Here is a 140,608-nt window from a genome sequence, read left to right on the forward strand (position 1 = left end):
TGATGTTTATATACCACTTTATTAGTAGAGAAATTTAAGTAGTAGTTATACTTTCATCTTACTTCCTATATTCACAACTGATCACATGCTTACATCTAAATTTAATAGTAGATATACTTCCATCTTACCAAATAATAATAACGGTAATAAAATTTTCTTTCACAAAGTCAGAGCTATGAATTGCCTGCCATAAAATACAGTACGTGGATTGTTTATCAAATCAAGATCTACATGTGATTTTATATTTGTATAAAAAAAATGTTTGGATGCTGAATATAATACTCTAACAACATAAACATAAATGAGTTGCGGCTAGTGAACAAGATAGATTTTATTGGTCAGCTTGTTGTGGTGGTTAAGGAACTTTTAAGAGTAAGTCAAAGGTGCTATTTTGTAATTTATTGCACAGGTGGAATTAGATAGAATTGTGTAAATTGATGATCTGTGAATCTTTGTCCAAGATGGGAGCCATTTCTTGTGGTAACTCTCACGGTTTTCTTTAATAATATTTGTTTTGTTTTCAAAAAAATAAACATTAACGAGTATGTAAAATATACACAAATTATACATGTAACATCACTTTATTAGTTGACAACGGAAACACATCGCGCAAGAAAAACAATATCCATCCCCATGTATAATTTATGATATTCTAGGTAGGCAATTCCTATAAAGATATAGGAGGTTCTTTTTTAGCAATTTTTTTTCTTCATAAAAACATCGATTCATATATCTTAACATATATTAAGTGTATCATACTTTTTTTTCATCATATTATTGGTATAAAATATCAATCAATTTTGTCTCATCCCAATTATATTATTCACAAAACTCAAATCTATAATCTTATTTAAGAGAATTGAGTTTAATATCATTCAAGCTAACAGTACTTAAATATAATAAGTTGCTTTCTCTATTTATATTTAATTAAGTGAGATGAATCACGGTAAAGAATAGCAGTACCTTATAATTTATATTGATTTGAGAGCTTGAAAGAGGTATATATAACACGACACTCGCAACAACATAAAGATGAGCCTAATGTTGTCAATAAAATTGCTTTTGTGGTTCCTGTTTTTGTCATGGTGCCACTTTGCCATCCCATGTGAGGCCAACCAACAAGGGGAATATCTCTATAAGTTTATTCAAACAAAGAGGGCTCAGAAACGCTCTTATGGAGAAGCTTCTTCTATGGCTACAAATCTTGGTGGTGATGAACATTTTTCGAAGGTTTATGTTGTTAAGGAACAATCCGGGTTGATGGAAGGTGACAAAGTGAAGGCTTTGCCGGGACAACCATCTCAAGGGGTGGATTTTGATCAATATGCTGGCTATGTTACGGTCGATGCCAAGGCAGGGAGAGCACTGTTCTACTACTTTGTGGAGTCACCTCACAATGCTTCCAACAGGCCCCTTGTTCTATGGCTAAATGGAGGTAAGTACTCTATAATACATTTTGTTTGTTTTGTTTGTTCATTTGAATATGATGTGTAGTATCATCAAATAATTAAATGCATAGTAAGTAGCACATATAAGATGGATTGAATGGTTAAAGAAAAAGAAAAAAAATTATAGGTTCAATTTTTTTTATTAACAAAAATTAACATTTACCGATAAAAACTAACATTCTAACTTAAAATTTTATATCTCTATATATTTGGTAATTTTGTTACATGATATTAAATGAATATATATCTAAATAAAATGTGATGATTAAAAAAAATTCAAAAAGCCTCATTAAAAGTATTCCTTTTGCCCCCGTAATCATAAAGTGGGTTCAATTAATGTTGAATAATATGACATTATGACCCCACCATATATTCCGTGGCAATGCACGGTAAGGTAGCAAATGGGTTTTTATGCTAATTTCTTATTCATAATTGATTGCTATATAATGAGATAATAGATTCCCAATCAATCGCCTTACTCAAACATTGACACCACAACTTAACGCTACTGAAATTCTAACACGGAAGCCATTAGTCATGTCTGCCACCAAAAATTATACTAATAATATTTCTTGAGCAGTTTGATTAGCAAGAAATTCTCAAGTTTAGAAGACTCTTATTGGTGCCCCCTTGCAGCATCTGTAGGAATTGGAAGCAAGCATCTTATAATCTCGAATATTTGAATGTGTAATATTCATTTGACATCATCTTATAATCTATTTTTTTTTTTTACACTTCTCTTTCGCACGGAAAGCTAATGTTTTTTACTATGTAGAAGAAGTGTGTACTATATGCGATGAAAAACAAGGATAAAAAAAGAGTGTGAAACTATCAAGTTCCTATTTGACCAGTCTAATACTGATTATGGACTCACAATAGTGACATAAACCGATCCACATTTCTGTTTTTCAAATTAGTATGTCCAAAGAAGCTAACCACCGATATTCTATGTACATAATACATTTAAATAAGAAATTATATTAAATTCTATTTTGTATATATTCTTGAACTGTAAATTTATAATTTGAGTATATTTAGATAAATTTCTTGGGAAGCATTTCTAGAAAAAAAAAATGAAAAGAGCTTCTTCCCAAAGTTAAAATTAACTTATGCATGAGTTAATTTATAAAAAAAAATTCATATAATTTTCTAAGAGATATTTTTAATTTATGCATAAACTAATCTTAGCATATAGAAAAAATCATTTCATTTATTTCTCTCTCTCCTAAAAGTAACTTTTGGGTAAACTTATCCAAGTATGCGCTTTATATTAATTAAAAGTGTAGAACTTGAATGAAGAATTCAATAAAGTAACTATTTTGGTATAAGTTTTCTTTACCTTCAAGTGCATTTTGATCAACCTTCCAATTGTGTTAGGTATTTATCATTTGTTCACCTCAATTCTTGGGGTTAGGAGTCAATTTTCAAATCATGGGTAGACCTTATATCTCTCCCTTTATTTGAGATGTTAGTACATGAAATCAAATTATGTAACGATTACATAAAAAGTCAAATCAGTATAATCAAATCAACCCTGAACCCAACATAAAAGATACAAAGTTCCTCAATCTCAAGCTTAAGAGGTGAAAAGATTAAGATAGAATAAGTCATAAAATTGATTGATATACTTGTGACATGAAAAATATATAATCTTCTAACCTCAAGCCTAAGAAACGACGAGACTAACATAAAATAAGTCATGAGATTAATATATAATAATATATTTATAAATATTATCCTTCTAATAGTATGTTAAAATAAAAATTATTAACGTATTTTTATTTTATTTTAATTATGACGTTATAAGTAACTCAATTAAGAATCACATTTTCTATATTTAATGGTTTTATTTCACCAAATTATTCAAAACCCTTTCACCATTAGTTCCATCCTGATATATTTTTTCTATTCAATATTAGAATCATTAATTTATCCTATATTAAAAGAATAATTTAATGCCACTTGAGTTGCAATGCTTATATATCTTTTTCATTTCAACTTAGTAGTAATAAATTTTCAAAATTCTGCTACTTTCCTCGATTCATTTCCCTCTTCTTTTTCTCTTTGGTAGTTCTAACTTTTAGGTTCATCATGAACTAGCTTTAATTACCCATATAAATCTACCAAGTAAAACTCTTGGAACTTGAAAACAACATAATGCTTTCCGTTTGGTTACAACTTGAGGAAATTAGAGTCATTTATCATTGTAACAGTGAAATGCTTTTGTTTCTATCTAATAAGTAAAAGGAATTAGATTACTAAATGTATGTATGATATGCAGGGCCTGGTTGCTCTTCCTTTGGGTATGGAGCCATGCAAGAACTGGGACCTTTTAGAGTCAACAGTGATGGAAAAACACTTTACAGAAATCAATATGCATGGAACAATGGTAAGCATACACTGCTAGCTACTAGATGGAAAATGACAAGTGGTTCAAGTACAACACTATTTCTAGTTAGAATTGGAGTTTTATAGTTACTGCCTTCCACAAAGATTGATATTTAAAGTTTTTTCACAAAGATAAAAAAAAACAAATATTTTAAAAGAATTAACATTTATCTCTTAATTTCAATAAATTTATTATTTTAGTCTTTCAAGATAATATTATTTATTACAATATAATTAAAATTGAAATAAGCGTTTGAATATCTCGTTAAAAAGTGAGAACGTTAATTAATTTAAAAAAAATTAAAAGGTTAAAACTTGAAGTGATTTTGGGGAATGAAATCACTGTACAATAGAAAATTGCATTAAATATTAGTATATAAATATGTACTATTAAGGAGAAATTCCAATTCTAATATAACAGCATGACATTCAAGAAATTGTGTCTAAGTTTTATCTTTATTTTTACACATGTCAATTTTTAAATAGGAAAAGAGGAAAAGAAAGGGAAAATGTGATTTGGTTCCGTGCCAATGAACCTTTCTGGGCTTGCATAATTATTATTAGGAACTGATGAGTTACTTCAACAATTGGCAGTGGCAAACGTGATTTTCCTAGAGTCTCCAGCAGGAGTTGGCTTTTCATATTCAAACACTTCGTCTGACTACACAAAAACTGGTGACAAGAGCACAGCCATGGACTCTTATACTTTTCTTCTAAACTGGCTCGAGAGATTTCCACAGTACAAAACTCGAGACTTGTTCATCACTGGAGAAAGCTATGCTGGACATTATGTCCCTCAGCTAGCTGACACTATTCTCACTTATAATAAGCTTACAAATCACACAGTGATCAACCTGAAAGGGATTGCGGTATGTCAAATTTTGTGGTACATATTCAATTTAGGCTAAAATACACTTTTAGTCTCTAGTCTTATTTTTCTTCAATAAGAACTTTAAATTTTTAAAAGTCTTACTTTGATATCTTAAAGTGATTGTGTTAGACCAAATTAGCCCTTCGATCAATTTACCACACTAACTCAACCTAATTAATGACACCTGACAAATGAGGATAAATGCCACATTAGATAGGTGTTTGCAATATCAGCCAAAATCAATACCGTTAATACAAAAAAACGAATGGAATGAAGAATTTGATCCAACTGAGACACCACAAAAGAAAAGAAAAAAAAAAGAAAAAGGATTAAAGTGAAACTTTTTGAATTTAAAAGACAAAATTAAAACCTAAAAAAAAGGATGAGAGACCAAAAGTGCATTTCAGCCTTCAATTTATTACTTTGAAATTTGAACTTGTTTTGGTCTCAAAATTTCTGTTCTTGTGCAGGTTGGGAATGGCTGGATAGATGATAATATGTGTGGAAAGGGAATGTATGAATATTTCTGGACACATGCTCTGAACTCTGATGAAACCCATGAGGGAATTCAAAGGTATTGTGACTTTGAAAGCGGTAACTTAACAGGTGAATGCAGCAAATATCAAAGTAGAGGGGATACTGAGATTGGATCCATTGACATTTATGACATATATGCCCCCCCTTGTGATTCAGCTGCAAAAAAACCTGGTTCCAGTCCTGCCACTAACTATGTAAGTTGCATGTCGCTCCTTTGCATTTTTGTTACGTGAAGTCTCAACTAGGAGTAGAGAACTCCACTTGGTAATGTAGATAAATAGTGGGAAAAAGATTAAAGGGTATTAACATATTTAATCATGGTAAAATATTCTAAATGCATTATCATTTTTTACACTACTATTTTCTTTCTTCTTTACTTTTATTTGTGTCGAGTTACATTCTTAACTTCCACCACCTTTCCACTTTATATTCCACATTCATCCTACCTATCACACATACCCTTAAATATAGTAACTAACTAACAAAATTGACTGCTGCATTAATGATCATATAAATTTAGTGAAACTAGGTGTGATGAGAATCAATAAATTATTTTATGGTTCTGAAACACCACGTATCTATAGTCTCGAATAATCTTTACATAACACCTAGTTGAAGTTTCATGTTAAAAAATTTCACACCACCTGTTTCAATTCCTGAGTGTAATTTATCGTTTTAAGATTGAATATAACATAGTATAAGGAATTTATATATTTGTTGGATAAGTTCACTTAATAAGTTTATATTATATTATTTTGGTCAATACTAAAGCTTGAAACCCTTCCGTATTCAACATTGTAGGACAGCAATTTTGACCCTTGTTCTGACGATTATACCAATTCCTACTTAAATCTCGCGGAAGTGCAAGAGGCTCTACATGCTAAAGCCTCAGTATGGTATCCTTGCAGGTACACAAAATTCTCTAATTATGTTTACCTCGCTACATTTTCAAAATACACCAATTGTAAGTGTTATATTTCCAGAATTGTATTGATGTTTCTGATGCTTCTGTTCAGAGGGGTGGGATGGACAGATAGCCCAGCAACAATTCTACCAACTATAAATAGGTTAATATCAAGTGGCATAAACACCTGGATATATAGGTGATACACTAAACAATTACAAATTACTTTGTTACATCCAAAAACAGTATCATCATGGCTTTGAGTAACATTGTACTATTGTTGTTGTTATTCTATAATGCAGTGGCGATACAGATGGGCGTGTTCCCATAACATCATCTAGGTATTCAGTAAATGCCTTGAAACTTCCAGTGGAGACAACATGGCGTCCATGGTATTCTAGCAATGAGGTAACTAATGAAGCTTTATTATTTACTATATATATTCAGAACTTACAAGCAACATCGAAGTAATTTACTGCACACAATATGTAGGTTGGAGGATACTTGGTTGGGTACAAAGGGCTCACACTAATCACTGTAAGAGGAGCTGGGCACATGGTTCCAAGTTACCAACCGCAGAGAGCCCTAACCATGATCTCATTTTTCCTACTTGGAGAACTTCCTCCTGAATTCACCTCTTAGGTCTATTTGGTACATGTCCTTAAAATAGATGTGAAAATTTGATGAGTTTCATATGCAAATTCATCAATAAGATTTTCACCTCTAATCAGGAAAAAAATAAATTCTTTTATATATTCTTATAAAGGTAAAAATTCAAGGATGAGTTTATATAAATAAGTTATATAAATATTCGTTTATCTGTTTATTTGAAGGGATGCCAAACCAACTTTTTATATTGGAGCAGCAAAATCTAGAATTTTTGTCTCCTTTGAAATCCTTTACTTCAAAGTTCAACTGTTTAAGGTAAAGCAACTCAATCGCAAAGTCTTAACACTCCCCCCTCTCTCCAAAATTATAAACATTAAGAGAGAATTAAGGTGTAAGGAAAAAGAGCCTAAGCTTATGACAATATCCTTCTCCTGGCTTAAACGGTGAACAAGTCCATATATCTACACACTATTAAAGGAATGTAGTGGGGGGTTTTATGATCTTACGTATAGTGAAGCAATATACAGCAAATATATAGACTCGACCCATACGGTCTTTTGGTGTGGAGGTAGGATGTCAATTTTATTTGGACATAAATTATGCAAACTAAAATTAAGCAGTTCAAATTATTCCATACAAAGGAAATACAGACCAATACAAACAGAGTATGAAATTATTTTAGGGGACCGGAAAGCTTTCTCTGAAAGCAAGCATTTTAAGTCAAATTGAACTAGATTTCAAATTTAACCATAAATGCACATACAGAAACTCGAGCAAAATAAGCTCAGATTTCCAATTCATGGAACACAATAAAATGAACGAGATATCTAAAATAAGATGAACTTGAATCCTATAATCGCTTCTGAATAGCATAGGGCATGCAAGCAAAATACTGGCAAAGAAGAAATGAAAGACCCTTTAAACTAACAAAGGCAAAGCTTCAATGTCAACTGCCGGAAACAAATAAATAGCAAGCAAACACACACGTTGTCATACTTAAGACAATTATTCCTATAATAAGTTTAAGGTCCTCATTAGTCATTACTCCTACAGGCCTAAACAAATGACTAATTGAATCCCCTACAGAGCTACCTCAGGCTATCAAAATTCATCTCCGCTCCACAATTAGGAGGGATTCTTGTCTTAAGAATTCAACAGATCAAGCAAGTTAAAACAGAGAAACTTAATTTGCACATTCAAGCTCGATACTGTCTAACTTGTTGTGAATGGTACTCCAGCACTGTACTGCACTTCGTTCAGCTTACTTGTTGTTGGTGGCCTCCATAAAGGGGGTAAGCCCCATAAGCAGCAGCATATATGCTGGGATCATGACGAGGGGTCAATGCGTACCCATAGCCATCATACATAGGGGCCCCATAATATGCCCCAGTCCAGGGGTTGCCGAAATCCATTCTAAACTGCAATGCAAAGATATACCAATTGAGAGTGAATCATCACAAATGCAATCTAATGACTGGCAGCATGAAGACAATCTAGTGCTCTAGCACTTGCAAAGAATTTTATGGGGAAATGAGATTTACAAAATTAAGCTCTTATCGATTGATCTTAACAGAAAATCCAGAAAACGTTCTGATCATTTTTATTTTAAATGATTACAAGGGGCCAAAATAGAAGCCGTTTTCTTTAAACCGGTGCAATATACAGTATTACTAGGTGGATTATTGGTCAACAAACAATACTTATTTCTGTAGATTAACAGACTAATGACAATACGAATGTGGGATTGCATTAGTGAGAGTTTTACCTGCTTATTTGCTGGATTACGGCCCCAAGAAAGACGGACTGTTTGCTTGCCAATCGATGTCCCGTTTAGCTTCTGCAAGGCCTCTTCAGCATTATTTCTGGAAAAGTTGTTCAGAATAATGTTGTTATCATTACATCAATAAAGAGATAAAAAAAGTATGTTATCTGTCAATATGCAAAAATTTGAGAAGGCCAGAACTATTACCTGTTTGCGAATTGGACAAAACCACAGCCCTTTCCAACAGGTATCTTAACAGAGACTATCTCACCATACTGGGAGAATGGCTGCCTGAGATCTTCATCTGAAACATTAGGGTCGAGTCCTCCAACAAATATCTATAATAAATCATTGGTCAGCCATTCGAAAGTAGTAGTAAAATCTAAATTGCAAGCTCTAATAAAAAAGAACTGAAAAACTCACAGTTGTGTTTGTAGAATCTGCTTCAGATTGGTTGGCTGTGCCATTTGACTGCCCACCTAAACAATGGAACTAACGAAATCAATACAAGCTGGTAGGAATATTTCAAACTCTTACAGTAGCATGCAATGGAAAAAACAAAACAACAGCACCAACAACAAGCTTTTTTTGGTGAGGTCTGGTGCATGAATCAAAAACAAATTGGGAAAAAAATCTTAGAGATGTATTATCAAAAAGAAATTTAAGGGATCAAATCCAAGAAAAGTATGTGTTTGGATTAGTTTGTTTTGAAGATTGAAAAGCAATACCACAGACCAATAATAGACTAAATTGACACTCAAATATGCCTCACATATTCAGCAATGAAATCAGCAAACAAATTGATGTACATTTAGATTTAGTGGGAAAAAAAATGACTTTTCTCTTTCTATTGCTGTGAAAAGCACATATTTTATTTCTAGGAATATACCCATCTAGAAAATCACTGAAATCATCATCTAAACCATAAAACTAGGATTACAGTTTATAGGAACGAGAAATGTATTTCTCAAATTTTATCTAATAAAAAACTGAAGTAGAACTCAATGTGAGGGTAAAATAGGTGGCAAGAAGCATTTTCTTTGTATGGAAATGGAATGCATAATTCCCCCCTCCCCAAATGAAAAGGGTATAATTTCATATATCAGAAGCAAGTAAAGTGATTTGGCATACCTTGTTGATGGCCAGATGATTTCCTTGGAGTTGCAGCTCCAATACGCATAGGCCTGCTAGAACAGTAAACACCATTCATCTGAGTCATGGCCTGGGTTCTCTGATTGTCATCTCCAAACCTGACGAAACCATAGCCCTTTGAACGGCCAGTATTGGCATCAAAAACAACTTTTGCAGCTTTAACAGAAGGATATACACTAGCAAAAGTTTCATGCAACAAACTATCTGTAACATCTGCAGCTAAATCTCCTACAAAAATAGAAAGGTCAGGAACATTATCTGAACCCTTGTCTCCTGTGCTAAATGTTGCCCAGTTCAGACGGAATGGTTGCTCAGTATTGGGCATCAAAATTCCAGCATAATTTTGCAAAACTTTCTCAGCTGTAGCATGTGAATAAAACTCCACAAATCCATAACCCTCTGATAAGCCAGTTTGCTTATTGCGAATAACCTTGATGGAGGAAATCTGCAAAATTATCTAACAGTCAGAAGGTTGGATATGAGAAGAACAGCCAAACTCTTTGTCCTAAGTCCTAACCAATTAAGCCTCCAAAATGCGGATTTATTTTCGTCAAATTAGACTGACAGAGAAGTAGAACTTGTCTTATCATGTGAAAGAGTTCATTGATGTACGCACAAGTACGAAAAAAAAAAGACATCCACATTTCTATTTCCAACCATTAATTCCCAAACTAGTACGAATCTATTTTCACTTTGATTTTATTCCTACAAAGGGAAACATTTTCATACTTTCCACTAAATACAATTTTTGGATAGCATAACCATACTGACATAACGTCGGATTGAACTTAAAATACCATATATCTGTCAATTTTATATAAATTTCCAAATTAAAGAGTATTAGTCAGACTCTCGGTGTACCAAAGAACATTTCCTTTTCAATATAGTATCAAATAAAGTTGGCACTTGACATACATGCATGCGACGACAACCTTGTAGCACATGTAACAAAGAAATTAGAACCAACCACAAAAAACCACGTAATTGCACCAAACTTCTCAAATAAACTACACGTCAAACTCCACCAACACAAACAAAAAAAAAGATAAAACATAAATACATATTTTTCTATCAGAATTCTCACTTTAGTAATGTATATGGATCTTTGATGCAAACCTGGAAATAAAACTCAAATTTTAATTAAGAGAACAACACTGAAAATACTTAAAGAAACCGCATTTGAGTTTTTTTTCAACTAAAAAAAAAAAAGAACTTTTCCAATGTTCTCAAAATCAGCTAATAAAAACAAAACAGGAACTCATATCGAACTGTGTTAACTAACAACAAATCTTCCGCATACGTCTATACAACATAAACAGGGAATTTAATCCGAATGCCTATAAATTCTCATTTTTGTAAAAATCATCACTTCAAACTGGTTGAGAGTAAAAAGGGCATTGTATTAAACTTAAACTCTATAAACAGTTAAAATTATTTTCATTCAATTTTAACATTTCTCATTGATTCATTCCGTGAATATACCTCGCCGGTGGAAGCGAAACAGCGATGGAGATAGTTTTCGTCCATCCAGTGATGCAAATCGCCGATCCAGATGGTTTTGTTCTCGCCGCCGGATCCGTTCTGATGGTGGTGATGCTGCTGCTGCTGCTGGTGTTGGTTCGGCACGTGCGGCGCCGCGTACTGGTGATGGTGGTGGTGGTGGTGGAAGGGCACGTAGGGCGGCGGCGCGTAATGCTGAGGCGGCAACATGTGGTGCGGCATTACCATCGCCGCCGCAGGGTACTGCATCGGCAGCCATTGCTGCGGCCTCGCCACCGCCGGTGATTGCCTCGGCGGCGGCGCTTTCTGCTCCGTCGTGGACGAATCAGAGCCGTTTGATTGCTGCATCTTAATCAATCAACGGTGATGACTGATGACCACTCTCTCTGTCTCACGCTCTCTCACTCTTTTTTTTTTTTTTTTTGCTAAAAAAGGATTTCGCAGTTCGGAGTGTGAAGGCCAAATAAGGAAAGAACTACAAAAAAAAAGGGAGAAGAGAGTAGCGAGGTTTGGTTTTTCTAGAGAGAGAAACTGAGAAAGGCTGAATCTGTGAGTGAGAGAGAGAGAGAGAGAGGTGGACGCGACAAGGAAGGGTATAATAATAAGAGGATGAAGAATTCTTGGGTTGGCTTTGTAAACGCGGTTCTCGTTTTCGCCGTTCGATTGGTTTCATAGGTTTGATGTGAACCGTTCGATCTAATTTGAGGGATATGCATTGCAACCCTGTTATAGTTTCTGTTCTCTCTCTCTTTCTGTGCCGCCGCCAGCTTCGTTCCTTTCCCTAACTGACTTTTGGATATTTTTTTCTTTCTTTTCTTTTTTTTTTTCTTTTGGCCTATTATTTTGTTTACTCCATCCAAATAAAAAAAAATATAAATGGATGAAATAAAATAATAATTTTATCAAATCAATTTTATAATTATTAATTTATTTTTTATTTTTTAACTAATATTATAAATATAAAAAATAATTAATATTACCTTAAATAGTTAAAATTATAATTATTTTATGATGTTTTTTTAACAAAAAATATTATGAAAATCAGGAAACAATTTTTTTAAGTAACAATCACATTAAATAATAGTATTTCTTATTAGAGATAATTTTAATTAAGATAGATAAAATCATTAATAAATAATTAAAAATTATGAACATTTGACATAATTACATATCCAAAAATATCACAAAATCCATTGATTATGCATTCGGTGATGATTGAAACTTTTATTAATTGAAAATTATAAATTTTGGTGAATCTCATTTTTATTTAATGATTATTAATTTCTCTTAACTTTATTATTTTTTACTAATTATAAATAATATTAAAAAAATTATTAAAATAAATTTATTAGAAAATGTGTTACTGATATTTATTTTATTAGAATTTAAAGTAGTAAAAATTTACATTAAAATTCAAAAATCAAAATAAAAAGTTTAGTCTAAAGTAATTTGCTTCTAAATTGGTTTTGTTGTTAGTTTTATTCATCAGTAGTACTATATCTGGTGTCAGTGCTAACATTCAGACGTTCACCTCACGTCAAAAAATTTACTAGTGACGTTGGCATGTCTGGTGGCAGTGAAATTAACAAAATGGTAGTGGCTAAAGAATCAGAGACAGATCGTATCTATCTAATATCTATCAACGATTCAACATGGATACAAACTGGAAAAAGAAACATCATTTTTAGAACTTATGTTATAACTCGTAATTGATAAGTACGTAAGAATGTAAGATTTTGTTTTAATTTTTTCAGCATTGGTACTTATATATCCCTTCAGAATCAAATTATATTATATAACTTTATTAATTATTATATTATTTTAATAACTTAATATAGAATATAATTTTTTTTATCAAACTGTTCACATATTATTAAATTTGTTTATATTAAATTTTTTTAAAATTAAACAAAAATAATAATTAAATGATTTATATTTTAATATATTTGAAATGTTTATATTATATCAATTTTAATCTATATGAATGAATGAAATAAAAAATTATTTTTAATTAATATGAAATTTTGTATATGTGTAAGGAATTTTCAATAAGAAAACATTATTTGTTTAAAAGTTATAAAAATCAAATCTAAATGTAATTTGATTCCTCTATATTTTTTTTCTTTATATATATTTTAACTTTTTATAGACTTGATTTTAATGCACTAATACTATATATGAAAATAGGTATATTACCATTTATGTTTCATAATTGTAGGATTTTAATTTTCTAAATTTCAAAGTTGGAGTAATAAAATTTTAGACAAATATTTCTTATTATTAAATATGTTTATTAAAAATACACTTCTATGTTAAATATAATAGTAAATTCTCATTAAATTTAATAATTATTACATTGATGACAATAATTTATTAAGTACTAAATATAAATTATAAATATAAGTATTTAATATTTATTACAAATATTAAATATATACTTAATGTGTACAGTTAATACTTATGATTAAATATAAGATATATTTAATATGTCCATTATAATTAATATATATATTAATTATTAAATAAATATTTAATTTTCATTATATATGTATTAAATAAATATTAAATATAGTTATTTAATCTTTATTACAATATTAAATATATCTTATATTTAATGTTTATAATTAATACTTATAAACACAAAATATACCTATTAACTACTACCTCATGTCCTTAATATACGATCAAAATTTAAAAGTAACTTGTCCAATCAAAATATTTCATACAAATTATTTTTTTACAAAAATATTCTTCATTAAAATTAGTTTTAAGGTAAGATGATAGTAAAAGAAATATAACCTATTAATATTTGCTATTTTTGTTCACATGCATAATTTTAAAGAAAATATATTAATTTAAGATAAATTTAATATTTTCAATTAAATTAACTAAATTTTTAATCCTAGTGAATTAAATAATTAGACTTTATAATAAGGATAAGAGGTAGTATACATATGAAATATGATATATCTTTATTATTCTATATTAATTATATTTAAGTATAAGTGAAAGTATATATTGACAAGTCGTTCGTCAGAGTAACGTTAGAGTTAATCTTTTTAAGTAAAGTTTTGAATTCGAATCTTATAATAAAAAAAATAAATTTGTGATTGAAAAAAAAAATTTCACTAAAAGTGATCATTCAAATTTTTTAACCAAGATTAATTATTGATGAAGCCGATAAATATTTTATACCAATAATATGATAATATATATATATAAAATATAATCAATATTTTTTATATTTAATATTTATAATAAACATTTAATAAAATAAATATTTATTATGTTCATCATTAAATATATTCTGGAACTAAAATCACACCATTATTAAACCTAAAGTACTGAAATCAACATGCATGCTAACGAGGAATTAAGTAAGCATTTTAAATGGATCACCATGTCAACATAAAATCATATTAAAATCATCAAGGAAGTGTCACATCAAATGACATTAGTCAATGTAACATCAACCATGTTGAATGAGGAGATTGGAGTCGTATAATTATAATATTTGAAGACCTAATTGGTGCAGTTCAAACTATACTAAAATTGCATATTTACTAAACTTAGAAAACCAATTAGTACAAGAAGTATATTTTCATATATAATATTAAATGTAACAAATATTAAATATATTTATTAAACTTTTTTTCAGCTGAAATATGCTTGGCTTAATTACATTTTTCTTTTTTTTTTCAATTTGTTGACACTTTTATGGGGATTGTTATTCACACTGCCCATTTTGTTATTGCACTATCCGCTAATTTTACTTTTATTTTTATTTTTTTGTAATCTTTTTATGCAAATTCCGTTCATGGATATTAATTCTCTAACATGAAATCATACAAAACTAGTCTTTGTATCAATTTAGAAGCTTTGGAGATGGTGAAATAGATGAATACTTTACACCAACCATTGACATAATTTTCAAAAGAAATAATATATTATAAAAATTAATTTTTGTTTTGCATTATAAATGTAAAAAGTGAGGTGTTCGTTTTAAGATACACAATAGAAAATAATTTTCATTTATGTATTGTAAAAGAAACACATCTTTATTTCAATTTATAGTATATAATATTTTTTTTAAATATTGAAAAGTTTTTTAAAAAATGGAAGTATGAAGAGTAAAAAGAGGTATAAATAACAAACCTCCTTATTTCATGCTATCTCATTTTTGGTTTGTCCTTAGTGTAATATAAATCAATTAGGAAATTACTTCATGCATCTTCCTAATTACTTCCTGCACCTATTTTAGAATGAAATTACATTTCAGAATAACCTTTCTTTCAAAGATTATTCCGAAATGTAATTTTACATTTCATAACAGGTGTTTCATAAACTTAAAAGAAGTGCAGGAAGCAATTGTCAATCAATTAACCCGGCGAAAGCCCTACAATAGGTGAAGGCCCAAAAAAACAGAAAACACATGCATGGCCTTCGACTATACAGATTTGTTTTTAAGAAGGAAAAAAAAATTGTAACTATGTAAGGATGAGTCGAGGAGTATGAATCACAAAACAGTTTATTTGGCATCGTAACAGAGCCACGACAAATATGTAGATTTTCCTTTAAAAAAATGTCAATAGCTACAATGTGCAATTTATTTTTTTATATTTAATATAAGTATAAATGAAATTTCAGGAACAATGCTGTTGTCTCTTTCTGAAGTGTAGGAGGCCAATGTTTACAACTCCTCTTAGTTTATGAATTTATGTCAATGAGCTAGTGCAGATCATCCTTAGTCTGGGTCTGGAACCTGTAGCTGCAAAGTTCTTTTCGTATTTATTTATTACTCAGGTGGGAACATGTGTCTTGGTTACTTCTAACTTTGTAAATATTTAGTTTTCTTATTTATGAGGGATTTTATATGTGATTTATTATTTGCCCTTGAATAGACTTAGGCTGTTTTGGAAACCGTTGTCAGAGTTAAGCCCCAAAAAAATGAGAGCAAGATAACTAAAGTAATTCACCTCATCGATTTCAAAATGGGTTTGTTGAACACCAATGTGCTTGGTGGTGCAGTTCAAGTAGTTATTCCGACGAGAGTGGTATATATAGGGGCTTCTATTAATTAGGGGAGTTCAATGAGTCAAGTTGAATTTGCCTAAATATGTTTAATTTGATTAAAATTTAGGGGTTGAATTTGCCTAAACATGTTTAATTTGATTAAAATTTAGGGGTTGAATTTGATCAGATTTATGTAATTTCTTTTTTCTTGCAGACCCAACTTGATCACAAATGAGTTAGGTTGGATTGACTTAATTAAGTCTAAATATTTAAAAATTATTATTATTTTCTTAAAAACTAAAATAATAATTTATTTTTATCTAAAGTTTTATAAATATATAATGATTTAATACACTCAAAAGAGACCAAATTATAAAAATATTTGACTAATATAATTAATGATTTTGATATTAATACTATATTTTTATTTTATATAAAAATAAAATATGATATTAACATGTGAAAATATAAATAAAATTGAGACAATAAAAATAAAAACAATAACTTAAAAAAATCATGAGTGATTTAATTTAATAATTTAATAAATTTTGTAAGCTAAAAATTATTAATGTGTTTTGTATCTAATAATTAGTTAATATATAATAAATTAAATTATATGACATGGGTGATCAGATTGAATTGGATTGGATTCAAAAAATAGAATCCCTTATTTAATCCCGTCATAATTGAATTGTGTTAGATTTAATTTAAGTAATTTAAAAATTTAATCCAATATAATTAAGTGAGATTGAGACCAAGACCACCCATAACTTCTATGATTGTACGAGGAAAAAGAAAAAATAAAAATCCTAGCCATTAAATTTTAAGAAATCTAATTATTCTCCTTTCAAAAGAAAAAACCCCTAGCCTCCATCATACGTAAAGAACAAAACTATTTACTTCCTTTTTATATATTTTGAAATTTTCTTGTCTTTTTTTGTAAGATTTTTTCTAATCAATTCTTGTATTAATTATTTTTCACTAAAATATCCTTAATTATTTTAGTCTCAACAAATAATAAATGTAATGAATTTTCCCTTTCTCTCTCACGATAATTGGAGAATTGCAGAGTTTAACTTAAAAAATTAAAACTTCATTGTTTCTATTTTTTCTTCATACATTAATTATTTAGTAGTGATTTTGAAAAAAATATTGTAATTAATAACTAAATTAATCAATTTTCTTAATATATCTGAATTAGTTAATAATATCTTATAATTAGAACAATGGGAAATATAATCATTAAAAAAAAATCTGCTTACAACAAAGACTATCATCATTATTTAACCAACACTAATATTATTTATGGCAACATGTTTACATCAATATTCAAAGACAGAAAAACAAAGTGGGAACTAAGCAGCAACACCGCTGCCTTAATCTCCAAGATGCTAATTAGCAATAAAGTGATGTAATTTAATTTACAAATTCACAAATTAAAAGACTTGAAAGCTAGAGTACACACATGACAAACTATATGTTATGATTTATCATCTATGACATGGCTAATTAATTAGCCATATTTTATAATAATAATAATAATAATAATAATGAAATATAATTAACTAATGCATGAATGCATGAGGTAGTCAATAAGTCTAGTTCAATTTATTAAATAAGACGTATGAGATATTATAAATATTTGATATATTTTTTTAATTTTCACCGATAAAAAAAACTATTGCATGAAGTAACCATTATTATTATTATATGCAGGAGAATGATGTACACCTATGGCCTTGGGGCACCGTTAGTAGCGTCCTTTGGGGTAGGGGAGGAGTGGCCAGCACCGGGACTGTGACCTGGATCCATTGGTCGGAAATCGTCGATCCATTTATCAACACCACCATCATTTGCTGCATTATTTTCTATGATGCTGCGGCGCCACAGGAGAATATTGTTGTCTTCCACTGTGCCCATTTCTTTGACACTGTTTTCGTAGGTTGTTGTTATGTGCTCCTTTTTCAGTGGCCTCCCCATAGCTGGAAGAATTCCATTGAAAAACACCAAGACTAGAAGAATGGAACTCATGGTGAACACTAGCTTCAAATTGGCCATTGTGTAATCAGAGAGTGAGAGGTACTAGTTCTATTCTAGAGAAGAGTTAGAGAATTTCAGAGTTGAATGTGGTTGCAAAATATTGTTTGTGGAGGGTATATATAGGCCTTGAGGCAAGAGGCCCTGCAATTCGAAATTAAGCTATTCCAATATTAATAACTAATCTAATTTATAACGGGAACGTGGGGAAATATACTGAAAATGGTGAATGTAAACTCGTGCATCATTATGCTCCCTCAAGATTCTCTCTTCTCTTTTGCAACCACGGATCTTCTAGGAAGTATGGGGCCACGTACCCCAATTTCGGCAACATATATATGTATATATATGTGAATATATTTAAATTATTCAATTCTGTTTCACCAATTTAATTAAACTATTTAATTATGTGATATATGCTAGTATGATTTGAATTCAAATTTTTGTATAATATATTTAACATTATTATTTAATCATAAAATTATCAAAAGTATTATAAGTTTATTAATTTTTGTACCGATTATATTAAAAATTACATCACATCAATAATAAGGATGATTGGTTAATCATGTAAAATTATTTTATATTGTTAATGTATAATAATTAAATTATATATTAAGAATTACATTATTAGTTGAACCAATTAAACATACTTAATTTAATAAAAACTTAAATATTTTTATTATATTTAATATTAATTGAAAATTTGAATATTAATTAATTAAATAAATTTAAATTTTTTAATTGAATAACTAATTAAAAAGAAAATATTAACATAATGATATAATTTTTTTTAAAGAAAATATGTCATACTCATAGCTATTAGGTGGGTAGATTAGCTAGCTAGTGGAGGAGCTATTCTAACTAAACCATATATAGTATATACTTTTAAGTTCCAAGAGTGCAGCAATGATAAAATTCAATAAGAAAATATTTGTCCTAAACAAAAAAGGCTGTAATAGCATCAAAACAAAAATATGGTAGAGATTTATCATTTTTAAGAATGAGAATATTTTTTAATAATATAAAATTATTAGATAATAAGTTTAATTCTACTTTAAGTCTTTAATTTTAATGGACTACGTGCTATTTTTTATTTTCAAGTTTATTTTGAGCCATTTAATTAATTTAATCTTTCTATGAATTTTTTTTTATACATTCAAATTATTATTTTCTATTTAAAAAGTTCATAAATTGAATCAATAAATTATTTTTATACCTCCATGTTCTCAAAATCATCAAATGTCATCTAAAATCTCAAATTTCTCCTCTTCAAACTCTAATCTAACAACTTAGTACTATATCTTTTAAACTTTAGAGCAAATTACACTCATGTGAATTATATATGGTTTGTTGAGATTTCAGACAATATTTACTCCTATGTTTTTAACATATATACAATGACTCTGTTGTAGGAGTATACTGAATAATTTGTTTTTTTAAGGTAATAGGAGGTGTCAATGAAATGTATTTATGTATTTCAAACAATTAAAGAAGGAGATTACTGTAGGAATTAAAAAGACAAAAGTATCGTATAAAATCTCAAGAATCTATAGGAGGATGAGTGTAATTATTCTAAATTTCATCTATTTTTTTACTAAATTTTAAATTTCCAAACTTTTAAATGATTTCATATATTAAATTTATCATAAATTTCCAAATATTTGCATAGAACATAAGAATTTAGGAATTTTTTTGGCAAGTAAAAAAAATATATTATGGAGAATATATACACAAGAGGTACTTCAACCTTTCTAAGCAACAAAAGCATATCAAGATTCAATTAACTAGCATATCTAATACATTTAATGGAGAAACTTTATCAATCAGAGAATGAAAGAATTTTAGCCCCAATTTTAGCAAGAAACCAAGATCAAGAATGGATTCTAAATAAATCTAGAGAATTTGGCAAGGACCAATCAAAGAATGTAAGGATTCTACATAAAAGAGAATTCTCAAAAGATTAGATATACTTTGCAAAAAAACAAATTAAGACTTAATTCACTTGAAAAAAAAAATCAAGAACCATAATTCTCAAAATAAAAAACAAAATAATACAATTCAGCTACAGAATAATTAGGAACGCAAGAATAATATACTTTATTTGACTTCAACGTCCAATAGGAAGTACTTTCTCTTTTTGGTGCAACTGTGAGAGTATCTTCAAGTGTTGCTTTTGAATTTTTCTTTGCATGTCGTGCTCTATTAGTATTATAAATGTGTCTTGTGCAAAAATTCATTCACCGTGAACAGTGTGACACAACCACACACATTCCCACTATGGTCTGCTCTGATGAGACGTTTCTGGTGCGAATCCAACTTTATTCTTCAAATTGTTGGCAGCCATAGCTAGATTCCAGACACTGAGAGAGTCAATTAAGTTGTTATTGGAAGTAACTATGCCATTCATCACACTTCACGTGTTACTGTCACTCTGGTGAAGTAGAAGTGTTAGTGTCCTACACACTTTAACTTTGAACAAGTTTAGTTCAACCCCCATTTCCATTTTGCTTGTTAATCTCTTTTCCTATCATATTATAACTTTATAATATTTATATTTTTTTCTTCTCTTTTTTTTTTTTTTCTCTAGGTGCATTATAGCATAATGGATATTGATATATAAAACATTTTTCTGATTGGAAATGGTAATATCATCGTCTTCTAAGTCTCTCAATAATGGGATCTTAATTTGGTATATGTTCAGTGGCTTGATGAATTCCCCATCAAAATTCTCTTCCTCTCCACTCACTCGACTGCGCCAACCCTATATAAAGAAAAAAAAACAGCAATAACAAGCAACCAATGCAAAATGAGAGTTGGGATTATTAATTTCTAGTAAAATGATGAATCATACATAGTTCAAGTCTTTATTAGAGAATAGGCGTTCACGTTTAATGTTGAATCGTGTTTTGAGTTCAATTGGGATGTTACACAAATCTCCTCACTGTTTCCTCTTTAGATTTCTCAACAACTAGTATCAAAGCATTGTTAAAGTATAAGTATGAGGTAAAGTCTTATATTAGTGTAGTTGTTCATGATTCATTAGTGAAAATCTTCCCGGTGTTTACCCTCATCAGTTTCACAACAATTGATATTAAAGTTCTTGGTTCGACTTGGTGACTGGCTCATACGAGTAAAATGACAACGGAGGATCATGAACATAAGGATCTCTTGTATCAATTTTTTTTTCTGAGGGGCGTGAGTCTATACAAGGTACTAGAACATGTTGGCAACAATGGCTAGGCGGGACGGGAGAGTCACAATTAAGCTCTAAGGGTCATCATGAAATATTTGTGGATAAAAATGATTTTCGTTCGAGGAGAAGACTAATATGTCCCAAAACATCAAGTTTCATTGATGAAAATCTCTCTAATATTTATCCCCTTTGATTTTCCAACAATATACTCACACTTTTTTTTTTAAAAAAAATAAATATATTAATAGGATTATAACTACAATATTTCTTAAAAACAATTAAGGAGTGGTTTGTTAACAAACTACTTCTAAAAAAATAAGTGAAAGTACAATATAAATGTTTGTAAAATTTACTAACATAATTCCACTTTTATATATTTTAGAATAAATACGTCAGTAAATTATAACTATAATATTTTTTTAAATACATCCAAGATGTAATTTATTAACATATTTCTTATGAAAATCAAGTGGTGCACGTTATCTAATCTCTTATTTGAATATTTTTTAATCACAATATAAATACATTGAACTAATAAGTTGTAGGTATTTATAAAAAATATTGTATTAATGGTATAATTGTATTAAAATTTAGTATAAAATTCTAATTAATTTAAGTATTAATTTTAAATCGAATTTCCTTTTCTTGTTCCTATTGTATTGGGAGGAAAATGTGGTGTATACTTTGGAGCCTAAACTCGATCGTTCGAGCACATTTTCACAATAATATATCAGTTAATAACTCCTGGGGAGTTAGATGAATATTTTAATTATTTTAATAATATTATACAAATTATAATCTTTATTTTTAGACTATTAATATATACTAGCCTTTCACTTCCTCTTTAGTCTTTAGAGTATATACACATCCTAGATTCTTTTAGAATTTGAGGAAAATGAATGTGCTTTTACTTAATTTGACTAACTACTCTATTAGTTTATATTTGTTGATGCTAGTCGGATTAGTGATCATAATTCATTTCTATGATTATCAACATTATATGGTTAGTACTAATTCCGATAGAATAAGTATTCTGCTATATTTTACTTTACTTAATTACCTCATTATTACGTTATTATGAGGAGGATAAAGCTAAAGATTTGCGGGAAACCATTTTGACCAAAGCACCTTCTTCTATGAATGATGCTATACGGCTCTAGCTTTGTAGAGGAAGTTATTAATTAGTAAAACTCGTCACCTAGATTTCCTCTAGAAGTTATAAATAATACTGCCCTAACTCAAGTCCAACACAAATACATAGCAGGATTCTTCTTCTACTTTGGTAGCTCTTCCTATGAAATATACACAATTTAAAGAGCTGCTTGGTGCTCTTGAATTCGTAATAAAGTCGTCTTTTAATTCATCTTATTTATTTTTTGTCCCACGATTATTATATTTGTTGTTGACTTGTTGTTATAGACATTTTTTTTGTGTGTTATTAAAATTAAATACGCAACTCGATTATAACATGTACCAAGAAAATGTATATATGCATTAATTTTAACACTTTTTCATAAAAAAATAAAATAAAATAAGGCTTTTAGAGAAGCCGAATGAAAGAAATTGAAATCGGGGTGTATTAATAATGATCAACATATATATTGCTAAATCATTTTTTTAAAATAAATATATATTGTTTTCTGAAAACTGTTGATGCTCTTACATATCAACTCGCATATAGAAGAAAATATTAAGAAAAATGCACTATCAATATTTTTAATTAAATTCCTTAAATAAATTGACAGACTATTGTAGTTCATAGCATATTCTTCCCAGCCCCCCTAGTGTCAAGATATGTTATTAAAAGTGTAAGCTATTTTGACCAAAATGCGCACTGAAAACCTAAAACAAATTGCTTGCAAAAGGAAGGTATATACACTTCTGAACCCCACTAGGATCCCTGTGGAGCCTTGTGCTTTAGTATCAAAATAAAATAAAATATTTTTCTCCCTTAACGAAAATTATAGTCAAATGAATATAATATTTCAATTTGCTTTGAAACTCATTTCTCTACCCATTAAAGGAAACATGAGACGTTCATGGAAACTTAGGGTTGGCTCCTCAAGTTGGGGAAGTTCGTAAACCACCAAATAAAGATTGGACGTGGGTGCCAGCAAAGAGCACTACATTTCATGTTTGTGCTGTCAAATCATTTTACAAAAAGATAAATGAGGTTCAATATTGATGTTGGGAGAGATGGTAGGGTTTGTGACTTTGTGCGATGGAAAGCAACGGCAGTGGGATTAATTGAAACACGTACTAAGTGAAGATTCTTGTACGTACATACCATCTTATACATAATGGCCAGTCGCGAAAAAAGTTTATTTGTTAAGTGCAATAAATGATAAAATCAATAAATAAATAAGCAGATATATGAAATTTATTAAGAATTTTTTAAGAGTTTAATAACTATATATGTATTTTCAGTATATTTTTTTTTATATCTAATCAAATCTTACCCATACTAATATGGAACAAATATCTTAAGATATTTTCTTTTATGGGACAAATATTACAAGCTTGTAATATTCTGTTGTAATTATCTTGTAATCAAAATCCCTTCATCAATGGGATTGGTGTCAGACTGTCAGAATTCAGAATAGCCTAGTTTTTAATTCAATGACTAAAATCGAAAAGGAATCATAAAAATAAATTTAAATACTTTAAAAAGATCATGGCATACAACAAATTAAGATCTTTGGATCTCTGCAACACTGTTGTCTCTAAAAATTGGGGTCTTGACCATTGGATTTAGGGGTGATAAAAAGAGTTGGAGCTGTCGGATCAAATTGTTTTGACCAATCAAAAAATAGGATGAGAAAAAGTAGGATGGTTATCAATCTTATTTTATTTTGATATTTTATACATATATTATTAATTATTAATTAATTTATTTTTTTAAAATAAATTATTATTCAAAATTTAAGATAACATATTTAATTTTTTAGTAAGTATTTATTATTTAATATTTATAAATAAATAAAATTAATTAAAATCAATTAAAATATATTTATTATTATTATTTTAATATTTTAATTTTAATGTATCAATCCGATAAAAAAATGAGACAGACAGTCATTTTCAATCCATATATAAAATATGGAATAGGACGGATTGAACTGTTTTGGGTGAGTTAGTGATAAGACGGGACAAATAAATCCGTATTGTCACCCCTAATTGGATTTACATGTTTGTTAAAAATATGAATATTTTCATTCTTAATTATAATAAAGGACTGCAGGGGTCGTAGAGAATCCGAACTCCAAATTAAGTACTTGGAATAAAAGAAATGTCATAAAAGGAGGAAGAAAGGGTTATGTACTTGGAATAAAAAAAATGTTGAGGAAGAAAGGGTTATGTAATAAAAGAGAATACTAAGTAAATAAAAGAAAATTCAAATTTATTTAAATAGAAAAATGATAAATTAGCTAGATGAAAAAGTAATAATAAATAAGAAGTTAAATTATTTTTTGGCTCCTCTTTTATTAGCATTATTTAATTTGGTTATCTAATTATAAAAAAAAAATGCAATCTTTTCCTCTTAACAACATTAATGAAATTATCCTTTCACCCAAAAAAAAACATTAATGAAATTAGATACAAGAACATCAATTAATGCATAGTTAAAAAATAAAAAACTATATGTGTACTGCTAACTTTTATTTTCTTTCAAATATTTTAAGGAAACACAATTCCCTTGTACTGTATATCATAAAATAAAGTAGTATATTTTGAATACCTATTTTTTTTTTCAATATATGTACATCAAGTAGTACCTAGCTAATTGAAAAATTAAAATTAGAACTACGAAAGCAATGTTATACTACATATTCTAGACACATTAAATTCCTCAGACCTATCTTATATATTTAAGTAATATTTGGCTCAACTTATTTTTAACATTTTTTTAAAAAAAAAATAAAAAGTCGGGACAATCACTATTTCTATAGAAGCTCTAAAAAAATAAAGAGCTCAATTTTTGTAAAAAAATCATGAAAAGGGAGCTTTAAAAAACTGATAAAATTAACCTTTTTGGATTTTTTTCCTAGGAACTCACTTCGAATCTCTAACAACTCTATTTGCGTATATTTTACATTTTTTCCATGTAAATAGTTGAAATGTTTTCACCCTCATCAAATAAACTTTTTTATTTCTCCAAAATAAAATGATATGGGCCTTTTCCTATTGTTTTCTAGGTAATTATATCCTACACCTCCCTTTAAGCATTATGCACCTCCAATTTTAAAATAACTCCAAACTACCCTTTTCAAATTATACCTTCCCCTTCCTCCTCTGTGCAACCACTACACCACCAAGGAACTTCCACTGCACAACCACAACATGTTGTCACCAGCTCAGTTGTGAACTCCACAAGGTCTTCCTCATCTGCATTTAACTCCGCTAGCATCTCTTTGAGCAACTCCACGAGCATCTAAATATTAAAATTTTCTCATTAGATTGTGCAATCAAATTCATAAACACAAGGATTGAAAATAAAACAAAATATATTAAGGACTATTGTTTAATAATGCGTCTTTCAATCTTCTATACCAATCTCTATCATACATATTTGTTGACCATAAATACTTTGATATTTTCTCTTGCCAAATATTAGACATGCAAAATGTATGAACAAAAAAACTTCATAAATCACACTTCAGAAATTAAATCTATTATCCTTATAACCTGAATTCATCATTGATTTTCAAAGGGTCAGCATGTTTTATAAACTAATTTTGGGACAAGTTATAAAAACCTAATATGGCTGGTAATCCAAAATAAATGCTTCGGAGCATTTATTCTAGAATGGCTATTCCAGAACATTTATTCTAAAATGGGTGTTCCAGAACATTTATTTCAAAATGGCTATTTCAAAAAGTTATTCCAGAATGGTTGGTCCAAAATAGATGTTATGGAACAACTGTTCTATTAAAGCTATTATGGAATGAGTGTTCAAAAAGTGTTATCCCCTAGAACCAAAACCCCTACCCACCACCCACCAAAAGCCAACCCCCACACACCCTACACTAGAACTCAACTCCTACATTATACAAGACGATTTATTAGTCTTATCTTTAGTGTTGACATGCAAAGGAAGGAGGAGCCACCACGTTGAGAGAAGGATGCAGAGGGAAGAAAGTGGCACGAGAAGAACAACAATCACAAGAGGGAGAGGGGCCATCGTGAGAGGAGAGGGGCCGTGGCGAGGAAGGAGGTGTTAGAGTTCAATGTTATCTGAAGGGGGGAGGTGTTAGGTTTAAGGAAGGAGTACCTATTTCATTAAGGCTAGTTTAGTATTTTCACACAAAATTTGGGGGGGGGGAGAAGAATCGTGATAAGGGCCAAAAGAAATTTTGGAGGACCAATATTACTTCCCTTATTAAGAACCTATGAACAACATGGGTCCGGACGAGATCAAACTGAAATCACAGGCTTTAGTTGACTTTGCTATTTCCATCCTTTTATTTTTTTCTCTAACCTTACCCTCAACCTTTATAACTTTTTTTTGAGAAAATTATCCTTTACAAAAACAGTTTACATTGTGTGTTGTGTATATCGACATATTTATTAAGATAGACAATGAAAACATATTTTTGTTATATATTGTGAAGTTACAATATCTAATAACATAACAAAAATATGTTTCCATTATTTATCTCAAAATATTGTCAAAATAACCAATGAAAATATGATTGTTTTGTGCATTTGAGACAATGAAAACATAACTTTGTCAAGGTCATTTTTTTGAAAAATTTGGGAGTAAACTTTGCAAAAACGGAGTGGAATAGCAAAGCCTGGTTTGGTTTTGAGCTTAGGGCTTCTGAAACAAGAAGGGCCCAAATCTAAAGGCCCAAAAATTAATAAATGGTAGGGAGTCCAATGCTATTATGATAACCGTCCTGGAAGTTGCAGAAAGAAACTTTAAAAGTGAGTAAATATGGTCGGCGGTGGAAGGAAAACGCAATACGAAATACGCATGTCGTGAGAAACGCGGAAGGAAAACGCAGAAACTTTGAAACTAGATTTGAACTGAAAGCGTGATTCATTTTCCGAAACTACAAAAACAACAAACATGTGTTAGAGTATTTATTATGTGTCTATCTTATCCACTATTGGAAAAATAATAATTAATTAATACGTTGCTGATACTATGTTGAGGTGTTAATGGTACCATTTTGTTTGATTTTTTATTAAAAAATATTCGAATTAAACATTCAATATGCGGTTCAATTTGATTATAAATAAAGGAAATATTTCTTTTGATTTACCCAAATTTTAGATAATTTTATTCTTTTCAGTTTTTAAATTTTTACTATTGTCTTTTAATAACTATTGATTACTCTCTTTTTGTTTGTTATTTTATTTTTAATTTCTAAAGATTTTTTCTCTTTTATTTTATTTTTATTTAAAATACGTGGAGAGACATTAAAATATTATTCATTAAATTTTTTATATTTTAAATCAAATTATTTTAGAAAAATCTTACTAAACATTCTATAATGAAAATATATCAAATTTTTATTAATTCTAAATCAATATACATTAAAAAGTCGGTTGAAAAGTAAGTTGGTTTTTCTCGTGGCGTGTTTGGGGGTGAAGGTGCAATAAACGGTTTTTAGAAAAGAATATGCCGTTGCTATGTTCCTCGCAGACATTCTCAGATGCCAAGTGGGTCTGAGTGAGATAGATAGAGATAGATTGATTCTCATGTTAAGTTTCCTTCTCTTTTAAATCGCACGCACTTCTCATGTGAGTGATCTTTTTATTCCATTTCGCCTTCTCTCGCGATACCAGGTGCGTGTGCCTCTTCTCTCTCTCTCTCTCTGAATAATTTTTCTTCGTCGTTTAAACATCGGGAACGTCGCTTGTGATTGCTGTCTCTCTCTGCAACTTCTCTTTCGTTCGTTCGTTCGTTCGTTTCGTGTTTTTTTTTTCGTTGTGGTTTTTATTTATCGTTGCATTTTTTTTTCTCGATGAGCTTTTGCTTCGCGTCGCATCTTCTGCCTTGAATATTCTGTTCTCCTTTTGTGTTGTTTTATTTGGTTGTGTTGCCACTTGCTACATTCTTGTACGGTAAGGAAAACTAAAAACCGAAATAAGAAGAAACAAAGAATGGAGGGAAAGATTGAGGTTAGGGCTTTGTTTCCTTACCAAATTTGATTACATATAACTATCTGTCGAAGTTCATTTAACTTCTTCATAGAGCGTAATTTTGTGATTCGCATGAGTCACTTGTAGTTCAGGTTTTACTTTGTATAGTTATTTTTGATAATCATGACTTCCGTTAGTGCTGCGTTGTATGAGCTGAGAAACGTAAAATTCATGCATGTGGGTGAAGAAAAGGATGAGTGGCAAAAAAGTGAGGCAGAATTTGTCATAGTGGTGAAGGAGAATTGACTTGTTAAAACAGGAAAACGACAATCTTTTGTAGAAATTTAGTTGATTGGACAAAGGAAATACTATAATTCAGTTGCAATTCTCAAAAACTGTTTTTGATCTTTTCATTAACTTTTTATTGTTTTGTTGTGTGTTTCGTGCTCTTGGCCATTATGCCATTACTTAAATGAACATTACATTGCTTATCGTGTGGTTTTATTGTTCCTCTTTTTGTCAATTATGAGGTTATCTTATTGCAATTAATACTAATATTATCGTTTTTTTTTTTAAATCTTGTGCAGGATTCTCTGGTGCTGCTCTCTATGGTTTTCTGGAATTCCTAAAGTGAACTTCATTGCCAGAAATTTGGTAGATATTAGAATTTTTTTTTTATTGGAATGGGCTCTAGTAAGCAGTCTGCTGGTATTCTTGATACGCTGAAAATGCAGAGGGTTAGAACTATTCTAACCCACACTTATCCTTACCCTCACGAGCATTCCCGCCATGCTGTAATTGCTGTTGTTGTGGGTTGCCTCTTTTTCATCTCATCTGACAATATACATACTCTTGTAGAAAAATTAGATAACAATGTTAAATGGTGGTCTATGTATGCCTGCTTGTTTGGGTTTTTTTATTTCTTTTCATCACCATTTATAGGAAAGACTTTCAAACCAAGCTATTCAAATTTCAGTCGATGGTGAGTTTCTTAGACAAATGTATTGCTATCTATGTGTATGTGCTATTATATATTTTTATGAAATATTTATGGGATTAGAAATAATTAAGCGCCCATTTTTGCAGGTACATAGCTTGGATTTTAGTGGCAGCTGTGTATCATCTTCCTAGCTTTCAGTCAATGGGAGTGGATATGAGGATGAATCTATCTTTGTTTTTGACAATATATCTCTCTTCCATCTTGTTTCTTCTTGTTTTTCACATTATATTTCTTGGTCTCTGGTATATCGGCTTTGTTTCACGTGTGGCGGGAAAGAGACCAGAGATCTTGACCATTCTTCAAAACTGTGCGGTAAGTTTGGAAGATGATGGTTTGTGTCCTTAGAAGATGCAACATTGTTCTGATGGTGTTTTTTTTTTTTTTTTTAAATAAATAATAGGTACTTAGCGTGGCATGCTGTGTATTTTATAGTCATTGTGGTAACCGTGCCATGTTAAGAGAGAGACCACTTGACCGAAGAAATTCTAACTGGTTTTCTTTCTGGAAAAAAGAGGAGAGGAACACATGGCTTGCAAAGTTTCTTCGGATGAACGAATTGAAGGACCAGGTCTGCTCATCTTGGTTTGCACCAGTTGGATCTGCAAGTGATTATCCTCTCTTGTCAAAGTGGGTTATTTATGGGGAGGTACTTAATATAATGATATAATTATTTGATTTATACAGTCTACTGTTGTAATTCATATATCTATGTCCATTCTGGTTCTTTTCATGGTTTGATGCCAAAATTATTTTTGTATTAGATAGCTTGCAATGGATCATGTCCTGGTTCATCAGATGAAATTTCTCCCATTTACTCACTCTGGGCTACATTTATTGGGCTTTACATTGCAAATTATGTGGTGGAGAGGTCAACAGGGTGAGTAGTACTTTATAGTTGATTTTATTATTTGCTAAATTTTTTCATGTTCCTGCTTGTAGTATGAGTAATTGTTTTTAATTGTTCAAAGTATAAATTTTTTCTGATATTAAAATTTCAATTGAAATTACTGACATTAAAAGCATAATTTCCTTTGACTACCCAAATCAATAAATGATGTCAGTTTTTATTCTTGAACATTTTTGAAATTTTGCATCTATGTTTCTTGTAAAATTTTTCACTTGAGCAAATGTGCATTTTCTTTTTTCCAGTCATCCCAACAGATTTTTCAGGAAAAAAAATGGCTCAAAGTTTTCTTATGTATTAATCTGTTTTGGTAATGTATGTTAGTTATTTTATTTTTGTAATGCCGTTATTCTGGACTATATTTCCCTGCACAAAGCAATGTGCAATGGTGCCTTGAGCCCTTGGTGCAACAGTGCTCAATGACAATGAGTAATAAATTATTATGGCTGGCATTGCATTTTCAAATTACATAGTATTAGTATCAACCATTTTTTTTTCTCATTATTTCACTTAATATTTTCATTTTTATGTCTGAAAAATCAACAGATGGGCTCTCACTCACCCATTATCTGTTAAAGAATATGAGAAGTTGAAGAAGAAGCAAATGAAGCCTGATTTTTTAGACATGGTTCCATGGTACTCTGGGTATGTATGTATGTATATAAAGTATTTTGTTTCCCAGTTTTTTTTTTTTTAATTTTTTTCAAGGGGTGTTGAAGGTTGTCTTGAATATGTGGTTACACTTGCTAAATAATGCAGAACATCTGCTGATTTATTCAAAACGGTTTTTGACCTCCTAGTATCAGTGACTGTCTTCGTTGGGCGTTTTGACATGCGTATGATGCAGGTAAGTTTTTTTATTTTCTCTATGCCCATTGTTTATACTATTCTGTCAGTGTGTCTTTTTTATAATGTGAAGTACTTAGCTGACTATATTATACTCTCTGTATTTCCATTGTTGCAAGTATTTGCATACCTTTTAAAGGAATTTTCAGTTAATCTAAATCTGGTGTTGGGCAATGTTAAAACTTAAAAGGATCACAGTTTTCTGTATTTTTGCCACTTGCCAATGACATTGAATCTGGTATTTTTTCTTTAAGAGCAATTAAACAAAATCAAATCCTGAAATGTGGATGTGTGCACTCTGCTTGTAAAATTAAGCGTTTTGTAATATCTAGTCTTCAGATTTAGATTTCTATTGTTTTGTGCAGTTTTTGACTTTTTATTTAGCATGGCACGATTGAACTATTTTTTATCTGTATCATTTATAATTTTTGAGGCTTTATGTTGAGGATGTAAAGTTGAAAAGAATATTAGAAATGATTATTTCTGAATGAATGAGAAAATTAGAAGGCTGTATTTTGAAAGTACACTGTATAGGCAAAACCAAGTAAACAGTAATTACCAACTTTCCTAGCGTTAGACCCAAATTAATCAACTACCCTAATGTTGGAATAATTTACACTAATTACAAAGCAAGCAAAGTGAGGCTGTTAAAACATGCATTATTCTATGATGTAAATAAGTTTGCTTTTTGTTCATCCTCATTTTGCTGGTATGCCAGCATTAACAAGTCTTACGTTTATTGACAGGCAGCAATGAGTAGGGTTAGTGATGGAAATCATCAAGGTGATCTTCTATATGATCATTTTAGTGAGAAGGATGATTTTTGGTTTGACTTTATGGCTGATACTGGTGATGGTGGGAACTCATCTTATGCTGTTGCACGGCTGCTTGCTAAGCCTTTTATTCGGACACTGAAAGATGATTCTGAGCTTACCTTGCCACGTGGAAACTTGCTACTTATTGGGGGTGATCTTGCGTAAGTTGGCTGCATTTAATTTAATATTGTAAATTGTGGCTATTATCACACGATTTGGTCAATTGTTATTTATTATGTGTGAGCTTCTCCAGAATGATAAGTTGACACCATTTAATGCCATGGTTCTTGATTGAGAATTTTGAATACCTAGGTCTAAAATCAAATTCTGAGTCTTCTGCACATAGTTTTGTACATTTTTGTTGAGGGCTACTAACCAGATGCCACATCATATACCATTTATATTACCCATCAACTTCTTTTTTGCTTCAGTAAACAGTGTACAGATTAAAGGCAAAATGTATCTTATTACTGGGTTTTGCATTTTGTAGAGTTATCTGTGTAGATCAATTTTTCAACTCGAATTTTAGGAAATTGAGAGTATTTAACAAGTGGTGTTTTTTTTTCCTTTCTTATGGAAACATGTAATATCATCTCAAGCTTTTATATTATGGACTATGATTTTGCAATTATCCCACAACTACCAGTTTACCACTTCCTCTTGAAATACTCTAGCATGGTTACTGCTAGTTTCAGGCATGCTTTGATATTGATTACTGATTTCCCGCTTCACCCCTTCTAGGCTTCTACATGGATCAGGTAGTTGACTAGAGTAATGGTGTAAACGAGTTGTCAAGCAAAATATTTGAAGTTTGAGCTTGACTTGTGAGTTGTGAAAAAAGAGATTGTTAAGTTTGGCTCTTTTACCCAAAAGAGCCAAATTTAAAGATTGTGCTCGACTTATTTGACTCATTTATGGCTTTTTTTTTTTCTATGAAATAAATGTTTGTTTATTAATGTAGCATTTAGTAGACACCTTCACGCTAGGTGAAGTAAAAAAAGAAATAAAATATACTTTTATATTCAAATAACTGACTTGAGATTGGAAATGAATTTGTTAATGATGAAAATGGCAATTTTTTTTTAAGTTTATGGATACCCATTAAAAATATGAATTCTTGATAATTGAAGTAAGGTAAATGATATGCATATGACAATAATAAATAAAATTACAATTTTTCAAGTAAATACAATAAATGACATCACAAATTCACAATCATCTAGGTATACATACATCATTGAGCTATTTGTGGGCTGTTAATGTCAATTGGCTCATTTAAATAATCAAACATAACTTTATTCTTGAGCTTGTTTGTTTAGCTAATTGAACAAGCTTGATTGAAGATTTAAAAAGTTGAACTCAAATAATAGTTTAACTCATTTACATCCAGAAAATTAGCTTTGCCGGACTTGTTTGAAATGTCAGCTTATTGTGGGACTCCAAAAACTGCTTTTTCCACTGAATTAAAGAGACCTTTGCAGTGCCATTTAATGTTTCAAGTTTCAACTCTCTTGCAATGTTCTGTAGATGTATTTTTTTTTCCTTCAATGACTTATTGTTGTTCTGTTGCAGGTATCCAAATCCATCAGCATTCACATATGAAAGGCGTCTTTTTGTTCCTTTTGAGTATGCTCTTCAACCTCCTCCTTGGTATAAAGCAGAGCAGATAGCTGTGAACAAGCCGGAGGTACCCTTTGGGGCTCAATTAAAACAGTACAATGGACCTCAATGTTTTGTTATTCCTGGAAACCATGGTTAGTTTTAGCTCCTGGATCAAGCCTTACCAAATTAAATGTGCTATTTTTCACGGAGTTCATTAAATAACCTGTTTCCCCCTTTTTGCATTTATCATCTTGCTACTTTTTTTTTTCAATTAATTATTATATTTGTTTTGGTCATCTTACCTCATCTCTATCAGAAAGTTTAAAATTGAATATTTATGCCTAACACAAATATGGTTACTAATTAATATGATTGTTTTCTTCACAGACTGGTTTGATGGACTCCAGACCTTTATGAGGTATATATGCCATAGAAGCTGGTTAGGTGGATGGCTCATGCCCCAGAAGAAGAGTTATTTTGCTTTGCAACTCCCTAAACGGTGGTGGGTTTTTGGGCTTGATCTAGCTCTTCATGGTGATATTGATGTGTACCAATTCAAGTTCTTTACGGAACTGATAACAGAGAAAGTAAATATTCTTTCTGTTTTATCTTTTGTCTCTTCATTTCTAAGAAATGGTGAAGTACAGAACAAATGTTTGTGTACTGCACTGTTAGTTTACTAATCACTAATGTTGTTTGTACAGCACTGTTTGCTCACTTTTTTATATTATTATTATTGTTATCATTATTATTATTATTATTATTTATTTCTACTCATTCTTTTGTTGCCATTGATTTCATATAAAATAATGATTGATGTATGTAACATTTAATAGTAAAATATTTAATGGGAGAGGTGGGAGAGAGATGCTGAAAACAATATAGTAACATGGAAAATATTTTCTAGAGTTGTACTGTAGATGGACAGGGAAAAATAATCCATCATAATCTCTAAAAAAAATGGAAACTACAAATGACCTAACTTGTAATTTACATGATATTCACACTCTAATTTAGTAAAATAGAATTTTTACAATGATATTACACAATTAATTTTCTATAGGGCTATTTCAATCTTATTATTCTAGGATTGCTCCTGACCAACAATCCAGGCATGCATTGTGATTAACTTGCTTGTTTTATGCCTGCTAGTCTCATTGTCTTAGAACGTCTTGTCCATTAAGGGGCTAATGAAATTTGGTTTTGTTGTAATTTTTTAGTAAATCCATTTTTTTAATAGTTTGAGTACCCTTTTTAGATGCTATATTTCATTTATGAACTTTTGCTTATGCATTGTCCTGTTCGACAAAGCAAGCTTTGATTAGTAGATGTGTAACATATCAGTTTTGTTTTACTTTTTCTATTTATTACTGGATCTAACCTGAGTCCTTATACCTCATTATTTGACCTATATACTGATTGGTTGTCCACAACTTTTACCATGACCTATCCAGGTTCAAGAGGATGACTCTGTGATCATTATTACTCATGAACCTAATTGGCTCACTGACTGGTATTGGAATGATGTTACTGGAAAGAACATTTCACACCTTATTTCTGATTATTTAAGAGGAAGATGTAAGCTTCGAATGGCTGGGGACTTGCATCATTACATGCGTCATTCTCATGTAAAGTCAGATGGGCCTGTACATGTTCACCATCTTCTTGTTAATGGTTGTGGTGGTGCATTTCTACATCCTACCCATGTTTTCAGTAAATTCAACAAACTTGATGAAGTTTCCTATGAATGCAAAGCTGCATATCCTTCCTTTGAAGATTCAAGCAGGGTATGCAGAATATTTATAATTGCTTATTATACTTCTCCTTCTCTTACTTGTAAGCACTAAATCATTTTTTCTTAAATATTTTACTAGCACATTATGGTGTAACATTTTTAAATTTGATGCAGATTGCATTGGGAAATATCTTAAAATTTCGGAAGAAGAACTGGCAATTTGATTTTATTGGTGGCATTATATATTTTGTACTAGTCTTTTCAATGTTTCCACAAGTGAGTTCCTCCATATCTTTGTTATTTTTAGTTTTATTTTGTATGCTTTCTGTCAATTATGGTTTTTGAACTGTTGGATTCTTGTTCTTTCCTTTGGGCCCATTGAGTAAGCAGAGATTAGCATTTGGCTTATCTGTTAAGATACTATCATCTGTTGCTATTTGCTAAGATGCAATTGTTTTGTGTACTTGGTTTCTAGTGTCAGCTGAATCACATCCTCCAAGATGATACATTTTCTGGTCACATAAGGAGTTTCCTTGGTACTGTGTGGAATGGATTTATTTATATTCTGCAGCACTCTTGTGTGTCACTAGTGGGAGCTATACTATTACTAATTGCAGCATATTCTTTTGTTCCACCCAAATTGTCACGGAAGAAACGAGCCATAATTGGAGTTCTTCATGTTTCTGCTCACCTTGCTGCAGCACTGATTCTTATGTTGCTTCTTGAAATAGGCATTGAAATATGCATCCAGCATAAGTTGCTAGCAACTTCAGGTTTGATTTTTCTATATGTTGAACAATTTTTGTTGATACAACGTTATGTAACTTGTCTTGCTCAAGTTGATAAATAATATATTTTAGCTTAATTATAATTACACTTTTTATCCTTTTAGTTTCACGAAATTCCTATTTTCGTCCCTGCTTTTAATTGCAATTTGAAGTTTTGAAATCAACACAATAAAACTTGAAGTTTTTACTTGGATTTTAGTAGATGTATACCACATATGTAGCCATAATATGGTTCCTAATCAAACTATATTAGTTTTTCTGTGGAACCATGTCTATGGGATCCTATCTATGTACAAAGTACCTCTGGTACTTCATTCCTATTTACAAAATTAAAAAAAAAAAGACAATAAAAATAATAGAATCTCATGTGGTGTTATGCCACGTCATTTCCAAAAGTCTAGCAAATAGAATCTCATCCATTTTATTAAAAATAATATTGGCATGTCAGCTGACTGCCACATCAACACTATTCTGAGGGTACTTAACTTCATGAATTTGAAAATGGTTAGAAATATAAAATTGTTGGGCTTCCACCAAACATTGTAAGCTTTGGGGTGAATTGATCATTGACTTGGTATTAAGAGTTTGTATGATCAAGTTGTTAGGGGTTTGATCCCTACTGCCCTCATTTTCCATAATTAAGTTAAATTTCAGTAGAAGGTAAAATGGTCATTTGCATAGTCCATATTTTAAAGCAAAAGAGCTATTGCATGGGGGGTTGGGGGATGATAGAAACAACACACTATTATTATGAGGATAACATTGTGACTATTGCAGTGAATGGAACTAAATAGAGCTTTTGTCAAATGAGGTAGACGAGAAGTATAATTCAGATTTTTATTGTATGTAATCCAGATTTTACAAGTCACACCATATTCACAAATCCATAAGGGCATCTTTATTGTTACATTGCTTATAAAATATAGACTTCCATCTTTATAATTATCAATTATGTTGTTGGAAATTATATTTCAATTGTTGTATCTTTATTTTGTTGGAAGCTAGATTCAATAGGCCCACAATGACCTGCTGGAACTTAGCTCTGGTGATATTGATATGACTCCTGATCTGGTGAATTTTGGCACAAGGTCCTGTGACTATTTGCCATTACTCATCACAAATAAATTATGGGAAAAGATTTCAATACTTTGTGAAGTGGGATTGTGTGTGTGATGATGATATTTGGTTTATAAAGTCCTGATTTTTTTATTTTTTTTTATGGGTGTAATCCAGGGTATCACACTTTATATCAGTGGTATAGATCAGTGGAAAGTGAGCACTTTCCCGATCCAACTGGACTCAGAGCTCGTATTGAACAATGGACATTTGGACTTTACCCGGCATGTATCAAGTATTTAATGTCAGCTTTTGATGTGCCAGAGGTGAGTAATTTCTCTGAATTATTTTATTTTTGACTTATCTTATAATGGATCTTGTCACGGAGATGGTTTTCTATTTTTCTCAGGTCATGGCAGTCTCCCGGAGCAATATTTGCAACAATGGATTAGAGTCTATTTCCCGAGGGGGTGCTGTAATATATTATGCTTCCGTCTTCCTTTATTTTTGGGTCTTCTCGACCCCTGTTGTTTCCTTGGTGTTTGGGAGCTACTTATACATTTGCATCAACTGGCTTCACTTACACTTTGATGAAGCCTTTTCGTCTCTTCGAATAGCTAATTACAAATCATTCACACGGTTTCACATCAATTCGGATGGTGATCTTGAAGTTTATACTTTGGCTGTTGATAAGGTAGGAAGCCATTATTCAATTCAACTATTTGTTTTATGTAAAGAGAAGTATTGAATTGGTTCAGGTTACATAACTGATACACTTTGCCTTAAGTATTGAATCATTGTCTAACATTTTGATTTTTGAATGTGCAGGTTCCAAAGGAATGGAAGCTCGATCCTGATTGGGATGGAGAGACAAAACATCCACATGAGTTGAGTCATTTGAGAAGGTTTCCCAGCAAATGGAGGGCAGCCATTGCCCACCAGGATCCAGTTCGTACGGTCAAAATTGTTGACCATTTCGTTATTGGACGGACAGATAAGAATGACTGTGCTACTACTGCACCTAACGGACCAGTTCAATGATTTGTTGATTTGGTTTGGTTTATCCTGTTTGTAACATTATTTAGGAAGCAATTTGAAGAAATGAAAAAAAAGAAAAAAAAGAATAGTAGTTCCCACATATTTTTGTTTCTTTTTTCTATTTCTGCAAAATGAGAGATAGTTGGACTAGTGTGAATTCGATGGTCTTTAATGCAAGGCCCTGACAAGTCAAACCTCGGTTGAATTTAATGGTGAATCCGAAAATGGCTAATTTAATTCAATCTATATCCGAGTTGGTGAATTAAACGTGTTGTTTGTCTAAATTTGAAAAAATTGGAAAAAGCTGAATTGATGTTAAAATGATAGTATGGTATAGTCTATAGGGTTGGCCTAGTGTAAAGTTTTGTTATGTTTACATTTAACATGAGAATTTATATTCTGTTTCTTTTGTGTGTAAATTTTTTTTTGGATTAGTCAGTCATATATTGTGAGGGAGATATGATAGCTGTGGTTTTTTGACTCAAGACAAAATTTGTAGTATAGTATTACAAATAGTCAAATGGTAGCCTAACCATATTCTTCTTTACATCAGGAAAATTTGAAGATTCAAGTTTCCAAAACAGTGCAACCAGCCAAGTGTGCAATGTGAAGGATTGGAATTGTTTAAGGATAGGCTATGTTTGCCCAACTTGGTAGGGAATATAGGGACAAGCTATTGTTATTGTAAGTGAAAAATAACCATGACATTTTAGACTCTAGTACTGGTATTTTGTATTTCGATTTCTTGAAATCTACTAATTGCAATAAACAAAAAAGACTGTTGAATGGAAGTTAGAAGGAACTTGCGGAGAAAATCTTATTAACGTAAGAAATGACTTGTTTATTAGTCTTCATGAAACTGGTTTATTGACACTATTTGTATTTGGATTTTTTACTTTTTTTAGATGATTGACATTAATTTATGAGATTGCAATTAATCATGTCCCGTGTCACACAGAGAAACACACGCTCCAATGCACAGGTCGTTGTACCTGAGGAGGGAGAGAGTTGAAACTTCTAGCTTACATTCACATGCATTTTTCTTGCATAAAATATCAACTTCAATTATAAAAATTAAGTTTTTTTTAATCATGTTGACTAAACCATTGCCCTGGTAACAACATTAAATGCTTGATTACGTTAAAATAAAGTTTCCAAGAAATGGCACCCAAGTACATAGAGTAATCCTATTGCTATTCAAAGAATCTTTCATGTGTACGAGCAACATAGAAGAAGTAATCTTTGTCTATTGGTTTCAGAAATCAGTTATTGTGTCGTATTATATTTGGTTAGTCTGAGAAGAGAAAATTCTGATATGCTGTGCCTCTAAGCGTTTTTTGCACTTCATCCCAGTTTTCAATTTGCTTCCATAATGGGGCAGTGTGAATCTTGACCTGCCTGCTGTGCATATCTCTGTATGGCAATCTTAGAAATTCTTGAACATCTTTCAGTTTCTGTAGATGATGAAAAAAAATCAACATTGAATTATATCCATATATGGTTGAATTTTGATCCATGGCTGCGTAAACACATTTTGCACTAGGAGTTCTAATGTTGATTTGGTGGTTGAAGGGAGAAAGGAGGAGGGAGAGACGGTGGGTTGGATTTCCTCCTACTATCAAACTAACAACTAACATTTATTGATTAAAAAAAATATTTTGTACTATGATTTATGTACTTACACATTTCACTATGAAAACGACTAACTAAAAAACCAAAATTTTTAATTAACATATTATCATTATTACATGGTCAGATTAAATTTAAAAACTTACGGTGATAGTGGATCAAAACTAAACTATAGAATAAATAAATAAATATATTAAATAATAGTTGTAGAATTGTGATGATACAGGCACATCACATGCTTTTAGTATTGGTAAACTTACCGTGGAATTTTTTATGAGATCCTCATAGTAGAGAACAATGTGGCGAGTGTTGTTAAAGTATTCAATGGCTTTTGCAGCTGTGTCCTCTGTTTGCTTTAGCTCTGTCATCAACAACGTGGTATTGATCCATGGCCTGTATTTGGCGAGAATTCCAGCCTGCCCAAGAAAAACTAATTCAACTATTTCACTTTTGCAATCAATGCACATGTTTAGCTTCACTTACTTCTATTATAGAAGTTACTTTTCAATCAAAACCTCTGCATGCTGCATTTGGTTATAAACATATAATAACTTTAGAAAGTAAAGTAGTTTTTTATTTTTTTTATTTTTTATCAGCAATTAATAGAAAATAAAGTAGTAAGTAATGTCAGTCTGAAAATCAGTATTATGTGCACATACATAGAAAATTATAAGTGTATTAAAGTATCAACAATTGGTTTTTTTTAATCAATAACTAGAAATGTTTATTTCATCTTTACTCAATTTAATCAAATCCAGTTATAAGCTTTTCTCAACATGCAATAGCCTAATCCATTCATGAAATCCAAACACAGACAAATGTTAGTAAGGAAAAAAGGGCAATAGAGAGAGAAAGAGAGTGTGAGAGACCTCTAATGTGGAGTGGACATGAGACTTATGGGTTCCATTCAATGGCTTTGCATTTTTGTCATAGGAATTTGCAAGCACCGATACCATTCTACGAAGCAAATTCCTTCTGAAAAGGAATATTGTAGAAACTTTCCTCCGTTCAAAGTATTCCACTATCTCCTTATGATGCTCCATCAAACCCTGCCAATATAGGCATCTATTCTTTTAGCAACAGCATCATCATCTTATAGACATAACACATAACAAACCCATGGGAGAAATAAAAAGTTGGTCTAGTGGTGAAGGAAGAATAAAAAGGAGAGAGGTTAGGGGTTCAAATCCTCCCATTAACAAAAAAAAAAAAAAAAAACTAACAACACAAACAATTAATATTTGCCATTAAAAAAACAACTCATTCTTGGACACCCTCCAATTACCTGATTAAGCATCCACTTGTAGCCCACAGCTGCGGAACACTCATTCTTGGAAGCACCACTGAACCAATCAAGATTGAACACTACATCCATTGTCTTCAAAATTGAAGAAACATTCTCCCTTCTTTTGACCACACCAAATATCTCTCCATTGGAACTTACATTCATATGACTGTTCAACAACGTCTCAAACCATCCACTACCTGATCTTTGCATTGTCAATATGGTAAAAAACCGGACAGGATTGCAAGCACACTCCTCTCTGCTCATTCACCAATCATTCAATATAGCTATATAATCAAACCCAAATAACAAATATTTGTAGCAAATTGAAAAATTTGCATTCCACAAAGCATATGCATGTATATATATAAACATAAAAAAATCCTTATCCCACTAGGTGAAGTCAATTACATATGGATCACACGTTGTCTGACTTGAGGTAAAGATCAAATCTTCAGATACATGCGTGTATGTATATAATTAAATTTAATATATACCTGTTGTAAGTTTTGGGTTGTGGATAATGCAAGAAGGGTACTTCCCATTCTTCCACATTAGAAAGCTGACATGACTGGTTGATGACTCTAAGTTCCAACAACTTGCTATTTGCGCGAATCCTTGCTGGTTTCTCGAAATTAACTGAGCAAATGTATAGTACACAAGTTGCAACCATGGCTAAAACAACCAACTTCAATGTGGATGGAAATTTCTTAATAGATTTAATATACATGGAGTCCTGAAATGAAAGAGAGTTACCACTTGTCACTCTCTAGCTAATAACATTGTACATTAATGTGATTAAGATTTAATACATAGCAGCAAAATAAAAAAATTTAAAAGAAAATAACATAGTAGCAATGAATGATGATAGTACTTTTCTCACCTTCTTGAGGATAAATATTTGTTCAATCATGTTTCACGGGAATGAAGGACAACGACAAAGACCCTCTTCTTCCCCTTCACTGTTTATATGTCCACCTCTTTGTTCATCTTCTCTATGTTTTGAGTTAAATTCATAGTTTCGAGGTTTCCACGTGAAATTCAGCATTGTTCAAGCAATTTGGTCTTGCTGTGGTTCCCTTCTCCTTGTTTTTTTTTTCAACTACGACTTAAATTACACGGCATACAATATATATTGTAGAATATGATATGTTTATGTTAAAGTATGTGTCATTGTATCTTATCTTAAAATGTAATATTTTTTTGTCGAAGACGACAGAGGAAAAGTATACGAGGTAGTGAATTACATGATATGAGAAAGAAACAACAAAACAGTGGGTCCACAGTTCTTGCTTTGGAACATCACTTTGATTTGAGTTACACGAGATAATGGGCAAGCACTTACCAAGCCGTGTATCGGGAATCAACTTATGTTTTTCGATGTAGAAGGAATTAATATTATAGTTTTTAAACTACTTTTCAAAAAATGGAATGGGTCAAACTCAGTTAATTAAATTTGAGTATAACTAGGGAATTGTTGTAAATCCAACAATACCTATATTCAATTTTTAAACTACTTTTCAATTATGTATTCTCACTTTAGGTTTCTTTACACGAAATATATATTTTAATAGACTTTTTTTAACCTAAAGAACACATTTTTTTTATAAAAAAAATATACACATTTAGACAATCCTATTGAAGTTATTAGCCTTGCAATAACTTGAAATGGAAATGCAAGAAGGAAGAAAGAAACACAGAATGCTGAGGAAACTTAGGATCAGTATACTGATTAACTTGCAGGAAAAAATTACAAAGCTGTATATCATCTAGTTATTAGCTATATACATATATGAGGAGAAACAAGAGGAAAAATAACTAAACACAGTAAAAACAAAATTATAACAGAATTAACAAAATAATAGAAAGTAGTTAAACCTAGAATAGCAGGAGTAGCAGGAGATGCCTTGATCTAATACCCCCCCTTCAAGATGGGAGGAAGATGTTATCAATACCCATCTTGGCAATGATACTAAGAAAGATATTTCGGGGTAAGGCTTTAGTAAAAATATCTACAAGTTGGTGGTATTCTTACATGCATGAGCTTCAAAACTCCTTGAGAAACCTTTTCCCTGACAAAATATAGATCAATCTCTAAGTGTTTGGTCCTCTCATGAAAAGTGGGGTTGGAAGCAATATGGATTGCTGCTTGGTTATCACAGTAGACAACAACAAAGGGAATTCTGACATTGAAATCAGTGAGTAAATTTCGAATCCATGTAATTTCACTAGAGACAGAAGTCAAGGATCTATATTCTACTTTTGTTGAGGACCTGCTGACTGTCTTTTGTCTTTTGGCTTTCCAGGAAATCAAGAAATTTTCTAAGAAGATACAGAATTCAGTGGTTGATCTTTTACTTTCAGGACATGATCCCCAATCTGCATCCACATATGCATGTAACTTTGTGTCTGAGTTGGCTCTAAAAAGAATACCTTGACTAGCAGTGTTTTTAAGGTACCAAAGTAACATGTTAGCAGCATGCATGTGGTTTGTACAAGGGTTGGAGACAAATTGACTTAATTTGTGCACATAGTAACATATATCTAGCCTAGATATAGTTAAGTACAAAAGCCTGCCAACAAGCCGCCTGTAAGATCCTGGATCAACAAGTTTTGTTCCTGAGTTAGCTGTCAATTTGTTATGTGCTTCCATAGGAATCGAAGAAGGTTTGCAGGCAAGCATTCCACAATCTTCGAGGATAGACAATGTGTAATGTCTCTGACACATGAAAATGCCTTCCTTTGATCTAGATAGCTCTAGGCCTAGGAAGAATTTTAATTAAGTCTCCCAGATCTGAGTTTGAAGTGCTCTTTCAAAATGGTCTTAGTTTTGGATATGATGGCTTGACTTGGGCTAACTAGGATAATGTCATCAACATAAACCAAAACTACTATGAAATTATCTCCTTCTTCTTTTAGTGAACAATGAGTAATCATGCTTAGATTGTTTGAATCCACTTCTGAGTAAAGCATTGTTGAAAGCATTGAACCAAGATCTTGAAGCCTGCTTCAGTCCATATATAGATCTATTCAGCTTGCAAACTAATGGTGGATTGGGTCCCTTGGTGACACTATGTTTATAGCCTTGTGTAATGTTCATGAATATCTCTTCTGAAAGAGTTCCATTGAGGAAGACATTGTTGATGTCTAGCTGAGCTAGATGCCAACCATTTGATGCTGCCAGAGATATCAGCAACCTTAAGGTAGTTATTTTTGCCATAGGGGAAAAGGTTTCTTGAAAATCTAACCCATATTGTTGTGTAAAACCTTTGGCAACTAACCGAGCTTTATGTCTTGCTACTGTCCCATTCGAATGCAGTTTCAGCTTAAAAATCCATTTGCAACTGATAGGTTTCTTCCCCTGAGGAAATGGGACAATGGTCCAAGTTTTATTGAGCTCCATGGCCATCAACTCAGTAGATATGGCTTCTTGCCATGGTTTATGCTTGATGGCTTGGCTGTAAGTTTGCGGCTCATGGTTTTCTGAGATTTGGCAGATGTAGTGTTTATGTGAATTAGAAAGTTTTGAGTAGTCTAAGTGATGTTGTATAGGGTAGGTGACTTTATTTGTTCTGGTCACATTGTAGCAATGGAAATCAATGAGATATTTTGGAGTGTTTGAAACTTTGGTAGACCTTCGCAGGGGTTCTTGAATAGGAATATCAGGCTGTATGGTGGTAGCAGGATCTAACTGAGCAGGTTGAGGAGTATGTTGTAGTGTGTCTGTGATGGATGAGATATCTGTGTCATCTAAGTTAGTGGAGGTTATGAGATTAGGGGTGACATAGGGGTCAAGCAACTCTCTGTCACTGTTGTTGGACTGCTGGTTTTTGAAAGGGAATATATTCTCAAAGAATTTTACATCTCTGGATATGAAGATTTGCTTGGTAGACAGGTTGAGAAGCTTGTAGCCTTTATATCCTTGAGGGTAGCCAAGGAAACTAGCTGCAACAGCTCTAGGTGAGAATTTGTGTCTGCTTGATATTAGAGTGGAGGCATAGCATAATGTTCCAAAGGTCCTGAAATCAACATAGTTAGAAAGTTTAGCATATAAAATCTCAAAAGGTGACTTGGCTTTCAGAATGGGGCTAGGGGTCCTGTTCATCAAGAAAACTACAGTTTTGACACATTCACCCCAGAATTTTAGTGGCAAATAAGATTGAAATAGCAAGACACGAGCAAGATTTAAAATGTGGAGGTATTTCCTTTCTACAACACTGTTTTTTTGTGGGCGTTCCACACAGAAAAATTGGTGTAATACACCTTTCTTTGAAAAGAAATATGAAAAGTTAAACTCTTTTGCATTGTCAGATCTGAACCTCTTGATGGTAGTTTGAAATTGGTTTTCCACATATGAGAAAAATTATGGTACAATGAAGAGACAATAAGTTAAATCTAAAGGTTGGAATAAATAACACATTGTGCAGGAAGATGTCATCATTTAGTTTTATGCTTCCTATCCCTTCAACCTTTACCTTGGTGGAATTAGGTAATAAAACATGAGAATCATGTAGACATTTAAAGGAATTAAATTGTTCTTTCGAGCAACATATATGTGAGGTTGCTCCTGAGTCGAGAATCCAATAATGGCAAGATTCATTGAAATCAAAACTAGTGTTCATGCATATACCTGAAACATTTGTGGCAAGAGTATCAACATTGTTCTCTGTGTTCAATTGTTTTGTCAAGAGGCTAATCAAATGTTGACATTGAGCAGTGGACAAAGTATTTGTGGCACCTTGACTCGGGGACTCATCATGATCAGTTACCTGATTTACAGTTTGTTGAGGCTTGTTCTTGAAGTAATTTGGAGGATAGCCAACAAGTTTGTAACACTTGTCTTTTGTATGACCCAGCAGGTTGCAATGAGCACATTGAGGTCTCTCTTTCTTGGCCATAGTATTAGAGTTTAGATAAGGTATGTGGTTTACAACAATTTCTCTTTGTGCTTCTTCTTGAATAACAAGAGAAAAGACATTACCAATGGGGGGAAGAGGATCAGAGAGGAGAATCTGACCCCGGACCTGAGCAAAACTGTCGTTTAGGCCCATTAAAAAGGACATGACATATTCAGATTCAATGTAATCTTGTAGAGTTTGTAACCCGCCACATTTGCATCGGAAGGTTGGTTTATAGCCTGAGAGTTCTTCCCAGACCGATTTTAATTTGGTATAGTAGGTACTAGCATCATCATTTCCTTGTTGTAATGACATTAATTGCCTTTTCAATTGGAAAATTCTTGGGCCATTCTTTCGGGAAAACCGTGTTTTCAAATCTTCCCAAATTTCCTTAGCCGTGTTTGCAAACAAGATGCTGCTAATGATGTCTTTAAAAACAGAATTGTAAAGCCAGGAAATGACAAGATTGTTACCACAAGTCCATGCAGCATATGTAGGATCGACTGTGGTTGGCATCGGGAGGGATCCATCGATGAAGGCCACCTTGTTCTTCACCGAAAAAGCTACCATCATTGCGCGGCTCCATGTGGTGTAGTTCTTATGGTCAAGAGGTTGGGAGGTAAGGATGAGTCCCGGGCCATCCGAATGATGTAGAAACAATGGGTGAGAAGGATCTTGACTAAAATCTTTAACTGGTGTTGCCATGAATCCAAACGGAAAAGTTGATGGGAGAGTGATTAGGAGAAGAGACAAAGGAGAAGATCACAGACCCATTGAGGAAGAGGATCGTAGAGGTTGTTGTTCATTTGATACCATATTAAAGTTATTAGCCTTGTAATAACTTGAAATGGAAATGCAAAAAGGAAGAAAGAAACAAAGAATATTGAGGAAACTCAAAATCAGTATAATAATTGGAAAAAATTATAAAGTTGTATATCATCTAGTTATCAACTATATACATATATGAGGAGAAATAAAAGGAAAAAATAACTAAACACAGTAAAAACAAAATTATAACAGAATTAATAGAATAATAAAAAGTAGTTAAACCCAGAATGACAGCATATGCAGAATAGCAAAAGTAGCGGGAGATCCAATAAATCCTTTTAAAAAAATATTGTTTTTAGCTTTTAAAGTCATGCAATATGCCAAAATTCCTCCAAGTCATTATTTCTTTTCTCGGAAAGATGTGGGAGGAACCGAATAAAATTCCCTAATAATGAAACTCGAATAAAGTCAAAGAAAACAATTGCAGCGCGTAAAAGTGTAACGCTTCCAAACTTTTTATTTTCCTCTACGGAAGGTTCATTGTTAATTTGTTTGATGTGTCGATCATATATTAGCAACACAAATTACTGAAAATTAGAGCGAAGACTAAAGTTTTGCAGACAAAACGGGGAAAAGAAAAAATGCACCTCCGCAAAGGTCATTGCTCGTATACACAATTTACCAATTTTACAAAGTACAATGAATGTCTAAAATGAAACTTTCATAACTTAAACAATGGATTCAGGCATTGATCTCAAAAGTGTTGACTAACAGGCACAGAACAGAGTGCAAGTATGAAATTATGACCCCAATCTGAGGGAAAACATCCGTATTATTCTATCGTACTGTATGAATTAAAAAATAAAAGAAAAATCGATGATTCATTTGATTAGATTATAATTTGTTAACAATTAAAATAAAATCTATGATTGAATTGATTGCATTTATTATTCATTATTATGAATAAAAAATAAAAATGTGATTTTTGAATTTACTAATTAAAATTGAATTAATTGCATTTAATTGAGGAGAATGAATATAATATTACCAGGTATCATTTCATATTTTATAAAAGCTTCTTTTATATAATATAAATAAACAGATAATAGATTCGATATTTTTGATTAATAAAATATCAATAGGATATCAATTTAGAGTATATCATATTAAAATTAAAAACTTAATATGTAATATATATTATCGGATTTAGCTCAAATTATATACGCTAATTATAATTAAGTTTGAATTAATGATTCGATGCTCATACTTTGCCCGACACGAATTGGAGTCTTTTAAAGGGGAAATATTAAAAAGTTTCGTTGCGCTGTCGAAATTCTTTTATAGTTAAAATTGTTTTAATTATGAAAACATATGGTATATCGATGTTTGATATGGATAAATATATACTAACTATTTAGTATTAATTGTTCTCTTAAAAAAAACTATTTAGTATTGTTACATTGTAAAAAGAAAATATTGTTATGAAAATTATTATTGTGAATTCTTAGTTTTTCATATTAATAATCTTCTCTTAACAGAAGATCCTTAAAGTGCGTGAAGAGAATCCAAATATAGTGGATCATAAATACTATACCGTAACCAAAAACCTACTGACATTAACAAAGATGTAACAACCCCCTAAAGAAGCAGTCCCCCAAAAACATATTCACATATGTTTGAAATGCTCCTATACATGCAAGTGTAACCATCCCAAAGTCACGTCATATAATTCTTTTTCTATAATAACTGCTCCAGTATCAATTCTTTCCTATATAATGTAGTCTTTGAAGAGGATATGATGGCGATGAGGAGAATTTGAAGGTGGTGGATGAGTGGATAAGAAACTTGGAGATTATGAATGCCCCATTTTCAGTTTTTCTAAAAAAGAAAAGAATAGAATTAGAAGACCTTGGAGGAATGCAATGATTGTTAAGCTAGACCATGAAGAACAATAATTCTTCTAGAGAAATCACTAAACATGTTGATCAAAAGTTAGGTAACTGAGTGAGGAAATGAGAGATTATTTGTTGTAACTTTTTATCAGCATGCTTTAGTGATCTCTCTAGATGAATTATCTGGTCTATTGCTTAGCTTTTGAAAAGATGATGACTTCATTCAAGCTTCGGACTGACATGAAAGTTGGATGATGTGAGTACAATGGTGAGCGAATAATTCTCCTACAGATATCACTAAAGCAATGTTGATCAAGAGTTAAAGCAAGTGAGTGAGAAAGTGCATATTGTTTATTGTTTCAATTCTCTTAAAATACATTTAGATTAATCAGTAGGAGCTTGAATATCATACATCTTTTACTAATAACTTTTTTTTTGTAGGCTTAGATTCTTGCTAAAATTATGCAGAATATGAATACTGAATAATTGATCGTATGAGAGCAAACGAGAATACAAATATAAAGTTTGAGAAAGTGAGTACAACTAAGCGGTCTTTCAATTTATAAAACATGTGTTGATTCATAAGTTAAAATTTGTATGTGCATTACTTGATTATTTGTCCCATTGAACTGAGTTTATTATAAATACAAAATTATTTATAATAAATTAAAAGTACAATTAATATATTAAAAAATTATATATTATAATGTTAATTATAATACAATCTATATATTTATATATTTATTATAAATTTTAGTTATATAAGAGAAATATTTATTCTATACGTGCATCGGCTAAAATATTTGTTTTTGATTAAAATTAATTTGTATACACATTCCAATTATGTTTAACTGTTGCAAACTAATACTATCAAAATTATACCCAACTTAAAGCGAATGAGCCCGTGAATTTAGTTCATCTAATAATGAACAGAATAAAATCCGCTAATAATGAAACTCAGACTAGTCAAAGAAAACCATAGATGTTGCAGCGGGTTAAAGCGCAAGGCTTCCTAACTTGTCATTATATTCCTCTCCCGAAGGTTCATTGTTAATTTGTTTGATGTGAAGATCATATATTAGCAACACAAATTACTGAAATTTGTCAAATTATGAAGAAGAAAAATTAGTTCTTGAAATTAACAACTATCAATCATTTTAGCCCCTGATATTAAGGATCTATCAATTTAATCCCAAACAGTCATAACTGCTAATCTTTGGTTGCTTACATTTGGTGCACATTAGTCGAATTAGTTCTTAGTTTTGTTGTGCATCAGTCAAATTAATTCTTAATTTAATCCCACAACACTAGATACTAAATTGATTTATGATTGTCAAATTTAGGGACCAAATTGATAATAATTGTCAAATTCAATGACTAAATAAATTGATTGATTTTGTAATATTAAGACTAAAATGATAGATGACCTTAATTTCAAGGACTAAAGTGAACAATAGTTATAAAAGTGGGACTAAATTTGATCTTCTATATCAGGGACTAAATTGATTGGGGATTATAATTAAGGACTAATTTGGTGTATTATTTATTAGAAATACTTGCCACTGAGGAAAAATGGTCGATGGTTTCCAAACTGCAGTTCACTTAAACCCTCCAACAAACCCAATATCTTACAAAGCTAAATGGCATATACTATGACCACATTTCTTGGGCTTAGCTAAACCAAAAGTCCAATTGTACAACCACACAATTTATGCATGCAATGAAGTGTAAAGTGGGATACTTGAGAGCATCATTTCTCTGATAAGGCATAAAAGTAAATCAAACAAATATTCTCTCAAGAATGTATCGAACTTTACAAAGTTAGGGATACCCCTCCATCAATTAAAAGCCACAAATTAGAGAAGCTATAGGAAGAAAAGGAAATATTAGAAAGCTTACCATCAAAGACGGCAGTGTTGTTAACAAAAAAAAAAGAACAAATGTCTATTTATGAGACAATTAGACGAACAATTTGTCCCATATACCGGAATGCCTTTGTAGTTTCTTTTAAACATCTATTCTTTTCATCTCGAGACCAATGCTGCACGAATCACAATCGCACATCAGTAATAAGAACGGCATAGCATCTAAATATAATACTAAAGCCACAACTTATAGAATTCTTAGTAATCAACCTCTGAAAGCATGTTGAGCTTATCACGAACATCTTTCAACAAGTCAGGTACATCTCCTTCCCATTTGTAAAACTCCAACTCCTTGCCTTCCAAGAGCTCTTCAGAAACCTAAAAGCAACAATAAAAGAATGACAAGCAACCCCTGGAGGTTTCACAATAAGTTCATAATTGAGTTCTTTAAATAAGGAATTCCTCAGTTCTGATTCTATGTTGACTAGAGGACTTCAACACCAATTAATACCACAAAGTCAAAATACATATTCAATTCTACAAGGTTGCATGAGTTTGTAGAAGTCTATAAGCATATTTTTATGGGTCAAATTCAATACCGAGCTATCATTCAATATAACTGCTGAAATTAAAGGGACAAGGTCCTTCCTCCACACCACACTATATTGTCCATAATGGCTTGATGGCCTCTTATTCGAAGTCCAACATCCCTTTCAAGGGCCATTATGCTGAACATGGAATTGATACTTAAATACCTACAAAATATTTGCAATCAGAGTCTTCTTTTCTAAGCTTGTTCAAATGGAATTTCAAGTTTAGAGGAACTCTAATGTTAAAAGTACCAATTATTATATCAAGTTGGCAGCAGCTCTATTAGCTCTATAATATCCTAGACTAGGTAGCAATGAAGTGAGAAACAATTGGATAAGCTGAGAACCTATAAGATAATTAGTGCAGTCCTATTCAGTATTCACACAAGTTGCAATAAGAGTATAATAAATCTAATTGGATCAAGCTTGGCTGTTGTCACCACCTATGGTTTAGTTTTTAATATTATTGTATAAATAGATTTTGCCTATAAAAGGCCTGCTCCTTGTATGAGAGTTCTGTATCAATGTGAGAATCAAAATGTAGGAGAGAAATAAAGAGTGAGTTAAGGTGCTCCGGGCATTTGAGTAGGTAAGAGAGACTGGAGAGTTAAAAGTTACTAGTAGTACTTTCATGTGTAGTTTTTATTAATAAATAAAAATCTTCTTTCAAATTTCTCCTCAGCTCCACTATATGACTTCAGCATCTAAAATTTGAGTTATGGTTTGATACCGATCTATTTTGCAGTAGATCTCTCTTACATGACCTGCATTATGTCATCAACTTTCAAACACCCCTTTCACTTTGAATGAGAAAATACAAGCAAATGATTATTAAGTTATCCTCTAATTGCATCCATCACTCACAAGGACACCAGACTTATCTCTTTCATTTGTCTCATCTTTCTAACTGAAAAATGATAGCCGAGAAAAACCAATTTTATTCTAATAAACAGCAATGTATTTTGTCAAGGCATTACATTTTTCAATTTTTTTTTTTTGCTGGAAGTAAGGTATCCCCATAGTTGAAAGCCATGAGACTAACCCTCGATACGTTGAAATAACTGAAGTGGGTTTTGTCTCTCCCAAAAAAGTTTTCTCTGAGGAATCGAACCCCTATTTTTCTTTCAATTGGATAGACTGAGAAAGGAACTACATTAAAAGGGAACATGTGATAGTATTCCCTCATACATAAAACTATTTTCTAGTACAGGGGAAAGGAAAGTGAGTAGTGAGTACCTACCTTCTTTCCAATGACCTGACCAGCAGCTATATGAGAAAAATAGATATTGTAGAAATGGGAGAGAAACAAGGGTGCGCTTATCTCTGCGAGTTCCTCCAAATATTTGGCATATGTAAGCCCTGGAGAACCAGGAGTCGGAATCATATTTCCTTCTTCCTCCAACCATTTCAGATCCTTCAACAGCCCTTCTGATCTTTCCAACCCAGTTTTCCTCATGTATGCATCTGCAAATTCACACAAATTCTCATCAATAATAAAAAATTAAACAATCAAAATTGCAGTATCTCAACGACTTGTGCATTATCAATCTGCAAATTCACACAAATTCTCATAAATCATAACAAATTAAACAGTCAAAATTGAAGTATCTCAACGACTTGTGCATTATCAGCGAACAGAGTTAAAACTCCAATTTTGTCTAACATCAGTGTCACAACTCAAGCAAGCACCTAACTAACAGTTTCTAAGTTATGTCCTCCACGTTTTATACAATTATGACTAATGGTCTTCAAATAAGCAACCCAATATATGCCACCTCAAACTTAAGCAACTCAATTAATTTTTTCTCCAATGAGAATTTCTATTAACAAGTTGTTTAACTCACAAATATTCCCTTTCTCTTTTCTATATTTAATGCAAAGTTATGCAACTCATGAGTAATAGTTGCTTATTAAGCAACTCTCACCCATTTTAAACAACTCAAAATCATATGTGAGACACTAATGTAATATTTTTTTTTTTATACCCAACACATTAAGCAGCTCCCAATGTGGACGCTCCAAGGAGAGATAAATATAAGTTATATTAGAAAATGGAAAATGGTAATTTGAATATGAATAAAAATATCACTTAATTACATTTTTAAGAAAATAAAGATAAGAAAGTGTGAGATTTATAAGGTTGACTTGGTGGTGGAAGGAAGAAGGGAGGAAGAAAGGTCATGGTTCGAATATCTTTCGCTAACAAATACTAACAAATTAACAATGGAGCCAAGATAAAGAAAAGAAAAAAAGGAAGGAAGGAAGGTGTAAGAAGTAATGCAATGAGTTGGGAATGGAATTGAATAGGATTGAGTGACTGACAGGAAACGTTGTCGGATTCGTCGACGATGCGTTGGAGGGTGGCGAAGATGAGGTGGCTGTCGACGAGGTAAGAGAGGAAGCCTTCCATGGAGGCCTGCCACGCGTCGGAATGCGATTGGTGTTCTTGTTGAGAAACGGTGTCGTTGGTGCGGAGTCTCATGGCGACGAACCTCATCTCTTCGGTGATGCCGGTGGTCTCTCCGGGATATAGCTTCCGGTACCTCTTTCGCTTCTTCAACGTCGACTTAGGGTTCGGCTTTGGCTTAGGAGTTTGAGTGAGAGTAGTAGTAATTTCGGCGTTGGTGTTGGTGTTGGTTGTTGCTGTTATGGATAAGCTGCAATTGCAGAACTTGTTTGGGACTGAGATTGGGAGTGGGAAGCATAGTTGTCGAATGGGTTTCGCTGTTAACCACATCGCTCCTTCCTTTCTTTTTCTTCCCTGCTGATTGATTGATGGATACCGTTTTCAGTGCTCTGCACTTCTATGCTGCGTGTGTAATCAAATTTCATTTCTTAACCAAGAAATCCTAGTGTCCATGCCAACAATTTTAATTCTACCCTATTTCGTATTTACCCCAATCCCCACTCTATATAAACATTTTTACTTTTACTTTTCATCAGGTGCTAACCAAGTAAAATTTTAAATTATTTTAAATATGATTATTAAGTGTCATACTTTTGTAATTCTTTATCTTTTTTTTGTTTCTTTGTAGATGAATAGAAGCAGAAAAACAAAAATAATAATAATAAAACCCTACCTTATATAAAAAGAAAAAAAGTATATATATATATATATATATATATATATATATATATATATTTCAAAGATAAGAAGGAAATAAATTCGTGTAGCAAACACTATTAATATGAAAACAAAATTTTTCAGTTTGGAAAAAAGCTAAAAACTAGCTTAAATATTTGCCAAACAAACTAGCTAACTAGATTAGTTACAATTAGTTGAGTAGAGGTAAGAGTAACAGATAAATAATTATTAACTACATAGAGCATGTTTGAACAAGCTTTCAAATTCTTACGATTTGAGAATCGAATTCTTGTTAACATGTTTATCAACTGTGTTGAATCTTTGTTGTTGAATTAGCCAAGCTTTCAAATTAATGCAACTAAGGTTCGCTAAAAAGCTTCATAGTACCTGCGTTCACCTTTTTGCCTTGGGAAGCGTGTTTTCCCCCATTGAACGTGATTTCAACGGGTATACAAACAGACTCATACCCTCTACAAAATACCACTAACACTTACCTTAGTTGTAATTTGTAAGTTTATAACATGATTTAAATGAGGCTAATACTGAAAAATGCCTAACTGAAAATTTAAATTCACACATCATTTTAGTATGAACAAAGTGATGTGCCCAACAAACTGTGTTTGAAAGAGGTTTGTGAAAAACTTCACAGTTATTTTGAAATAAGATATCATATCAAACATCTATTTACTGAGGACAGCAGATGAGAGAACAATCTGTGTATAATTTAGTGAAGAATATATATACATGGCTTATATTTGTGTTTCCTATTTATGTACAAGGGACACTGATTACAATCCCTGAGGGCCACCTGACCCAAATGAAAGATTGAATGAATGGAAAAATGTACAGCTTAGGCAAGCTGAACTCTAATAGAAGGCTTTCACATGTTAGTTCACCTTGAAGCTTCATTAAAAATTTAAAACTTCTATCCATGTAGTTGATTTCACCTAGTAAGACAAGGTTTTAGTTGCTGTATCAAGTCGAACTCACATGATCTATGGACTTCCCATGCCTTTGACATATAACTGCCAATCCAAACACCTATCTAGCTCTTCTAGAGGTATTTACATATCTTCCGCTGAAACAAACGAGTTCAGGCATGGCATGCTTTTAATTTCTGCAAGAACTTTAATGTCTCCGTGTAAGAAGGGTCTAAACGGCTCACTGGTTTGCAAGAATTTATGTGATCCGTTGACTCCAATACCTGTTTCAAAATTTGAAGATAAATCAGGAAAGCAAGCACTTACACTGAATACTACAACAAGAAAAAAGTCACTTCAAATATTATTGGCCATCGCAACTGTGTTGCATAAATACCCGGTAAAAAAAAGAAGCATACCCAGTCCCTCCAAAAACGCATCTATCAACTTGTATCTCTCGTGAATTGTCACAGGGCAGTATTAACTTCCCCATTCGAGTTTAATTTTAATGGATATGCCAAAAATCACAGTAAAAGCTGCATATGTTCAGTTCCCTTGCCTTTATCAGGGGCCCAAGGTTATGATCCCCACATACTCTGTCCAATAGGACAATAGGGTAAAGAACCTCCCTAGAGCCCTCACCCGCAAAGAACAAATAAATAAAACTGATAAAACTTTCAAGGTACTGGGCAGATCTATAACTGTAGCGAGTAGGCGAAAAGCTTGCATCTAACAAGAGATGCAGATGAACGTTGTCCAACAATTATTTCATACTACTATCAACTAAAATTATAAAAGGGCACAAAATAATGTTTTTTTTTCTTTTCTAATGACTGCAAATAAATTTTGCTACATAATGCAGCTATAGGCTTATAACAGATCATGCAAAACACCGTACATAAAGGAACAAATTACACACATATAATGGGTCACACAAAATAAAATGGAAGTAGAATCTATGAAGTAAACAGAGTACAATAAATATCAATTTCAGAAGGGTCTTTGAAGCAGGTTAAGGTGAGAAAAAGCACAATGCCGCAATCAACTCATTATCATAACCACAAAAATAAGTGATAACTTTAAATCATTAGACAACATTGGCAATGACATTAGTTACTGCATTATATTTTCCTTTAAAGGAAAAAGGAGCCATTTTTGTTAGGCATAGTTAGTAGGAGGGCTTCCTTTTCAACTGGGAAGTTGGGTGCTTAAAGCTCAGACCTCCACCTTTGGTGGGGCTACAGCTTGGGTGAAAAAAGAATTTTTGAACTAATTCCTTTATCTTTTCATTTCATTCTTTTTTTAAAAAAAAATCAAATGAGATACAATTTCACAATATACTTACAACTAATTCCCCAAATCCAGGATATGCTGACTCAATTGGTACAATTTCAGTTCGAAAGGCCCATCCACCATAACCTTCAACTATTGGAGTTACCTTGGTCTACAAAAAGCAGTCACTAACAACTCAAACTCATGAAAAGACAGTACTATAGATATTAACAAATAACTTAACTGCTGATTACCTCACAAAAGCTGAGGACATCAAGCAACCCTTTCTTATGAAGGTGACGAATATAGTCATTAAGCTCTATCAGTCTTGAAGATCCACTTCTTAGCTCTCCTATCTATAAACATTAAGAACCAAGTGCTAAAAAATCTTTCAATTGTAGCAATTATAAGAATAGAAAATACAAGTAGGTAACTTTAAACACTAACTGTTGGAGCAGGACGAAGCACAAAGCCCATTCGCCAAGGCATATCTGCAAGTTTGCTACCAAAATGCGGGCAGCTATAAAAAACCTACAACCAAAATAACATTAAAAGAACCCTGCAATTTTTAAAGCATATATTTAATTAAGGAGTCAATACTTACAATTCCTATTGTATTTTTCATGAGATTATCAAATCTTTCTTCCTTTGCTTTATGAAGAATCTGCTTCACAACCAGGCCACCCATACTGCAAACAATAAAAAGGTACATGAGACAGAACAAAGTGAGGTACAATTTGATTAAGCAAACAACTTGGTTCCCAAGACATTTGGAAAATGCAATTCAGACAAAATACATAAAAGAAATAATAAATAAATAAATAACAAGTAAGTTTGCCTTTGTCCAAAATGATTTCTAGGATAAAGTATATATTAGAAAGATAAAAGCAGTCACAGCTGGGACACAAACCACAAAAATATTCAGAAGTTGTGACCGCTTGTTCATAAGACAGAACAAAGTGACATGTAAAGCACACCTCACTATAATTCTTTCCCAAAAATAGAACAAGATAGATTACACACACACACACGCACCCATAATCAACAGCTACTAATTTGTCCTGCATTCTTTTTTGTTACTTCAAAGTATGGTATACTTTATTTTCTACAAGTGACTGGTTTATTTTTGTCAAAAAAACTGTTGGAAACTAAAAATCTATATGATTGTGTGATCAATGGGGACCAAAAAGGACAGTGGAGGAAATCATCAAGGGGATCTTAAGCTAAACAATATTTCTGAAACTTTGGTTTTTAACTGTGCCGAATGGCATCATGTGATCCATGTACCCAATCTCACCTAGTGGAATAAGGCTTTGTTGTTGTTGATTGTGAATCAATCTTGATCTTGAATTCTTAAATAATCCCTAACCAAATTTACCTCATGCTTTTGCCTTGGTGCCATTGAATGATTGAAAGAGAGGTAGAAATAAAAACATGGCTTAAATATATAGTTAGTCCCTATAACGTACCTACTTTGTTATTTTAGTCCTCTTAGAAATATTTTTTTTAAAAATAATCCTTCTAATATTCATTATTTTGGCGATAGTCCTTGTCATTACTTAGTTACCATTAATTGTTGATGTGGCTAAATAGTTGAGGAAAAATAGAAAAGGTATATTAGCAGAACTAAAATTAAACGGGTATATTTACATGGATTAAACCCAGAACTGTATTAACTATTAAGTGACTTGTCATTGCATGGCAGGAGGAAGCAACTGTTAATGAAAATTAGGTAACGTAATGACAAGGACTAACGCCAAAAAATTGAATATTACAAGGAGTCAGTGACTATTTTAAAAAATAATAATTTTAAAACAACGATAAAAAAAAAGTATATTACATGGATTAAACAAATTTAAGCCTAAAAACATTAAGTTGTACATGAAACCAAGCAAGGACAGTCAAGTCTTCTGTCTGCATGAATTCCCTTGTACAATTCTAAGTTCTAACAATTCATGATTGTTTAGAATCATATGTATGTACAAGTCAATAAAATATCCTTTGAAGAATGAATCACACTACACTTTCAAAAGATGAATCACATAGACTAAATTAAAAATTGTATTAAGTGACGTGTCATCACAGGACAGGCGGAAGCAACAGTTAATGAAAATTAAGTAACAACAAGGACCAACGCCAAAAATATTGAATATTACAAGTACTATTTTAAACTTTTTTTAAAATAACTATAATAAAAAAAGTGAGTATATTACATGGATTAGAAATGTTAAAGCCTAAAAACATTAAGTTGTACGTGAAACCAAGGAAGAACAGTCAAGTCTTCTGCATGAATTCCCTTGTGGAACAATTCATAATTGTTTAGAAGCATATCTATGTAAAAGTAAATAAAATATCCTTTGAAGCATGAATCACGTGCACTTTCAAAAGATGCATGTCAATCATAAAAAAATGAATAAGTAAACCAGTGAGTTCACAGAAGTCCAATTCCACTGCATGCATGTAATTTGAACACTCTTGGGCAGATAGACTAACCTGTGAGTAACAAAAACAACAGGTCGATTCCCAATTCCTGCAGCAACAAGCTTCTCCAATAGCATAGAACTAACTTCCTGCAAATTTCAAAATAAACAAGTATATGAACTAGAATGTAACAAGAAAACAAAGAAGCCGTCAGTAGGCAAGTACAAGGAAAGCATAGGTAAGGATATGAAAGAAACTGCCTACTGAAACCATGTGCAGGGAGGAAATGGAGAAATTGAAAATTTTAAGGATTTGACTGTAGAGATGTGAATATATAATTTTAGTGTAGTTCTGGAATTAGCACAAAGAAAGATAAACTTGATTAAGGTTGTCAAAAATCAGGAAGTATTTAGAGCTCTGTCATGCATGCCTGTAATATGCAAGCCAGAAACATGAAAAAGAACAAACTAATAATGAAGAAACTAGAGAATGTAAAAAAAGAAAGAAAGAAACTTGCTCAGAACCCCTCTACTCAAATCACAGTAAAATTATTACAATCTTCATCCACAATACCAGCTTTCTTTAACCCTTAACAAGGCTCATAGAGGATAAAGACCGCAATACCAGCTTTCTTTAACCCTTAACAAGTATCAGCAACTTCCCAGATGACTAACAAACCAAGCTAATGGTAGAGAATAAAATCTGATGCTGTTTCTAGATTTAAAAAAAATAGTGTAGAAAAATTGTAACCTGAAGAGGCAAGCTAGCTCCAGACCATTGTGTGAGATTAGTCTGCATAAAGCATTTAACCTAAGAGTTAGATGGAGGCAAACGGGATCACCCATGAGGCAAGCTCTAGAAAAGATGTTGGAACTAACAGCAAAAAATAATGCAAAATTCATAATCTAAACATCTCTTCTTAATAAGGCAAACATGTCCCAACTTTACCAAGGCAAACCTTGTATTTTAGGGTAAACATCCGAGCCTCAGGAAAATCACTGGAAAGCCATTCACCAGGCCAAAAGGTTCCAAGCTTTCCTGCTTCCTCATCAATCTTCTCCACCAAAGGTGATGAAGTTGAGGATTTCTCCTCAGCTATACGCCAAGTTTTGTAAGGCCCACCACGTAGACCATGGACAAAAACTATGTCTAGTGGAGGGCAATCTGCATCTGGGTTGTTTTTAGTTGAATCATTAGAAATAGAACAGTTGCTGCCATTCACGGATTCTATTACATCCCCCATTTCAGTAGAAGTAAACAGAGATATCTCCTTTGAGAAAGCTTCTTGTTGATCTGTTTCTTTGGGACATTTCCAGTGGGGAAGATGAGAATTTATCAAGAATATCATGTCATCATAACGAGGACACGAGTTCCTATAATTTTTTACACCACCATCAGAAGGGCCTCCTCTTCCACTTTCAGATTTTCCATTAGGCTGGTCATTGCAAAACATATTTAAAAGTGCTGCCCTGGCATAGCTTTGCATTTTAAGGTCACTGCAACCTGGAATCCGCCCATTAGCACAATCATCAAGCCATTTGCACCAAGTTTCATCAACTGTGATAACCTTCTTGACTCTGGGAAGCAGTGAGAGGATGGTCAATAACCGAGCTGCATGCTTGCGGATATGAGCTGTAGGAGGAACTCGGACACTAGCTGGATCATTTACATCTGATATAGCCGGTTCCCCATCTACATTTGATATCCGCTCCTTCCCCTCATGTGCTCTAGATGATGCATCATAAGCCTCAATAGCAGCCAGTTTCTCATAATCATCACTCAATAAAAAGCGCCTCAGCAAACATAAAATCCCAAAATCAACTATCATGTCCTGACACACAGAATCTTCAGCACAAACTTCAGTCAAAGCTTTAATTCCTTTCAGGGTTGCCAAGGCAGAATCTGCAGCATCTAATTTAGGAAGATTATCTTTTTTTAAACTTCTAAATGGTCCTGCTAAAGGTTCCAGAGACAGAAAATCTGCCAGTGGGGATGCATCCCCAGAATTAGATGCATTTCCCAACTGTTTAGCTGCCAGATTAACAACGGCACTAGATAGTTGATTGGCAACTTGTGCAGCAGAAGCAATATTTGCATTATTGATTAACGTCTGCAAAAGTTAACACAGCTAAAATGTGCATCAAAAGTTGACTTGGAATGAAGTAACACAATCAGATAAAATGAAAGGCCATTTTGATAGAAAGAGAAAGAAAAATATTTCATACCTTTACATTATCACTCTTAGGTTGGTTGGTTCCTTTATCATTTGATTTCTTTATAGAACTTTGTACTTCAGACAGCATCATGGCTAACCATCCTTGAGAAAGTGGTACACATGTTGGTCCATAGTCTTCCAAGATCTGAGAAAGAATCTTTATGGCTGAAGATCGTATAGTATCAGAGGAAAATTTTCCAAAAACCCAAGGAAGAAGAATGCCTGACCATTTTTGACTCTCTTCAAGAGACAAACGCAGCTCCCCAGTACAAACTAGCTCCAATGCCTTTGCCATTGGTTCTTGAACCTGCTTATGCTTTGTCATCTGCTTGGCGATGTCTCTCATTGGATTAACACCCTTCTCCATCACTACCTTCTGCACTCCAGGGCTCCTCTCAACAGATAAGAGAAAGGCAGATGAAGCTACCTGAGCCAAAGAAACGTCTTCATGCTTGCATGCTTGAGATATAGTAGAAAGAAGACTGGAAGCCCAATCAGAAACAGATTCATTCAAAGGTGTATTGCGATCTTCTAATAGCAACCACACCACCAAACTTGCATGCCATTTAACAGACCTCTCCGGTGCCATTAAAGCAGACATGATAGCATTTCCATCTCGATCCAGTTCCTGAATACGAGATCTATTCAACTGTGATGCTGTTGCCCAATTTGCCAATGCCCAGGTGGCAAAAGGAACAGCAACATGTTCACAGTGCAAATCATCCCAGAGACCAGGAACAACAGCAGAAGACACATTCTTTTGTTCCGGTGAATTGTCATACTTATTTGGATATATGAGAGTTTTAGGAGTTTGATGCTTCAGTTCTTCGTGACAAGCATCACTATTGGTCCTTGAAAGCCCTAAAACAGGGGTACCTTCAAGTATCTTGATTCCAATCCCTTTCCTTCCCGACCCACCACCATCATCTTCACCTTCAGGTGGCTCATCCAAGTGCAAACCCCCGTCCTCAATAACTTCTAGGGCTGCAGCAATGTCTCTGATTTCAGCATTTCCAGGCAATGATGGCTTAAAAGATACCTCTTCAGCATTGTCACAACTGGATGTAACGATATCCATAATGGCAGCAACAAGCATGCTCCTGCCTTTCAAAGAATCAGAAATATCAAATGCACTATGTCTTGAATGCTTCTGCCACACAAAAAATTCATTATTTCACCACCAATGTCAAAATCAGAAAAGACACTATTCTCAGCATCTTGAGTGAAGCTTGAATTTCTACAATAAATCTAGAAGAACCACAGTACTAAGAAAACGATAATTATACTCATGCACTCACTTGTCTTCCATCCCATTTTCCACCTCCATTTCCATCTCCCTCTTTATTTCCTATCGCATCACCTATAGGATTATATATCACTTCAGAGCCTCAAGGAATAAACAAACTAAGTTCATGTTTCGGGTGACACTTGCACCCTCCAATGGAATTCAAACGGTAATCCAAACGTAACTTAATGAATAGTGCAACATTTAATATATTCAGAACCTATAATAGTTTTACTTATCAATTAACGGTTTCCATTTTCCTTAAGATTCCTGTATAATCTATCATCTCATTTAACAGATAACACCCTATTTATGAGACAAAAAGCTCTAGAATCAAGTAACACAATAGATAAAGTCCAATTGATTGTTCAGTTTGCAAATGCCAATATCAAACTAAAACGATCAAAACAATTCAGACATTAGAGAATCAGAGTTACCTTGTTATTCTTAGAACGCCGAGGCTGGCACGAGAAGATGAACCTCAGAAGACTCGGAACCGCGTGAGGTCTCCCAAGAACCGCCGCAGACACGTTAGGGTCCGCAATCAGATAAGCCAGCGCCCTCGCGGACTCCGCCTGCGTGGCGCCGCCGTCCTTCGCAACCGCCACCGAATCCAGCAGCCAGTCCACGACGGCGCCGCTGCCTGCCCCGACGATCGCGGCTCTGCGGCCGGAGTTCGCGGCGGAGATGTCCGCGAGCAGCGCCGCGACGCGAATCTCGAAGCCGGAGCGGACCTCGTGGTTCGCCGAGGACAGCACCGACCGCAGTGACTTCCAGAGTACCGCGGCGGCGACGCCGGTGCGCTTCGCGTGTTGGAAGATCCGGTCGCAGGAGTCCGCCGCCTTGCGCGCGGCGCGCTCCGCGCCCTCGTACAGTGGATTCGTTCCTCCGCCGCGATCGGAATCGGAGAGGAGCGCGGCGGAGGCGACGACGGCGGAGATGGAGACGGCGGAGAGAGCAACTACGAAGATGCGAGAGAGAGATTTGGAATGGACGGGAGAGAGCGTGTGGCGGTGATCGGTATTTGGCTGAGGGGCAATTTGGGAATTTTCTAAAGTTGTATTTGTTGGATTGATGATAGGTTTTCTTGAAGAAGAAATGTTGCGATGAAGATGGAAGCGAAGAAGGGGTCGAGTTCTAAAACAGAATCTATACATTTTTTATTTTAATTATTATTATTGAAATTAAATGAGAATTGATAATGGTTTAGGGAATGCAAAGAGAAGAGAAGAGAAGAGAAGAGATTTTTCTTGACTTGAGTCTATTGCTGTGTTGTTATGTTGTTATGATGATTGTTTGAGAAGGTGGAGGCGAGTATGGCGGGAGGGAGCATGGATGATATTCAATCTCTATATAAGAGAATTTTCTCCCACGAATATGCCATGGAACTTTTTGGATTTTGTTTCGGTCAAGACAAGATAGAGCAGTGGACTTCCCCAACAATGTTTTGGGCTTCCACCCACCTCCAAAAAGCCCAAATTACATATTATTCAACTATCATGATCCTAATGCTTGTATTTTTTTATTAGACAATTTTGTTTGAATAACAAAAATTATTATAAATAATAAAAAAAATTTCCAATTATTTAATACATTTATATATTCAGGATTCTGATATTTTTTTTATTAATCTGGAACAATTATATGCCCGATGCATGTACATGTTTTTTCTATTTTTCTTATATGGCTTCAAAGTTGAAATAAATGTTAGATAAATATTGTTAGACGGATGCTTTGATTTATCTATTTTATCTTTGTCTTCTCATCCAAAGATAGATTGCGACAATATATATATATATATATATATATATATATATATATATATATATATATATATATATATATATATATATATATTAGATATTTATATTTTTGTGGGATGTCTTTGCACACATGTTAAGATGTGTAACTATAGTAGTTTGATTTTATCTTACATGATCTCATAATGGATTTAATATTTTATTTTTTATTTATAAAAATTAAAGATAATATATAAGGTTTATAATATCACACATCTTATAACCAACTAAATTAGACCCCATGAATTTGATATCCTATAACATTATTAAATTAATATTATACTTACAAAGTTAATGATTGCACAAAGCAACCTGGGGGGCTATTTTTCGGATGATGTATTTTGCTTTTTGCTTAATTAAGGCCGGTTTGAATAAATTTATCTAGAAGGACTTTTAGAATAACAGCTTATCTAGAAGTTCTATTGTGAAAAGCTCCTTCTAGATAAGCTAATTATGTGTTTGAATGATACATATTGATGTCATACCTATGTTTTGTTTGCTTTGGGTTAGGCTTCATGTTCTCCCAAGCTTTCTTGTCTTGTTCCTTGTTTTTAATCTATTTATGATATCAGGCTTTGCTGTTCGGGCTTTTGGTTGTTAGGCAATCTAGTTGGGATCAATGCAACCAATTGTCCTTAGCTTAGCCTTCTTTTGCCTTTTAAAAAAAGTGATGTCTGGATAAAACTAAAAAAGTGCTTTTATATGATTAACATTACTAAAAAGGTTATAAAAATTAAATAAAAAAAACTAAATAGTGTTGGAAACATATTTTAAATAGATTATGTGACTTGTTCCATTTCTTCCATTTGTAGTTTTCATGAATGGATTAAATTTCCCATCACTCCAATTATTTCTTATAATAAAGTAATGTAAAGTCATACAAGCAATAAAGACTTTGTCTCTAAAAAAGGAAATCATATTACCTAATATGTAGACATGGCAAGAAAACCCGTACCCGTGGGTATCCACCCGAATCCGTCCCGACTTTAACGGGTAATACCCGAGTTGATCGGGTATGGGTTTGGGTTCGGGTTTTCCCCGATAACCAAAAGTCGGGTACGGGTACGGGTATGGGATTACTAGACCCGTCCCGAACCCGAACCCGCCCCGCCACTTAAAATCTTTAGAATTTTTGCATAATTTAATCAAAAGGCATATAACTTTTATTACTAGTTAATTTTATTTTAAAATTTTTACATAATTTAATATTATTTTTTTAACTATTTATGTAGACACACGTGTTATAATAAATTTATTGATATATAAGTAGTTAAAAATAAATGTTTAACAATCAATTTATTTTTTTCTAAAATCAAATTTTTAATATTTTTTTACAAAAAAATAAATATTTTTCTAAATGGTGTGTGGAACGGGGTTGGAGATACCCGATACCCGACGGGTACGGGGATGGGACAATAAACTCAAACCCGTCGGGTATCGGGTACGGGTATGGGGATATGTTGAGGAGTCGGGGTAAGGGATTGGGGAGACAATACCCGTACCCGACCCGCCCCATTGCCATGTCTACTAATATGGTTCATCTCGCTTATATAAATCAAGATTAGGATATGACTCAAGGTTCAAAAAGTGTTTATAGAAATACTCATAGATCATCCGTGAATAAAATCTTCATATTAGTAACGAGATTTAAATTTACATCCTTATAAAATATATGAGTTTAATTTTTACTAATTGAATTATCTTTTGTTGCCCTTGAAACTTCAACTTTAGTTATCTTTATATGAGCTTTTCGTTGTAAACTCTCTTAGTTTAAAAAGTTTTAGACTTCAACTATGCTTATACATTAACATTCCTCTTGAGCTAAGATAAAGTAGTTAATGAGTCTTACCATTAAAACTTTTCTAAGTGAAAACGATAGAAATCCAACGAGTTTTGTTTCAAAGAAGACTTGGGTGTGAGTCTAGCTAGAAAGGCTTGTCTGCAAATAATACTTGGGTGATTGCTTGGAGAAACAAGTTAAAGAAAACTTGTGTTGAACCTGAAGACTTGATTGTAAAATAATACAAGTACAAGTCTCTTATCTATTACTGTTATTGAAACCTTTGATTGGATATAGTTTTGAATTACAGATGAATTAAGTATAAAACTCTATGTTTTTATGATTTACCTTACACCTTATATCTTTCTTAAAATGCTTTAAATGGTTTCTAAAAACTTAACAAGTTTTACGACTATACTCATGTTTAAAAAGAATTTATATTAATTGTCTTTTCAAACTAGCTAAGTATGTTGTTCTACATAAGAAGTATCTTCTTATGTAAATAGATTTGTGAAAATTAATTTGTTGAAAACACAATTCAAGCTTTTTTTTGTTTTCCTGTGTTTTATAACAATATAACCCTAATTTGAAATGATGATTTGACTCAACTCTCTTCTTTGTAGTGGAAGGATATTTGTTTAATTGGTGAAGGTAAAGGATTGGCTTATTTAGGAAGTTGTTAAGGTAGGAAAGGGGTGTTTATTAAATTTTGGTATGATATAATTTGGATGGGTAATTAATGCTCCAATGAAGGACTTAATTTTTATGATATTTTTAATTCAGAAAATATAAATGGGTATATATATATATATATATATATATATATATATATATATATATATATATATATATATTTGTTGAAATGGGAAGATGCGGTTAATTTAATTGGAGATGGACTTTCTTTTCTTAGGAGCACAATATATTGTTTGAATTTTGTAATCTTTTGAATTCTTTATGTCTAACTTAGTGTGGATGTTAAATGGTTGTGGAAGTTTGACAATTCAAACTCTTATATGTAAAATTCAATAAACTCAGAGTGTGGATGTAAAATCAATGCTTCAAATTTGCAGTTCCAAAACACACTAACATGGAGGAAAAACTTAGAATATCAAAGTGATGAAATGATGAGTTTAAACAAGCACATGCCAAAATGTGCGGAGTTTAAAAAAATAATTTGTTTAGGGTTTGATTGTTTGGTATTCTGTCTCCATGCATGCTCTTCGCCTTATCGAAGACACGATTAACATGCGAAGAATTACTCTCTCTCTCTCTCTATATATATATATATATATATAATTTGTATTTTAAATACAAGGCAACATAAGAGGTTACTGTATATGTATTAATTATTCAAGCAAGCTGTGGCGGAGAACCAAAAGATAGTACTGTGTTTTTAGTGTTTGATCTGCCCTACGATGAATCGTTTGAATATTAAATTCGTCTCCCATAAATCCATTCATCTTTTGATTGGTCCGTCACTATCAAAAAACATGATTAACATGTGAAGTATATAGCTGGTAAAAAACATGATTAACATGTGAAGTATATAGCTGGTAAAAAATAAAATAAAGTGTAGAAGTAATCAATTTGTCTTTGTTGAAAATGATATTATCCATGTTATTTTGGAGATTAATTTGACACGCTTAAAACAAGCCAATAATTAGAAGGATTAATTTCCCCGAATGTTTATTCAGTTTGCTGATCTATATATAGAACTTCTCATAATCAAATTAAGCCATGAAAACTAGATCTTCTGAATAGCAATAAGCTTGTTGAAGAGTTTAGGAGTTTTCTTTGCCCTTTAATTCAACTCAATGGAAGCAACGAAAGAACTTGTATCTCCAATTCCATGCGATGATGGACACCTTGTTACCGTTCTTAGTATTGATGGGGGTGGCATTCGGGGAATCATTCCAGGAATTATACTTGGCTTCCTCGAATCAGAACTTCAGGTAATAGGCTAACTATATAAATAGGTACAAATAAAAAAAAAAATCATTCACTAGAGGGTTTAAACTTTAAAGTAAATAAATTTTTATATATACTTTGTTGTAAGATTATAATTATTTTTATAAAAACTTTATTTATTGAGGGGATTTGATCCCTTCCATCCCCCCTAATGCTAAGTAATTAAAGTCAACTATACTAGTTAACGTCGTGCATCAAAATATATTGCTATAGATCGATATAATATAATAAAGATCACATCACGAAAACGATAATTTTATTGATTATTATTACCTTCTGGAAGTTTATGTACGTAGTATACTTATTTTATTTGCGTGCAATTTATTTTATATATATAGCTAGTACTATATAAATTAACTTTAATTTAGTCTAGGTCTTCTAGCTTAATTATAATTAACATTTTAATTAATGCCAACTGTGGTGCATGATTGCAGAAGCTAGATGGAGACCATGTAAGATTGGCAGATTACTTTGATGTGATTGCGGGAACAAGTACTGGAGGATTAGTGACTGCAATGCTCACTGCTCCAAATGAAAATAACCGACCCTTGTATGCAGCCAAGGATATTAAGAATTTCTACCTTGAGCATACCCCAAAAATCTTCCCACAAAATAAGTAAACACCATTTACTTTACCATGCATAATTAAACTTCATTCCAAATCAACCATGCTATATATATTTTATCTATCAATATATACTAATTTACAGTGTAATGGTCCTGAATATATATATATATATAGGTGCTGGAATTTATTCTCATCTATGGTGAAGTTCACAAGAACTCTGTTTGGACCACAATACAACGGCAAGTACTTACACAGGCTTATTAGGGAAAAATTAGGAGAAACAAAATTGCACCAAACTTTGACCAATGTCGTCATCCCAGCATTTGACATCAAGCGCCTTCAACCTACCATCTTTTCCAGCTTCCAGGTTCATCCTTTTTCTCTTAATTTATTATATAAAATATATTTTTTATGGAAAAAAAATCATATTCACAAGAAACTAATTATCCAAGGAAGTTTTATTTGAAAATCAAAATTACAGAAAGTCTTTTCTTTCAGATTTTCATATAAAATTTGCAGAAAATTCATAAATAATAAGGATTGTAATAACATGTATTATAGGAAATAAACAAAATTAATATTATCACATACATATGTGTGTGTCTTTCTCTTACATTTATATGAAATATTAATCTCACATGTGATATATATATATATATCACAGCTGAAGAAGAGGCCAGATTTGAATGCATCGTTGTCTGATATATGCATTTCAACTTCGGCAGCTCCAACATATCTTCCAGCTCATTCCTTTGAAACCAAAACCCACCACGGTGTCAGCAAATTCGACCTTATAGACGGTGGCGTTGCTGCAAATAACCCGGTACACAATCTTATAATTCAAATGAAAGGAGTAAATTTTAACGATATAATTCAAATATGAATAACTAATGGTTAAAACTAATTAAAACAATCTTAAGCATGCATAAACGATCCTAACTCCGTTCTTTATTATAAGAAACAAGTTATATAGTATAGTGACGAATAGAGGTAGTATTATATGATGAGTAAGATATATATAAATCATCAATTTAATTGACAAATAAGGATGTGGTATATATGTTAATTTGGTATTCCAGGCACTGGTGGCCATGGCAGAAGTTACGAACCAAATATGTCATGAAGGGCCATGTGATAGCTTAAATGTGGAACCGATGCAATACGACAAGTTTTTGGTGATATCATTGGGAACAGGTTCTCAGAAACAAGAAATGAAATACAGTGCTCTTGAAGCAGCTCAATGGGGTATCTTGAGTTGGGTAACCACAGCCAATGGTGGCACCCCTTTGATTGATGCATTTAGTCAAGCCAGTGCTGACATGGCTGACTTTCATATCTCTTCCCTTGTTCGTGCACTCAATTCTGAGCATAACTACCTCCGAATCCAGGTTTTCATTCCCTATTTTTTATGTCATAATTCAACAAATATACTTTATTGGTTTTTAATTATAAAATTCTTTCAATTAATTAACATTTTTTAAGAAAAATAGATAATTTAATTAATTATATTAAATTTATCATGTGTATTATCATTTCAACATTTTCTTTTTCTTATCACTTTATTTATTTAATTGTTTTTTTATTATATTTAAAGAAAATATAATTAATATATCTAAAACTTATAAAAAGAAACCTGCATGAATTACATAATCATTCTATAACAACCCATAAGTCATAACCATAATGTATAATAGGTTTGTTAATTTTTAAAATAGTTATTTTAAAATAATTCAAACAATGATTTATTATTAAATAAGAGTATAAAATTATTTTATAATGCATAAACCTTAAAGTCAAATAATAATTGTCATATTTAGAAATAAATCCTTATATTAAATTCATTCAAATTTTGTAGGACGATACATTAATTGGGGACATGTCTTCTGTTGACATGGCTACGGAGAAGAATTTGAATGATCTCGTCAAAGTTGGGGAGTCATTATTAAAGAAGCCGGTTTCAAAGGTTAACTTGAAGACGGGCGTTTATGAACCTGTTAAATCTTATGAAACAAACGAAGAAGCCTTGAAGGGGTATATTAAAATCCCATATACGTATATATATTGCCAAATAATTATTAATTAATATAAGAAATGAACATATATCATTGATTAATTCATCATACTCGTGGTAATTACGTTGATAATATTGTTATAGTATATACTTATAGTATTTATACAAACAATTTAATTTTTATTATACAAAATCCATACAAATAGGGAAAAGTGTTAACGATTATTTTTTCGAGATTTATTTTTGATGTGCCTTATTTTAAGTCACAGTTTCACGATTGACTATAATTTGTTTCAGGTTTGCGGAACGACTATCCAAACAGAAGCAATTTCGTAAATCTCAAATGTCCGCTAATGCAAATCCTTGAACGTTGAAAGGATAACTAGTTGTATTAATCACTATCAGTGTAATATTATGGTTGATGTTATATATATATTAACGAGGTGCCATCATCATCACCCTGGTTTTTTCATCCTTATATATGCTCATGCTCTAAATTTACTCAATCGGGCATAAGGATGAAATATTGTTCGTCTCTAAATTATGTCATTAAAGTTTCTAGTAGTGGATCTAAGAATTTGAGAATAACAATAAAATTGAGAGTAAGAATCTATATTAACTCACTTGATTTACTACTGGTGCAGAGAATCTAAGTAAAAAATAAAAAATATAACAAACTAGCCCCTAAAGTTACATTTTTATCAATAAGCAATTCAATTTTTGACATCAATCTTAAACAAGTTCTACTAAAATATTTCACAGATTTGTCTTCTGTGAGAGCAACAAATTATACAAACAGTGATTAAATCACTCAAGCTGATGGATTAATCGAAAGGGCCTGTATAAACTAGAATGTCTTTTTAGTGTGTGGGGATCTCATTTCACGGAGTCTCCTTTCTTGTGAAAGTATTTTTGCAAACCTGAAGACATTAGAATCAAATGTTATTATAATATAATTGTAATGCCTAATTGAATTGCAATAGACATAGTAATTAAATAAGATACAACACTAATGTGAATATACCCTTTTTTTTTATAAATTAACTAACCTTTTAAGAGCATCTTCATTGGTTTCCCTGTTTTTTAGTGGCTCAAAGAGACCATTCTCTAAATTGATCCTAGAGACTGGTTTCTTTAACAGTTTTTCTCCAACGTGGCAAAGCTTCTCCAAGTTCTCCTTTGTAGCAATGTCAACTGAAGAATCTGTTCCGGTCAATGTGTCATCCTACAATGTTGTTGAACAAATTTGATCATTTTTTGCATATATAATTATAATATTTGGTTTATATATAAAGAAAAGAAATATATATATATATATATATATATATATATATATACATTATTTTTATATTATATATGAAGAGAAACTTATATAAAATTAATTTAATGATTGAAAGAAAAAGAGAGAAAAAAATTATAAATTCAAATCACTCTAATTAACATTCTAAAAAAAATACTAACATTTGTTAATAAAAAATATCTAAAAAATTACCTGTATTCGAAGGTAATTATCTTCTGAATGAAGTGCTTGAGTCACAGCAGATAAATGAAAATCCACCATATCTGAACTGGATTGGGAGAAAACATCAATTAAAGGATTACTACCACTTTGGGTTAGCCAATCCAATAAACCCCATTTGGCTGCCATTTGTGCATTGAATTTTTCCTCATTTTTGGCTGTCCCGGTGCCTATTGAAATTATTAGGAAGCGACCATATTCCATTGGCTTAATTGGAAAGAAATCAGGATTTTGCATAATGATTTGCTTTGTAACTTCGTTCATGGCAACTAAGGTCTGGATCATGCATTTTCCAAAAATAAAAATAAACAGTTAGTGATGCTTCCGATATGATTAATCAATATATAGTAACTAATTAAATAAAATTTCAAAAACATGCAATTAATTAGTGAATATATAATTAGACATACCGGGTTATTTGCACAAACACCACCATCAATGAGGTTGAATTCGTGTACGTTTCCTTTTGAATCTTGATTGTTGAAATTGTGAGCGGGGAGATAGGTAGGTGCAGCAGACGTGCTGATGCATATGTCTGAGAGTTTAGCATCCATGCAAGGGGATATCTTAAGCTGCATGAATTTCAATTAATCATTTTAGGTTATGGTTTATCACTGACTTATTTTCTGCATAAAAGAAAAATCACTGACTTGATTTTGTTAAACTAAATTAGTAACAGCCCTTCGAAGCAATATATAATTAGTTTTTTTTATCTATTAACATTAAACTGGTTTAAGAATATTGATATATAATTTTCATTTAGTAACTGAAAAATTAGAAAATAAAAATAAATGAATTAACTTTTTTTCTACTTTTTCATTTAATTGCTGTTATATAAAAATAAATAAATTATATGCATGATCATAGCTGGTTTAAACCAACAGGAATATTATCGTATTATAGTTGTAAAAGACAATTATTTCTCTTATGAGTTAACAATTACTGTTTGAGATACTCGCTCTTGGTTGCCGAATTCCTTTGGAGTCCAACTATTACCACAAACCTCGCCGGAAAGTGGGAAGAAAATTCATTTCAAAAGTGAATTGAAAAGAAAGAAGAAAGAGAGAGAGAGAGAGAGTTAACCTTATAAGATGAGAAAATAATGGGTTGCAAAGACTTGATGTCGAAAGTGGGAATGACAACGTTGGTGAGTGTCTCATGCAACCGAATGTCTCCAAGTTTCTCTTTCACGACCTCATGCAGGTATTTCCCGTCGTATTTGGGTCCTCCCAGAGATCTTATCATCTTTGCTAATATCGTCCCACCAAGGCCACTGCGATATTAGTGCATGCCAAATATTATCAATTTTCTCAATTATTATAATAATAAATTTGACTGATTAGATTGATTAAAGAACTAAAAAAAAGTATATTTATTATGTAAATCATAAAAGAGAATAAAAATAATCATAGACAACATAACTTTTTTGTCTTCCAATAAACACAATTTACTTTAAGTTCCTTAATTATTGAGATACATTTATCTATACTAATTATAAGTTGTTTAATTAAACAGAAAGTAATAAAGAAAGATAGAGATGCATGTATTAATTACCTATGCTGTGGGAAAATTTTAGGACAGTGGTCCATGTAAAAAGGCTTGATATCTTTGGCAGCGAAAAGAGGTCGATTATTGTTGTCTGGAGCAGTTATCATAGCAGTTACAAGACCTCCTGTGCTTGTTCCTGATATCACATCAAAATAGTCTGCAAGCCTCGCTTCTGGACCGTCCAACTCCTGCATTGCATCATCATGGCCCCGATGAATATATATGTCGTTATGAATTAAACATTTCATTTTGGTTGGTTATGAATTATTATTAGTAATATACTATTATGTCATGGTTTTGTTAAGGAAAAAATATATATATAGCTCATCAGTGATGGATTAATTAGAAGATAAACAACAATATTTGTATAGCTAGATGATCAATATACCTGAAGCTGGGATTCAAGGAAACCAATAATGGTAGCGGGGATGATGCCCCGAATCCCACCCCCATCGATGCTAAGAATAGTTACTAGGTTTCCATAAGTTGGAGGCTGAATTTGTTCAATCGATGACTCTGCTCTCTCCATTGGAAATTATGGCAAATTGGAGGTTAATTAGTGTGTGCACAAAGTATTCTCTCTTTGAGTAAGGGTTAACGTTAAGAGAATAATATGCTGAAAGAAAAAGCTGTATGTAGTTTCTTATGGGCAGAAAGCAAAATGCAAGATTTAGGGTTTGTTGGTAGCTAGATTGGCACGCCTGTACTGATATTTATAGTGGCACGACACGACCCTATAAATTTGGATTAGTGCACAGTTTAGTTGAATTCAAAAGAGCAAGTAGAGATAATTTAATATTGAAGGAAGACATAGTCAATGGTAAAAAATGAGGAACTGGTAAGCCTAATAGGACACACGGTTCCGTTGTTTGAAATGTGCTATTGTCCAAACAGTAAAAGACGACTACATAACTTTCCTAGTTTACCGAAGACTATAACCATTAATGGCGATGGCTTTTGAAAATAATATCTATGAAGAGCGTGTCATACGAAGAAGTGAACCATACTTGTTTAGATTCAAAGGAGACTTGTCAAGAATTAATGCACAGGTTACTAGGTGATGTACGTGAAGCAGACGGAAGTTAGGTTTAAGTCATCTATTTAATTAGAAGTATTATTTTTAACTTTTATAAAAACCTATATATAAAAGTCGCATTTTTTAAGTGGACATATATTATAGGAAGGAGTCACCTCCATGAGTTCAGCTTCTTTCTAAGTATGACTTAGAATAGTAATAATAAGGACTATATATATTATTTTTAAATTGATTACTGGTTCTTTTGAAAGTTTTACATATATTATTTAGGAGGTCGTGCAACTTGCTATCGAAATTTTTTAATGTTTATATATATTATATTGTTTATTTAAGTTGTGTATGAATTCTAATTTCTTTCTTTTATAATCTTGAAAAACAAATATATATATATATATATATATATATATATATATATATATATATATATATATATATATATATATATTAGATGCAATAATAAAACACGATAAAAAAAAAAGCTATAATAAATTCATAACATTTTGTTGGTGACTACTTAGAATTTATTTTCGTTAAAAAAAATCAGAATTTATTTAGTCCTGGAGACCTTATTTAAGTTTTATTTTTTTAAGGGAAACCTTATTTAAGTTGGTGACTGCAAGCTTGCACCATGTGGGATGTAAACGCTTTGTATTTATTCATTTTTATGTTACAAAACTCTTAGTATTTATTTATTTTTGGGTTACAAAACGCTTTGAAATTTAGTCTCTTTTGGTTCTCGTCATTGAAAGTCTATACCATGCATGTTTACGTTTGGGTTACGCAATATTCTATTTAAATTATAAAAATACATGCATGCATCTTAATTTTAAAACGCACCTTATTAAAATAGAGAATTCATAAGAAATTATATAATGACATACAATCAAAGGAGAACATGCATATATCATAGTGATGATTGTTTCACTAGTGTAGAAAGCGCCTTTTACATCAATTATTAGCAACATTCTACGTCGGTTTTGCACTGTCTTTGAAGCCGCCGTCATTGAAAGCAAAGACTTTCGACAACGGTCGAAAAACCACCATCTTGGAAGAGTCAATGATACAAAGACGTTTTTCCTTTCAACACCATCTTTGCAAGTAACCCTTCAAAGATGGTTTTTACGATAACATCGTCGTAGAATGGTACCATTCAACGACGATGTTTATGATAAACTCGGCTTTGAATGTTAATCATTCTAAGACGATTTTGTGGTAAACACCATCGTAAAATAGTATCATTCAACTACGGTGTTTGTCATAAAACCCGATTTTGAATGGTTACATCATACGACGGTTTTTATCTCAAAATCGTCTTAGAATGGTCAATATTCAAAGTCAGGTTTATCATAAACACCATCGTTGCATGGTACCATTCTACGACGATGTACATAAAAACCGTCTTTGAATGACACCATTCTAAAATGGTTATTAAGTATACACCATCGTAAAAATGGTACCAATCAACGACAATTATATGATTTTCACTTTGAATGTGTTCCTTCAATGGTAGCTAATAATCATCTTTGAATGTGTTCCTTCAATGGTAGCATTCAACTGCACCTATATGATTTTCACTTACACTTATTTGATCTTCACTACACCTATTCATTACTTTTTCGTTGATTTTTTTTTATCAATGGTAGACATATGTTGACTTTGTTTTGAATTGAGATTTAAGTTCCAAATCAAATATATATAGAAGTATACAGAACATAAAGTGGTAATGAATGTTTCTCAACATATCATCTTATTTAATAGGTGAAAAACATAATTCATAATATGATTAAGCCTTAAAGATAAGCATATTTCATAAATACATATAATCAAAATCATGATTATAGGCTTAAAAAATTGAATGTCATCCATTCAGAATAACACACATTTGTAATAGGAGCTATTTAATCCTTATAATATTCATCTCAAATTGTATATGTTTGTGATGCTACTACGGAATTATACAGCATGCACAACACTAGGAATTGTTGAAACAAGCGCAGAACCTTTTACTTAAAACCCTTGAGTTAATTATCCTTCAAGGCTCAAGTTTCCACGAAAAACAAATCAAGTATGAATCTAGATTCATACTTTTATAAATATTTAATTCAAATTATTTGAATCATTTTCTATTTTGTCATACAAGGGTGCATGTGCCTGTTGAAAACCCTCTTGCCCAATATCGCAAATCATATCTTCTATACGATTTCCCATGTTTGCATTAACTGGCTCAGACTGTGAGATTGTTGCCATGTCCTACGATTCCCTGTGCCATATCCATTTTGTGTAATTCGGAACTATCTCATCACAGATAAGATGAGATCTTATGTCATTTGTTGTTTGGCGTCTCCCATTTGCATAGTTGACACATGGACATAAATATTTCCCCCCGCAAATATGGTGCATTAGATTGAGCAAACTGCAGAAAATCTTCGACACCATTCTCATAATCTTCACTTATACGTGATATTTTCATTCAACTTCGATCCATGTTTCCCCTTTGCTGTGAAACTTCAGTAAGTTGTTTGACATACATGAAAACCTCACTTTTTTTCCTTATAGGTGTGACCCTATCCCATTCAGGAAGACACTGTTTACAGTACATTCGTACGCATGGGTACGTCGATTTATTTTTTAATTTTGACTAAATTTTGGCAACATTTCACATTGATCTCTAAGTACACGACATGAAAACAGTGATATCTAATGATCCACCACATTCAAGTATGCACCCAGAGAACAAAGTGAAATGCAGTATATCAAAATTATGTCTAATTTAACAAATAAACAGTTAACCCATACTTACGAATGTACTATAAACAAAAAGCCCTCCAAAATTATCCAAACGGTCAATTCAAGATTCAACACATTGATTAATGCAAATTGTCCGTATTAATCAATGTATTGAATCTCAAATGGGAAACTATGGTTTGCTCGCAATGCACATAAGTGTTATACAAAACAATACACATATACCAACAAGCTAAGCACATAAGTGTTATACAAAACAATACACTTATGTTATTATTGAACTTGTTGTTGACTTATTATGCTCAAATCAACCAATGTGCATCAAGTTACGTGCCATGTGTTCATAATTTGAAAATTTGATATTTGAAAATTTATACCTTATGACTCTTTCTAATAGTTTCTTCCCTTTGAGCTTCATTAATACTCTTTTTCTTATGTAAAAATTGATTTTTTTTTGTTGCATTCAAATGAAATTAATTATCTCAAAATCACTTTTCAACAAACTTATCCAAACAAAATCGATAATCAATCATACATTAGTGTCGTGTTATAATTAACGACCTGTATTCGGTGACTTATATTTATATTTACAACACTGAAGATCCTTTAACTATGCACTTAGCGTCCGCTAAAAGCCAGCATTTTTACACTGAAAATAAGAGAATAACAATGGAATTCAGAGTAAGATTTTTTATTATTGTACTCTGTTTACAACTGATACACAAAAGCTGGGTACAAATAAAAATAAAACAAACAAATTAACTACCTGAAGTTAATTTTCTTAAATAAGCGATTTAATTTTTGTGAGAACAAATACGAACAGTAACTAAGTCACTGGAGCTGATAGAATCGAAATTGCCAGTCTAAAATGAATGGAACTAGAATGCCTTTTTAGTGTGTGGGGATCTCATTTCACGGAGTCTTCTCTCTTGTTAAAGTACTTTTGCAAACCTGAATACATTAAAAACAAATGCGTTAGTACATAATACAATTGTGATGTGTAACTGCATTGCAATATACGTGGTAATTATTAAAGCAACTAATATATGCCCTTTTTAGCTAACCTTTTGAGAGCATGTTCATTGGTTTGTCCATTTTTCAGTGGTTGAAAGAGACCATTCTCTAAATTGACCCCAGAGACTGGTTTCTTTAACAGATTTTCTCTAATTTGGCTAAGTTTCTCCAAGTTCTCCTTTGTAGCAATGTCAACCGAAGAATCCGTTCCAGTCAATGTGTCATCCTATACAATGATGTTGTTCAACAAATTAATTTGATCATTTATGAAATATGCTTATATATATATATATATATAGAGACTACATATAGAGACTTTTGTATATTTGTTTGGGAAATTACCTGAATTCAAAGGTAATTATCTTGTGAATGAAGTGCATGAGTCACAGCAGATAAATGGAAATCCACCATATCTGCACTGGATTGAGTGAAAACATTAATTAAGGGAGTACTGCCACTTTGGGTTAGCCAATCCAATAACCCCCATTTGGCTGCCATTTGTGCATTGAATTTTTCCTCATTTATGGATGTCCCGGTGCCTATTGAAATTATTAGGATGCGACCCTATATATTCCAGAGGCTTGATTGGAAAGAAGTCGGAATTTTGCTTAATAATTTGCTTTCTAACTTCGTTCATGGCAACTAAGGTCTCGATCATACAATTCAAAAACCAAAAAAAACAGTTAGTGATGCTTCCGATATATATGATTAATCATTATATAATATTTAGTTATATAAAATTTTGAATGACAATTAATTAGTGAATATATAATTACTCATACTGGGTTATTTGCACAAACACCACCATCAATGAGGTTGAATTTGTGTATGTTCCCATTTGAATCTTGGTTGTTGAAATTGTGGGCAGGGAGATAAGTAGGTGCAGCGGACGTGCTAATACATATGTCTGAAAGCTTAGCATCCAAGGAAGGAGAATTCTTAATCTACATGAATTTCAAATCTTTTTAGGATATGTTTCTTTTTTATTGGTTAGAATAGAATATAGGAAATTTACAACCCTCATATATCATATTTAATTAATTGAATTAAATCTTCTTAACTTTTATGTTATGTTTTCCTCACCTTTTCATTTAGTAAAACCTTTCTATTAGAGTATTCCTCGCCTTTTCCTTAATTTTAATTCTCTAATGAGTTGATTTTTTTAAAAAAGCATAATATATAACTAATTTATAAACATTGACATATATTAACTGAAAATAGAAACTAAAAATACATCAATTATTTTTGTTTTCCTTTAATTACATAAAATTAAAAATTATCTATATTGATGAACATGGCTGGCTCTATACAAACAAATGTATCATCTTATTCTAGAAAGTAAAGAGAAATATTTTTATCTTATTAGTCAATAATTACTGTTGGAGACAATATATATATATATATATATATATATATATATATATATATATATATATATATATATATATATATATATATATATATATATATGCCCCAACCTCCAACACTACCCCGAAAGTGGGAAGAAAATTCATTTCAAAAGTTAATCTGATAAGACGAGAAAAGGATGGGTTGCAAAGACTTGATATCAAATTAAAGGTGGGAATGACAACATAAGGGTAACTTGGATATTTCATTTTGGGTTGTAGGTAGTTATTTTAGTTATGATTTTTGTTATGGGAAATCAATACTGATTTTCTATATTTACAAATTGTTGATTGATATATCTCTCACTTAAATTCTTTTGTTATCATTCTTGTCCAATTCTTTTCTGATTTTAGAAGAAAGCTTTACTTCTCTGAAGTTAGTTGGATAGTTGTGATCTTGGGCAAGGTTTTGCAACATATGGTATCTAAGAGCTTGGTTCAACAAGATGATCAACTGCGAAGTTCAATCCGAAGAAGTTCACAAGGAAAAAATGATTTGGAATCTAGAGATTGAAAATGAAGGCATTGCTTGTTATGTAGAGGCATTGGGTGGAGACAAAGTTTTCCTAAACAAAGTGTCTAAAGTAGAGAAGAAAACAATAATGGAAAAAGCACACGACGTCATCATCTTGAATCTTGGAGATCGAGTAATGTGAGAGGTATTGAAGGAGAAGAAATTGTTGGTGTTTGGAGCAAGTTGGAAAGCCTCCACATGACAAAATCATTAGCAAATAGGCTAATCTTGAAGAAAAGATTACACTTTCCAGATGGCAGTTGGAAAAACTGTTAAAGAAACCAGTCTCTAGGATCAATTTAGAGAATGGTCTCTTTGAGCCACTAAAAAACAGGGAAACCAATGAAGATGCTCTTGAAAGGTTAGTTAATTAAAAAAAAAAGGTATATTCACATTAGTGTTGTATCTTATTTAATTACTATGTCTATTGCAATTCAATTACGCATTACAATTATATTATAATAACATTTGATTCTAATGTCTTCAGGTTTGCAAAAATACTTTCACAAGAAAGGAGACTCCGTGAAATGAGATCCCCACACACTAAAAAGACATTCTAGTTTATACAGGCCCTTTCGATTCCATCAGCTTGAGTGATTTAATCACTGTTTGTATAATTTGTTGCTCTCACAGAAGACAAATCTGTGAAATATTTTAGTAGAACTTGTTTAAGATTGATGTCAAAAATTGAATTGCTTATTGATAAAAATGTAACTTTAGGGGCTAGTTTGTTATATTTTTTATTTTTTACTTAGATTCTCTGCACCAGTAGTAAATCAAGTGAGTTAATATAGATTCTTACTCTCAATTTTATTGTTATTCTCAAATTCTTAGATCCACTACTAGAAACTTTAATGACATAATTTAGAGACGAACAATATTTCATCCTTATGCCCGATTGAGTAAATTTAGAGCATGAGCATATATAAGGATGAAAAAACCAGGGTGATGATGATGGCACCTCGTTAATATATATATAACATCAACCATAATATTACACTGATAGTGATTAATACAACTAGTTATCCTTTCAACGTTCAAGGATTTGCATTAGCGGACATTTGAGATTTACGAAATTGCTTCTGTTTGGATAGTCGTTCCGCAAACCTGAAACAAATTATAGTCAATCGTGAAACTGTGACTTAAAATAAGGCACATCAAAAATAAATCTCGAAAAAATAATCGTTAACACTTTTCCCTATTTGTATGGATTTTGTATAATAAAAATTAAATTGTTTGTATAAATACTATAAGTATATACTATAACAATATTATCAACGTAATTACCACGAGTATGATGAATTAATCAATGATATATGTTCATTTCTTATATTAATTAATAATTATTTGGCAATATATATACGTATATGGGATTTTAATATACCCCTTCAAGGCTTCTTCGTTTGTTTCATAAGATTTAACAGGTTCATAAACGCCCGTCTTCAAGTTAACCTTTGAAACCGGCTTCTTTAATAATGACTCCCCAACTTTGACGAGATCATTCAAATTCTTCTCCGTAGCCATGTCAACAGAAGACATGTCCCCAATTAATGTATCGTCCTACAAAATTTGAATGAATTTAATATAAGGATTTATTTCTATGACAATTATTATTTGACTTTAAGGTTTATACATTATAAAATAATTTTATACTCTTATTTAATAATAAATCATTGTTTAATTATTTTAAAATAACTATTTTAAAAATTAACAAACTTATTATACATATTATGGTTATGAGTTATGGGTTGTGATAGATTATGTAATTTATGCAGGTTTCTTTCTATAAGTTTTAGATATATTAATTATTTTTTCTTTAAATATAATAAAAAATAATTAAATAAATAAAGTGATAAGAAAAAGAAAATGTTGAAATGATAATACACATGATAAATTTAATATAATTAATTAAATTATCTATTTTTCTTAGAAAAAATGTTAATTAATTGAAAGAATTTTATAATTAAAAACCAATAAAGTATATTTGTTGAATTATGACATAAAAAATAGGGAATGAAAACCTGGATTCGGAGGTAGTTATGCTCAGAATTGAGTGCACGAACAAGGGAAGAGATATGAAAGTCAACCATGTCAGCACTGGCTTGACTAAATGCATCAATCAAAGGGGTGCCACCATTGGCTGTGGTTACCCAACTCAAGATACCCCATTGAGCTGCTTCAAGAGCACTGTATTTCATTTCTTGTTTCTGAGAACCTGTTCCCAATGATATCACCAAAAACTTGTCGTATTGCATCGGTTCCACATTTAAGCTATCACATGGCCCTTCATGACATATTTGGTTCGTAACTTCTGCCATGGCCACCAGTGCCTGGAATACCAAATTAACATATATACCACATCCTTATTTGTCAATTAAATTGATGATTTATATACATCTTAGTCATCATATAATACTACCTCTATTCGTCACTATACTATAACTTGTTTCTTATAATAAAGAACGGAGTTAGGATCGTTTTTGCATGCTTAAGAATTTTTTAATTAGTTTTAACCATTAGTTATTCATATTTGAATTATATCGTTAAAATTTACTCCTTTCATTTGAATTATAAGATTGTGTACCGGGTTATTTGCAGCAACGCCACCGTCTATAAGGTCGAATTTGCTGACACCGTGGTGGGTTTTGGTTTCAAAGGAATGAGCTGGAAGATATGTTGGAGCTGCCGAAGTTGAAATGCATATATCAGACAACGATGCATTCAAATCTGGCCTCTTCTTCAGCTGTGATATATATATATCACATGTGAGATTAATATTTCATATAAATGTAAGAGAAAGACACACACGTACATATGTATGTGATAATATTAATTTTGTTTATTTCCTATAATACATGTTATTACAATCCTTATTATTTATGAATTTTCTGCAAATTTTATATGAAAATCTGAAAGAAAAGACTTTCTGTAATTTTGATTTTCAAATAAAACTTCCTTGGATAATTAGTTTCTTGTGAATATGATTTTTTTTCCATAACAAATATATTTTATATAATAAATTAAGAGAAAAAGGATGAACCTGGAAGCTGGAAAAGATGGTAGGTTGAAGGCGCTTGATGTCAAATGCTGGGATGACGACATTGGTCAAAGTTTGGTGCAATTTTGTTTCTCCTAATTTTTCCCTAATAAGCCTGTGTAAGTACTTGCCGTTGTATTGTGGTCCAAACAGAGTTCTTGTGAACTTCACCATAGATGAGAATAAATTCCAGCACCTATATATATATATATATTCAGGACCATTACACTGTAAATTAGTATATATTGATAGATAAAATATATATAGCATGGTTGATTTGGAATGAAGTTTAATTATGCATGGTAAAGTAAATGGTGTTTACTTATTTTGTGGGAAGATTTTTGGGGTATGCTCAAGGTAGAAATTCTTAATATCCTTGGCTGCATACAAGGGTCGGTTATTTTCATTTGGAGCAGTGAGCATTGCAGTCACTAATCCTCCAGTACTTGTTCCCGCAATCACATCAAAGTAATCTGCCAATCTTACATGGTCTCCATCTAGCTTCTGCAATCATGCACCACAGTTGGCATTAATTAAAATGTTAATTATAATTAAGCTAGAAGACCTAGACTAAATTAAAGTTAATTTATATAGTACTAGCTATATATATAAAATAAATTGCACGCAAATAAAATAAGTATACTACGTACATAAACTTCCAGAAGGTAATAATAATCAATAAAATTATCGTTTTCGTGATGTGATCTTTATTATATTATATCGATCTATAGCAATATATTTTGATGCACGACGTTAACTAGTATAGTTGACTTTAATTACTTAGCATTAGGGGGGATGGAAGGGATCAAATCCCCTCAATAAATAAAGTTTTTATAAAAATAATTATAATCTTACAACAAAGTATATATAAAAATTTATTTACTTTAAAGTTTAAGCCCTCTAGTGAATGATTTTTTTTTTAATTTGTACCTATTTATATAGTTAGCATATTACCTGAAGTTCTGATTCGAGGAAGCCAAGTATAATTCCTGGAATGATTCCCCGAATGCCACCCCCATCAATACTAAGAACGGTAACAAGGTGTCCATCATCGCATGGAATTGGAGATACAAGTTCTTTCGTTGCTTCCATTGAGTTGAATTAAAGGGCAAAGAAAACTCCTAAACTCTTCAACAAGCTTATTGCTATTCAGAAGATCTAGTTTTCATGGCTTAATTTGATTATGAGAAGTTCTATATATAGATCAGCAAACTGAATAAACATTCGGGGAAATTAATCCTTCTAATTATTGGCTTGTTTTAAGCGTGTCAAATTAATCTCCAAAATAACATGGATAATATCATTTTCAACAAAGACAAATTGATTACTTCTACACTTTATTTTATTTTTTACCAGCTATATACTTCACATGTTAATCATGTTTTTTACCAGCTATATACTTCACATGTTAATCATGTTTTTTGATAGTGACGGACCAATCAAAAGATGAATGGATTTATGGGAGACGAATTTAATATTCAAACGATTCATCGTAGGGCAGATCAAACACTAAAAACACAGTACTATCTTTTGGTTCTCCGCCACAGCTTGCTTGAATAATTAATACATATACAGTAACCTCTTATGTTGCCTTGTATTTAAAATACAAATTATATATATATATATATAGAGAGAGAGAGAGAGAGAGTAATTCTTCGCATGTTAATCGTGTCTTCGATAAGGCGAAGAGCATGCATGGAGACAGAATACCAAACAATCAAACCCTAAACCAATTATTTTTTTAAACTCCGCACATTTTGGCATGTGCTTGTTTAAACTCATCATTTCATCACTTTGATATTCTAAGTTTTTCCTCCATGTTAGTGTGTTTTGGAACTGCAAATTTGAAGCATTGATTTTACATCCACACTCTGTGTTTATTGAATTTTACATATAAGAATTTGAATTGTCAAACTTCCACAACCATTTAACATCCACACTAAGTTAGACATAAAGAATTCAAAAGATTACAAAATTCAAACAATATATTGTGCTCCTAAGAAAAGAAAGTCCATCTCCAATTAAATTAACCGCATCTTCCCATTTCAACAAAATATATATATATATATATATATATATATATATATATATATACACCCATTTATTTTATATTTTCTGAATTAAAAATATCATAAAAATTAAGTCCTTCATTGGAGCATTAATTACCCATCCAAATTATATCATACCAAAATTTAATAAACACCCCTTTCCTACCTTAACAACTTCCTAAATAAACCAATCCTTTACCTTCACCAATTAAACAAATATCCTTCCACTATAAAGAAGAAAGTTGGACCAAATTATCATTTCAAATTAGGGTTATGTTGTTATAAAACACAGGAAAACAAAAAAAAAGTTTGAATTGTGTTTTCAACAAATTAATTTTCACAAATCTATTTACATAAGAAGATACTTCTTATGTAGAATAACATACTTAGCTAGTTTGAAAAGACAATTAATATAAATTCTTTTTAAACATGAGTATAGTCTTAAAACTTGTTAAGTTTTTAGAAACCGTTTAAAGCATTTTAAGAAAGATATAAGGTGTAGGATAAATCATAAAAACATAAGAGTTTTATACTTAATTCATCTGTAATTCAAGACTACATCCAATCAAAGGTTTCAATAATAGTAACAGATAAGAGACTTGTACTTGTATTATTTTACTATCAAGTCTTGAGGTTCAACACAAGTTTTCTTTAACTTGTTTCTCCAAGCAATCACCCCAAGTATTATTTGCAGACGCGCCTTTCTAGCTAGACTCACACCCAAGTCTTCTTTGAAACAAAACTTGTTGGATTTCTATCGTTTTCACTTAGAAAAGTTTTAATGGTAAGATTCATTAACTACTTTATCTTAGCTCAAGAGGAATGTTAATGTATAAGCATAGTTGAAGTCTAAAACTTTTTAAACTAAGAGAGTTTACAACGAAAGCTCATATAAAGATAACTAAAGTTCAAGTTCAAGGTCAACAAAAGATAATCCAATTAGTAAAAATTAAACTCATATTTTATAAGAAGGTAAATTCAAATCTCGTTACTAATATGAAGATTTTATTTACGGATAATTTATGAGTACTTCTATAAACACTTTTTAAACCTTGAGTCATATCCTAGTCTTGATTTATATAAGTGAGATGAACCATATTAGATAATATGATTTCCTTTTTTAGAGACAAAGTCTTTATTGTTTGAGTGATGGGAAATTTAATCCATTTATGAAAACTACAAATGGAACAAACAATTGGTTGCTTTGATCCCAACTAGATTGCCTAACAACCAAAAGCCCGAACAGCAAAGCCTGATATCATAAATAGATTAAAAACAAGGAACAAGACAAGAAAGCTTGGGAGAACATGAAGCCTAACCCAAAGCAAACAAAACATAGGTATGACATCAATATGTATCATTCAAACACATAATTAGCTTATCTAGAAGGAGCTTTTCACAATAGAACTTCTAGATAAGCTGTTATTCTAAAAGTCCTTCTAGATAAATTTATTCAAACCGGCCTTAATTAAGCAAAAAGCAAAATACATCATCCGTAAAATAGCCCCCCAGGTTGCTTTGTGCAATCATTAACTTTGTAAGTATAATATTAATTTAATAATGTTATAGGATATCAAATTCATGTTAATGGGTCTAATTTAGTTGGTTAAATATAAGATGTGTGATATTATAAACCTTTTGATATTATCTTTAATTTCTATAAATAAAAAATAAAATATTGAATCCATAACTTGATTTGATTATGAGATCATGTAAGATAAAATCAAACTACTACAATTACAAATCTTAACATGTGTGTGAAGACATCCCACAAGAATATAAATATCATATATATATATATATATATATATATATATATATATATATATATTGTCGCAATCTATCATTCGACGGGAGGACAAGGGCAAAATAGATATAAGTCAAAGCATCCATCTCCAAGGGAGAAAACAAGCGGAGTTGACACCAACGTTTATTCGAGGAAAACTTTAGAAAAACAAAATGAGGTATGCGAATTTTGAAAATAAGGTTTGAGAGTTGTTTACGCATGGAGAATGTATTAGCACCCAACGCGCTCGTCACAAGGGACGACAACCTTTAATCGAGTGTGTAAAAATGTGACTTCAATATTATTTATTTTCCCTTTTTATTTTTTTGGGGTTGGCAAGGATGTTGTCCTTGCTCCTACGTATTCTCAGGTGCGATGAGGAATTTTGACCTACGTAGTTCTTTAAGTCTGAATGTTTATGTGTTAAATTGATTTTTATGTTTTTGAAATATTCCTTTTAATTGCGAACAAAAAGTCGTTTAAGGCGTTAGATCTTGAAACGTTGTTTTAAATTTTGAAAGCGGAGAGAATCGTTAAGGCGTTGGACCTTGAAATGATCTTTTAAATTTGAAAAGCGAAGAGAATTGTTAAGGCGTTGGACCTCGAAACGATCTCAAGTGATATTTGATAAAATAAAAAAAGTTAGTTATGGGTTGGTTTTATCTTGATTTTGTTTATTAACTTTCAGTCTCTTTAAAAACAACTTTACGACACTAGTGATCATTTAAGATTGAACTTTACAAAGAAAAACGAGATCACCAATAACAAATGGAGAAGATGGATGTGCACATAATAACAAGGGAGACCCCTAAGAGTACATAGATCACATTCAAATTTTAAAAACAAAATTAACCGACGGTCGCATGAAGAACACAGAACAAGAAAATGACGTAGGGAATGATTGCGGTTGCGATTCGGTTGTGTCTTGGCTTCGTTTGCTCTTCTTTCTTCTTCTTTTTTCTCTCTTCTCTTAATTCCCTCACCTTCTGAACCTTGGAACCCTTCCTCAGCCTCCCTAGCATGCTTATTTATAAGAAAATGGGCACTTGGGGCAAAGGCAGTTCGCCCAAGCGAGTTGGTTCCTTCACCCTAAAGCAATTTGGGGGCCCAGGCGAGCCAGAGGCTAGCTTGGGCGAGCTAGGATATAGGAAACTCAATGAAAAGATCCTTTTGCCCCTCTTTTTTGGTATTTTTCGCATTCTTGATCAAAACATTGAATGGTTCCTTGCTTTGCATTGTAATTGACGTTCAACACTGTAAGTCGATCGACAAAGATAAAAAAATCAACGAACGATAGTCCCCAAACGAAATTAGGGTATAACATATATAAAAGAGGAAGGACGATATATCTTTAAAAAAAGGATAGATTAAGTTACTTTAAAGTGTTACTTTTGATCCTTAATTATCTTTTATTTTCTTGTAATATAACGGTTAAAAGTGAATTACTCTGCATCCTTCCTTATATATGTGTATGTGTTAGCTTTAATTGTATATCATCAATTACAAAGCATTCAATCATAAACGAAATAGACTTTCAAATTCAATGATAAAAACCAAAAAGATCAAATTAATTACGAAGCATTCTGTAACATAAAAACAAACAAAGAAATAAGGATCACTACAATAGAAAGTTTGACGTACGCTAGCACATGCATGCACCATAACTAGGCTTTAAAATCACATATTTATCACAACCACCAACCATAATTATCACACCACGATCATATACTCTTATTGTTATCCTTTCGACTTCTAAAGTTTCCCGTTGGCAGACATTTGAGATTTACGAAATCGCCTCTGTTTGGATAGTCGTTCCGCAAACCTGATGAAACAAAATTAATTAGTTAAGCGTGAAACTGTGACTTAAAATAAGGCACATTAAAATAATCATAAAAAATTTAATCGTTAACAATGTTCCCATGCAATGGTATGGATTTTGTACGGGTAGAAATTAACTTGTTAGTATAAATATTATTAATCCTATATCTTAATTGTTGTCTAAAAAAATAATTTTGTAAAAATAACTGTTATTTTAGTTTTTTAATATAATATTAATTACTTTTTTATTTATATTCCTTATAATATTAATGATAAACAATAAATATTATAAATAAATTAATAATCATATAAAATTAATTTTATAAAATTATTATTTATTTATTATTATTATTTAGTCTATGTAAAATAACATAATCTTTAATTATTTTAGGACGGAAGGAGTATAAAAGTAATTTTATCTTCATAATATGAGAATGATGACTCAATTATATATATATATATATATGGGATTTTAATATACCTCTTCAAGGCTTCTTCGTTTGTTTCATGAGAGTTAACTGGTTCGTGAACACCAGTCTGCAAGCTAAGTTAATCTTTTAAACTGGTTTCTTTAACAATGATTCCCCAACTTTGACGAGATCATTCAAATTCTTCTCCGTGGCCAAGTCTATCGAAGGCATGTCCCCAGTTAATGTATCGTCCTACAAGAAAATTTCACTTATTATTAATAATTCTATCTTTTAATTTAAATACGAGATCCACCAAATTAAAATAAACGAATTTCAGCCAGTCAATCATACAGAGAGTATTCTATCGTATCGGAAGAATGTCAGATAGAATGTTGATGACATTCATCTTCATATCAATTATTTACACACAAAAAAATATAGATATGAAATGAGAACCTGAATAGGGAGATAGTTATTTTCAGAATTGAGAGCTTGAAAAGGGAGGAGATGTGAGAGTCAACCATGTCAGAACTTGCATGATTAAAGGCATCAAGTAAAGGGGTGCCACCATTGGTTGTGGTTACCCAACTAAAGATGCCCCATTGAGCTGCCTCATCAGCACTGTATTTCATTTCCTTTTGCTGAGAACCTGTTCCAACGATATCACCAAAAATCGATCGTATTGAATTGGCTTCACATTTAAGTTACCACATTGCCCTTCATGGCTAATTCGATTCGTCACTTCCGCCATGTCTACCAAAGCCTGGAAGGCCAAATTATATGATCAATTAATTAAATAGCTTAAGCTATCTAGTTAATTAATTAATTTGTTAAAGCTATATATCTAGGTTATTTTAATTAATTGCAGCAAAGCACCCATACTTCAATTTGTTTGTTTCACGTGTATCCGATACCAATATACATCCTTGGATGTTTAACCAATACGTATCCATATTAAAGGGTCCAAGTCTTTAAAAAAATTATGAAAATCTAATACAACTATATGAGACATAGAAGCATGTATAATATAGAAACACAATTTTTTTTTTTATGAACCAAAAATGATAATCGTCGTCCTCTTTGTAGAAAATATCTTCCATATATCCACAAAGTGATGATGGGAAATGACTTCATTTAGGAATGGTTAAGATTGTTTTAATTAGTTTTAATTTATTCATTTGAATTAAATAATTGAAATTCACTCACTATTTGAATTATTATAGTATAGGTCAATTGTGTACCGGATTATTTGCAGCGACGCCACCGTCTATAAGGTCGAATTATTTGCTGACACCATGGTGGGTTTTGGTTTCAAAGGAATGAGCTGGATGATATGTTGGAGCTGCCGAAGTTGAAATGCATATATACGACAACGATGCATTCAAATAGGGTTTCTTCTTCAGCTGTGCATGATATCACATCATGAAAGAATATTAATTTCATGTAAAAGAAAAAGACAAACCCACATATTATGTGATAGTATATATACTTTGATTTTCTCTTAGAATACATATATTATTAGAATCTTGTTGTTTATGAATTTTCAGCAGATTCTAAATACAAATCTGAAGGAAAAAATAAACTTAATGTGAATTTTTCTGCAATATTGATTTTCATATAATATTATCATGGATATGATTTTTTTTTTGCACAACAAATAAGTGTGATCATTATCTTAATTAAACTCTTAAACTGTGTGTGTGTATATATATATATATATATATATATATATATATCAACCATACAAAATAAATATGCAGAGTAATTAATTTTTATTGCTGTTAAGTTATTTTCCTTGAAACATGCATGGATAAGATCGTTTTCAACAAGAGCTAGTTATTGAGTACTTCGACACTTACATTATTTTAATCAGTTTTCACATGTTAATCGTGTTTTCTGGATAGGGACGGACAAATCACAAATCAAGAGTCAAGACATATATCTGTTTTGTGGGAGACGAAATTAATCTTCAAACAAAAAAAATTTATTCATGAAACGACTCGATTTAGAGTAACGTTATATCCTTTTACAAATTTTATTATTTATAAAAAAAAGTGATGAATAAAGATACATAAATATGAAACACATTTAGTTAATACTTATCATAAAAAAGAAAAGGCTTATATAATTGAAAGACATTATTATTATTATTATTATTATTATTATTATATATTGATCCATGTCATAGAGATTCGACAAAGTTTAACGTTGGCTGTCGAAAGCCTAACACAACCCTCTCCTTTTATCCGGGCTTGGGACCGGCTAAGAATAGCAAAGCTACCCTAGGCAGGATTGTGTAGAGAGAAGCTAAAGGTACCGATCAAGCTAAAGGGAAAGTTTTATCGGACTGCGGTAAGACCGGCGATTTTGTACGGAACAGAATGTTGGGCGGTCAAGAGCCAACATGAGAATAAAGTAGGTGTAGCGGAGATGAGGATGTTGCGGTGGATGTGTGGTAAGACTCGACAGGATAAAATTAGAAACGAAGCTATTAGAGAGAGGGTTGGAGTAGCGCCTATTGTAGAGAAGATGGTGGAAAATAGACTTAGGTGGTTTGGGCATGTAGAGAGAAGACCGGTAGACTCTGTAGTGAGGAGAGTAGACCAGATGGAGAGAAGACAAAATAATTCGAGACAGAGGAAGACCCAAAAAGACTATAAGAGATGTTTTCAAAAAGGATCTCGAACTTAATGATTTGGATAGAAGTATGGTACTTGATAGAACATTATGACGGAAGTTGATCCATGTAGCCGACCCCACCTAGTGGGATAAGGCGTTGTTGTTGTTGTATTATTATTATATATTATCAAAATCAAATACAAAATATCCATCAATCAATTTTATTAAGGATTAATTTTTATTAAGAAAATTGACTAACCAATTTTAATAAGATTTGTTTAACTAATTATATTTTTTTCGTCCACAAAACTTAAATCTAATATCTTATTTAAAAAAATCGAATTCAATATTACTTGAATAAACGCATAATTGATGGATACTATAGTATTATAGATAGTATTATAGAGGGATTTAAAATTATTTTTCATTTTCTTCAAGACACTCATCTAAGTCCATTTACAGAAAACAAGATGAAAAATTAACACCGTCTCCTATAGGCCCCCGAAATCGCACACAACAAGTAAAAATCGGTATTTTTCATTTCACACACACACGATGATAAAAGAATTAAATTGTTATTCAACTTATGGTAGCTAAAACAGTGACTTTATTGTTTCCAACAACACAGATGAATGATTAATTTTAAATAGATACAGAAACCCTTTGTGTTGTCTTGTTTATACACTACATACTAGGAAGATCGATGTGCAGAGTAATATTCTTTCTTCACAAGGTAATCGTGTCTTCGTTAATTAAGATGTAGGCCATTCTATAGGAGATGCATGGTGAGCAGACAGCATATCAAACAAACAGACCTACATGTATAGTAGGTAGGGGGCCAATTTATTTTAATTCTATTTTTAATACATATACATATACATACATATATATATGTAACGTATAATATTTTAATATTAGAAAATTATTTTTATTTGAGGAGTTTAATTCTAAAAATAATAGTATTGAAATATTAATTATCTATTTTTTTTTATTTTTGACAAAATATGTTGTTCCTTTTTTATAATATTCATTGCAAAAATAATGATATTTTTTTATCTTTTAGACAAATATACTATTTTATTTTTTTAATAGTCTTTCTTGTAGAAATAATTCCTTTTTTATCTTTTAAAATAAAATGTTCAAGTGTTACATTTATTTATTTTAATAATTTCTCCTTTTATGTAATCTATTATTGTTATTTCAAAGGCTATAGATATTTACATTTGCAATCAACTTATCGTATTAATTATCCTTTATTTTATATTGATTTGAAAAATTAAACATTGTTTATTATTAAATTTTGTCTGTACGGTAAGCTTACTGACACTAAATAAGGAATTGACATTAAATTTCGTTCTTCCTTTTTATTTATTATTCTTCATATATTCTTTTTGTTTCTCTCATTATCTCATCTTTATTTTTCTCATAATTGTTTGTGAACCTCCAATGTGTTTCTGACGTTGAGTGTATGAGCGTAGTTTTGAATTTATGAGTTTAAACACATTCTATAGAAAAAAGTTTAATATTAATGTAAGGTAAAATTAATTGTTGTTCTTTAATCACTAAATATATATTTGATTTAAGAGCCTAGTTTTCTATACTTATCACTTTATTAGATATCTCAATAATTTATTTACTCAAAATATAAATAAAAAAATACATAGCAAATATGACTAAATTAAGATACATGATAACACTAAATAAGATTAATTATAATATCTGTTGTATACCACCACCATTGATGCTAAGAATGGTTACCAAATTTCCAATAATATCCCTCTTTAGTTTCGCCTGAAAAATGCTAATATATTTATCTATTACTATTATTTTTTTCTTTTCAAAAAAAAATAAATAAATAAATATAAATATATATATATATATATATATAATTTATTGTTTATCCTTCAATATCATCATATTTATTCCCTTAATATCTTTAAATCAAATTTAAATTATTCATTTTTCATACCCAATATTCAACCGTACGTGTTTAGATGTTGTTATCATTATCTTAATTTGTTCAAGGGTTGCATACCTTTAGGATCAAGTTTGGGTATTGAGCTCTTTTGCATTTCATGGCATATGTGTTAGGAGGAGTGTATGACAAAGGAATATGTACCTACAGACTTGAATTTGATCACTTGCACCTCACTCTACCTCTAATGTGACAAAATTATCTTCGATCGAATACAAGTAGGATGTTCGTGGCTTGATTTAATTTAGTTATTCATAAAAAAAAAATCATTTAAATCATACTTATAGAACATATTATTTCACTTTGGTTTTCATTTAAAATAAATTTTAAACCAAATCAAACCAATATTCTGTGGTTTGGTTCGATTTGATTTTTTTATTTTTATTAAAATATTATTTCAATAAATTTTATATACTTTTTTTCATCTTTTAAATTAAATTACATTAAAAATTGATAATAACAATTTGTGAAATTTAATATGTTAAATCTTCTAAAATAAAAATTTGTCAAATTTTCATCCACTTTAAATCAAATATATCTTTAAAAAATCATCTAAAAATAAAATGTTATATATTTTATAAATTTCATATACATAAGACCATAAAATACTGTAAAATTCAAGTAATATATTCATAAAATATATAACACTAAAACAATATAAATGTTAATATAAGTGTTGTGACTTGGTTCGATTTCAAAAACACAAACCGCAAATTAAATCAAACGGATCGATTTAAAAAAAATCCAAACAAATCCAAAAAAAAGTTGGTTTAATTTGATTTTTAATTTTTTAATAATTTTTTTTTCATTTTGGATGTGTTTTGATTTGAACACCCCTAAATACAAGTTTGCCGATATTGAATCTATTTTTACACCAAATAAGTCAGAAGGAGACAATTAGGTAAGATTTTTGCATATAATTAAGAATTTGCTTACAAATAGTAAGAAAGCTACAATTTTTCCAATACAACAAAGTTATGCTTAAATAATACTATCTTCATTCTTTTTTAACAAACAGATTATAGTGTATTTTATATTATAACTTGTTTCTTATAAAAAGAAACAAATGTAGTAGAAAAATTAACAAATACATACATAAAAAATATTTTAAAAATTAAAATGTATTTACTGTATTTACATAAATAATTTGGTTAGTTTAATAAAAAAAACAAAGTATGAAATGTTTTTCCCTTAGGTCAGTCTGTTTAAACAACTTTTATTGGGCTTTTTGGTATTGAGAAAAACTTTAAAGTTACAATTAAAAAACACAAAGTTAAATTTGATAAATAATCTTATTTTTTTAACTTAAGTTACTTTTAAATTTTAAATAATTTTATAAAAATTTATAAAAGCTCCGGTTGATCTTTCAAGTTACAAAGAATGGCCTTCAAACCATTTAATCCAAACTTTATTTCTATTAATTCTACCTTTCAACCAAAAAAATAATTATCAAAATTATAGCCTAACTATCATAACTAGGTATGCAAGTGAGAACAATTTAATTAATGAAAAATTTGTGTTCTAGTTTCACATTTGTAAAATTATCTTGGGCTAACAACAATCATACAGTGTGAGCGAAATTAATCTCTGATCTAATAAGTTAAGAACACTCGTAATCTTTGACCTAAAAAAAACTAGATATGAAAATGAAAGTAAAGAAGCTCTAACTCAAATTTCAAGTGAAAAAGACTGATTATTACAACTTTCTAATTAATCCATATTGAATATTACAGTGGGTTCTCACAAAACTTTCTAGTCCATGCATGTGGAATTTTATAATGCGTACTCACCTCATTAGATTCCTATATTTGTGCGTTACCTTAACAAAAAATCAAGCAAAAACAAAATTGGAAGAGTAAATTGTGTTTGGTTCAATCTATTATGAAAATGTATTTATTTGTTTTTCACTACTAAAAAAAGGTAGTTTTTACGACACCAATTTAAGGACGTTTGTTTAAAAGCCGACATCCTTTGTGTATAGGTGGCAATTTTGTAAATATATTTAGCATTTTAAAAATAAAATTTTAAAATGATGACGAATTTTCAGAAAAATCATAGTAATTGAGAGTGAGTACAAGACGCGTGTTCTCCTAACCAGGTAACTCAATCGACACAAACTTCTTCTCATGTCTCTTTCTCCCTCTCCGTCTTTCTTCCACACACATCACACATCTTATAGTCTTGCTTGGTGTTAATGGCTCTTAGATCTAAGTATCTAGAGATCAGATCTTTTGATTTTATTTTTTAAAATGAACAATTCCAAACATGCACTAATATTGTTTATTGAAACTTAACATAAATAGAGTGTGTTTCATAGAAGCTAGAAGTCAACCAAACATTTCAATTGCAAGTCAAACCTTGGAGACTGCATATATGCATTACCAAACTCATTTGTTTTGATTCAATTAATTCTTTGTACCTCATCATTCTCTACCACGTGGTAATTACTGAATGGTCTAAGATTATCACTTTTCTATATTTTCGACCAATCTCTACATGTCATATTCCTCCCGTGTCTTCAATTTTTAAGAAAGAATTAATAAAATTCAACTATTATAATGTGAAAATTGACTAAGAATATAAGCACATAATGATCCCAGACCATTTAATAATTCCTTCATGTCACCCTTCATCATTGCTGGAAAATTGACAAATCATCATAATTAATTATACATCATTAATTGATGGGCACACAATGACAATTACTATTTGTAGCGATCTTCCTATAGGTCCAATGCTTCTAGACTTGATGGGATTTAAAAAGCGAAAAATGCTGGTAGATTAGAGAAGCCTTGAGAATCTAAAAACAAAACAAAAAAAGATATTATTTCTTAAAACAATAAATAAGTAAATTCTTAGAGTTTGATTCATTAAATTATTTATATAAAATATTTTATACTGTAAACTACGTATATTTTTTTAACCAATTATTAAGAAACTTCACAATTTTATTATCATACATAAAAATTCATAATTAAATAATAATATGTAAAATCTTTATATTGTTAATGCCTTTTGACTAAATCGAAATTCTAGTTGATTTTGAAAAAATAAAATAAAAACAAATATTTATAGAAATAAAACATATAAATACATTATATTGTCTTGTTAAATAGTAATTAATAATTATTGAATATTCTAACACTAAAATATTGTTAATTAGTAATCATTGAATATTCTACCAATAAGTTTTTCATCAAAGTGATATTAGACTTAATCTCTTTAAATAAAGTTTTAGATTCGAGTCTAGTGAATAAAAATACATGAATAGAAGGAAATAATCTAATCAAAGGTGGCCAGTAGTCGGGTTAGATATTTCATACAAATAAACAAAAAAATCATTGAATATTCTAACACTAACAAAAATATATTAGTCTAGTTAAAAAAATAAATAGCAAATTACACTCGTACACTCTGTGTTTTTTCCAAATTATACCCGATACCGTCATTTTTTGCACTTTACAAAAAATCTCTTAATTATTTAGCTCACATTATACCTAGACCCCTTTCCTCCTATACACCATTTAATAATTTAATAGAAAGTATGTACATGTTGATCATATAACTTTTAATGAAAAATCATGTCTAAAATACTTTCATCTTCTTCCTCTTAACTCCATAAAAGACATAACACCATTTTCAATCTGAAAATATTTTAACACCCTTCCTTCTTTTTTTATTTTTTTTCTAATTGGACGTGAATCCACCTTTTTGTTGGATGTGAATCCACCTTTTTGGTACGCATGTGTTAACATCCTTCCTTCCTTCTTCTTCTTCTTTTTTTTAGTTTAATTTTTTTGGTGTGTGTTAGATCGTTTGGTTGCTGTGTTTTAGTTGGACGTGTTCCCAGCAATGTCAGTTGATTGAATATGATCCTCTGCTTCAAATTTTAGTTTTGCTTCTACATTTGTGTTTTTAACTCCTTTCTTGAAAATTTATTTTTGATGGTTAGGTGTTTGATATAATGTCTCAATCAAGAGTTGCGTCTTCTTCAAGTGTTAACAACAACGAAATAAAATTCAAGTATTAAAGGAAAAATTGTTATTGCTTTAAGAAAAGTCCATTCATACAGTCAATTATTAATTTGTTATTGAGTATTTAATAAATATTTTAGGGCAATTTCATATGCTCATATATTTTAATTGACGTTAGTTAACGATGTTAACAGAAGGGGGGTAAAAGTAATGTAAAAAAATTGAGGGGTATCAGGCGCAACTTGAGAAAAATATAGGGGGTGCGAGTGTGACAAAGATGTTATAAAAATTTTGTCTGCTCACACATTTCAATTAACGTTAGTTAATGATGTTAACAAAAGGGGGGGGGGGTAAAAGTAATGTAAAAAAAAGATATAAGATGCAATTTGAGAAAAACAAAAGGGGTGCAAGTGTAATTTACTCAAAACAAAAGAAGCAAAGGGAGCTACTATTAGCCCTAACCTACTTTGCTATTGGCCCCAACCTCCTCGTGAAAAAGTCTATTTTCCCCTTCCGCTTCCTCCTTCCTCTTCCCCCATCTTCTCACCTACTCCCTCTATCCCCACCTTCTTCTCACCCAATCCCTAACCAAATCTAGAATCGCAGCTCCACCTTCCCCACATCATAGTCACACAACCATCATCACTACTGGCCACCTCTGCATTGCGCCACCACCTTATCCCATCTCCTCCATGCACAGTCCCCACCATAACTATCGCACAGAGCTCGTGCACGCGCGTGACCTCCACCTTCAAGGCTCCGCACACACAATCCCTCTCCACCATCATTATGCCACCACACACGACATCTCCTACGTGCACTCGACCTCCACCTTTAAGGCTCTGCATGCGCAACTCCTCTCCACCATCATTGTGTCACCGCGCACTCATCTGCCATAATGAAATCGCATTTTTGTATGGATATTTGGGCACACAGAATTGTGTTTCCATTGGATTAAGTGGAGGTGAAAAAATATATACAGTGAAAAAAATGATTCCATTGTACATTGTCAAAAAAATTGTGTTTTTGTTGTATATATTTTTTACCCCCACTTAATCCAACAAAAACACAATTCCATTGAAAAATGCATAACGAGATTATGCTTCTGTTGTAGTTTTTTTTGCACCTCTTTTACACAATAAAATTATACTCCCATTGTGTAATTTTTTTTGCACCCCAACTAATACATGGGAAGTATGATTCCACAATACAATGTGGAGAAGGGTATTTTTGGAAATTAAAAATATTGGTGGGCGAATAGCAATGCAGTAGGGGCCAATAGTAATCCCAAAAGCAAAATATATTAGTCGGCCGTTTTTGTGTATAGGCCCGAAACACGGTAGGAAGCCATTTTTATTCTCATCATGATGGTTTCTACTTTCTTGGCCGAAACGTCAACCTTTGCGACGTCGTATTTAAGCGTCTCTGGAAAACCATAAGCGAAGCAAGCAATCATTTCTTCGTTTCTTTTCGTGAAACAAAAGAAAACAAAAGATTAGGTTTTGTGATGTCGGGCATGGAGAGGCTTCAGAGGATGTTCGCGGGTGCAGGTGGAGCGCTGGGCCATCCCCCACCGGATTCCCCCACCCTCGATTCCTCCGAGCAGGTCTACATCTCCTCCCTCGCCCTTCTCAAAATGCTCAAACACGGTACGCTATTAGAATTCTTCTTTTCTCTTCTCGATCCCTTCACTGGTCCACTTTTCCTTTGTTTTTGTTTTTGTCTGATAATTTTCAAAACCCTAATTTCTGTGTAGGAAGAGCTGGGGTACCCATGGAAGTGATGGGTCTGATGTTGGGGGAGTTCGTGGATGAGTACACCGTTCGCGTTGTGGATGTGTTTGCGATGCCTCAGAGTGGGACCGGTGTCAGCGTTGAAGCTGTTGATCATGTTTTTCAGACTAATATGCTTGATATGTTGAAGCAAACTGGAAGGTGTTTTTTTGTGTTTGTTTTGTTGTTAGTTAAAGTTTTCTTTTTTTTTTTTTTTTAGTGAAGGAGGGTTTTTTTGTTACTTGATTTGTACACTTTTTATTTTTTTGATTGTCAAATGTTAGAATAGATTGTCAGAATGTTAGTTTTTGTTAGCAGAGGTGATCGAACTGCGGCCTTTCCCCTCTTCCGTTCTCTCCCTTAACCATCCAACTCATCTTATATCTCCGATTTGTACACGCGTGGTTTTGTTTTGTGTTGTCTGATGGTTGAAACGTTGGCATTTTGTTGTTGCAGGCCGGAGATGGTTGTGGGGTGGTATCACTCGCATCCTGGATTTGGGTGTTGGCTTTCTGGAGTGGACATTAATACGCAACAGGTTTTTGGCCGCTTCTTTGGTCTCTTAGTTTCATTGTGGCAGCATGTGTTTGTATCATTTTGAACTGTTTTTGTGTTTGAAAATTGAAACTAAGTGAGCAATTCCTTGATGATGAGTGTAAAATTTGTTACCTTTCTTTAAATGAGTTTAATAGAGCTGTAGGCATAATGTGATCCATGTAGCTGACCACACTTAGTGGGATAAGGCTTTGTTGTTGTTTTTTAAACAAAAATTGAGGTACATGCTAAATGTGAGACATCCTAGGTTTTAAATTGTGATTGCGTTGCAGTTTTGTTGCAATCCTTAATATTGAGGGATTTGTAAACAATGTGGCCACATTTGTGGTCACATTGTGGTTGTAGACACCCCCGAAACCTTGACATTAGGGATGGAAATTCAAGAAGTAATACTGCTTGAATCATTAAATTGTACTTCACCATTTACTATTGAATATTGATAAAAGAAAGTTTGAGTACTTTCATTCTTGTGATGTTAGTAGCTACGATAGGATTAAGAAATGTTGGTAGAATACACTTATCTAAATTTCAAAGCTTAATTTTTATAATTTACAAATCAATGGGACAATTGGTGGCTAAAACTCACTGTAGATTGAGAAAAGTTAGATGTGGAATTTAGTGAAGTGAGCTATGACAAACCCTTATTCCAATAGGGGTGTTGGTTTTAGAAAATTGTATATAATATGTATGTACTTTTATCTGATGCAGAGTTTTGAGGCTTTAAATCAACGGGCAGTGGCTGTGGTGGTGGACCCCATTCAGAGTGTGAAAGGCAAAGTGGTAATTGATGCTTTCCGGCTGATTAATCCACAAACTATGATGCTAGGTCAGGAACCACGACAGACAACTTCCAACCTGGGCCATCTAAACAAGCCATCTATCCAAGTGAGTGTTCTGATATTCCATTCAAAAGCATGGCTGCTACTCTGTTTTCTTTGACTTTTGTCAGTTACTTATGTTGTCTTTGTAACTTCCATTTTAGGCTCTGATCCATGGCTTGAATAGACATTATTACTCCATAGCAATTAATTACAGAAAGAATGAACTTGAAGAGAAGATGTTGCTTAACCTTCACAAAAAGAAGTGGACTGATGGTTTGACACTCAGGCATTTTGATTCACATTCTAAAACTAATGAACAGACTGTTCAGGTAAGTTGAGATTTTTCAATGTAAATGACTCAAACTTTTAATTTCTGTTTTCTTCTCCCCACTTCAACTTGTTTTTAAACTTTTTCTTTGTCAAATTTATTGTATATATGAGATGAGACTTGCATAAATAATACAAGGCAAAGTGCAATTTAAATGTTACTGCACACATTCCTGACTTTTTGCTCAGCAACAATTAATGATTGATATGGTACTCAATTGGAGATTCTGCTGTCTTGGTTTAGTAAATTTCAGAAACATACTATAATTGGTTTTTTTCTTGTTACTTTCTGTCATTTTATTGTCTCAGTCAACTTTTCCCTCCCTCCTAAAGAGATTTAAAGTGAAATGGTTTTCACTAATTATTGTTATAAACATACATGATATTTGTAGAAGACAATTACAAACATAAGAATAAAAAATTAGTTCAACAGAATGAGTTGTGGAAAGGGAATGAGTGGCACCATCAGTCATGTAGAAACATTAGATTATGATAGAAGGGAATGAGTTGTGGACATGAGTGTAGTTGTGGGCCTGGCATCACTCATGGAGGATTTGTACATAATGTTGCTAATATAATGTTGTGAGAGAAAGAATCCTTTAGAAGTGAGAATAATTTCCACACCTAAAATTGACCCTGGATGTTCTAGATCTTCTAGGGAAAACTTAGTGCTTGTTTAAAGTGGTAAAGAAAAGTAGAATTATTCTGTGTCAGAAGAATACTGTCAAGTTATTCAAGAAAATTGGTAATCTGTAGATCATTTTGATAAATATGTAGATTTAAGAGTGGAGTTTGTGAAGCCACAAGTCATAACCAAGAAGAAAATTCAAGTTCATGACACCAATGCAATTCTTCTGAGAGAGCAATTCAATGCACTATTTCAGTAGTTTGAGATTGAATGACTGGACTAAAGGTGTTTTGAAAGCCAATGCTAAAGTGTTAAAGGATGTCCTACAAGTCTAGCTTTGTGGTGAGAATATAGTAGTTGTGTGATTCTTTTCTGTCATTAAAACCAAATTGATGCTCATAATATTGTGAAGAGATTGAGGTGGGACAAGAGTCAATATACTTTTTTTTGATTTAGGGTTCTTTAGAGCTAGACAAAGACTCCACTGAGTTTGGAATGGGATATTTAGTGATTGAAGTTAGCTGTTTGGTTATTTGGCATTAAAAGCTCCATACTCGGCACATAGTTATCGCTATATAGGTGTAGTGGTGCAGAGCAGCCTTGGTCTGCAACAGAGTATAGACACTTAGGCTAGTGTTAATTTGACAGTGTTAGATTAAATATACAATATACTTGGATGACACCTTTTCATAACCTGTATAGATACAGCACATGCTTGGTTGAAATTATTTCCGAGGAAATAGTCACTTATTTTTCCAGATCTATTTAAAAGCAGAATAAGTGTTTCAAAACCAAATCCACAGTTTGGGATTTTTTAGAGAATGAATTGCTTATATTTTGAAGATTTTCTTGTAAAAATGAAAAAAAAAAATAGCAAGCATTTTTCTTAAATAAGTTGAATGACACAAACTCAGGAGATAATATATATATCTTTTTCTGGTAATGCAGGAGATGCTAAGTTTAGCAGCCAAGTACAACAAGGCAGTGCAGGAGGAAGATGAACTGCCACCAGAAAAACTTGCAATTGCAAATGTGGGGAGGCAAGATGCTAAGAAGCACCTTGAAGAGCATGTTTCCAATTTGATGTCATCAAACATTGTTCAGACTTTGGGAATGATGCTTGACACGGTTGTTTTCTAGAGTTAGCTAGCATCGTCCATTGTATTGTTCCTTACTATAGTTAGCAACATTTCATTAATACTCTTGACATGTTTGTTAACAGAAATTGTTTTATTGTAAGTTTTTGCATTTTGTGTTTTCTTTAAAATGCAGGAGCAAAGCTACATTACATGTTAGAGGATGAAAATCATATTTTAATCTCTCTAAATGTAATGGAGGTCTTCGTGATCGTGCGCCAGTTTTATTTGTTTATTTGGCAGCCGTAGGATTTTACATATAAACAAAGTGTTGATTCAGTTGTAATTGGAATCGCGGAGCAACTAAAACTGCGTGTGAACTTTAGTACTATAATTTACAATATTGAGTGAATTGTTATTCCTGAAATAGTAAGGATCAGTCAAACTGGTTTCTAAAATAAATAAAATAGCAAATTAGTTTCTAAATTTGTAAATTATTAATCCATTCCGTCCCTCTGATAACTGATGTCATCTAGCATTGTTAAGAGTTTTAATGTAGGTATGTTTCGCAATTTGGCCTTAGGGGTTACTATGGTAGTATTTTTTTTCAACGGATAAATCAAATTGTTAATTTGTAGTAATAACAAAGACATTAGATAGGGGGAGATTGGTTATTATTATTGTTTTTATCAATGTTTTGATTATTACTTGTCCTTGTGATGTGACAATTAAATGTTTATCTAGTTCATTATCAGTCATCTACTTTTTAAGTCACACCGTGCATGATCCACACCACATAACAGAAAATAGAAAGACCAAACAATGTAAATCAAATTGCAGGAGGCTGGTCTCTATTGAAGAAAAGACCCAAGCGTTTGATCAAACTCTGAGCCTTATCCCTCACCAAATCATGAAGATGAAACGCTTGACCCTCGCCAAGAGTCTCTTCAACTTCCACCACCACCACCCCAATCCACCCACTCCTACTCAAAGCATTATAGTAAAGCCACCCTCCACCACCGGGTTAACCCGGTTCATCGGGCTCACAAACCGCCACAGCCTGTCCACCACCGCCTCCTCTAACCGAGCCCCAGAAATACGGGTGGACAAGAACCACTCCGAGGATTTCCACTTCAATGTCCTAATCCGGGTCGCCTAGGAGCATAGTTAGTGTTTGCACCAGCACTGTCCCCAGCCAAGAAAACCCTACCAAAGTCTGCATGCTCATTCAACCAAGGCTCTTGTCCATCTTTATTACGGTGTGACGCCACCCACTGTAGTGCAGCCCATGAATCCTCGTACGCCGCCGGAATAGGGAGCTCCGGGGCTAGCCGGTAGTCGACGGAAACGGCGACGACTTTGGCTTCGGCGAATTGTGGCGACATAGTTGTGGTTGTTTGCGGTGAAGGAGGAGGAGGCGCAGAAGGCGCCGCCGTGGAAGTAGATTAAGAGAGCTCGCGGTGGGTTGTTGCGGCGGGTGGCGGCGGCGGTTTGTGGTGTTGGGAGGAAGAGGCGCTCGGAGAGAGTAGTGGAGTGAGGGTGGAGAGTGATGTCTTTGGATGTAACGTGGGGAGTGGTGGAGGGTGGAACGAAGTCGGTTCCGGTGAAACGTTGGATGCGGCCATCGGTGAATACACGGATGAGACCGGGGAAATCGTGTGCTACTTCTGAGGTGGTTTGTGTCGTTGTCCATAGGGGAGAAAGAGATGATGGAGAGAGATAGATAGGTAACTTTGGATGGTGTTATGTTACGAGAACTGTGGTTTCTTGGTGGCACTAAGGTTTCATCATGCAAAATTTGATAGGTTGAGGATTAATAAAAATAAATAAATTAATCTCTCCGTTTTATAGGGATAAAAAAAAATATTCTAAGAGAATTAGTATAATAAAAATTAGTATTTATTATGAGATAATTTTATTAAAATATTTTTATTATTTTTCTTAATTTCAATAAATATATTATTAAGTCTTTCAAAACAACATTATTTATTATAAGATAAAATTGGAATAAGTGTTTAAATATTTCATTGAAAATTAAAAAAAATCAATCAATTTGAAATTCTTTTCAAAGAATAAAACTGCAGTTATTTTGAGATGCATGAAGTATATTCTTATATGGTAACATCAAATGAGGGTTAGTCAAATTATATAGTTATTATTTTTTTACTAATAAATATTAATTGTTAATTTTTGTTATAAAAAAAAAATCAAATTTGCAATGTTTTTCTTTTCCCTTCTTTTATAAGAAGTCAACTAACTTTGTATCTCCTTAGAATCATCGTATTGTTTAACATTTTGTGATGGATTTTATAACTATTCAATATAATTAAGATAATTTTTAACGGTGTCTTTTATTTTAAAATATAATATATTTGATTAAATTTATTGAATTTTGCAAATTCTTAAAAAGATAATAAAACTAACAAGCCAAAATTTGATCCTCTCCTTATCTTGTTTATTCTAAAAACAAAACAAAAAATGTAGCTTATGATATAATCTAATCTTAATATATATAAATCGTGTTACGTATCAGACAAATCTTTCATCCTAAACTTTCACATTAATTCCATTTATTTTTTTCATTAACATTTTCTCCCTTATAATTATCTCATTTAATACTCTCATCAAATTTTCCTCATAATGGCAATTTATTTGCACAATAAATCTTCCTCTCTTTTGCAATGTTTTATCTTCTGCGTTTTTAATGTGCCTCATTGTTTCTATAACTACATGAATTTGAATTGTGCCTCTATATATGAATAAGGGAATGATAAAAGGTTTCCCCCAAAATAGCTTCCTTCTTCCTTTCATTTAACTCTTCAGTGTGATGTTGAGAACCTAAAGGTATTGTTGGGCTGACACAGGTATTTTCTCTAATCTGCTTTGCTAATATTCTTTTTGTTTTTCCTTCTTGCAACTTTAACCTTTTCTCCAAATGCCAAAGATTTAACATTCGATCTCTTGATATACCATTATGGAAACCTATTTTTTTCTCCAAATGTCTATTTACACATACAATTCTACCTAGCCTGCAACTTCATTATTCTTCCTCCCTGCAGCATTTGACATTTGTGAGAAGTTTTTTTTTTTTTTCTATTTCATTTGTTCGTTCTCTATTTGGTTGATTAAGGGAATTTTAAATTTGATTTTTTCAAGAACATGTAACCATCAATGTACGTTTTATATCTTTTGTGATTGATTGAACTTCAAGTTTCATGACTCTAATAGTCATGTGGCTTATTACAAGTGTTTTTGTTGGGACCTTATTACGAGGGTTATCTTTAACTTATCGTGAACTTATCACAAATCGATTCCCACTAAGACATTTTTGACTTGTGTTAAAGTTGAGCTTGTCATTGACTTGTTATCCTTAAGTCGACCAATATATTAATGATATTTCAGAGAGATTGTGTTAACTTAACGAGTAGACCGTTGATATTTATCCCGAAGTAACAAATGAAATGAATAGAGATCTAACCACATTGTGTGAGATAATTTGTTGTTGATAGATGAAAATTAAATATATTTTATTAATATATAAAGAAACACAATATATATATATATATATATATATATATATATATATATTAATAGCAAAAAAAAATTATTGAAAAAAGTTTTAAAGAGTACAAGATGTACCCTAAATATATCATCTGCCAAAATCCAAATACAAGATTGGCTGGCGGCTTACATGTAAAACACAACCCATAAACACTAAAAAGATCATGTGATAACTTGTAGCCTATTTTTTTTACTCATGCAGGCTGCAACCAATGTATACCAAACCCGGACAGACCCATATCTTTCCACGAATCCAATGTTCTTCTTTCTTTTCATCTAGGCAAGGAACAATTTTTGCTTATCTCACTCTCTCTCCCGAATCTCATAACCACCCCGTCTCCGCCCCTGAAGATCGATGGGGCTAGAAATATGCCCCCCAGCCCCACACCCGACAAGGGTCGATTTTCCTCTCCCCACCCCCAAAATACACATAAAATATCTTAAAAAAATTTATATATAAACAATAATCATAAAATAAATACAATTTTGGACAACAATAACATATATACACTTATAAAAAAAAAAAAATATATATATATATATATATATAAAGGATAATTTTGGGATTTAATAGGGACGGAACGAAGGTGAGGACGGATATAAGCATTATCAAAACCGCCCCCATCCTCGCCCCCGAATTTAAGAATTGGAAAAAATCCAAATCCGAATTCAATCAACTCAATTTTTTCCCGTCAAAATCGGGATGGGTTTAAGTGGGTGTCCACGGGTACCAATCCCGTTTCCATGTCTATTTCCATCTTCATAATGGCTCATCAGAATAACCAGAGAGGTAAAAACATGTTTCAATTTTTATTATTTAACAAATACTAGCCGCAGAGTCATGTTCAAAATGCACAGAGATCCATTATCATGTTTTGCTTATCTAATTTGATTGCGTTTTTTAACATGAACAAATGCAGAACCAAAGCGAGAACAGTGATAAGTGAATAGTGATTACACTTATCTATTTGTATCCTCTTTTAACACAATTCTCCAACAGGTAGACCACAACTCTTCATCCTAATTTATAACTCTAAGTGAATTTCCTAATCCCAATTTGTTTGGTAATTTGATCTTATTCTAATGCATTTGTATCTATGTTTTTGTTTTTTTTCAAATACTCTGTAAAGTTCCACTATGAGAATGTCAAGCTTTATTCTTGAATATTTTATATCGTTTTCATTAGAAAATCTCCATGTTTTTTTTTTGTTTTTGTTTTTATGTATATGTTTTTCTCTTTTCTGATGAGTTATGCACTATTCTGAAGTTTGTTCTGATTCTTCTTTAATTTATATGTGACACATACTATATTCTATGTGATTTATACCAAGTTGAGTTTCTTGGAATAAATTATGGATATCAGCAACTCAGATTTGATGGCCAAATTAAAGTAGTAAGGATGGCTTTTGATGGTGGCAGTTCTTATACATATTTCCCGAAAGAGATACTTGGATTTTTTGTTTTTGAAAGTCTTTACATTTATCTATCTCTATAAATGCAAAAACCTACAAAAGTAAAAAGATTCAAGTATGCCACCATACGAGACATAAAAAAAAAAAATTGGTAATTTGATCTGATTCAATTTGGTATGTATAAGACTTAGGATAAGATTAAATTACCAAATTTTTTTCCGGGTCTGGTATTCAACACCGCAAATTCAATATTATATATCTATTGGTGATTTGGTGTAACCTAATGAAGTTTTTGGCTTAGGACATTTTCAAGATCTTCAGACACTAATACTATTTTACCCATATTTGTTACATCTCTTGGTTTTCACGTAACAACTTTAAAAACAAGAACGGAGGTAGTGAACTTCATATTTGATACTTTATGTTTATTTTTTTTAGGCTAATTAAATGTTACTTTTTGTCTTTTATATTAATAGAAAAGTGTGATATATCTGTTAATGTCAGTTAGGATGATAACATAACATGTTAATTGAAATGACAATGTTTTAAATAATTTTATTTTGATCTTTTATATTTTTAAATGATTTTATTTTGATACTTTTAAGTTTTTTAAAAAAAATCCATTTTGGTCCTATCAGTTACTAACGAATATAATTGAGAACATTTTACCAAAATTGTCACAAAGATTTTGTCTTAGACACATACAATAACTTAAGGAAACACTTTCCTAAACAAATGTTGTGGAGGTTTTGATCACAAAGGATTTAGTCATAATAATTACATATAATGCTAGAGTCTAATGAATCTAATTGAAGTCATTCTAGCAAAATTGTCACAAAGGTTTTGTCATTCTACCAAAACTATCACAAAGGTTGATGTTGTAATGTAATAATTGTTTTCATTTTTCAGCATCATTAATTAACTTACTTATGTGTGGGTATGCAGATGACTAATGTGTCTAACTTCAAATTGATCTTTACATGCACATAAGTCAATTAGTAATGCTAAAAAATTGTAAACAATAAATATATTATAGCATCCAACCCATCTAAATAGAAACAATTTTGGTAGAATGTCTTCAGCTATATTCACTAGACTATGACATCATATATACTTCCTTTGAACTCATATATAAGTAAAAATAACTAATTTCACAATAATTAAGAAAATTAATTGATATTATTTAATTTTACTAATCTCAAGTTAAAAATAAGATTATTTATAAAATGTTCTTCATTGAAACTTGTTATCAAGAATAAAAGAATCATTAAAAATAAAATTAGAATTAAATTAAAAATATTTTAAAAATAATAACATTAAATAGGATAAAATTAGTTTGCTCATATTTAAGTTCAACATATAATATTATTTTTTTTTCTTATATATGAGTCTAAAAAAGGAAATTGTTATGATCAAAATGTATCATTTCACAAATTTGATCAACCAGAATAAAACCATCTTAAGAACTTAAAACTGAAATAGAAACATTTAAAAATACAAAAAAGTAAAATAAAACTATTTAAAATGATATTATTTCAATTAACATGACACACCATTATTCCAATCAACTTTAATAAACACATCCAAACTTTTATGTTAACATGTTTAATCTTTCAAGAAAAAAAAATTATATAATTATTCCTTCACGGTTCATTATATATAATAAATTAATTAGCATTTAAAATAATTATCATAAATTCATTGTATTGATGAGCCAGACACTATCATTTCATTTTAAACATTTAACTCAAATATAAAATACTAACATAATATACAGGAGCAAAAGTAACGTTTTTGGTAGGTCGCGAGCGAGCATCTTCGAGTTGCATTTCGCAGTGTGTGTGAGAAGAAGAGAAAAATGGAGAAAATGATGCGACTGAGACCACTGTTCCGATCACTGAGTTGCAGATCTTATCATGCCTTCCCATTCATCAACCATGTCGTTCTTCGACCTTCTCTTATCTCTCGCTCTCCCAATCCTCTTCCTTCTCCTTCACACTCAGGTACTCTTTTTCTGTTCTATTAGGTTTTGCTTTCTGATCACTTTTATCACTGATCCGGCGTCGTTCGCGATTTCCCCTGCAACACTCGATCCAATTAATCTGATTTCATCACGTCTCTGATTGATTGAATCAATATTCAATGTACTTGAATCTGACGATTTTAAGAACAAGAAGCTAGTCTTCATTTCTGTTTATTTTTTGCTAAAATAACGTTTCTTCGTTATTGTTTTCGTAACTTCGATTGGTATCTAACTCCACAGCTGAATCAATCTATTGCTATTGCTTTTGTATTCTGGTTTCAAAATTGGTGTTGTGCGGACGATAATTTTCGTGTTGTTGTTAGCGTCACGGTTCTCTTTAATAATGAAACTCGTTGTTCACACCACAATTTCAAAACCTTGAAAGAAAAATAAAAAATACTAGTATGTTGTATGTGGTTCATTCTGGACTTGCTTCGTAGTTTACTTTAGCCTTGTTTGGATAAATTTCTCAACAAACACTTACAGGAAAAGAAAATAAGAAGGTAAAATGAATTAAGCTTCTCTCAGAGTTAAAATTGGCTTTCGGAGAAGCTAGATGAGAGAGCTTCTATGAATTAGCCTGCGTAAGCTAATTTTAGCTTAACAGAGAAACTTAATTCATTTAAGCTACTTATTTTCTTGTTCTAAAATGCTTATAGGGAAATTTACCCAAACAGGATTTATGTTGATTATATGATTTTTGAGCTGGGGTCTTGTACCTGAGGATCGATGTTATATGCTGAATTAGTTTTTGCATGAAAAAACATGCACAGAATGCATGTCTCCTTTCTCGATGGGTTTAGGGAGCATGCGATTCTATAGTGAAGATTTGACCCATGTGCCCAATATTAAGGACCCTGCACTTTACAATGCTTTCAAGGATTTGATGGCAGTAAGTTGGAGTGAGCTTCCGGATTCTGTTGTATCTGATGTTAAGAATGTGTTGTCTAAAAACACTGATGACAAAGCTGGCAAGGAGGCTGTGGAAAATGTGTTTCGCGCAGCCGAGGCTATTGAGGAGTTTGGTGGGATTCTAGTCTCCTTGAAATTGGAATTTGATGACAGCATTGGATTAAGTGGCGAGGTATTTCAATTTAAACTTGTGCCTGTGAAATTGCACTATCGCATTCTATTCTCATCACATTAAGCTCATAATTCAATTTCTTTTATAGGATGTAAAGCCATTGCCTGATCATATAAAAAATGCTCTGTGTACCACTTTTGATCGCTACTCCACCTATTTGAATTCCTTTGGACCTGATGAGAACTACCTGCGGAAGAAGGTGGAGACGGAATTGGGTGCAAAGATGATTCACCTAAAAATGAGATGCAGTGGCCTTGGTGCTGAATGGGGAAAGGTATCATTGTATATTTTAACTTATTATTGCCTATTTATCTAGTAGTTTGTGTATGGTGACCAATGGGGGCAAGTTTATCAATGAGCTCCTTAGCTGCAGTGTTGTGTGTTAGTTTTCATAGTTCTCTGCACTGTATCTCTTTGTCTCTCTCTTTTCTGTTTCACTCTAATGCCTACACCATAAATCTCACTCCCATTGGCTGAATGAGAAATGTGAAGTGAGACATACAAAAAAGTCTGCCACTTTCACGACAATTGGCAGCTGCCACTCCCTTTGGCTGACACCACCGCACTGCAGCCATCATCAACAACTCTGATTTCCAAAATTTGTGTGCATTTGCAAGTTTTTGACATGGTTTATTTTTTAGGTCCTTGAAAAAATGTGCAGGTAAATGTTATTGACACATTTGCTGGAATATCATTTTAACTTTTTTGCCTGTGCTTTCTTAAATTCCTCCTTTCATTTTTTGGTTGGTAGTTTATCCTGTATAGTTACTAATAAGAAAAATAAGTAGTATGGATATGCTTTCGGAAAATGACTCTGGAAAGGAGAAAATGTAAGGAAAATTGGTATGTTCTGTCAATTGCGTTTTCTATTTTTCAATTTTCCCTTTCTCTTTCCCACCATGATTGATTATTACTTATTAGCCATTCGTGATAGTTTTTGTAAAGGGAAACAATGTTTGGTATGAAAGGTTAATACACGAATCTTGTATACGAAGACACTCCTGGGTGATTTCTGTTAATTCCCTAATTGTATTCATTTTTTAAATTATTCAATTAACCAATCAAAATAAGACAAATGGGATTCGTACTGTTTTCATGAAAAAATATTCGTACCAAATAGCGTTACTCTTTTGTAAAAATACTCTCATAGGAAATAGCATTGCTACATTTAAGAATTGTAGACCAATTCCCATTCCCTTATCTAATCTGAGGTTTCTGTTGCAGGTTACGGTTCTTGGCACCTCTGGACTTGCAGGTTCATATGTTGAGCAAAGAGCATAGAAGCAACAATTTAGAAACATTGCATGTAATTGTTTGTCTCTGTTTCATATCCATGCTTTTGATGATGCCGGTAGACTCTTTGATTTGTTTTCTCCTGACCTTTTTGTTGTCAAGCGTTGAATGGCATGGAAATAAGAGAGCGCTTAACTTTGTTAACTGTGATTATCCTTAAACAATGTTTTGTTTCGTTCTCAATGTCATTTTCCGAAGTTAACAAGTAACAATGTTGGTGAAGTTCTAAGGACTTGTATATATCTTATTGATCATATGAAAATGACAAGTCAAGAAGTTAATTAATTATATTGTTCTACTCATTTGTATCTACATCCAGTCTCTGCAAGCACGTGTAACAGAACAAGAAAAGCTAGAACACCTTCGTTTGATCACATTTTTATTATTGAATAAACTTTATTGAAAATTGCAAACTTTTATGGTTCTCACTTCTTCAAAGAGTTTTGTTCATTATTTTGTATTTTCTAATAAACTTTAATTAATAATAGTTTTTTTTACAGAAATTAATAATAGTGTTAGAGAGGGGATTGCTAGTACTTCCCACAACAAAAAATGGTACGTGGAAGCAGCTACGGTAATTTATTGAAATGCATATTTATTAATGAATGCGAAGACATTTGTATTGGACAAAACGAAACTCGTCCATGACCAAGCCAAGCAAAAAGAGGGGTGGTGTGGCTTTAGATTTTTCCCATTTTTTGGCTTTGCCTAATAAATAAATTGAATACGGATGCTATTTTAATAAGGATAGTTTAGAAATTGATTCCATTTTAGTTATGAGATGAGATAAACGGAAACTATGGATTTTATTTGTGTGTGTGCACCAATGACTGCTCCTAATCGATAATTGAATGTATAGTTCTTGGTGATTCATCAATTTTGTCTATATCAGTAGAAAAATTGAAGCTACATTTGTTTGATTCAAATACAGAATGATATTCTTTTAATAAACTGATCTGATTGAATGAATAGTTCTCATCTGAATCTGGTGTGTTCAGCCAGTTAGCCATCGAAGATCGTGTTATTTTGGAAAGATTATTGATCAATCAAGTGTTACTTAATTGTGCAAGAGTTCATATAGTCTATATATGAAGACAGGAAAAAACAGAACATGTAAAAGCCAAATAAATTCAGGTAACTTTGGTACTTCGTTGTATTTTGCGCGACAACCATGACTCAGACGGTGACTTAGGCAGTGGTGGAAGTAACACAGCTTTACGGCTCAGCCCAAAAGGCCATCCCTCGCAGTGGCAAAACTCTTGAATTATTGAACGTCTCCAATATTCTGAGACTTCAACCTCATTCATGCTTGAACATCTAGACAGGTTTGTCTTCACAGAATAAAATGCTTGGTCACTCACAGCACTCGAAGAACAGCACGAGAGACAACTTTTAACCGAAAAAAACTCTTCTCTTTCGTCGTGTTCTTCATCACCTACTACCACCCTTGCTTGTGGTGCCATTGTGTGACTGTGAGTGACATACAGTTCCCTTGTTGCAGGAGAGTATGCCAAGGAAAAACCTTCTCTCAATGGGCTTGGCTTGTGCTTTTGTTTCTCCATAACTTGGCTTCTAACCTCTGAAACAATCACCTGAGGAAGCAGCACAAAAGAACAATGACAACAACTAAGGTTACTTCAAAGTTGAACATGGAATTCACCTTCATAACATGTTTGGATTCATGTTAGATGATCCAGAATCACGTTAAAATATTAGCTTGCATAATTTTAGATAAATATTCGTAGGTTGGATTTCATGTTAAGAAATTGATTTTGGGTCTATAATTGATTTTGAATCAAAGCGACTTTAGCTCTTCTGAGGTTAGATCAAGACTTTTATATTGAGTTTTATTATTAACTTGCTTTTAGAATAAAAACTTTCTTAGATAAATCATGTTATTTTAAAATCATTCTTGCAAACGCTCATCCAATAACAGACAATTTAACAAAGTGAAGAACTTTTCAAAAGGGTTTGATGAAAGTACTTGCTTTACCTCATCAACATCATCAATGATGGGGCACTCCTCCTCAAGGCTTGCAGTTGAAAGCCTCAGACAACTAAAAGTTTGACAGTGGGAAAACACTTCTTTCAAAGTCCCTGCAATGAATTTGCATCTCTTGGTATGGTTTGGTGGCTTTTCTTCATGGTAGAAGACGCCACCCATGGTGTGAATGATCACTTGATCAACTTTTTTCACATGAGAGGATATATATTGAACAACTAGAAACTAGAAACACAAACACTTTATGATGCTCAAATTGATATGCTTCATTGACAGTGGCCCGGTACTGAAACCCCCCACTAATAAGCTTTCCGTTCTTTAAGGTAAAGACAATTTAAAATGGGCTACTAACACTTTTCAATGAATGGCAAGAAAATTCAAATGCTTGTTTGACTACTTCAAATAGCAAAACCCTTTGGTAACTTAGGCCGATTTGTTTTTATCTAATTATCTATATCCTTAAGTAGTGGTGCTTGTTCAGAGTTACACTTGAAGCTAAAGTCATGCTTAATAGGACGTGCCACCCACAAAAGATACTGCTATATATATCTGATAAATTTGTATTTTGTGTTAACTGGTTAATGGTTACCGTCCAATGGAAGTTATTTCGTGCAAAAAAATAATCCAGAAAGGGACAAGAGCATCGCTATGTTTTGCGCTAAGTGTCCTTATTGCATCGTTTTGAAAGGTGAAATTGACTTGCATGACATGGAAGGGGATTCTGTTGTACGTGCAAAAAGATTTTTGAGAAAAAAAAGAAGACATTTTCTGTTGATGGAAAAAGAAAAAAGTAAAAGTGAGACCACCAATTTCTAGTGTCTACAGTACACTACACTTTTTTTCTTCCACCATCAATATCTCATATTTGTTGAATAAAGATCTGAATTAGTTTTAGATAGAAAACATAGGAGAACACATAAGACTAAAAAATACAAACTCATCATGAGTAGAGATATTGGACTAATTGGGTGATTAAGAAAGAAAAGAAAGAGAAAAAGATTGCGTATTCGATTTTTCCTGTGTTAACAAAAACTAATAAACTAATAATTAATATTTATTAATAAAAAAAAATTCATCACGAGATTCTAAATAAGTTGCATCATGATTCATGAATCAGGTTCGACATGTGAAGACAATTAAGTTGGTTGGTTAATAATAATGTAATGTAACTATACCCTGGTCTTCACGTCAAAATAAGGTTGTTTTTACAGTTTGGAAATAAGACAGACGTAATTACCAATTATGTACGTGGTATGGGCACGGATATATGTATGCCATTGGTGTAGGTACATTATTCGACCCTTTTGATATTATTATTAAAAGATTTTTATTCAATAATGTGGTACTGTGATTCAGTATGCAGTTCAGTGAATTTAACATGCTAATATACATAGGGGACAGGGTTAAGGGTCATTGAGAGAATTATGCAACTATGAACTAAACAACCATGATTATTAATTTTTTCCCACTCGTGAAATAAGTTGTGACAGTGAAATGGAAATAGAGAGAAATGATTGCTACAATGGTAAGATCTTTTGGGAGATCGAGGGAAACCACTTAACCACGTCCTTTTAGTGGAAAGGCCAGTAATTGAACACATCATTGTTGTGTCATTACCAACTAATTAAGCATGCAGCTTAACGAGCCAAATGCCCATTAAGTAAAACATAGTCCAAATAAGAATCATAACCAATGTAGCTCACACTATGATGAAAATTTTCTGTTAAAGACTAGCGTGTCCCACCTAATTTGTTTTGTTTGGATCTTTACCTCATAATTAACTCAAGGTTTTAAAAACTAGTGTGACTGTAATTTTGGTCAAAATATGATTAATATGGTAGCCACATCAATTGGATTTATCAGTTTAGCAAACTGTTTGTGGCTGTAATTTTGACCACAGCCTCAGTTTCTTACAATTGTAAACTGAATTTATCTACAATTTCCTGCAATATCAAATATTGTAAAACCTTGCTCATATTTATAATCAACATTTCTACTTCATGCATTTTTTTTAACATAATTCGTGGATCTTGAATTAATTATGGTGAATTTTACATTATGTTTCTTTTTTCCTCTTTAATTGAACCGTATTCTTAATGTTGAAAAGAGTAATAAAAACTGAAACAAGAAGATCAAGCACCAGTGTAGGCTGAAAAAAAGAGATTGATCACAATCATATTCAGAATCAGAACATTTAGTGACATACAAAAACACGATTAACCTGATACAATTTTACACTTCAAGATTCACGAGAACGCAACAACGAAAGTAACTGCGCGGTGTCATTTGGAAGAGGCTTGAAGGTGGTGAGAAGTGAGGGAGATAAGCGAGTTGAGTTTTGCGAGAGCGGCGGCCTTATCGGGAGGGCACTTCGAGAGAGAGAGGTTGAGAGATCGGAGAGCTTCGTCGAGCTTGCCGGCGGCAAGGGCGGCGCAGCCCGCCTTGTAGGCTTCGTCGGCCACGCGCGCGTCGTATCCCTCGTCGGCGTCGATAAGAGCGGTGGCGCGTGAGTATTCGAGATTCGAGATCGCGGAGTCGATCTCCGCCATGAGTGCCTCCGGCGTCGCCGCGATTATCTTCACTCCGTCAAAAACGTTCCAGTGGACCTTCCCCGGACCCATGTCGGTGAGTCTGCTACACGAGATCTTCTTAATCGGTAAGAGCGATTTGTCACAAAAGGAAGTGAATGATGAATGTGTTGCTGTGTAACATTTTTTGCATCGGAAACAAAAAAAAAAAAAAACAAATTTTATGCTGAGTGATTACTGATTACTGATTTTCTTACACACTGATCTGATCTAAAACCCTAGCTAGCCTTTTTGGGTTTGGGGACGCAACGCAAATCGTAACAAGAACATGTGAAGTTGTGTACCAAGTACCAACTGCTGTTTCCCCCCCCCCTATACTTTGATTGTAAAAATTTATTTAATAGGCTATTCAAATTTCAAAGTGAGTTTATTAAATTTAAATTGCATCTCTAAATATAAGAGTACTTTTTAAAATTTATTTATCGTTTTTATTATACTTTTTTCAAATTACTTTTTTATTAATTATTCTTATACTAAAATATATCCTTAATTATTTTATAATTAATGTTATGAATTCAAAAAGATAAATGTATTTTCTTTCTTGTTAACCTAAGTAAAAAGAAGAATAAGACACATTAATTAATTAATTAGTTAGAAGGTAATTAAGTGAAAGGAGAAAGATCATAAGTCTTAAGGATAATTTTAAAAAAATAATACAAAATTAATGTTATTAATTAAATTAACTAAATTTCTTAAAAAATATGAATTAATTAAAAGAATCTTATATTTAAGGATAAAGACATTAATAAAAAAAGTTATTCTATGTACTCACTATTAAATAAAAAAATAAATGTATTTTTAGATTTAAAATATAAAATGTACTATTTATTCTTATTGAATATTTTCTTTATATGGTATTAAGAGAATTTGTAAAAAAATAATTTAAGATATAACTTTACTTAAAAGATACTGTATGGAACGTGTTTAAATTATATATATATATATATATGATTTGTTACATAATATTTTTTAGTAAAACCTAAAAACTGTATAGAACGTGTTTAAGTTAATTTATTTTAACAAAATAGTTATTCTTTTATGAACTTTGTGAAAGTCATAAAAGCTATTTTTTTGCTACTTGTCCATTTTAAAAAATAATATACAGATTAAGAAATATAGTTATCCTTATAATGAACAGAAATTTTTGTTTATCATTGTCGCTTATATTATATTTTAAACTGTACCATTTTTTCCACTTCCTTTAACAACTGCTCATAATTTTCCTGGGGCTCTCTTCCCTTTTTTCACATTGCTCCTCTCTCTTCTTCGGCTTCAATCCTCTTGAGCCCTCTCCACCTCGATCTTCTCCCGAAGTGGCCCAATCTCTACCTTAAGTTTGGTGTCCATGTTCACCAAATCTTCTTCAACTTTGTGAAAATCATTGGTTTGAAATGCAACCCGCAGAACTGAAACAAGTTGAGAAATGCTCATCTCTTTGTAGTTTTTATGGGTGGTCGAAGCGAACATAGGTGGAGACCCAAGTTCGGCTTTTAGTTGCAAGGCCATGGAGAAGCTCAAAACCCTCAAACTTTGAGGGCAAAATGGGCAAAGGATTTCTCAACTTGTTTCAGTTTTGCATGTCGCATTTCAAACAGACGATTTTGACAAAGTTAAAGAATTGGTGAACAGGATGCCAAACTTAAGGCAGAGATTGGACCACTCAGGGAGAAGATCCAGGTGGAGAGGTTCAGGAGGATTGAAGCTGAAGAAAAACTGAAAAAAGAGAGAGGAGCAATATGAAAAAGGGAAGAGAGCTCATGAAAATTATGAGAAGTTGTTAAAGGAAGTGAAAAAAATGGCTTAGTTGAAAATATAATATAAGCAACAATGATAAAAAAAACTGTTCATACTAAGGATAATTGCATTTTCAAAATCTGTTCAACAAAATTAATTGGACTATGTATTACGCTATAAGTGATATAGACGAGGTATGGACGTATGGTTATGAATTATGATGGATTAAAAGGAAGAATAGACCTGACGATTTTGATGATAACCATCAATATCAATAACATAATAAATCCCACAGATACAATAATTATGATTTCAGCTACATCACAACAAAACAATTTCCTCATTAGCTAGTGCATGTTAGTTTCACATTTTGATGAAGACTAACAGGAAACAACACTTTCCAGTGCACTTTTCAAAGGAAGCAAATAATTGACTAACAATCTACAATTCATCTTCCCAACAGGAACTTGGCTTCCCAAAGGCGTAACCAACACAGCCTTTTGTGGTGGTTAAACGTCCCATTACATCATCTAAGAATTTAAAACAAACAAATCTAATCCACCTCACTTCAGTTTTGGATGGTTGGACCTGGTCTTGAGGGAAAAATCCTTGGCACTTAGATTGAAATCAAGTCTTAAATGAGTAAACGATCATTAGGGGGAATTCTTTGCTCCCCATTTCAACCATTCATCATAAAGGCAAAAACATTTTGAAGAACAACATTATAATCCACAAAGCATGACAAAGGCTTTACCAAAGCGAGCTTTGCGTGCCTGCAATCTACAAGGTAGGCCTGGACGCGGGGTTGATCATGCTCCTTTGGCATTGGTTGTTTATCTCATGCACTGACAACTCCAGATGCCCATGGAACAATCACCGGTGCAGATAGGTGTGAATTTCGATACCACTCAGGATATCTATCCTTAAAATTTAGTTTGGGTTTCTCAGCCTGTGTTCAGAATACCAAGAAGAGTATATTAGCCAGAAGGCAAAAGTTAAAATATACATGACTAGGAAGAAGATTGTTAGAAGAATTTAATTGTCATGTATTGTTAGTTAAAACTTTTACACTATGATTGGATGACTTTTTAAAACCAATCAGAAATCACCTTTGGGATGACATCTTAATTAGTATTATAAAAGTCAACAAATTTAACATACATGGAGATCTATGATTGGATGGGAGAGTAAAAAACTTACAATGTCAGTCTATTTTACTTAAATTCAATCAAAAGTTCAAGAGTAAATAGTCTATGCATTGACAGTGCAAAACATTTTTATTCTGTCATCTAATCACAAATTGTTATGTAAGAATGTTTGTTAATTTTTACATTAGCTGCTTTAAAAGTCATACCATGATTTCTGATTAGTTGACAGTGTTAAAAATTTACACTGACCAATGGGAGAAATTAAACTCCTATTTGAAAGTTTCAGAGTATTTTGTAAGATCTCACAGAGAATATAGAATCAAAGGCTATTAAGCATTCTACACAGAGAAGGGGCAAAGTAGTGAATCACATTCATGGGGTGCATCTTACATATTTCAGCCAGCATTCCTGATGTTTGTGTTGATAGATATCTGGTGAATGACACCCAAATTGTGATGGGCAATAAACCCAAATATTGCATTTATTTTCACCTTCTTTGGCACGTTTAGCCTGGTCCAAGCAAGCCTGACAGCAATCAGCTGCACTATCTTTGTGATGAGTAAGACCCCATCTTACTGCAGTGCCATCATAGTCCGTATGAAGTTCAGGATTGCATTCAGGTGGAAGGGGTCTGCCGGGAAGCACTTCCTCCTCTGGATAGAATGTATACATGGTAAATACAAATATTAACTTTCCCACGGAAAAATATGTGCACACTTCCAGATTCTAACACAATGCATGATAAGTTGTTAACAGATTCCAGCAAACAACTTTAGTGGTGAATTACCTATCTCTGATGCACCCTCAGGTTTGTCATTATGTTCTTCATTAGCAACCTCAATAGGTATCCAAAGGCCAATTTCTTCAGAAAGCACAGCCCAATCAGACTCCAAAGCTCTTACTAGCATTCCTAAGAAATTGAAATAAACATTAGACACAAGGTGCCAAAGTCATGCAAAGCGTTCATTGTTAGGGTACAAAGAGACAAACTTTATTAAGATTTGGATATAGAGAAAGAAAAGAGAGAAAGAGAGATTGAACTCTGATATTATTGATCTAACTGAAAATGTACAAAGGTGTTGATCCTCTATTAAAAGCAATATATATAGGTAGAGGATCAACACTGAGCTGTCAATTATAACTGTCTAACTGAAAGTAAGTAACCTACGGTAACAGGTAAACTAAGTACAGGAATAAAAGTACAAAGTATAAAGAGAAATATCTTTTTTTTAAGGCTATAAAGAAAAATATCTAACAAACTTCATCTAAAAGTGTCACACAATCAATTCAAATGTCAGAAACAAAGCAGAGAAATTTGTTCATACCTGCCTCTTCATGGGGAATGGTTGAGTTGGAAGTCCCTCTGACAACAGCCAACTTAACCTCCTCCAATTTTTCCTTGCGCCAATTTTCAATTGCTTCTGTATAGAAAGGGTCAATGTTAAAAATATATCAGCAAAATTGTACAAAATTATCATATACAGAACAGCTATCAGTTTTATTGTCAAAAATAAAATGACTAGCAGTCCCCATTCTCCACATACCCCCCCTCCCAAAAAAGAAAGAGACCTTCAAATACAAAAGGTGAACCTCATTCTAACACAGAATTTGGCCACATGGCATCAAAGAAATGTTGGTGATGCAATCTTGGAAGGAAAATAATCCCTGCTTCCCAACCCCCAAAAAGAAATGATAGATCCAAACAATCCACAGGTCCAGATAAAAGCTTCAACTGGACATCATAAAGCCTCATACGTTGACTTCCAACCTAAAATAATGTCACACACCCCTCCCTCACTTTTTAACAGCATACCTTATACATCTGTTGGTCTCTCTACCTAGAATTAACAAACGTTTTAATTAAATAGTGTGATCTAATTTGGTCCAAAAAGAAATCCCTGTTAATTACAAACAACATCAAATTTTGAATATTTTAATTGATCATTGATCTATCGTCATCATTGGTCTAAAATCTAAATATAACATGAAAATGTTAAATAATTTTGTCATTTCATAAATCAAACATAATGACAATTTTGGGCAGTCATGAGCTATGAAGCACCGACACGGACACGGACACGAACATGTGGACACCTGTAATGTCTAAAATATAGAGCGTAGTACGGGTGTCGTGTCGATGTCGGACACTGATACGGACGCGTGTCGGACACCGAACACGACAAGGGACTGAGGTGTCCGTGCTTCATAGGTCATGAGTGTTAAGATGTCTCACATTGGTAAGGAATATGGCCAAAATACTTCTATTAAGGCTTGGACAATCCTCACCCCTGGAGCTAATTTTTAAGGTTGACTTGGGCCTAGTCCATTTTTAGCAAGCTATCAAAGCCTATCCAATTTTAATATTGGGTCATCTGCAAATATTCAATCCTGCAAACTTCATGATCCAGAAGTCTACTCCTAGGCATGATGGTGTGTTAAGATGTCTCATCAGCTAGAATATTGTTGAAGTACTCCTTATAAGGCATGGGCAATCATTTGCCCTCGAGCTAACTTTTGGAATTGAATTAGGCTTAATCCATTTTTAATAGTGAGGACTAATTCTCTCCTAACAATTTTCTATCTATTATATTAAGGGCAGTGGTAAAGAAAAAAAAAAGGTTTTTATTAAAAATTGCAGCAGAAATTTATTGGTAACATTAAATAAATATTACTTCCAATGAAAACTTTTCACTTTGATTCCTTAAGCACCAACCTTGTGGCAATGGTTAGCAAGTATTTTACTAAATATAAGAACTTTTAAGTTATAGTTGTGATATACATCAGTATCAAATGAGGGGAAAAAATGAAATGTGATACCATCAATTACTCATGCCAGGGTAAATATGCTACTTTTACAACAAAAAAATGTTTTCAAATCTTAGTGTCAATGGTCTTATTATTATGAGATCATGATCTTCTTGTGTCATATAGTGACAGCATTAATTCTAATACCAATTAAAATAAACTAGATTCCATCAAGTTCACAATTGACATATTTCACGTATACTTCAAGATAAAAATAAAGTTGATCATGTAAAATTGGTATTAATTTTCTTATAAAATATATAAAACTTGATCAACAAGCAACAGTAAAACACTTTCCCATCTCCTAGGTTGTATTTGTATTCCAGTTAATGTGAGAGGAGGATTCATATGCCCGAGGAAGTTCAATTTGTATATAAAATAAAAATAAAAAAACACTGCTAGACATGAAATTGACCAGGTAAAGATGATACCTCCGACCACCCTTTTCGCTAATCCAGATTTAAGCGTAAAGAATATGATTTATACAAAAAGCTTCTCATTTAATTATTGAAGGAATAACTAACAACAGATGCTTATCAGCACAACCTACAAGAACACGCTCACCTCGCTCCTTGGCCATGACCTGGGAGTGAGAGATGTTTTTGCTACTTCCATTCAAGCTCCCTAGTCTCTGCAAGACCTCATCAATTATTTTCTGTTTCAAATGCCGCGGCAACTCAACCACCACAGTTTCTCCTGAAAACTCCCCTTCAAATTCCTTCACCTATTTGCAAAAGTTTCACAAAATTAACTTGATGTTAACTTCCCAAGAAGTGTTTGCTCGAGCCAGATACAAAAAACGGTTCATACCAATTTCATCAACTCCACTGGTTTGTAAGCCTTCCGGATTCGGTTAGACTCTTCCATCTTCCGAATCTGATCTGGCCTATACACCACAACTGAAAACACAACACAAAGTCACAAATCAAAAAAGGGATTAAAAAAAATTGAACTTTCCCGGTCTCAATCAAAACATTACAATACCCTTTTCGGGGGGGGGGGGGGGGGGGGGGTTCAAAATTTACCATAAAGCATAAACTTTTTGCTACCCTTTTGTTTGTGTTATTAGGGGAAACAACGACATTACAGAAAGACAAAACATCTTCTTAACATCCTTAAAAGATCGACATGACTTACTGTTTCGTGCAACGCTACCAGAGTAGATATGGAGAGAAGCATAGAGAGAGCGAAGAGAGTATAGAGCAACAACAATGTTGAAAAGGCAAATTAGAAGAGTGATTTTCTTGTAGGAACAAATCGACTTCTTCTCTTCCCCTTTTATCCTCATCCCACCATTGCCCGCTTTCGCTTTCTCGAAAAAGGATGCGACTTTGGTGAATTTAAGGTGAGATATTGCGACCCCAAAATGGAAATAGATCGTTGGTAGCTAGTTTTGTTGTGGAGTGATGAAGTGGAACATAGGAAGAAACAGAACCGGTCGGGTGCTAACGTACGCTGCTTGTCGTCTGAGAGTGGTGGGAATTGGGTGGATCAGCTAATCAATACGGTGGTTCCTCTCATCATTGATGGTGAACCTGCTGTTCCTGCTAAAATGCGCTTCTGATTCACACGACTCTGTTCCCTGTTCATGCCAGCTAACGTGCGCCTCTGTCAAGGAAAAAATGACGTAATGTAATTGGATTTTCTACTTTTCTTTCATGATTTTCTAACATTTATCCAAAACTAAATAACTGTGAGAAAATCAATTTTGATTATTATGTTTTAAAAATAAGCTTAATATTTTTATTTGGTTATTAACATTTTTATTTGATAAGTTTAACATTTTGTGACTATATTAGTAAATGAATAGGTTATGTCAATAATTTACAAAAATTAAATTTATTTATACATCTACTTATATTGAAAAATAAAATAACTCTGTGAACATGCTTGTAACTAATTTATTTGCTATCAGTTTAAATTTTAAATATTTTTAACGTAGTTTATGTGTGACAAATTTTACTTTTTATTGAATATTATATATTATATGCTATTTTCACTTGTTTATTTAGGTGATTACACTTGCAAGTTGCAACATAACTAAATATTAATTAAATAATGTACCGAATTGAAATAAGATTAAGGGTATGTTTGATTAAAAAGTATATATGTAATTGTAGTTTTTAATTCATTTTTAAGTGTTTTGGACTGATATATTGTATCCCTTGTAACCCAAAGCCTCCAATTCGTGTTGGCCCAACAGTAATAGGTTCTCTTAAGGTGCACTTTATAATATCACGTAATCATGCACATGCAATCAACACAATGTATATTGAAGGGGAAAAGCCTCTTAAGGTGCACTTTATTCCATTCCATTATGATATTATCTCTTGCTTTTTCTTCTCTCTCCTTTTTTTTATAACACCATAATCAAATTCTTTCTATTGATATAATATTCTGAATACGACGAAGAATTAATCACATAATGAATACTTTCAACCCCAAACAAAATAGAATTTCTAGCTAAGAAATGCTTTACTAAATTAATTAACTTGTCTTCTACCATATTGAATATTAATAAAAGGAGATAATCGAAAGAACAGTCTAATTTGGTTAAGAATTATTCTACACTCAAAAATATATTTTTCGTTACTGTGAATCTGATCCACTATCAACTTGCAATCTGACTCAATAATCACATGGTGAAAGTTTTGATTAGTGAGTCAAGTAAGAGTCTGTAATATAGCACTGACCTCTCCCAGTTTCCCTCCTTTCAAACTAACTTGATTTTTTCTTTTATTGACTTGAATTATGTGGAGTCTTTTGTTGGTAACTCTCCACCATTGTCAACTTCTAGAAAGTAAAATAGAGGATCACCCTGTCAAGGTCTTATGCTTTATTTATGTCCTAAGATGACATTAAAAGTATATTGAATTTTCTCTAATAATCGAATATTTTTGTCAGAAAATATTGCATATTTTATTTCATTCATAATTTTTCCTCCTATGAGTTGTACGTGATGATCATCTCATCAGACCAATGAATTTTAAAACACCAAATATATTTTATCAAAAAATAATCAGTAAGAAAGTATATTAAAATATTCAGAAAGGATCGTATAAAACAATAAGAAAAAAGGTTTAAAAAAAGTGTATTAAAATAATAATGCTAAAAATGAAAGGAAAAACAAAAGCTAACTAAAGTAGTTTATGCAATTGGAAGAGTTTTATGGAAAGTTTGACTCCCATAAGCTCCTTTTAACTTATTTAGATACTCTCATGAAAATAGTTTAAATAAGATAAGAAGCTTGCTTACTAAGCATCTTAATTTGATCAAACAAACTAATAAATTAAGCTAACTAATTAGTGATCGAATATGTATCAGACTAACTTACTGATATGTTAAACATACTCTTTAAGTATCAGCAAGAAGAAGAAATAAAAACTCAAATCATGCATGGAGTTGCTATGTAATATATAGAGAGATGAAGTTACTCTAAGTTCTTCATTCTCACCATTCATTATTTTTAAATTTAACAATTGACCATTAAATTTAAAAAAAAAAATAATTGTGAGGATGAAAAATAATTTTAAAAGAATTATTCTTAAAGTAACTTCATCCTCATATATAATAATTATGATACACACGCGCGAATAATTGTTGTAACAATAGTTTATGACAAACTAAAAAAATTACTGGTTGAGTCGCGGACAATGTCGCTTTCTTTAAGACGGTTCGTGGCACTGCAAAGCAGACTATTCAAGTGTTTATCCTCAGCGATGCGAGACTTTCTTTTTTTTTTTCAAACTTTCATTTCATTTAATTCTTTTAAAAAACTTTAGTGTATTAAACATTATATAAAGTTCAAAATTGTCTATTTAGTTTTTAAGAAAGTAGTGAAATCTTTCAAGAAAATGTTTCAGATTATCTTTACATGATATATTCGGACTTCGATTGTGAGACATCAAGCATTGGTAATGATTATTAACATTGCAAGTTTCTACACGCTTAATAACTGAGACAATGAATTGATCTGATAATTAAAGGCATCCTTTTTTTTGCACGGCTAAGAGAAATTTCGTTGAATTGTGGTTGCTATGTCATAAGCAGTGAATAATAGCAGAACCCGAAAAAAAGTTACAGGGTATGAATAGTCCATAATACATAACCATGCAAAATGTAGTAAAATAAATACATTTAAAAAGATTTCCAAGTATTCCTGCATCAGAGTTTTTATCGCAAAATGTCACAAGCAGTCAACTTTTTTTCAAACATTAGGTATCAATAAAATAAATGATTTTTCACATCTATAACATAATAAAAGAAAATAAAACATGAAATGGGAACAAAAAATTACAAAGAGAAAAAAACAATAAAAATTAGATTAAAAATTTATAAATTTAAATTCTGTATCAAATGATTTTTTTTTACATAAAATAACGTTTTAAAAAAATAGCATGGTAAAGTACTAAAATAAGCTCATATTAAATAGAGTAAACAATTCATACATTTAGATTCTAAAAAATTGTAATAAATCTTTAAAAGTCAACTCATTATAATCTTTTATTAGTTAATTGTGTACAAATTTCTACATTATAATGCACAAAAATGAAACCTAATTGAAAACTTTTTTGGCAAGCACTCGGATCGGGTATTCATGAACCGTAAACGATCTAAGAAAATCCGACCCGATTGCGAACTAGGCGAACTTTGGCGGGAAAATCGTCTAGGGCACACAAGTGCATAGAGAAAGAAAGAGAGAATCGTGTTTCCGTCAAACAAACACTGATTCAACGATGGACGCCAATGGCAATTGGGAAGAGGACGATGACGAGGAGTTCGAGTTCTCACGGAACTATTTTCTGGCCAAGGAACTCGCCTCCTCCTCCGCCAAGAAATCGAAACACAAGCTCACCGACATCGATGTCGTTGATGAACAGGTTTCACTCGTAACTTGTGATTCTCAACAACGTTGTTCTTGTTCTATTCCTGAATGGCTCTTTTCTATTTCGTAATTTACTAGGAATTGAGGGATGCCGCGTCGAAAATTGAACCCAATCATGAATACGAGATCACTCTCTTGTTGGATTCGTACAAAACCATGTATCCTGAATGGATTTTTGCGCTAAGGTTCGAAAGAAAAGATGTGATTTTTTTTTTTTTCATTTCTGAAGTGGTTTTTATGGTGAGATGTTTATTTATTTATTTTTGGTTGCTTGGATGATTCAGGTGCGGTTTTGGGCTTCTGATGTATGGATTTGGATCAAAGAAGGTTCTGATTGAAGATTTTGCTTCAACAGAGCTGACAGAGTATTCTGTAGTTGTCATTAATGGATATCTTCAAACCATTAACTTGAAACAGGTTTGTTCCCCCATGTGTGATTAGAGCTCTGTTGTTTCTTTGCGGTGGCAAAAAAGGGAGGAGAAAAATAAAAAAAAAGTAAAACTTAGGCCTTGTTTGTTTTCTGTTTTAAAAAAAAAAACAGATTTCTGTTTTCTAAAACAATTTTTAAAACAAAAAAAGTGAGAGGAGAATCAAACAGGCTTTTAGATGTAGTTCTTTAAGTGTTTTTAGAACTGTTCCTCAATCAGAATTTGAGTTTCACTTTCACCTCAGTAATTTGTGTAATAAAAGTTTGCATTAAAAATTAACATAGGTTACCAAGATAAAACTCTAATTTAGATAGAAGAACAACACTAAAATCACCTACGGAATTGCTTCTAAGTTTTGTCCAAAAGTAAATTTTTGTATGAAGTATTATGAGTGTGATATGCTCTAAGCATGTTCTCTTGATCATACCATCACTAATACAATATACATTGTTTAAAATATATTAGGTTGTTATAGCCTTAGCTGAAGTTCTGTGGGACCAAATGAAAGCTAAACAAAGGGTTTCCCACCGGGACTTACCCAAGAGCCAGCAGCCATCCAATTCTCAATCCATGGACGATCTTCTTACATTTTTGGATCAAGCAGAAATAGAGGATGGTGATTTTTTTGTTTGTGTTGTTATTCACAATATTGATGGACCTGGATTAAGGGACTCTGAAACCCAACGATATCTTGCTCGACTAGCTGCTTGTGCCCGGATTCGTGTTGTTGCCTCTATTGACCATGTTAATGCTCCTCTGTGTAAGTTTATTTAATACTGTTACGTTATCTTCTGCAAAATGTTTTATTCTTGTAAGTGCCATCTTTGTATATGCTTTAAACATATGTCTAGTTATATTAATTCTCCAAGGTTTGAATTGTTCTACCTTATTATCTATTTGAGATTTATTTTGAGTGTTTGAATAGAAGTTTAATGGTGCAATATTAATGTACAATAAGAAAAGTATAAATGCCTTTGTAAAATGAAATGTTTAAAATTTTTGTTTGATCTATGCTGCACATTATTAGAGGTCCTATGAGGTTCTGATCATATGTTCTTATCTCTGATTAACTGGACAATAGGACTAAGTGGTATCTCACCCTTTCAGAAAGTTAAAGGATCAAGACTCTTTTTGGTCTTGATCCTTAAAATTCTAATAACATGCACTTCTTTGAAGTTGTTTGTAGGAGGAAAAAATTGAACTGTAAGATCAGAAATTCTGTGTTAGTTAAAGTAAGAGTCCACATATGGAGGAAAATATGGTAAAATCACATATGAGAGGGTTTGGTATCGTGAGAAGAAGAGAAGACCTAGAGAAGTGCTAAGAAGAGCAGGTCAAGTGGAGAATAGTCCAATAGTTAGAATTAGAGGTAAGACCAAGCAAAACTCTAAATAAAAATATTAAAGAGGACTTAGATCTAAATGGCCTCTATGAAAACTTGGTTCTGACTTCTGACAAGGCAGTGAGAAATGCCTTTATGTTATTGCTGTAGGAAAAGAAATGAAGGATGTGACTGTGTCAAGGTTCTTAATCTCTTGTCTATTGCCTAACAATTTCATCTTCTGCTGGCAGTTTGGGACAAGAATATGGCTCATACACAGTTCAATTGGTGCTGGTATCACGTTCCTACTTTTGCTCCTTACAAGGTGGAAGGCATGTTTTATCCTATGATTCTTGCACATGGTAGCGCCAGCCAAACTGTCAAAACAGCTACTATAGTTTTGTTAAGTTTGACACGCAATGCTCAGAGTGTATTCAAAATTCTTGCAGAACATCAACTCTCTCACCCTGACGAAGGCAAGTTTCTATCATTTACTTGGTATGTTCTTTTCATATCTAAGGTTTGTTAAAAAATTTCCTTTCTTTTTTTATAGGAATGCCAATCAGTGATCTCTACTCAGTCTGTCGAGAACGTTTCCTTGTTAGCAGTCAGATTACACTGAATTCCCATTTGACTGAATTTAAAGACCATGAACTGGTCAAGATTAAGAAGCATTCTGATGGTCAAGATTGTTTGCACATCCCTCTGACAGCAGAAGCACTTCAGAAAGTTGTGCTCGAGATCAATTAGTAGATTCAAAATTGGATGATAAGCAGGCACTGTTTATTGAATGAAAATCCAATTATTTGAAGCTCGTTCTTGATGGGAACCTAATCTTTGAGTTTACAAACTAGTTTTATGAAGAAATTTATAATCATTTAGGTTAGCCCCCCACCCCCCCAACTGAGGTATTGTTTGATAAAAGGCATAAAAGCAAGTCAATCTGCCACCTTCCAAGTGAAGTCATAGGTCGGGTTGTTTGCGGTCATGAAATCTGTCAAGCAAACAACCCATTGGACAGTGTGTCTTTATCGTCCATTTGCATTGATTGTGTACCATTTGATAATTTTTCCAATTGAGATGCGTGCATGTGGTATGAAAAATGAAAAGACAAATGATTTTTCTTCCAGGTATTACTAATCCGTGTCTTCAAGACATTAGTTGAGAAATTAATAAAAAGAAATACGTAAAAAAGATTTTGAGAAATATAATTTTTTGTCTTTCAATAAAAATATTTTTATTCTAAGTCCTTTAATCAATGTCTGTCTGGAGAACACTGATTAATATTTTTCTTTCTTTTAAAATATATTTTTCTCTTTGATGGCTAATTCTGAATCCACGTGGATGAGTGACCACAAAAACCAAAGAACATGATAATCGAACAAAATGATGTCGTTTGTAGTTCTAATGAGCATTTCGTATCCCCAAAAACAGCACTAGTCCAATTGCTTAATGACTTACCATTTGTGCCTACAACACTAACATTATCTAGATTATGAGTAAAGAAAATAAGAGAAGAGAGAAAATTTGGAAGTTTGAAATTTCGGAAATTTTGTTGAGTTTTTTTATTAGTTACTTTTCTCTTCTTTTTTTCTTCAATCAAATAATAGAATTTCTTAAATGATTTTTTTACAAGAAAATGGCATTTTAAAATTATCTGGTGTGGCAAAATACTTTAAATACAGTGTCAATTTTCTCTAGAATTTTCTACACCAAGTCTCCAATTACATGGGATAATGGGTTGGCTGTCTACCAAATGATCCATCTATCAAGCCTTCCAAGCATCGATCAAGGTGCATGTGCATAGAGATCTAGGTCAAATATGTTTGTGCTCTCAATGTGATTTTAATGCAAGTTCCAAGAGTGTTACATTTCTGCTCTCTAAGATTGTAGGATTGTTGATTGGCAGAGGTTTTAGGTGGATAATAAGAGTATACTTTTAGGATGATGATCTTAAATCTTAATTATAAAGTTGAGAAACTAATTAAAGTCTTTAATGAATTCATCTCATTTTAAATTAATAGTTCATCGACTTTCATTTTTTTATTTTACAATTTTTTCTTACTTTTAAAAAATTAAATAGAAAAGCAAAAACAGACAATTGTATTGTAGTCATTTTCTCGATTTATTGGATACGCAATTGTATTAAATAAATAAAGATTAAATTTTACCACTTATAATATTGGAACAAAATTATTTTCAATAAAAAAATACATATTATTTATAAAAAAAAAAAGCCACTTTGTTGATCTGTTGTGTTAATAAGACACGGAATTTCAAATTGAACAAGAAATAGAAGAGAAAAACAACACACGCATCCCATTCTGAACCTGGTAGGATGGGCCAACATGTCAAGAGAGTAGAGAACCACGTGTTTTCCAATCCAAATCACATATAACGTGGGTGGATGTAATCATTAATGAATTATTAATACGTCGTTTTGACACGGTCGCAGCAATACCCTGCATGGCAAATTAATCACTGGATTTTCAAGGAAGACATGTATTACCAAACTCTAGTTTCGCATATTAGTACGCAGAAAAACATCACTTTGATTTTGGCTTATAATAGGGTGTAGTGAGCTGTACCCAATACGCGTATTTGAAGGTTTGATATATTTGATATTTGATGGCAACACTCGCTTGAGAAGGTGGATGTTTACAGCTTGCAAAAAGCATGCACAAGTCCAAGTCCCTCTCCTCTGGCTTGAGCATCTTATACGCCTAAAAGTAATAAAAAAGAAGAATATCATAGCATTGGGTCTACTCTCTTCATCGCATCCTCATTATAATGCGTTACAGGGTAGCCCACTCAAGCTTAGCCACGACTGTATATGATGATTGATCAGATGAGCCATCAAAAGTTCCTTTTTTTTTAGTAAAATTGAGAAACACCTTAATAATGTGGGACATGAATTAGAGGAATCTAGTTCAGTTAATTAAACTGGATGTGTTTCGATTCATATGGGTCAAAAAAAATATTATCTGACACAAAACAATAATGATTTATTGAAGTTGTTAGCAAAGACTTATCCAAAAGATGAGTACTTTACAAGCCTCGATTGCAAATAATTTTATCAAGTGGTAACTATTTAATTAATCCTTGGGTACCTAAATGAAATGTGTGAATGATTATAAATTATTATTGATAAAAAAAAGACACTTATGATATGATTTCCTAAATAGGATTATTCAGCCAACAATATTTGATAATGTATAAAATAATCAAATATACATAAATAAATATTAGAATTCATTCTAAATTTTTAATCACTTGTATCAATTTACATTGACTTATCCATGAAAAGCTTAGCCAGGATTTTGATTGAATTTCTCAAGGCTAACTGGGAAAATGACACATTGCACTTATAAATAAGATAAAGTTTTCCAACTGATAATGAATAGTTGATTTGATTCTTTCACAAGGGGTATGTTCAATATACAACATTGGAGCCGTCACGCGCCTGCAGAACGATGTATGTTTATGACTTGCTCCGATCCAATTCAATGAATTAATGAAGCTCAAGTCCATATCAGATTTAAATTAAGCTTTGGATGCAATTAGATGGTGCCCAAAAAGTTAAATACGACAAAGATTTGATCACACGACATAATCATGTCAAAGAAATCACATGAAATAAATCCCTCTCCCTAATTCCCAAAAAAAAAAAGAACACTCCCATGTCTTAACCTTCTTAAATTGAGGATTTGCTATTGGCGGTGATATGCACGCGCAGGGATGAGGCCGGCACTGGTTAGTTGATTGGTTGATTGCTGATAACGATAACTGACGGCGATAATTGCGGGTCCTCCAAATTGGTTTCAAATGTTTTAGGTTGGATCAATGAAATGGAAACTAAGTTATTCGTACTACTTCCCCTCTCCAATGGGCCCATGCCTAATGCAAAATCAGCTTCAACACCATTAACCACGGCTTCACTTCAAATTAACATTAGGAAAATCAATCGGAATTGGATCTAATTGAAATAATTAGTCTCTTGTAATATGGTGAATTAAAGTTTAAATTTTTACAGAAAAATATTCAATTTAATATTCGATCGAATTTTAAACAAGATTATCTCTAAATGAAAAGAAAAAAAAACATTAGAAAAAGTAAAAAAAAAAAAAGAACTAGGAAAACACTAATTGGTACCAAGAACAAGAGTAATGCTAAGAAACCTTTTAAATCATTACTTTTACACGTCACAATTGTTTTCGGTACAATCATATTTATAACAATCCTATTTGAGTTGGTTAGAAATGCTATGAATGATAAAAAAAAATTAAATATTTAATATAATTACATATTCTAAAACAATTTCGTGTGAATTGATTGATATTATGATTTATATTACTTGAGTTAGATAAGACTAATATAAATGATAAAATTATTTTTTTTGAATATTTAATGTAATTTAATATCTAGAACTCAAATTTAAAACTATCAATTAAGTTAATGGTTTCACACTAATTGATTTGCGCGCTTGATAATAAAATTATTTTGATCAAACATGTGAAAAAATTGTACGAAAAAAGTATATGGAAATTCTCTTCTAATTTTTTTTAACGGAAAATTACCTGTATCAAATAGTATCACGGATAACACTAGTACACCAGCACTTCTGTCAACGTATCAATTGTGATTATTTCTCAAGAAAAATATTTTAATATGGCAGAATAAGCTTTCCATATATTAATACATACTTTTCCAAGAAGGTTGTGTCTTGCATGACACCCTGTGCCAAATGGGATTGTAGTATTTCGTAGTTGACTATAGGTTCTAACTGGGTCGTTTGGGGTCTTAATTGGCGCCAATTCAGATAAAGTAACAAAAAGAAAGCAATCAGAAGCACGTTTTCAAGCAATTTTTTCGTCTGAATTGATGATGATGATGATGATGAGCCAATCACCTCAAAAACAAATGTAGGACCAGTTAAACGTTCAACTACCCAAGAATTTGTATTACAACCATCGACATATACTTACACAAATTTCTTTTCTACGTAGAATTTTCATTAGAATTGCTTTACTATTTGTTTGTTCCACCTATGCCGATACTTAGGTACGAGCTTGGTCTCAAAGTTTGATAATCCTGTCTTTTCTGTTTTGGGTGAATTTAATTTAGAAGAATAATAGGTACATTATAGTTGACATTCTTCTTCAAAGACTCTTTTGTAGTTGATTAAAATTTATTAAAAATTAATTTTTTTTCGTGAATATAATATGAAAATATTATTTTTAAATATTAAATAAGTCTAATTTAATTAATTGAATATGATATATAAGTGTTGTCTTTGATTCATATAGATAAAAAATGTTATTTTTAACATTTTTAAAAAAAAGTGTAATATATCTACCAATAATTATTTTATTAATTCATAACCAACATAAAAATAATTTTACTTAATCTCATATTTAAAAGATAATCCATGAAACAAAGTAATAAACAACACTCAAGGAGCATAGGAAGCAACACGAAAGGGAAACGAAGTCAAAGAGTGACGTTGACCTGGTTTAGAGAATACTACACTGGGTGCCTCGCTGGCTCATAAATGGCTCGCAGAGCCGAGCGAAGTTGAAAACGATGCGTTTTTGCATTTCAGCGCATCATGCTTTGTGTCTTTTTTTTTTTTTCTTTTTTTATCGGAAAGAAAATGAATTTGGTTCACTTTGCGCTTTTATTCTTCCATTCTCTTTTCTTTCTCTCTATAAACGAAAACAACAATGGAATATTTGCAGGACGCTGGGATCCGCGTTTCTCGATCACACAGAACAATGCAATTCAGCGTGTCTCCACATTTTCGCGCGTGAACCTCATCGCCATTTTCCCCTCTTCTTCCTCTTCTTCTTCTTCTTCACTGTAAATAAATTTTTCCACATTCACGTTTTTCTTTTTCTCTCGCATCCGATTTGTAATTTCCACAAACGATGTCTTAGTTTCGTGAATTTCTTCCTCCCTCATTGCCGTATTTCTCTCTGTTGAATTGAATCTCTTATTGCGTTTGTCTTTACCTGATCGATCAACAACAAACGTTCAGAGTTTTTTTTTTTAATTTATTATTTATGTTTTTCCGATCGTGGCAAACGGTATTAATGTAATTTCATTCATTACTGTCCTCGTTTTGTCTACATTACGATCTTAATTGTCAATTTTGCGTGAAAACGCTGGATTAATTGGAGAACATGGAAAGCGGTGTTGAGATTGTGATTTATTTGGTTATCAATTAATGCCTGTTTTTTTTCCATTTCCAATAATTAACGCGTTTTTGTTTTGTTTCCTTATTTAGGATTGGATTTAATTGCACGGAATGGAGGCTTAAAGCTTCACAGCACGTGTTTTTGTTGTTATTGTTGTTTGTATAATTGTTGTTGTTGTGGCGGCGGCGGTCGTGGTGGTGATAGTGATATTTGGAATTTGAGGATTGAGTGGGGGGCGTGAAAAATGGCTGCCAGGAGTGATCACCAAACGGTTCCTCTTTCAGTTCTCCTGAGGCGTGAATTGGCGAACGAGAAAATTGAGAAACCTGAGATTGCTCATGGTCAAGCATGCCAGAGCAAGAAAGGGGAGGATTTAACACTGCTCAAGACGGAATGCCAGAGGGTCGTGGGTGATGGGGTCTCTACATATTCAGTTTTTGGGGTATGTTTGTTTCTCACTGCTTGCTTTTCCAGATTGAATAACATAACATAACATTGCTTTCTTGTTATTTTTTCTTTTCGGACTTAATGTGTTGCATCTTGTCAACAGATTTTAATTTTATGTATTTTACATGTTATCATGCTATGGCACGAAGAATGAGAGAATAAAAAGGATTGAGCATCTTCCTTGTCACTTAACTATCTTATGGCAAATCTGGCAAATGCTAATGATTTCAGGCTTGTGGACTGGCTACTTTTTGTATATGTACTTAGAATTCAATGTGTTGTTTATATGCTTATATTTGATGTACTAGACTTCATATGGCTGAGCTAGATAGTGACAAGTTACATACTATTGACTTTATTTCTCTGATGATGTGAACAGACTAATATAATGTCTAGGTGTTTTTGCCGCAGTTTTGGTTTTATTGTTAAGATTTTGTTCTTACGCAGTCATTTTAGTTGGACCACAGGAAGTACTATAGCCATTTTGTTCTTATGCATTGAATGCTTATAACTCAATGTATTTTTTTTCTTTAACTTTTTTTGGGGGGCATTTTCACTTGTTTCATTTTCTGATTCTGATAGCGTTTTTACAGCTATTTGATGGACACAATGGATCTGCTGCTGCTATTTATGCTAAGGAGAATCTTCTAAATAATGTTTTAAGTGTGATTCCTCCCGATCTTAACAGAGATGAGTGGATAGCAGCATTGCCTAGGGCTTTGGTTGCTGGCTTTGTAAAAACTGATAAAGATTTTCAAGAGAAAGGTATGGATAGTTCATTCCTTTTGGTGTTTGCTCTGTCGTCTGTTAATTTTTTGTTTAAGAGGGAACTCATGCAAACCAACTTAAATCTTCATGTCAATATCACCAAAAATATCTTGTATTGTCATCTATCACTCAGAGGCTTCTCAAAGTTAGAATGTTAACTAATAAAAAGATAAAGAAAAGCTTTGCAGATATGTAAGCTGAATATGCTGCATATTTTGAATTCTTGGTATAAACTTCACATTTCTAACCTTTATTAGAAGGTTTGCTACAGGCTCATTTTGAAAACAAAGTTATCATGATCTTGCCTCTTATCATAGTTCTTCTGATTTTTAAACATCTTGATTGTAAATGTTTGATGAGAAACTACTATATAAAGTGGGAAAGGCTGTTTTTTTTAATCACCATGTGTGCAAGGGTTTGTGAAAGTGTATATAGCAATTGGTTTAAGGATTGTTTTTTTTAAACTTATTCCAGGTATCAGCTCCCACTACCTTTTAGCAGTTTGACATTGCTTTGACTTGAGTGTGCAAATTTCTTAACAGGAAATTCTTTCTTAAAATATCCCCATTGTGCAGTTTCGTATTTCCTTGATTAGAGCTAGTTAAGTTTGTAGGTTCCTTTCTAAAAATTATTTATGTGCTTACCCCTTTTTGGAATTTTAGTGAATTTTGCTTAGTTTCAGCTTGAGATTCTAGAAATAAAACATACTGGATTATTTCTTCTTTTTGTAACATTTTTCCATAGACCCCTAGCTCGTGTTGGGGGGTTAATTGTCCATGCCAGTAAAGTTTATTAGTACTAAATTTACATAAGCTTGACCATTAAGGATGCTAATGGTAATGGATAGTGCATGGTGACTGTTATTTGTTTAATATTATTTATGTTTATTTATATGGACCGTAGAGTTGGCTTAGGAGTTAAATTATAGATTGCATCACATGATGCAATTGCTACCTCTTGATTGCAGCAACTGCCACTGTTGCATTGCACTGCAACCTAGATTTAAAACATCATGCTAGTTGTTGGCATATTTGAATATTAGATTGTTGATGAAGAATATCAATTACTAATGGAAGTTAATGGTGTAACTGACTTGTGATTGACAGTTTTTATACTTCTGATTTAATATTTTTTTGTTATTATATTTTGTTGTTGCAGGCCAAAAATCTGGAACAACTGTCACCTTTGTCATTATAGAAGGATGGGTTGTAACAGTTGCATCAGTTGGTGATTCCCGTTGCGTACTTGAATCTTCTGATGGTGAGCTTTATTACTTGTCCGCAGATCACAGGCTAGAAACAAATGAAGAAGAGTAAGTAAATTAAATTTTTTTTGTAACTGTTTGGAATTTCACTGTTATAACATAGACTTACCCTTCTTTTACTTTCATTAGGAGGGTGCGGATCACCTCTAGCGGTGGTGAAGTTGGTCGGCTAAATACAGGGGGAGGTGCAGAGGTACATTCCCTTTTAATCATGCTCCCTTTTAACTTAAATGGTGTTTCCTCCATAACTAGCTTCAACATCCACTCCCCATCACCACAAAATAAGAAAGAGAACTGCTTGTTCTTGTATCTGATTCCTTATGATACTTATATTTTTGGTACAAGATGCTTGCCCTATTCCACTACATAATCAGAGATTAAGAAGTAAACTGGGTGAATCACATCCTGCAAAACTGAGAGGAAACTAATATGCATAGTACTCTGTTTCTTTAAAACATTTACAATCTTATGGGTACACTTTTGTTTAGATTTTGTACTATACAGACCATATGGTTTGTTTACCAATATTCTCTTTAGAAAAGTGTTTATGATACTAATATGCCTGACTAGATTAATTTTTATTGAAGGTTGGTCCTTTGAGATGTTGGCCTGGTGGCTTGTGTCTCTCACGATCTATTGGAGATATGGATATTGGTGAATTTATTGTCCCTGTACCGTATGTAAAGCAAGTGAAGGTTGGTCACTACTCCATCTTTCACTTAAAGCAGTGTTGGGCTTATGTTAATTAGTAACCTTTCTCTTGCACACTTTTTTGCTCAAAAGGCTACTTAGTTTAAATAGTTCCTTTGTCTTCTTCTGTTTGATCCTACATGGATTTTCATTTTGTTCATCTCTTCTAGGAATGTATTTCTGTCAACTGCATGATGGTTCAGGATATTATGTGGATCAAATGATTGAATTCTTTGGTTGTGAATTTATCTTCTGTTTTCTATGCAATATATGTCTCTTTCTTTTTTTCTTTTTTAAATGAAGAATTTAATTTCTTCCCTTCCCTCCCCATTTTTTTATCTTTATTTAGCTGTCCACTGCTGGAGGCCGGCTTGTTATCTGCAGTGATGGTGTTTGGGATTCTCTACCTGCAGAAGTAGCCCTTGATTGTTGTCGTGGAATGCCAGCCGATGCTGCTGCACCACATATTGTTAAAGTGAGATTGATGTTCATCTTTTGAATCATTTCGTGAATTTTGTTTAGCGGGCCTGTTTTCATGTTAATAGTAATCCTGACTTGAGCATCATAAGATACCTTGTTTGCAACTTTGCATTTGTTTCTCCTGATAACTGTCATTTGGTGCCATTAATTATGTTTTTGTCCCCTTTGTTCACCTGTCTCTTTCTATCTTCAGGAAGCCGTACAAGCAAAGGGACTTAGAGATGATACAACCTGCATCGTTGTTGATATATTACCTCAGGAGAAGCCACCTGTTTCTGCACCACAAACAAAGAAGCCAGTAAAGGGAATGCTTAAGTCCATGTTTCGTAAAAAATCTTCTGAATCATCTTCTTATATTGACAAAGAGTACACAGAACCAGATGTAGTAGAGGAATTGTACGAGGAAGGATCTGCCATGCTTTCAGAGAGGTTTAATTTTGCAACAGCTTGTGAAAGTTAACCACATGCTCTCTGGTTTTTTCTCTTGACGATAAAATGCGTTTGTCTGTAATGCAGGTTAGATACTAAATATCCGGTCTGCAACATGTTCAAGTTGTTTATTTGTGCAGTATGTCAAGTAGAGATAAAACCTGGAGAGGGGATTTCAATACACGAGGGTGCACCCAACTCTCGAAAATTTCGTCCCTGGGATGGACCTTTCCTGTGCTCAAGTTGCCAAGAGAAGAAAGAAGCCATGGAAGGGAAAAGATCATCAGGTGTTTTGATAAGCCTTCATTTCTGCTGCCCATCTTCATTTGAGAAATACGTGTCCATAATATAACTTCCTATTTTGATCTTGTGATTTCAGGTAGAATTAGCAGTGGAAGTGACGAATGAACTCTCATGTAAATTTGCATTTTGAGAGTGATAAACATTGTTCATATGATGGGAAAGTCAAACATTTCAATCAACAAAGACTCCCTTCTATTATCACAGGGGCTTTATGGATATAATTTTGAATTCCACATGAAAATACATATGAAAAGTAAACCAATAGCAGCCTGTTAGAAGATTTCTGACTTGGGAAGTATGAAATAGCAACAAGTATTGTAAAGGGTTGTGTTAAATGTGGAAGTACACAACAAGATATCCGAGGTAATGCATTCTTTTTATATATTTTTTTTGGGATCCGTTCATTTGTATACGGATCTTTTGGAATCACTATGGACCTTTAATGTAAGTGGTCTTTGTTATTGTAATGTAATATAGGGAGTTTAATTAGAATTCATAGAATCAATTCTACTGTAGGTTAGATGTGTGTTATAAGCCTTTTGAATGATTTTGTCCTCTAGCATTCGATTTTGAC

General features: G+C 32.2%; 16 protein-coding genes, 1 non-coding gene and 3 pseudogenes across 29 annotated transcripts; 8 read left to right on the forward strand and 12 right to left on the reverse strand.

The window, feature by feature from the left end:
• Window positions 1–600: 600 nt before the first annotated feature.
• LOC100818983 (serine carboxypeptidase 1) lies at window positions 601–7,004 on the forward strand. 2 transcript variants are annotated; one of them, XM_003544398.4, is made up of 8 exons: window positions 601–1,435; window positions 3,730–3,837; window positions 4,431–4,705; window positions 5,178–5,438; window positions 6,046–6,152; window positions 6,261–6,347; window positions 6,451–6,556; window positions 6,641–7,002. In XM_003544398.4, exons 1-8 carry the CDS (start codon window positions 1,033–1,035, stop codon window positions 6,788–6,790), a joined length of 1,497 nt encoding a protein of 498 aa, XP_003544446.2. In that variant the 5' UTR covers window positions 601–1,032; the 3' UTR covers window positions 6,791–7,002. The 2 variants fall into 2 exon arrangements, with proteins under 2 accessions (XP_003544446.2, XP_006595959.2); XM_006595896.3 differs by having other exon boundaries at window positions 6,046–6,347; window positions 6,641–7,004.
• Window positions 7,005–7,696: 692 nt separating this feature from the next.
• Window positions 7,697–11,766, reverse strand: LOC100819523 (polyadenylate-binding protein RBP47C). Its single transcript, XM_003544399.5, has 6 exons — window positions 11,154–11,766; window positions 9,651–10,116; window positions 8,943–8,998; window positions 8,727–8,857; window positions 8,523–8,619; window positions 7,697–8,175 (listed from the first exon to the last, which is right to left on the reverse strand). The coding sequence occupies exons 1-6, from the start codon at window positions 11,517–11,519 to the stop codon at window positions 8,014–8,016; spliced, it is 1,278 nt and encodes a 425-aa protein (XP_003544447.1). The 5' UTR covers window positions 11,520–11,766; the 3' UTR covers window positions 7,697–8,013.
• Window positions 11,767–17,463: 5,697 nt separating this feature from the next.
• Window positions 17,464–18,527, reverse strand: LOC100820052 (precursor of CEP5). Its single transcript, XM_014766885.3, has one exon. The coding sequence runs from the start codon at window positions 18,240–18,242 to the stop codon at window positions 17,916–17,918; it is 327 nt and encodes a 108-aa protein (XP_014622371.1). The 5' UTR covers window positions 18,243–18,527; the 3' UTR covers window positions 17,464–17,915.
• Window positions 18,528–28,006: 9,479 nt separating this feature from the next.
• On the forward strand, window positions 28,007–39,012 carry LOC100820584 (uncharacterized). 3 transcript variants are annotated; one of them, XM_006595897.4, is made up of 16 exons: window positions 28,007–28,212; window positions 29,097–29,491; window positions 29,596–29,821; window positions 29,910–30,155; window positions 30,271–30,386; window positions 30,960–31,058; window positions 31,173–31,260; window positions 32,006–32,235; window positions 33,647–33,828; window positions 34,064–34,263; window positions 35,131–35,463; window positions 35,586–35,687; window positions 35,887–36,184; window positions 37,433–37,581; window positions 37,665–37,949; window positions 38,084–39,012. In XM_006595897.4, exons 2-16 carry the CDS (start codon window positions 29,193–29,195, stop codon window positions 38,294–38,296), a joined length of 3,066 nt encoding a protein of 1,021 aa, XP_006595960.1. In that variant the 5' UTR covers window positions 28,007–28,212; window positions 29,097–29,192; the 3' UTR covers window positions 38,297–39,012. The 3 variants fall into 3 exon arrangements, with proteins under 3 accessions (XP_006595960.1, XP_003544449.1, XP_040865199.1); XM_003544401.5 differs by lacking the exon at window positions 28,007–28,212 and adding an exon at window positions 28,344–28,548; XM_041009265.1 differs by lacking the exon at window positions 28,007–28,212 and having other exon boundaries at window positions 29,296–29,318.
• On the reverse strand, window positions 38,964–42,321 carry LOC100820591 (uncharacterized). The gene is made up of 6 exons (XM_006595899.4): window positions 42,091–42,321; window positions 41,705–41,943; window positions 41,208–41,466; window positions 40,792–40,971; window positions 40,183–40,338; window positions 38,964–39,747 (listed from the first exon to the last, which is right to left on the reverse strand). The coding sequence occupies exons 1-6, from the start codon at window positions 42,118–42,120 to the stop codon at window positions 39,583–39,585; spliced, it is 1,029 nt and encodes a 342-aa protein (XP_006595962.1). The 5' UTR covers window positions 42,121–42,321; the 3' UTR covers window positions 38,964–39,582.
• An 8,187-nt stretch (window positions 42,322–50,508) lies between these two features.
• LOC100775684 (probable inactive heme oxygenase 2, chloroplastic-like) lies at window positions 50,509–54,103 on the reverse strand. The gene is made up of 4 exons (NM_001254974.2): window positions 53,543–54,103; window positions 52,461–52,684; window positions 50,901–51,008; window positions 50,509–50,806 (listed from the first exon to the last, which is right to left on the reverse strand). The coding sequence occupies exons 1-4, from the start codon at window positions 53,955–53,957 to the stop codon at window positions 50,714–50,716; spliced, it is 840 nt and encodes a 279-aa protein (NP_001241903.2). The 5' UTR covers window positions 53,958–54,103; the 3' UTR covers window positions 50,509–50,713.
• A 903-nt stretch (window positions 54,104–55,006) lies between these two features.
• Window positions 55,007–63,770, reverse strand: LOC100775692 (uncharacterized). 7 transcript variants are annotated; one of them, XM_026125434.2, is made up of 11 exons: window positions 62,856–62,935; window positions 62,432–62,493; window positions 61,144–62,283; window positions 59,877–61,028; window positions 59,669–59,710; window positions 58,991–59,067; window positions 57,102–57,186; window positions 56,945–57,028; window positions 56,752–56,853; window positions 56,571–56,669; window positions 55,007–55,509 (listed from the first exon to the last, which is right to left on the reverse strand). In XM_026125434.2, exons 3-11 carry the CDS (start codon window positions 62,227–62,229, stop codon window positions 55,399–55,401), a joined length of 2,838 nt encoding a protein of 945 aa, XP_025981219.1. In that variant the 5' UTR covers window positions 62,230–62,283; window positions 62,432–62,493; window positions 62,856–62,935; the 3' UTR covers window positions 55,007–55,398. The 7 variants fall into 7 exon arrangements, 6 of the variants coding, with proteins under 6 accessions (XP_025981219.1, XP_006595963.1, XP_003545302.1 ...); XM_006595900.4 differs by lacking the exon at window positions 62,432–62,493 and having other exon boundaries at window positions 61,144–62,280; window positions 62,856–63,764; XM_003545254.5 differs by lacking the exon at window positions 62,432–62,493 and having other exon boundaries at window positions 62,856–63,764.
• A 3,866-nt stretch (window positions 63,771–67,636) lies between these two features.
• Window positions 67,637–70,999, forward strand: LOC100776229 (patatin-like protein 2). The gene is made up of 7 exons (XM_003544403.5): window positions 67,637–67,949; window positions 68,400–68,581; window positions 68,708–68,900; window positions 69,198–69,356; window positions 69,613–69,921; window positions 70,389–70,564; window positions 70,842–70,999. The coding sequence occupies exons 1-7, from the start codon at window positions 67,812–67,814 to the stop codon at window positions 70,909–70,911; spliced, it is 1,227 nt and encodes a 408-aa protein (XP_003544451.1). The 5' UTR covers window positions 67,637–67,811; the 3' UTR covers window positions 70,912–70,999.
• Window positions 71,000–71,222: 223 nt separating this feature from the next.
• LOC100777122 (patatin-like protein 2) lies at window positions 71,223–74,296 on the reverse strand. Its single transcript, XM_003544404.5, has 7 exons — window positions 74,000–74,296; window positions 73,618–73,799; window positions 73,147–73,336; window positions 72,474–72,635; window positions 72,037–72,339; window positions 71,594–71,769; window positions 71,223–71,464 (listed from the first exon to the last, which is right to left on the reverse strand). Exons 1-7 carry the CDS (start codon window positions 74,138–74,140, stop codon window positions 71,392–71,394), a joined length of 1,227 nt encoding a protein of 408 aa, XP_003544452.1. The 5' UTR covers window positions 74,141–74,296; the 3' UTR covers window positions 71,223–71,391.
• A 3,829-nt stretch (window positions 74,297–78,125) lies between these two features.
• On the reverse strand, window positions 78,126–79,978 carry LOC106795770 (patatin-like protein 2; annotated as a pseudogene).
• A 1,297-nt stretch (window positions 79,979–81,275) lies between these two features.
• On the reverse strand, window positions 81,276–84,572 carry LOC100777639 (patatin-like protein 2). The gene is made up of 7 exons (XM_003544405.5): window positions 84,318–84,572; window positions 83,686–83,867; window positions 83,367–83,559; window positions 82,911–83,069; window positions 82,348–82,656; window positions 81,711–81,886; window positions 81,276–81,433 (listed from the first exon to the last, which is right to left on the reverse strand). Exons 1-7 carry the CDS (start codon window positions 84,453–84,455, stop codon window positions 81,364–81,366), a joined length of 1,227 nt encoding a protein of 408 aa, XP_003544453.1. The 5' UTR covers window positions 84,456–84,572; the 3' UTR covers window positions 81,276–81,363.
• A 4,377-nt stretch (window positions 84,573–88,949) lies between these two features.
• LOC100776771 (patatin-like protein 3) lies at window positions 88,950–98,841 on the reverse strand (annotated as a pseudogene).
• Window positions 98,842–99,329: 488 nt separating this feature from the next.
• LOC100778174 (26S proteasome non-ATPase regulatory subunit 14 homolog) lies at window positions 99,330–103,335 on the forward strand. The gene is made up of 6 exons (XM_003544406.4): window positions 99,330–99,642; window positions 99,750–99,927; window positions 100,222–100,303; window positions 101,029–101,205; window positions 101,303–101,470; window positions 103,045–103,335. The coding sequence occupies exons 1-6, from the start codon at window positions 99,501–99,503 to the stop codon at window positions 103,234–103,236; spliced, it is 939 nt and encodes a 312-aa protein (XP_003544454.1). The 5' UTR covers window positions 99,330–99,500; the 3' UTR covers window positions 103,237–103,335.
• A 970-nt stretch (window positions 103,336–104,305) lies between these two features.
• Window positions 104,306–107,491, reverse strand: LOC100777312 (probable carboxylesterase 4, mitochondrial; annotated as a pseudogene).
• On the forward strand, window positions 107,307–112,842 carry LOC100527668 (uncharacterized). 2 transcript variants are annotated; one of them, XM_041008757.1, is made up of 6 exons: window positions 107,307–107,523; window positions 107,654–107,733; window positions 109,923–110,148; window positions 110,942–111,252; window positions 111,341–111,526; window positions 112,477–112,754. In XM_041008757.1, exons 3-6 carry the CDS (start codon window positions 110,004–110,006, stop codon window positions 112,531–112,533), a joined length of 699 nt encoding a protein of 232 aa, XP_040864691.1. In that variant the 5' UTR covers window positions 107,307–107,523; window positions 107,654–107,733; window positions 109,923–110,003; the 3' UTR covers window positions 112,534–112,754. The 2 variants fall into 2 exon arrangements, with proteins under 2 accessions (XP_040864691.1, NP_001235705.2); NM_001248776.2 differs by lacking the exons at window positions 107,307–107,523; window positions 107,654–107,733 and having other exon boundaries at window positions 112,477–112,842.
• Window positions 112,843–113,483: 641 nt separating this feature from the next.
• LOC100777837 (uncharacterized) lies at window positions 113,484–114,957 on the reverse strand. The gene is made up of 2 exons (XM_006595902.4): window positions 114,539–114,957; window positions 113,484–114,137 (listed from the first exon to the last, which is right to left on the reverse strand). The coding sequence occupies exons 1-2, from the start codon at window positions 114,707–114,709 to the stop codon at window positions 113,676–113,678; spliced, it is 633 nt and encodes a 210-aa protein (XP_006595965.1). The 5' UTR covers window positions 114,710–114,957; the 3' UTR covers window positions 113,484–113,675.
• A 3,572-nt stretch (window positions 114,958–118,529) lies between these two features.
• Window positions 118,530–118,715, forward strand: MIR9728 (microRNA MIR9728). Its single transcript, NR_126763.1, has one exon. It is a non-coding gene; the product is annotated as a microRNA MIR9728 (primary transcript).
• Window positions 118,716–119,119: 404 nt separating this feature from the next.
• LOC100778720 (uncharacterized) lies at window positions 119,120–124,464 on the reverse strand. Its single transcript, XM_003544407.5, has 7 exons — window positions 123,960–124,464; window positions 123,633–123,721; window positions 123,387–123,546; window positions 121,343–121,438; window positions 120,805–120,927; window positions 120,408–120,670; window positions 119,120–119,818 (listed from the first exon to the last, which is right to left on the reverse strand). Exons 1-7 carry the CDS (start codon window positions 124,108–124,110, stop codon window positions 119,708–119,710), a joined length of 993 nt encoding a protein of 330 aa, XP_003544455.1. The 5' UTR covers window positions 124,111–124,464; the 3' UTR covers window positions 119,120–119,707.
• A 2,934-nt stretch (window positions 124,465–127,398) lies between these two features.
• LOC100779248 (origin of replication complex subunit 2) lies at window positions 127,399–130,559 on the forward strand. The gene is made up of 6 exons (XM_003544408.5): window positions 127,399–127,702; window positions 127,786–127,892; window positions 127,992–128,124; window positions 128,601–128,895; window positions 129,708–129,932; window positions 130,010–130,559. The coding sequence occupies exons 1-6, from the start codon at window positions 127,559–127,561 to the stop codon at window positions 130,204–130,206; spliced, it is 1,101 nt and encodes a 366-aa protein (XP_003544456.1). The 5' UTR covers window positions 127,399–127,558; the 3' UTR covers window positions 130,207–130,559.
• Window positions 130,560–135,030: 4,471 nt separating this feature from the next.
• LOC100778367 (probable protein phosphatase 2C 12) lies at window positions 135,031–140,526 on the forward strand. Of its 3 annotated transcripts, none has more exons than XM_003545259.5 (10): window positions 135,037–135,315; window positions 135,743–136,095; window positions 136,694–136,865; window positions 138,027–138,180; window positions 138,262–138,325; window positions 138,720–138,827; window positions 139,172–139,297; window positions 139,496–139,731; window positions 139,819–140,018; window positions 140,111–140,526. In XM_003545259.5, the coding sequence occupies exons 2-10, from the start codon at window positions 135,898–135,900 to the stop codon at window positions 140,137–140,139; spliced, it is 1,287 nt and encodes a 428-aa protein (XP_003545307.1). In that variant the 5' UTR covers window positions 135,037–135,315; window positions 135,743–135,897; the 3' UTR covers window positions 140,140–140,526. The 3 variants fall into 3 exon arrangements, with proteins under 3 accessions (XP_006595966.1, XP_003545307.1, XP_014622687.1); XM_014767201.3 differs by lacking the exon at window positions 135,037–135,315 and adding an exon at window positions 135,322–135,542; XM_006595903.4 differs by lacking the exon at window positions 139,172–139,297 and having other exon boundaries at window positions 135,031–135,315.
• Window positions 140,527–140,608: the final 82 nt, after the last annotated feature.

This window comes from Glycine max, chromosome 14, assembly GCF_000004515.6.
Source record: "Glycine max cultivar Williams 82 chromosome 14, Glycine_max_v4.0, whole genome shotgun sequence".
In the NCBI taxonomy this organism is placed as follows: Eukaryota; Viridiplantae; Streptophyta; class Magnoliopsida; order Fabales; family Fabaceae; genus Glycine; species Glycine max.

Excerpts from the sequence above, each read along its gene's own strand:
- LOC100776229 (XM_003544403.5), top strand. The coding sequence starts at position 67,812 with ATGGAAGCAACGAAAGAACTTGTATCTCCAATTCCATGCGATGATGGA. Across the intron at positions 67,950-68,399 it reads TCCTCGAATCAGAACTTCAG|AAGCTAGATGGAGACCATGT; the intron begins GTAATAGGCTAA and ends GCATGATTGCAG. Across the intron at positions 68,901-69,197 it reads CCATCTTTTCCAGCTTCCAG|CTGAAGAAGAGGCCAGATTT; the intron begins GTTCATCCTTTT and ends TATATATCACAG.
- LOC100527668 (XM_041008757.1), top strand. The coding sequence starts at position 110,004 with ATGGAGAAAATGATGCGACTGAGACCACTGTTCCGATCACTGAGTTGC. Across the intron at positions 110,149-110,941 it reads TCCTTCTCCTTCACACTCAG|AATGCATGTCTCCTTTCTCG; the intron begins GTACTCTTTTTC and ends AAACATGCACAG. Across the intron at positions 111,527-112,476 it reads TTGGTGCTGAATGGGGAAAG|GTTACGGTTCTTGGCACCTC; the intron begins GTATCATTGTAT and ends TTTCTGTTGCAG.
- LOC100778174 (XM_003544406.4), top strand. The coding sequence starts at position 99,501 with ATGTCGGGCATGGAGAGGCTTCAGAGGATGTTCGCGGGTGCAGGTGGA. Across the intron at positions 99,643-99,749 it reads TCTCAAAATGCTCAAACACG|GAAGAGCTGGGGTACCCATG; the intron begins GTACGCTATTAG and ends ATTTCTGTGTAG. Across the intron at positions 99,928-100,221 it reads ATGTTGAAGCAAACTGGAAG|GCCGGAGATGGTTGTGGGGT; the intron begins GTGTTTTTTTGT and ends TTGTTGTTGCAG.
- LOC100779248 (XM_003544408.5), top strand. The coding sequence starts at position 127,559 with ATGGACGCCAATGGCAATTGGGAAGAGGACGATGACGAGGAGTTCGAG. Across the intron at positions 127,893-127,991 it reads GAATGGATTTTTGCGCTAAG|GTGCGGTTTTGGGCTTCTGA; the intron begins GTTCGAAAGAAA and ends TGGATGATTCAG. Across the intron at positions 128,896-129,707 it reads CCATGTTAATGCTCCTCTGT|TTTGGGACAAGAATATGGCT; the intron begins GTAAGTTTATTT and ends TTCTGCTGGCAG.
- LOC100778720 (XM_003544407.5), bottom strand. The coding sequence starts at position 124,110 with ATGAGGATAAAAGGGGAAGAGAAGAAGTCGATTTGTTCCTACAAGAAA. Across the intron at positions 121,439-123,386 it reads GGTCATGGCCAAGGAGCGAG|AAGCAATTGAAAATTGGCGC; the intron begins GTGAGCGTGTTC and ends CTTTCTATACAG. Across the intron at positions 119,819-120,407 it reads AGGAATGCTGGCTGAAATAT|GCTGAGAAACCCAAACTAAA; the intron begins GTAAGATGCACC and ends TTCTGAACACAG.
- LOC100775684 (NM_001254974.2), bottom strand. The coding sequence starts at position 53,957 with ATGTGGTTAACAGCGAAACCCATTCGACAACTATGCTTCCCACTCCCA. Across the intron at positions 52,685-53,542 it reads CGAATCCGACAACGTTTCCT|ATGCATACATGAGGAAAACT; the intron begins GTCAGTCACTCA and ends GTGAATTTGCAG. Across the intron at positions 50,807-50,900 it reads AGCTCAACATGCTTTCAGAG|CATTGGTCTCGAGATGAAAA; the intron begins GTTGATTACTAA and ends TGATTCGTGCAG.
- LOC100820591 (XM_006595899.4), bottom strand. The coding sequence starts at position 42,120 with ATGATTGAACAAATATTTATCCTCAAGAAG. Across the intron at positions 41,467-41,704 it reads CAACCCAAAACTTACAACAG|AGAGGAGTGTGCTTGCAATC; the intron begins GTATATATTAAA and ends GTGAATGAGCAG. Across the intron at positions 39,748-40,182 it reads ATCTCATAAAAAATTCCACG|AAACTGAAAGATGTTCAAGA; the intron begins GTAAGTTTACCA and ends CATCATCTACAG.
- LOC100778367 (XM_003545259.5), top strand. The coding sequence starts at position 135,898 with ATGGCTGCCAGGAGTGATCACCAAACGGTTCCTCTTTCAGTTCTCCTG. Across the intron at positions 136,096-136,693 it reads CTACATATTCAGTTTTTGGG|CTATTTGATGGACACAATGG; the intron begins GTATGTTTGTTT and ends GCGTTTTTACAG. Across the intron at positions 138,828-139,171 it reads CGTATGTAAAGCAAGTGAAG|CTGTCCACTGCTGGAGGCCG; the intron begins GTTGGTCACTAC and ends ATCTTTATTTAG.
- LOC100819523 (XM_003544399.5), bottom strand. The coding sequence starts at position 11,519 with ATGCAGCAATCAAACGGCTCTGATTCGTCCACGACGGAGCAGAAAGCG. Across the intron at positions 8,620-8,726 it reads TTTGTCCAATTCGCAAACAG|AAATAATGCTGAAGAGGCCT; the intron begins GTAATAGTTCTG and ends CAACTTTTCCAG. Across the intron at positions 8,176-8,522 it reads GTAATCCAGCAAATAAGCAG|TTTAGAATGGATTTCGGCAA; the intron begins GTAAAACTCTCA and ends TTTGCATTGCAG.
- LOC100777639 (XM_003544405.5), bottom strand. The coding sequence starts at position 84,455 with ATGGAAGCAACGAAAGAACTTGTATCTCCAATTCCATGCGATGATGGA. Across the intron at positions 83,560-83,685 it reads AAAATCTTCCCACAAAATAA|GTGCTGGAATTTATTCTCAT; the intron begins GTAAACACCATT and ends ATATATATATAG. Across the intron at positions 83,070-83,366 it reads CCATCTTTTCCAGCTTCCAG|CTGAAGAAGAGGCCAGATTT; the intron begins GTTCATCCTTTT and ends TATATATCACAG.
- LOC100818983 (XM_006595896.3), top strand. The coding sequence starts at position 1,033 with ATGAGCCTAATGTTGTCAATAAAATTGCTTTTGTGGTTCCTGTTTTTG. Across the intron at positions 1,436-3,729 it reads TGTTCTATGGCTAAATGGAG|GGCCTGGTTGCTCTTCCTTT; the intron begins GTAAGTACTCTA and ends TATGATATGCAG. Across the intron at positions 6,348-6,450 it reads ATAAACACCTGGATATATAG|TGGCGATACAGATGGGCGTG; the intron begins GTGATACACTAA and ends TCTATAATGCAG.
- LOC100775692 (XM_003545254.5), bottom strand. The coding sequence starts at position 63,575 with ATGTATAGATTCTGTTTTAGAACTCGACCCCTTCTTCGCTTCCATCTT. Across the intron at positions 59,068-59,668 it reads GAGCTAGCTTGCCTCTTCAG|GAAGTTAGTTCTATGCTATT; the intron begins GTTACAATTTTT and ends TGAAATTTGCAG. Across the intron at positions 57,029-57,101 it reads TGAAAAATACAATAGGAATT|GTTTTTTATAGCTGCCCGCA; the intron begins GTAAGTATTGAC and ends TTTTGGTTGTAG.
- LOC100820584 (XM_006595897.4), top strand. The coding sequence starts at position 29,193 with ATGGGCTCTAGTAAGCAGTCTGCTGGTATTCTTGATACGCTGAAAATG. Across the intron at positions 29,822-29,909 it reads CCATTCTTCAAAACTGTGCG|GTACTTAGCGTGGCATGCTG; the intron begins GTAAGTTTGGAA and ends AATAAATAATAG. Across the intron at positions 37,950-38,083 it reads ATACTTTGGCTGTTGATAAG|GTTCCAAAGGAATGGAAGCT; the intron begins GTAGGAAGCCAT and ends TTGAATGTGCAG.
- LOC100777837 (XM_006595902.4), bottom strand. The coding sequence starts at position 114,709 with ATGGGTGGCGTCTTCTACCATGAAGAAAAGCCACCAAACCATACCAAG. Across the intron at positions 114,138-114,538 it reads TCATTGATGATGTTGATGAG|GTGATTGTTTCAGAGGTTAG; the intron begins GTAAAGCAAGTA and ends CTGCTTCCTCAG.
- LOC100820052 (XM_014766885.3), bottom strand. The coding sequence starts at position 18,242 with ATGGCCAATTTGAAGCTAGTGTTCACCATGAGTTCCATTCTTCTAGTC.
- LOC100777122 (XM_003544404.5), bottom strand. The coding sequence starts at position 74,140 with ATGGAGAGAGCAGAGTCATCGATTGAACAAATTCAGCCTCCAACTTAT. Across the intron at positions 73,800-73,999 it reads TCCTTGAATCCCAGCTTCAG|GAGTTGGACGGTCCAGAAGC; the intron begins GTATATTGATCA and ends GATGCAATGCAG. Across the intron at positions 72,636-73,146 it reads TTATTTTCTCATCTTATAAG|CTTAAGATATCCCCTTGCAT; the intron begins GTTAACTCTCTC and ends AAATTCATGCAG.